Here is a 125,766-nt window from a genome sequence, read left to right as displayed (position 1 = left end):
CAAATGGAGGATGACTGCGCATGCGCAACTACTTTCACTTTTGGGTGTCCTGTTCTGGTGGTAAGACTGGGTCCCATTGATGGTATATCTTAGCGCTATATTATCAGTGTCCCAGATGGGCCCACAGCACTGTGTTTTGACAATGTGAATCCATTCTCTGCAAGATGACTGGTAGTTTAGGCAGTGTAAGTAATGTTAGTAATTTCGGCCTAAAGGGAATTCTTTGTAAAGTGATATCACCATTGTATCCCATCACTTTATAATCGATGGTGGTCCAACCTCTGGTGGCCCCATTCACTTGAGTGGGACTATGCTGTGGTTTCCCGCACAATGAAAGGCTGAGATGTGAGGCAATGAAGGGCTGAGTCGGCGCAGCAGCCTCTTCATTCTCTGCTTTTGGGAGAGTCCCAGAGGACGGACCCCACACATCTGTCCTAAAGTCGTAGAATATTTTAGCTATATCCCATTACTTTAGTAGATTGTAGTAATGGTATTAAGAAGGCCTTTATTCCTGTGTGTGTGTATATATGTATAGTATCAGCTCAAAGTCACTGACTAAAATACAGTAGTATCTTTAATTATTAATAATGCCCTGCTAACCACTAGAGCCATATCGAAGATGCTATCACATGGTGGATTTGATGTTGCAAAGGACGCCCTTTACCCACCGCCGTGTGAGCTTTGTCCACCGCTTCCAATGGTATTGCAAAAATGACTGACTTAATAGATAGACCTTCAGATGTGTATAGCCATACAGGACAAAATTCTGAATTCAGGGGGATATTATATAATGTTACCGCTCTGAAAAAAATCTATGGAAACAGGAGCGTACTCTTCCAGTATGGTAGATACAAATGTACGTGGAGAGAATCGTAGCATGACAAACAGTATGGTAAATCAATCCCAGTGTATAAAGGCTATTAAACCTAAACTCTGAATTCATCTAAATGTGCAGTCACAACTTCCATGTCTTGTATAAGGAAATGCTAGGCATTGCTGCTGTGCAGTGTTGCAGAAGTGACCGTTTATTGGAAAGATCTGCTCCTGTTCTGTTTTTGACCTGCACCTGGTTTTGGCTCACAATAACTGATGGAAATAACAGACATGTGAACACAGCCGTAGGCTTCTTTCGCACTCACGTTTTGGGCGGATCAGTCATGGATCTGCAAAAATGGATCAGTTACAATACAACCACATGCATCCATCATGAACGGATCCGGTTGTATTATCTGTAACATAGCCAAGACGCATCCGTCATGAACTCCATTGAAAGTCAATGGGAGACGGATCTGTTTTCTTGATCAGAGAAAACTGATCCTTCCCATTGACTTACATTGTGTGCCAGGACGGATCAGTTTGGCTCAGTTTCGTCAAGAGGACAGCAAAGCGCAGGCAGCGTTTTGGTGTCTGCCTCCAGAGCAGAATGGAGACTGAACGGAGGTAAACTGATGCATTCTGAGCGGATCCTTTTCCATTCAGAATGCATTAGGGCAAAACTGATCCGTTTTGGACCGCCTAACCGGATCTTGCAAACGGAAAGCCAAAACGCGAGTGTGAAAGTAGCCTAAACTGTAAATGACTGTAACAATTGGAGAGGAGTCAGTGACGACCCTCCTCCTCCAGGATTACAGATAATGGGTGTTGTACGTGCTCTGTACAGTTCTATTTTTTTTGTTTGTGGTTTCAACACTAATGATTTTAGTTTGTTTCCACAGCACAGCCTTGTAGCCAAAGTTCTTCTAGTCTTTCCTGCTGAAATAAATGTTCAGACGCATTCTCAGGGCTAGGCTGAATGGCTCGTGGCTGGAAATAATTGCAGTACGTATTTTGTGTGCAACAACTAGAGTCAGGCATTGAAAGCACAGCAGCTATTTCGATGTTGCCGTTTCTAATGGCTTGCATGCCTTTTTGGTATATTCTTGCTGCCTATAGATTGCTCTATCCAGTGTCTTCATCTCTTAGTCGATTTGTATCTGTATAATAGTCGATTAGGGGATTTCTGACCAATCTCCAATTCATCCAGCCAAAATATTGCTTTTAGATATTGGGGTTCATTTATCATGACAGGTTTTAGCGTAAATAAGTTGTATGACCGCCTTCTTGCAACCTTTTAAACATCTGTTTACCTAATTTAGGCGCATTGTTTTTAATCTCTTTGGCAAATTCACTAACATTTATGCCATTTTTCAAGTGTAAAGAAATGACCATTGAAATGTACCCCAGTCAGACTGGAGTAGATTTCAATCTAGGCGCATGGCCTGCAGGAGGATGCGCCTGACTTGTGAGGCATGCATCTTGTCAAATTAGGCGCCTCCTCTAGCAGTGCAGGGGCCATCAAAACCCGGTAAAAAAATACTGCTCTTTGATAGATGACGCCCATTGTGACGCCCATTGTGTTTCATACCCTTTTTGAATGTCTGTGTAAGTTGGGTTATTTATTGATGCTCGACACTGCTCACAAATCAGTTTGTTCCATCTTGCATGGGGATATGGACTAGATCTTTGACATCCATCCAGCCTGAGCCTCTGCAAAGTGTGACCATGTAAATGTTTAACAGCTGAATACCAGGGGGTCAATATTTGGTGAGTCAGAAAGCCAACATGCAGGTGTAGCACGTAGATGCCCAGTAGAGTCCTTTATTTTATTTTAACCAGTAAGTTATTGATATGAATTTATGAAGCCTTTGTTGTATTAAATACATTATTTATTTTTTATTGTTTTTCCAAGCAAAGAGGCCTCGAAGGTTGGTTCAGGCCTTCTTGAAGCGCAAATACATAATCCGTACACCATAGTCCTATCATCTGATTTCTACAATATGCGCTGCAGTGAGCACAGTTCTGGCAGGATAGATCTGTTCAGGATACCCTGTACTGATGTGCTATGCCAAGTGATGTCCTGCGGATAGACTTCTATTATGATGAAATGGATAACTGCCTCTAAAGGCACTCCGTTATGCATTCCGTCACAGAATTGCGTTATGGTCCGTGTTAACGGATTCCATAACGCAATTCACCTTTTACCTCCAAACGAATTTCATAAGCAGAAATTCGCTCATCTCTAGATGTAATCTTAAAGAAATTATATAATCATCTGCCAATCCCTTTAATGATAACTGACTTGGAAAATGTATTTTCCCAAACACAATGAATATTGTAGTTATGATACTGTTGTCTCCTGCATTTACATATCCAAGAGGTTTTCATGTAATATGCACTGAAATATGCTTGTCCTCTAGAAACTAATTTTTGGAAATAAAGATTTACATTTTTTGTTTCAAGAGTTTGCTTTACTTTAGCTCTCAGGGATATTTTTTCATATGGACTCCTAACTTTTGAAAATCTAATTTTCTTAAATTTTCCATTAAGAGTTTCCAAAAAATTAGCACAGGACAGGAACCTGTACAAAATAAAGGAAAAAGCATCACCCTTTAAATGTCCAGCTGCTCTGATCCTGTAGTGATCATGTGACCACTGCGACCCATCACTGGCATCAGCAGTCATGTGCTCATGTGATTTCTGAAGCCAGCGACTGACTAGAGTGGTCATCTAAGCGATAAACATGACATTGTTGCAGGACCAGTCAAACCGAGAGTGGAGGTGACACAACTACAGCACATGGTTGTGAAGGAGAGAAGTAGAGTGACATGTTTAAAATGGATAGACTCTAGATGAAGGTGTCTGAGAAATTTGCAGAAATTTCCTCATTTATTACTATGGTATAAGTGAATATAATTTCGTAGTAAACATTCAATAGGTTGCTGAAAACACCCCACATTCTTAAAGCAATGACAACCGGCTGTGCAGGAAATTACAGGAGCTGGCTTAGCTACTGCTATCAATAGGCTTAAATCAGAGGTACAACTGAGAAATCACTTAAGAAACAACTAATAAAATGTAAACTTAGCATGCAGTGTGGGACTGTGATGCCTAGGGCCCACCAGTAAAATTTATTCTGAGGCCCACTGCACTGCTGCATGCAAATATTACCTGCACACACAGTGGGAGACGGCAGCAAGACGCTACAAGATGATTGATTATGGAAGACGGGTTCCTAGGAAATGAGAATAGTGGCTCTCCTGCCTCTGTACCTAGAAGTCATCTCAGAAAACTGATGCGTCTATAATAATAAACTGGGTGGTTTGATAAATAATGTACCCAGTTTTTATATGAACACTAGCATTTAATGTTTGTGTGTGTTGTTAAAAGAGGTCGACAGTATCCCTCATAACAGTGACCTCTACAGCACCCTGCCCCTTTTAATACCTGTCACTTTAAAATGGGACCTCCACAGCAGCTCATCCCCCTTAACTTTGACCTCCTCAGGGGCCCACCCACTTAACAGTGACCTTCACAGTACCCTACTGCCTTAACAGTGACCTCCACAGCAGTTGCCCCTTTAATAGTGGCCCCTGCCCCCTTAACAGTGACCTCCACAGCGGCCTGTCCCCTTAACAGTAACATCTAGAACAGCATGCAGGAACTATGCCAGCAGTATGACACGGGCCTTACTATTACATTGATATCTGCCTGCCTTTATTTCAGGCTGACATTATAACTATACCTGAATTGGCTGCACAAAACTGACTAGGGTCTAGTGGTCACTCGGCTCTGCTGCAAGGGTCTCTGCTGCACTGGTGTCACAATGTAGGGAGGGGAGGAACACCAAAATAGCAATGACCCGAATCTAGGCCTCACTGCTAGGAAAGGAAAAAGGTCACCACCTAGGAAACCCTAAACCAGGCATGTCCAAACTGCGGCCCTCCAGCTGTTGCAAAACTACAACTTCCAGCATGCCTGGATAGCTTACAGCTATTAGGGCATGCTGGGAGTTGTAGTTTTGCAACAGTTGGAGGGCCGCAGTTTGGACATGCCTCCTGTCAGTATTAATAGACCCTGAAGGTGGGAATATTCATACACCGGAAACCTAGGCCTTAGAAACCCTGAAAATCCCTAGGCGTAGTGACAGGGTCTGAGACCACTGGTTCCTTCCCAGATGAACGATCCATCGTCTCCCTGAGCCCTAGGAAACAATGAGCAAAAGGGGACAACAAAATACAAAGGGGAGTACACTTATCTTTAATAGAAAATGGATGAGCAGGAACTCAGAAGAGGACAACACACCAGCTCTTCCAACTCCAGACAAATAATATCAACCGCATGGTAAGAAGTGTGAGTTCAGACTAAATAGAGGAGCAGTAATGACCACAAGCTACACCTAAAACAAGAGGTGTGGTCATACCAACAACACTGCAAAGTGAAAACCGAGAGACTGTCAGATAACCTCATGTGATGCAAGTCTCTCACATCTTCTAACCTCTGTCACGGGAGGGATCATGACAACTGGGCTCTGCTGCTGTCTGTCTCTGGGATATTTTCAAGGTGCATATGACGGGAAGAGCAACTGTCCTCTAAAGTAATTCTCTCGCTAAATCCCTCCCTCCAATACTAGCTGAAACAACTCTGACCCCCTGGGTCGCCATGTTTATTTCCATTGGTGGGGCAGTGACATCCTAACCAATCCCTCCCTCACAACCCCTTTGTCAGCTTTTCATTGGTGGCAGTGGCTGGCCAGCATCACAGTTGGAAGGAAGGAGCGCTCTGCTTCCTTCCTGCTCTTCCACCTGAAGTTGAGTTTGATGTGCGTGTCCCGCGTGCATGCTCCTAGCATCTCTTCTCGTCTGTATTGCCGCAGCCTGGCAAACAGTCATCCTGGGCTGCGTACCGGTGGTTGGGGACCACTGTACTAAGCCATGCCTCTAACTCCTCCTAATGCATAACTATACTCGTCCAATCCCACGCAATTCCCTTAGGGTTATGGGTGAATAGTTTAGTTTAAAATTTCCTTACAAATATCCTTACTAATTTTTCTGCACCTGTTTTACGAGTAAAATTTGTTGAAGCCACCTTTTTGCAACTATTTAGGAGTAGCAAGTGTGTGACAGGGGCTAGGACTTCAGCTTCAGCACATTTACTATCTTTTACGCCTGAAAACAGGTGTAAAAGAGGAATAAAAACAACTCTGCTCAGGGGCCCGGATAGTTTTTTCTCCACGCACACGAACTGCTGGATGTGCGCCTAAATCATACATTTTTTTATTATAAATTTCTTTATTAATTTTCTCAGAGGGAAGACAGTATACAAATATATAAAAAGAAAAGCATATTGCATATACACTACATCTCAAGTTATATATTCACAATAGAAAAATAACACCTCGGCCTGATGCATGCATGCTGATCTCCCTCCTTCCATAAGAGACCGTCCCCCACACCAGGCCGGGCCACGGTTGACGCAGGGGCGGTGGGCGACTCCCACCATCACTCTGAATTATTTCAGCCTATCTAATAATTTCCTGTGAATTTTACCATAATCACCATATGTATGAGAATAGTTTCACCTGAGGGTCCCTTATCAGTTGCAATTATCAGTTCCACTCGTGCCAAATGTCCGCCCATTATTTCCGATACTTCTCCCCTTACATTTGATATAATCATATTCCTTTACTCTATGCATTAATCTTTCCCATTCTAATATAGTGGGGGCCCTGTCCATCAGCCAATTCCTAAGAATTAAGACCTTAGGCCTCATTCACACTTGCGTTGTCCGGATCCGGCGTGTACTCCACTTGCCGGAATTACACGCCGGATCCGGAAAAACGCAAGTGTACTGAAAGCATTTGAAGACGGATTCGTCTTCAAAATGCTTTCAGTGTTACTATGGCAGCCAGGACGCTATTAAAGTCCTGGTTGCCATAGTAGGAGCGGGGGAGCGGCATACTTACAGTCCGTGCGGCTCCCGGGGCGCTCCAGAATGACGTCAGAGTGCCCCATGCGCATGGATGACGTGCCATGCGATCACGTCATCCATGCGCTTGGGGCACCCTGACGTCACTCTGGAGCGCCCCGGGAGCCGCACGGACGGTAAGTATGCTGCTCCCCCGCTCCCCGCTACACTTTACCATGGCTGCCAGGACTTTAGCGTCCCGGCAGCCATGGTAACCACTCTAAAAAAGCTAAACGTCGGATCCAGCAATGCGCCGAAACGACATTTAGCTTAAGGCCGGATCCGGATCAATGCCGTTCAATGGGCATTAATTCCGGATCCGGCCTTGCGGCAAGTCTTTAGGATTTTTGGCCGGAGCAAAAAGCGCAGCATGCTGCAGTATTTTCTCCGGCCAAAAAACGTTCCGGTCCGGAACTGAAGACATCCTGATGCATCCTGAACGGATTTCTCTCCATTCAGAATGCATTAGGATAAAACTGATCAGGATTCTTCCGGCATAGAGCCCCGACGACGGAACTCTATGCCGGAAGAAAAGAACGCAGGTTTGAAAGAGCCCTTAGCTAATAAAAGCCCCTTCAACCAGCAAATCTGTTCAGCTTTTGATAGTTTATATCTGCACTCCGGGGAAAATGTCCCGAGTATAGCTAATTCAATAGTTGGGAAAAAGCTATTCATGGTTCTTCACCCCATACCCTGAAATACACTTTGCCAAAAATTCTTAATAGCCGGGCAGCTCCAAAACATATGGACATATCCGGCTTCAGGGCAGAGGCATTTCAGACAGCAGAATTATTTTTCTTTATTCCTGTACATTTTAGTAAGAAGTCCCGAAGTAAGATATAGGTGGTGTACAATTTAAATTGTGTCAACCGATGCTGGTGCGAAAAGGAAGCCTTTTTTATATTTTGATATATCTCCCACCACTGGAGTGGGTTACCTACCCCTAAATCCCTTTCCCATTTCCCGACACTTTTAAATGTAATAACCGTGCTTAAATCCTTTTTTAATCTAGTATAAATTTGTGAAACACTAACTTTTTTCCCATAGGAAGTATAGCAAAAACCTAACAGTGACTGCGTAACTAGTGACTGCGAAACTTTATTTCGCATACAGTATGTGCTTGCTTAAGTTGAACATATCTGTAGTGATTTAACACTGTGATTGGTGTCTTGTGAAATATTTCCCCTATAGGTTTTAATTTACCAGCAGTGCAAATGTGTGATCCCTCACAAAGTCGTGATCCCTCTCCGGGTCCAGTAATTATTATCATTTAAGGCTAAAAATTCTTCTAGAAAAGGATTATCCCATAACGGGGTAAACTCCAGGGCGTACGTAACCTTCAAAATAGATTTTATCTTATTCCATACTTTCTGCAGCATTGAACTTATAGGGCAGGTATATTCACTGCAACCTAAAAGTCCAGCCTCCACCGTACTAAATATATTCTGTATAGGGCACGTCTGTTGTTTAGTAAGGTAAGATATCAATAAGCCATCTCCAACGTTAATGCACCACTGCAGTTGGGAGCACAGATAGTATCCCTGAAAATATGGAAGGGCAAGGCCACCATCAATTTCTGCTAGCCAGAGATATTATAACTTGATACGAACCCTTTTCCTGCCCCATATTAGATCGTTGATCAGTCTGTCAATCCAATTGAAAAAACCATCCTCGATCCAAATGGGGCAAGGGCCTATCACATATAGTATCCAGGGCAATAAAATCATTTTAATCAGTGCGATTCTGTTGATCTGCGACAGGGGGAGTTTCTGCCAGACCCTAACCTTCTCCTTTACTTTATTTACCAAGGGGATGATGTTTAATTTATTATAATCCCTCACTAAGCTACCTATCTTTATCCCTAAATATTCCAAATGATCCAGTGGAGATATTGCTTTTACCTCTAACTCGGTTTGTGGGGGTGCGCGATTCAGACGGAAGAGGACGGATTTGCACCAGTTTATCTCGTACCCGGCCACAGGGCCGAGCTCGTCTATTATATGCATTACACGTGGAACATTTCTCCACCCGTCATTTAAGTAAAACAATACATCGTCCGCATATAAGCTGATCTTATCCCCCGCCTCTCTCCCTCCAAATCCCTCAATTCCCTCATCGGCTATGGTCCTACAAGCAAGGGGTTCCGGGCAGCCCTGCCGAGTACCACGTTGCAAGCAAATATCAGGGGAAATCACCCCGTTGATATTGACTCTAGCCACTGGACCATTATATAACATTTTGACCGATTCAATGAAACTTTTCTTCAAGTTCATCCTGTACATAGATTGGATGGAACCGGCACTCGAAACAATAGGAATTCACGTAGAAATTGAATTGAGGTATTTAAAATATTTATTAAACAGTAAACAATGTATCCTGTGTGCACCAGGTTAATATTAATCTAAAAAAACATAAAAAAGCATATAAAATCATATGTATTATAACCGATGACTGTATATAGCCAGAGCACAAAGAACTGTAAACTTCGACACAGAGGGATACATCCGTGTCCCCCCAATTGGGTATGGCTATTGGATCGTAGCCGTCTGTGGCAGAGCAAAACAGGAGTGCTCTAGATATATTCAATTGCGTGCAGCTTTCATCCAGATTTCATATAATACATAACAATAAAATTTTTATGCCACCTTATAGGACATGGAGTATAGGTATTCAGAGATAATTAATGATTCACACGCTGTGTGGATTGTCCGTCTCAAAGGGCTGGGTGCGCTGTATGTGATAAGTCAATTGTCCAGCAAATATATCGCCTCCGTACTCATTCAGCGATTCGGTATAATTTCACTTAAGTTTATATTGTAACTTTACTCACTGTGTCCCATGTAGGCTCACTAGGTTGATTCCGCGGAAGGGTTACTACCGTGGCGTCCCACGCTTCAGCCTTTCTCCGCTGTGTTTGTATCAGGTCAAGTCGTAGCTTAGATCCCGTCTGTATTCTCGCGGGAGACCTATGTCGGATATTTCACTTTCGTGAGTCCTACATCAAGACTTGGTCTTACGTGAGTTGGAAGTGGATGGATTTTTCGTCCGTTAGTACATGGCCATGCGCCGCTGAGATAGTTGTTTCACAGGTAATACGCCCATCCTGTACATAGTCTGCCAGAGAAGTCTGTCAGCGCTCTGCTTCCTTCCTGCTCTTCCACCTGAAGTTGAGTTTGATGTGCGTGTCCCGCGTGCATGCTCCTAGCATCTCTTCTCGTCTGTATTGCCGCAGCCTGGCAAACAGTCATCCTGGGCTGCGTACCGGTGGTTGGGGACCACTGTACTAAGCCATGCCTCTAACTCCTCCTAATGCATAACTATACTCGTCCAATCCCACGCAATTCCCTTAGGGTTATGGGTGAATAGTTAAAAATTTCCTTACAAATATCCTTACTAATTTTTCTGCACCTGTTTTACGAGTAAAATTTGTTGCAAGCCCCTTTTTGCAACTATTTAGGAGTGGCAAGTGTGTGACAGGGGCTAGGACTTCAGCTTCAGCACATTTACTATCTTTTACGCCTGAAAACATGAAAGAACCAACTGGTCCTACCGCATCCAGGATTTCTCTGGCATGTCGGTATGATGTCCACTGGAACCGGAATAAGGTCCCTGTGGTTTTGGAGCAATATGAAAAACCACATAAACAGGGGATGGTAACGGTCCCTTGTAAATTCCCCAGCAGGGGGTGCTGTGGTGGCCCTGGAAGACCGAGCCATCCCAATGTTATAACAGGGTAATCTTTCTCTTTCCCCTTAGTGCTCAGTACTAATGCCCACATTGTGCACCCTCATAGTAGTAGTATTCACATTGTGCCCCCTCACAATAGTTATGCCGACATTGTGCCCCCTCACAATAGTTATGCCGACATTGTGCGCCCTAACAATAGTTATGTCGACATTGTGCCCCTCACAGTACTAATGCCCACCTTGTGCCGCGTCACAGTAGTTATGCCCACATTGTGCCCCTTCACAGTAGTAATACCCACATTGTGCTCCCTCACAGAACGTATGTTCACATTGTGCCCTCTCTCAGTAGTTATGCCCACATTATGCCCCTTCACAGTAGTTATGCCCACATTGTGCCCCCTCACAGTAGTTGTATCCACATTGTGCACCCTGCACAGTAGTTATGCCTATTTTGTGCCACCCTCACAGTATTTTTGTCCTCTTTGAGCCCCAATCACAGTAGTAATGCCCAAATTGTGCCTCCTTCTCAGTAGTAATGGCCGCATTGTTCTCCCTCACAGTAGTAATGGCCTCATTGTGCCCCCTCACAGTAGTTATGCCCACGTTGTGCCCCCTCACAGTGGAAATGCCCTCATTTTGCCTTCCTCACAGTAGAAATGCCCACAATGTCCCCCCTCACAGTAGTTACGTCCACATTTTGACCCTGATGATCTGATCACATCCGGCACTTCCCAGGAGCAACAGCATGATTCTGTCACACACACATTGCACTGGGCTGTGTAGGAGGAGGCTGATTCTCAGGCCTGCACGCTCCTCCCACACAGCCCAGCATGCTAATGTATGGCCTACTGGGGAGTGGCGCAGGTGAGCTGAACTGTGAAGCAGGGAGCAGACGGCTCCTTGTTTCACCATGTAAATGAATTACCTGGGCGCGCCCTCAACCCTCTGTGCCCAGAGCATGTGTCCTGCATCCCCCTCCCCCTCCCTCACCAGGCCTCCTCAAAGCATTGCCCACATGGTCCCAATCAATCTCCCGCTATTATTGCGTCTGAGAAAAAATGGGACTCCTCAATGAAGAGGATAAACCTCCATTCCAGCCTCCATTGCTGTCTTGCTGTCCACCATCAGACGATCCGTCCGTGCTGGGGTTTGCCTCTGTACACCTCTTGCTGTGATTCCATTGTATTACCAACCACCGGACGGGCAACATTGAACAGTGCTGACCTCCCATCCTAGCCACATAGTGATCTGCTGGAGTAATAAACCAAGGTATCTCAGTTCAATGACTCTGTCCCTTTCAGTTTGCAACAGCTTTCATGTGGCTAGGTCAGTGATGGGCAAACTATGGCCTACGGGCCGTATATGGCCCGGCGGATCTTTTTATCCAGCCCGCAGAGCTGTCCGAAAGCAGCAGGAGTGGAGATGAGCGCTTCCATTGTGGAAGCGCTCATCTCCATATTTATCTGTATCGCCATCCTCAGGACAGCGATACAGATGAATGGTGCAGAGGAGCAGGGGAGAGGCGTCTCCCTTGCCCGTTCCTCTGATAGGCTACAGGCCTAGTGCCTGTAGCCTATCAGAGGCCAGTGCAGGCGGCGCGATAACGTCATTGCGCCACCTGAGCCGCACAGAGCGGGACACAGGCCGGAAGAGGCCTACATCGCATCACTCACAGCAGCATAAGGTAAGTATATGTGTTTATTGTTTTTATTATTTATAGTATACTGTGGCAAGAAGGGGAGTGGGGGCCCTATATACTGGCACAATATGGATTGGTACTATGGGGGCCACTATGGAGAAGGGGGGTAAGCACTATGGGGGCCCTATATACTGCCAAAATATGGGGGGGGGGCACTATGGAGAAGTGGGGGAAGCACTATGGGGGCCACTATGGAGAAGAGGGAAAGCACTGTGGGGGCCCTATATACTGGCACAATATGGGGGGGCACTATGGAGAAGAGGGAAGCACTATAGGGGCCCTATATACTGGCACATTATAGGGGGCACTATGGGGGCCCTATATACTGGCACAGTATCTATTCTGCAAATTGCAACAACAAAGCTAACTCCAGACTTTGATGCCTTAGCAAAAAAGGGCGACCAGCAACACTGTTCCCACTAAAATTGAAGGTGAGTTATACATACTATGTTATGAAAGAAATACATTGCATAAAAGTTTTGTACAATAACTTTGCAAAATATTTTTTTTTTTATGCTTTTCTACCTTGAATTAAACTAAACCTTTAATGTTACAACATTTAAATTGAATTTATATTAATTCACACAAAGGCCCCATCCATCTACTCTTGGTCCAGCCCCTGGGTCCAATATATGAACCCATTGTGGCCCACGAGTCAAAAAGTTTGCCCACCTCTGGGCTAGGTGCTTGATAATTTGATGCAGATCTTAGGAACACCTGCTACTTCCTTGATTTGCATAACTCTACGGCTGGTCCTTCTCGGTGTTGCAATATCTATGTTGAGCCCAACCATTTTTCTTCACTGTAAGGGGGGTACTCACATGACGGTAAGTGGTTTTTGGTCTGTAAACCACGGCTCCGCAAAACTCAGAAACTGGCCATGTGCTCACTGCATCATGATGCAGATCCATTTACTTCAATTGTGGCCGCGGCCACGGTCAGTAAGGTGACAGGAGGGGGTCCTAACAGTGGCTGGTGTGTGCCTGGAGCCACGGGACGTGGGCCTGCCTAAAAGAGGGCCAAAAGACACTGGGTAGGAAAGGTGCTGTTTAATGCATGTGGAACAGATTTACAAAACCAAGGAACGGAATACCTGGCGGGTTTCAGTCAGCGGATCCGGAATGTACCGGGAAAAACAGGCAGATCTCCACCTACCCATGTGACGAATGACGTGCGGAGGTGTCCCGTGCTTGGAAGCTGCAGAGGCAGCTCCGATGCGGAAGGAATGTCCCGATATAGTTTTGGGGTCCACCCCCAACCCAGCGACCAGGGATCTGATGTATGAGACGAACTGTGGCGTGGATAGGGGTTTCCCTTGGCACGGGGGCAAAGGAGCCTCTGGATCTGGAGAAGGCGTGGAATCAAGGAGACGTTGGAGCACCACCACCGGGCACCAGGCGTTTTCGGACTTGAAGAAGCGGATCTGTATGGGAGGACCGGTTTGAGACGTCTTGGTGGATGGAAGGCTTAACACCAGATGATCCTGGTTCCAGGACAGCTGCTTTTTCTTCAGAAAGATCGTCTTCTGGGAAGAGACTGAGAATTCTCCTGGGCGTAGGAAGCCGTAGAAGCTTAGGTACATTGCGGCCTTGATGACCAGGCTAACGGAAGGGCCAAAAGGGTTGCCATCTAGGGATGCAGACAGCTGCCTGAAAAGTTCGCCGGAGACCGGCCGACGGGAAGGATTTGAGTCCTTGCTGCTTTTTTCAATGCCCCGGAGTGTGGCCTTGACGGCTTGGGATGTGAAAGCCGGGCGAACTTCTGGATTTTGTAGTACCAAGAAATGTTGTGCCCCGGCTAGGTACAAACGGATGGTGCTGGGTGCCAGCTTGAGGTTGACATGGCAATGAGCCATGAAAGCCATGATGTACGACACGAAGGCTGTATCCTGCTGAGGATGATCCTTGGAAAATTTTGGGAAGAGGTTCCAACCTGTGTTGTAATTGCGGGCCGTGTTGACAGAGAGGGACCGGTGCATGAGGTCCATGGCGGTTGCCAGCAGGGACCTCAATCCAACATCAGGTCGCTGAAGCCGGGAATCCGGGCCCCGGTCTGGTCTGCTTCGGGACATACCTGAAAGAAGGTTGGAAAGTTGAACCTGGATAAGGCATCGGCCGCCGTGTTGCTGGCACCTGGGATATGGGCACATGTGAAATTAAAATTATTGACCATGGCCAGCCAGACCAGTTTGCGCAACAAGGACATGACCCTGGCAGACTTGGCTCGGCCTTTGGAAATGATATCCACCAGGTCCTGACTGTCAGTGATGAACATGACGCTGGAATTGGCCCAGAGGTGACCCCAGACAGATGCGGCTGCCACTATGGGATAACATTCCAGAAACGGGGATGAACTGAGGGACTGTGGGTCAGAACTGACCTGAGGGGGCCATGGACCAGCTAGCCACTGGGATCCGCAGATGGCAGCGAAACCCTGGGATGCCGCGGCATCAGAGAACACCCTAGCGGATGACTGGGACCATGGGGGAATGAACAGGCTGACCCCGTTCCAGGTAGAAAGAAAACTGTCCCACATGCGCAAATCTGCCATGGCAGCCCTGTCCAAGTGGATGATGCTGCTGGGTTCGGAGGCTGCAGGAAGGAGTGAGAGCAGGCGGGAAATGAAGGCCCTGCCCTGGGGCATCACCCTCAAGGCAAAGTTCAGCCGGCCCAGGATGGACTGGAGCTCGACCTTGGTCACCTGGGAAGAGGTGATGGCCCCTGCCACGACTTCCCGGATCTGGGACAGCTTTGCCTCTGGAAGCCTGGCCTCCATCCTGTCGGAGTCCAGGACAATACCCAGAAAGGTGATGGAAGTGACTGGCCCCGAGGTTTTCCCCTGCGAAATTGGGATGCAAAGGGCGGCAAAAAGCTCAAGGAGGGAGTGCAGCCCGGCTGGCTGACATAGCGGAGGTTCTATGAGGAGGAAGTCGTCCAGGTAGTGGATGACCGCTGGGGTGCTGCCGTGGTGGAGCAGGATCCAATGTAAAGCCTGCGCCAGTTGGTCAAATAACCACGGGCTGCTTTTAGAGCCGAACGTCAACCGGTTGGCAAAGTAGAACCTGCCCTCCCACTGAATACCATAAAACTGCCATAGGTGTGGGGTGATAGGCAGCAGTTTGAAGGCGTCCGCTATGTCAGTTTTGGACAGCCAGGCGCCTTTCCCTGCGCTGAGGATGAGGGCGATGGCCTCGTCAATGGATGCATATGACATGGCAAATTCTTCGGAAGGAATCAGTGAGTTGATGCTGGGGATGACGGAATCATGGGGGGCGGAGAGGTCGTAGATTAAACGTTTTTTATTTGAATCCTTTTTGGACACAATGCCTATGGGGCTGATCCGCCAGCAAGAGAAAGGAACTCGGTTGAAAGGGCCCAGGAGGAACCCTTTCTCCACCTCCGAGTTCAGGAGTTCCTGAACAGCGGCAGGATCTGCTCTGGCCGACTGCAGATTGTCGCACTCCCAGTTGGAATGGGGGAGTGCCACCAACCCTGTGTCAAAGCCGAAGCAGAGGCCCGTGATCAGGAAATCCACGAATCCCGGAACCGGATGTTCCCGTAACAGGAGGGCCAGGAGGTCAACGTTGCAGTCGGCCAGTCATAGGCGCTTGGACGCCTTCTTGGGACATGTGGACCTGGGATGAGCCCTGAAGCAGATGGAGCAGATGTGCAGGGCCCTGCACCCGCTGAACAGACATGAACCGAAGTTGAAGTTGTTGCACACTTGACTGTTGCCAAGGTACACGATGGGTCTGCCCAATTTATCGGTGAAGGAGGGGCTGCGGGAGACCCCGGAGGGGCCTGGGATGACCCTGTCTGGTTGGGCCGTGGCAGTTTGAGGACACCACTCGGTGGCATGAAATATCGACTGGCAAGTCGAACATGCGGGGGCCCGGAGACCGGCGAAGTGCCGGCAGAACAATTCCATGTCCAGGGTGGCCCAGTTGACGGAGAACTGAAACTGGGTCAGTGCGGCGGCGGCCTTGGCTGAGAAGGAGCGGTGGTAGTCATAAAAAGCCGTGCCGCCGTACTTGTGCCCCAGATCAGTGACCCTGTATAGGTATGTGTCCAGCTCCTCCCGGCGAGCTGGGTAGGCGGAGCAGATCACATCCCTATACAGGCTGAAGGCCAAGACAAACTCAGGTACCGTGAGTTTACGATTGAGGCGGCCATCTTTGGCCCGAAGGACCACCGAGATTTCCCCGCAGTCAAAGGTCTTATTGTCAGCGGCATCGTGGGATGCAATCAGGATGGACGCGAGATTCACGTCCTTGCCCGCCAAGATGTCCTTCCTGATGTTGTCCGGCACGAAGTGTGCCGGAGCCACCACGGGAGCGGCCGGGGTCGTACCTAGAGCCGGTAGCTGATACAGAGGGGGATCGGTGAGAGGGACCACCGCCTGGGATGACGCCGGTGTCCTGGCCTCCAAGTCCACCACCCTGGACCTGATGTCGGCCACGGATGAGACGAGCGAATCCATGGAGGCCTGCAATTGCACCAAGGACTGCTGGATGGACGGGGTCGGATCTTCTCTCTCAGGAGGACCGGGTTCAGTCATCAACAGCCTGTACAGCTCAGCCTTTCTAGCTGAGGCTGGGTGCCTGATGCCCCTTCTGCTTAACTCCGCCACCAGCCTCGGTACGGTCCATCTTCGGAGGGATTCAGGGCCGCCTTGGCCAGAGACTGAAGTACCCGGGAGGGACAATGCGTCGTCCACATCTGAAACCTGAGACATGGCTCCGCAGATAGTAGAGACTTAATGCGAGACCTGGAATTAGAGACAACAATATGGCAGCTGGAGAGGTCATGGGGACCGTGTACTGTGGCTGCTGAGGCCGTGGGTGAACGTATTTGATGACGTACCTGAGAGCTTGGATTCTACACCCTTGCCTTACCGTCTAAGGATCAACGGGAACGACCCGGCTGGCCCTGAGGACTGGAAAAGTTAGGAGCGACGTGAGAAAATAGCGGAGCGGGGCCTGGAAAAAACAATGCAGACGCGGATGGACACACCGCTGTGCCGGCTAAAAGACGGAAACAGAGAGATGAGGATGAAACACTGAACAAAGAACAGAGGGGTATCGGGAGAGCCAGGAGACGGAGTTGAAGACTGCGGTGAGAAGGAGGCCTGAAGGTTCCAGGGTGGATGGCGAGGAGTGACCCGAAGGTTTCAGGATGGGGACGCGAGCAGGGTTGCCTGGGTGCCGCCAGGTACGTGGGAACTGGAAGACACCTGACGTGTTGGTTAGTGACAGTAACAGGGGCTGCGCGCAGTGGGCAGAAGAAACCAGGAACGAGACCCTGGTGCTATTGGCAACGGAGGACAGAGGAGACCCCTGGGCCCCGGGGTACCTGGACAGAAAAGACACCTGAACGTTTCAGGCTAGATAGACAGAGAAGACACCTGAACGCTTCAGGGTACCTGGACAGAGAAGACGCCTGAACGCCTCAGGCTAAGATGGACAGAGAAGACACCTGGACGCTTCAGGGTACCTGTACAGAGAAGACGCCTGAACGCCTCAGGCTGAGATGGACAGAGAAGGCACCAGAAAGCTTCAGGGTACCTGGACAGGGAGGACACCTGAACGTTCCAGGTTGAGTAGGAGAGAAACATCCCCTGACTACCTCCGGGGAGGCAACACGGGATGCAGGACGGAGGAACTGCAGCATTACCTACCTGAAAACCCTCAAGCTAAAGAAATCCCGCGAGTGGTCGGTAGCAACCTTCTGCAACCTAAACCTGAAGTCAGGACGTCGAGACAAGACACGGCGGGGACCACGAACGCTACTGGCACCGGAAGTAACGGGAGTCACTAGAAGAGCGAGGAGACGGGCGCGGCGAGGTGAGCTGGTAGCGGGGGTTTAAGAGGGGGACCTGGCCCCTCCCACAATTACAGGCTGCATGCAGCCTTAACTATTTGTTCTGTGGTCCGCATGTTGCAGTAAAGTATTGGACATGTCGCTTTTTTTGTGGAGCAGCCGCACAGATGAGGAAGACCACGTTAGCCCTTTGTATATCATGTACCACCACTCCTTTTGCCATTACTTATTTAGAAGGACCGCACAATTCCAAATATATTGGAAAATCTCAGTTGTGATTTTGTGTGTTTCTCACCATTTTCAGAGGCATATGATTGTGGCACGCTGCTGTTGACTTTTTCTTCTGCAGCCACTTGTATGCCACTTGTGGTCATGCCTCCTTCTATATATGCCTCACCTTTTCCATGATGCATTTTCGGAACACAGCACACCCTTTCACAGCACATATGGGCACCAGTGCTGATGCAACATCCCAGCACTGCAGAGAGAGAGTACTGTGAGGAGGACGGGAGTGGTAGTCGTGGCTAGAAGTAGTTGCTCACTGTGGCGTTCCACACTTTGGTGCTCCTTGGATGCAGTGGATGGAGGGGTGCAACCATTCCACCCCTTGGGGCACACCCTGGTATTGGGGCTCCTGCCTTGATGTTGAATGTGTGTAGGGATGGGGTGCAAAGCAGGAGGTCTAGGCAGAGTGATGGCGGATGGCGGTGCAAGCCAATGACCAGGCCTTATTTGAGGGTAACAAATCAAAGGTATTTTACTAGGGAAGTTTGGGCAGTTCATAAACAAAGTCACTGGTAGTAATAAGTTCAGATTGACAATCTTTCCAAGGCTGAATATGGGAAAACAGGCTGTAAGATGACTGACACTGTGTGTCTACCTTTCTAATAAATCTGAACAACTTCCCAAATCAGCCAAAGGGGTGCAAAATGTCTCTCACAATATGTACAGTAGTTCACAGGCACAGATCCTCAATAGTGCAGCAATTAGAAAAAATGCCTGTTTGTCCTGCATTTACTATCTCCCATAGACTTCCATGCATCATCTGAAACTGGAACCTCTTGCCTAAAAAACACCACCAAAAAATACACCAAAAACCGCATAACTCTTCAAAAACACCTGTAAGGGATCGCTCTCTCTCAGGGGTCGGCAATGACAGACTTCGCATAAACAGGGGCGTTTAAGTCCAAAAAATGCTTTATTTTGGCACTTCAGCAGCAGCACAAAACATAAACACCTGCCCGTCTAGGCACTACCTAATACATAGGTTTTCTCTACCTCACTTATAGAGCGCAGTTCACACTTAGGGTAAGATCCGGCTTTTCTCAGCCATAAGATCCAGCAGCCTCCTGGCCTTCACACAGCCTCCTGGCCCCAGCCCTCCTGGCTGGAACCACCCAGAGCCTCTGCAGGCTTCCTTTACCAAGTTCTCTCTGGACTCCTCCACTGAGGGCTGGTTTATCCCCCAGTGATTAAACCCAGGTGGCCTCACCTGTGGTAAAATAGGGGTGTGGACTGAAATATACACCCCCTCTACACCTCTAACATGTATGAGGCCTGTCACTGCCTCACACCCCCCCAAAAAAATAACTATGTGTGACATCACCTTTAGTCACTGGGAAAACCATCAGTTGGTACCTGGGCCCATAAAACTGCATGACGAGTTGCGTCAACTTTATCACAACACGTGCCTTTTTGATAAATTTGGTCCAATTTGCCAAATGTGCACGTTCATGAACATTTCAACATTATTGATAAATCCCCCAAACCACCCCCAATTATCTTTATCCAGGATGTGTGAACATTTGTATTGACTGTGCAGTAAATCATCATCTCTGCTCTATCCTGTTTTCTAGCACAGGATTAAAAATACACCCCTGAATATCTGGCTTTATTCCTATGCAATATGTAATGGACCCTCACTCCCAAGCAAGACCACCCAAGTCAAAGATGATGAAAGAAATACACAAAACACTTAAATTGGGTGTTAAATAGAGAGAATTTATTTAACATCAAATGACAGTATTTTTATTCAGTGCCTCAAATTTATTCTCAGGCCAATTGCTATGAAAAGGGCACTGAAAATGGCACACCTCCGACTCACGAAGAGTCACCCCCCAGCACTTAGGAGAGGAAAACCCCCTGTGGAGGAAACCTCTAGGGAACCGTGGCTGGAGGGTTGCCCTTCCCTTGGGCTTAGAAGGTTAATGCCAAAATGGAACAAGATATTTTCTCAGAATGTGTACATTTTCAATGAGACATGATAGAAATTCATTATAGATATGACAGAAAGGACATCAAATAGTCATACAGGTGAAAGAGTGAAATAAACAGATTAGTAAGCAGTTACACAATATTAAACACTCTGTGCAAGCCTCTTACTGAGATGGCCAAATTCGACCACTCCTGGCCTTACACATAAGGGTTCAGCAGCTGGCGCTGGATGTGAGGGAGATCTGGCTGAAGAATCTGTCACCCCATTGATGGCTAGGACTAATGTGGATGATCTGGTTGGCTAGGCGGATTGGGCTGATCTGGCTGGCTAGGCGGATAGCGCTGATCTGGCTGGCTAGGCCGATAGGGCTGATCTGGCTGGCTAGGCAGGTGCCCCCTTCCTCCCTTTACAGATGGTGAAGCTCCAGGTCTCCAGACACATCAAGCATGGCTCTGCATATGGCTGTTTGTCCTTCTGTTATGGAACCTTTGTCTGTGGGTTCATTATGTCATAGACTTATGCATCTATGACATCAGCAGCACAGTTGCCATAGTTACTACAGCGGCTGATTACCTATACCTACCTCATTCACTTTCACTTTAAAACTCCCCCACAACGCTCTAGAGTATTAACCCTGTAATGACTTTCTATTCTACAGAAGCCTGTAAGATGTAGTTGTCACTAGGCAGGCTCTTCATCATTATGGTGTTTAAACAATTCCCTAATAAGCGGAAGTTAATGAGTGTTTCTAAAGAATTGGAGCGTAATATGTACATTAATGCCTAAACGCAGAAATGAATAATGTGAAAATGAGTGTGCCTTCACCAAATATGCTGAGAGGGCTGATGTATCCTCTCTGGAATGAATGTTTATAGTAAAGCATAGCGAGATTAAGGTTTCTAGGAGTACGCAGCAGTCCATTTTTTTGGGGGGCCCTACTGTGAGGTCCCCCTCCACCACATACTGGAGGGACATTTAGTAAAGCTTAGAGTATACCAGGGGTCATTTTTAAAGTAGGGCCTATACCATAGTGCAGTGGGATGATTGTAGCAAGCGAAGAGTGTTGCTGTTTTCTTCTTCAGGATATGCGCCTTGTGGTCATGCCCCATTCTATATATGCTTATCCTCTAACATGATGCATTACGCTCATTTTTGGGACACAATGCGCCCTTTCACAGCACATATGTGCAATATCATATACCTGGGGGTATCTGGAAATGTTTATTATGTATTGTTATGTATAATTTAGTATTTTCCCATACACCCAGGACAGCACGTAGAGAGAGAGGATCCGCCCCCTGAGACAAAAAACCTGCACAATAAAAAAAGGCGCAGACTCTCCTCCACCTCAGTGTGGTTTCCTGTCTCTGAGGGGACGCCTGTATCGGATTGTCCAAGCAATCTTTGCTCCCCTGTACTTTTTTCCAGAGCCCTTACCTGCAGTCACCAAGCCATGGGCGGGCGGCATCAGAGCTGCACCGGGGTAAGTCCTGCAGAGACGCCGCGAGCCTCCGGAGGGAATTTTTATCGGGTGTTGGGGGTGTCGGAGGCAAAAGTGTTGCCTCAACAATATGACCTGCAAGGGGAGGAGTGAAGCTTCTGGAGCCAGAGGGCGGCAGGAAGTTGGCAGGGTGCCAACGCATCATGGAGCGCGCAGGAGATTTAAAGAACTCCTGCAGGAAAGTCCGCGGGTGTGGCGTCCTTTGCTGACTAAGGAAAACTGCCAGAGAAGTTCAGTGTCATGGAGGAGGACAAAGTGGCAGAGGATATTGGACCCACTCCTACCCATACCCCGGTAACCTGAGTAAATGGGTGAGTCTAATGGATTCATGGGAGTCAAATTCTTATGGTATTTCCTTTGTTTAATATTATAGGTTAGGACAAAAAAAGCAGTGTCTAAAAGAAGGAACATGGAATGTGCCTTATGTAAGGCTGCTTTTCCACGTGATTGGGACAAGATTGGCACTGTGTCAGTCTTGTATTGACAGGACTGTAGCTGAAGAGTCACCTTCCTTTTACAAGTGTTTACAAGCCTTAGTCCTCTTTCACACTTGCGTTGTCTGGATCCGGCGTGTACTCCACTTGCCGGAATTACACGCCGGATCCGGGAAAACGCAAGTGTACTGAAAGCATTTGAAGACGGATCCGTCTTCAAAATGCTTTCAGTGTTACTATGGCACCCAGGACGCTATTAAAGTCCTGGTTGCCATAGTGGGAGCGGGGGAGCGGTATACTTACAGTCCGCGCGGCTTCCGGGGCGCTCCAGAGTGACGTCAGAGCGCCCCATGCGCATGGATGACGTGCCATGCGATCACGTGATCCATGCGCTTGGGGCGCCCTGACGTCACTCTGGAGCGCCCCGGGAGCCGCACGGATGGTAAGTATGCTGCTCCCCCGCTCCCCACTACACTTTACCATGGCTGCCAGGTAACCATTGAGAAAAAGCTAAACGTCGGATCCGGCAATGCGCCGAAACGACGTTTAGCTTAAGGCTGGATCCGGATCAATGCCTTTCAATGGGCATTCATTCCGGATCCGGCCTTGTGGCAAGTCTTCAGGATTTTTGGCCGGAGCAAAAAGCGCAGCATGCTGCGGTATTTTCTCCGGCCAAAAAACGCTCTGGTCCGGAACTGAAGACATCCTGATGCATCCTGAACGGATTTCACTCCATTCAGAATGCATTAGGATAAAACTGATCAGGATTCTTCCGGCATAGAGCCCCGACAACGGAACTCTATGCCGGAAGAAAAGAACGCAAGTGTGAAAGAGCCCTTAGTGAAATCGGAAGTTAGTTCTTCTTTAGCCAACAAAAAAGCTACGTTGGTTAAGGGCCATAGACAGGGTCGCAACAGTTCTCCATTAGTTCAGGATTCTTCTGCTTCTGACGGAGAGGATGAATCTGTAAGATATTCTGATATTTACTCTGGTTCCTCTTCTGATGAAACAAAATAATAGCAAAGACAGGTGCATTCTGCTATCTTACTAAACCATCAAACTGATTTTAAAATTGAGAGATTGGCCAACATGTCCCACGGTGTAGAACATGTCTGAGCCCGAGCACCCGAAACCAAGGTTTCTCAAGTAGCTCGGGACCTAACACTCACCTACCTGTGCCATGTGGGCAATACCAGGAGCCAGTGGGCAAATTACTGGTGGCCGACTCACAAACAACTCACAAGTTACCTCCAGCATGTAACCATGCTAGCAATGGGAGGAGGGAGGAGTCTGCGAGTCCCACTCAAGACTGGCTGATATGGCCCAGGCGTCACAGGTGCACCTAAATGTGGCCTGTAGATGGAAAGCAGGCACATTTAAATTGGAGTTTATACACCTCTAGGCATCTCTATATATACAAACTGAAAAGAATGGCGTGGTATTAAACAAGCAGGAAGTGCTCAAACCCACATGCAGTTGTGCATATATACAGGGGAGCAAATCCTGCACTTGTGGCCTGTTGCTAATGACGATCCCCAGCAAAAATGCATACAGTGGAGGATGCCCGCAGCGAACCACAAGTACCACAATAGACATCCTACACAAGATAGCTATTATGTGGATGTGATAATCAATATAACAAAATAATAGCAAAGACAGGTGCACTCTGCGGTCTTACTAAACCCTCAAACTGATTTTAAAATTGAGAGATTAGCCAACATGTCCCACGGTGTAGGACATGTCTGAGCCCGAGCACCGCGCCAAGGTTTCTCAAGTAGCCCGGGACCTAACACTCACCTACCTGTGCCATGTGGGCAATACCAGGAGCCAGTGGGCAAATTACAGGAGCATCTGTAAGCATCTTCTGATGAAGAAATAGGAAAACCGTGTTTTCCTGTTGAAGATGTAGCTATACTAGTGAAAGCGATAAGATCTACTATGGGGATTGAGGAAGCTAAAGAACCTAGGTCTATGCAGGACATTATGTTTGGAGGGTTGGAATCCAGAAAGCATAAAACCTTCCTAATTCATAGGAATGTTACATCTTTGATAAAAGGAGAATGGAAAAGACCAAATAGAAGAGTTTTTATCTCCAAAAATCTTAAAAGAAAATATCCCTTTGAAGAGGATGCTTCCGCGACATGGAATAAAGCTCCTAAAATAGATGTCACGATGTCATAGGTGTCCAGGAAAGTAGCGTTACCCTTTGAGGACACAGGAGTCTTAAAAGATCCCTTAGATAAAAAGGCAGAAGTATTTCTTAAAGGTGCATGGGAAGCATCTACTTTCTCCTTTAGGCCAGGAATTACTTCTACTTGTGCGGCAAGATCTATGATTGTTTGACTTTCTGAACTTGAGAATCAGATTCACAATAGGGTTCCTAAGGAGGACATTCTTGCTTCTCTGCAGACCATTAAAAAAATCGGCGGATTCTCTGGCTGATGCTTCAGCAGACTGTCAGATTAGCCGGGAGATCCTCTGCATTATCTAACTCAGCTCGTAGGGCCCTGTGGTTAAAAAACTGGAAGGGAGATCTTCCCTCTAAACAGAAGCTATGTGCAGTTCCGTGTGAGGGAGAATTTTTGTTTGGATCGGCGTTAGATGAATTACTTGAAAAAGCAGCAGATAACCGAAAAAAATTTCCGGGTTTATTTTGTTCCTCTTCTTTTGCGGGTAGAACAAATCGTTCCTTTCTTCCCTTCAAAAGGAATAGAGATAAAGATAAAAGAGAAAGAGAAGATAGATTCAGAAACCAAAGGGGAGAGGTGTCTTCTTTAATCAATCTGGAGGTGATAAAAAGAAGTCAGACCCCCAATGACGCCAGGAATCAGGTAGGGGGAAGGTTAAAAAAAATTCTCCCTGCCTGGGCCCAGATTTCCAACAGCAGCTGGGTCCTGGATATCATCAAATCAGGTCTAAAACAAGATATTCGTTCTTATCCTCCAGACAAATTTCTGATGACAAAGATACACCCATCAAAAGCAGAAGCTTCAGCCATGGAAGAAGAAGTCCTAAAATTGTTAAAAAAAAGGTGTTCCAATTCCAGTACCGGTAGAAGAGGAAGAAAAAGGTTTCTACTCCCATTTATTTCTGGTGAGAATGCCAGATGGCTCTTACAGGACCATTATAAACTTATAAAAATAAAATCTGTACCTAAATCTAAAAAAGTTCAAGATGGAATCATTGAAATCGGTGGTAAACCTGCTTTTCCCTTCTTGTTTCATGGCAGTCAAAGATTTAAAAGACGCATACTACCACGTACCAGTTTACAAGGTACATCAGAAGTTTCTAAGAGTGGCAGTACAGATAAAGGGAAAGTTATTACACCTACAGTTCCAGGCCATGCCTTTCGGCCTATCCATGGCCCCTCGGCTATTTACAAAAATAGTAGCCGTGATGAGTGCCCACATAAGAGAACAGAACATTCTTTTTGCTTCTTATTTAGCCGATTTTTTGATAATAGAAAAATCGGAAGAGAAATGCAGACAGGCGGTGTCAGCGGTTTTTAAAATTTTTGCAGAATTAGGATGGATATTGAACAAAGAAAAATCTCGACCTTCCCCTTTTCAGACTCAGGTATTTCTGGGTCTTCTGAGGCTTAAGACTCCTGACTAAGCCAGTGGGTTGGCAAAACGCTCGTTGAGGCATCAGTATACCGGGAGCCTCGGGTCACCTATCCGATATGGGTAATCTATTTATATTGTTATAGCTGCCAGTATCATTATAGTGCTATGCAGTTTGTGTATCTATGCCCTGCTGTGCAGACCTGTTACTATACATCCTTGATATTGGGCACTGGTTCCCATTTTTTAATGGTCTCTGTTGAGGGAAGTGGCATATTGAAGTATATATATGTATATATGCCCTGACATATATACATATATATATGGGCCCTTCTTCTGGGCCCGTCCAGGTGGGTTGTGTATTCATACATGGAGATGTATGTATGCCCCCTTTTGGCAGCATACATCTCTATGTATATAGAATATGCATCCTGGGGGTGGGTTTCATGAGTATGGGCACATATGTCTATGGATGGGTCCCAGACATCTATAGATATGTGTGCTCCTATATATGGATAATATATATATATATATATATATATATATATTGTATATTGTAATATAGGTGGGCTTACTTGCCCCCTATATGTACAGTACAGACCAAAAGTTTGGACACACCTTCTCATTCAAAGAGTTTTCTTTACTTTCATGACTATGAAAATTGTAGATTCACACTGAAGGCATCATAACTATGAATTAACACATGTGGAATTATATACATAACAAAAAAGTGTGAAACAACTGAAAATGTCATATTCTAGGTTCTTCAAAGTAGCCACCTTTTGCTTTGATTACTGCTTTGCACACTGTTGGCATTCTCTTGATGAGCTTCAAGAGGTAGTCACCTGAAATGGTCTTCCAACAGTCTTGAAGGAGTTCCCAGAGATGCTTAGCACTTGTTGGCCCTTTTGCCTTCACTCTGCGGTCCAGCTCACCCCAAACCATCTGGATTGGGTTCAGGTCCGGTGAATGTGGAGGCCAGGTCATCTGGCACAGCACCCCATCACTCTCCTTCATGGTCAAATAGCCCTTACACAGCCTGGAGGTGTGTTTGGGGTCATTGTCCTGTTGAAAAATAAATGATGGTCCAACTAAACGCAAACCGGATGGAATAGCATGCCGCTGCAAGATGCTGTGGTAGCCATGCTGGTTCAGTATGCCTTCAATTTTGAATAAATCCCCAACAGTGTCACCAGCAAAGCACCCCCACACCATCACACCATCACACCTCCTCCTCCATGCTTCACGGTGGGAACCAGGCATGTAGAGTCCATCCGTTCACCTTTTCTGCGTCGCACAAACACACGGGGGGTTGGAACCAAAGATCTCACATTTTGAGTCATCAGACCAAAGCACAGATTTCCACTGGTCTAATGTCCATTCCTTGTGTTCTTTAGCCCAAAAAAGTCTCTTCTGCTTGTTACCTGTCCTTAGCAGTGGTTTCCTAGCAGATATTCTACCATGAAGACCTGATTCACACAGTCTCCTCTTAACAGTTGTTCTAGAGATGTGTCTGCTTATAGAACTCTGTGTGGCATTGACCTGGTCTCTAATCTTAGCTGCTGTTAACCTGCGATTTCTGAGGCTGGTGACTCGGATGAACTTATCCTCCGCAGCAGAGGTGACTCTTGGTCTTCCTTTCCTGGGGCGGTCCGCATGTGAGCCAGTTTCTTTGTAGCGCTTGATGGTTTTTGTGACTGCACTTGGGGACACTTTCAAAGTTTCCCCAATTTTTTGGACTGACTGACCTTCATTTCTTAAAGTAATGATGGCCACTCGTTTTTCTTTACTTAGCTGCCTTTTTCTTGCCATAATACAAATTCTAACGATCTATTTAGTAGGACTATCAGCTGTGTATCCACATGACTTCTCCACAACGCAACTGATGGTCCCAACCCCATTTATAAGGCAAGAAATCCCACTTATTAAACCTGACAGGGCACACCTGTGAAGTGAAAACCATTTCAGGTGACTACCTCTTGAAGCTCATCAAGAGAATGCCAAGAGTGTGCAAAGCAGTAATCAAAGCAAAAGGTGGCTACTTTGAAGAACCTAGAATATGACATATTTTCAGTTGTTTCACACTTTTTTGCTATGTATATAATTCCACATGTGTTAATTCATAGTTTTGATGCCTTCAGTGTGAATCTACAATTTTCATAGTCATGAAAATAAAGAAAAATCTTTGAATGAGAAGGTGTGTCCAAACTTTTGGTCTGTACTGTGTGTGTATGTATATATATATATATATATATATAATTTGTGTAAGGCGCTTACGGTAGTACAGTGAAGAACCCTAGGAAATCAGGGAATAAACGTAGTCGGTTGTGGTGTGCCGAAACCAAGGATGAGGTAGGCCTGAGAAAGAGGGCAAAAATGAAATAACCAGTTTATTGTAGTCAAATATACATGAATAGCTCAACCCGACATGTCTTGGAAAGCATCTCTTAACTCCCGTGTCGGATTGGGGATGTAACGTGAGTAAGCGGATGACTTCCAGCGCCCCAATTTCTTGATGACATGAGCAGGGATGTTGGCACTGGAGGCCGTGGACGCGGCTCCAATGCGAAAGGAGTGCCCTCAGTAGTTGGCTGCGTTGAGGCCCAGTTGTGTGAGGGATGACCTGACATGGGTCATGAAGGTGGTGGTGGTGAGTACCGACCCATGCAGTTGAAGTAGCGGTTGAGAGGGTAGAAACTTGTGACGCTGTTTGTAAGCATCCAGAACCCTGACTGGACACCATCTGTTGTGCGTGGGGTAATATGAAATGTTCACGGGTGAGTGCTGACTGCTCTTGGAGTGAGGTAAGGTCAGGATGTAATGATCCACGTGTTTCGCCAAGTGGGAGACAAGAAGACAAGGTGTGGCTTGGGTCGTGGAGGTCGTGGTGAATTCCCCGGGCCTCAGGAATTCGTAGAAGGCCAAGTAAATTGCTTTTTTGATGATGGAGTTGGTATCTGCTTCAAAAGGCCTGGTGTCTAGTAAGTCGGATAATGCCTTGAAAACGTGGTTGTTAATGGGTAGCCTCTGGGCTGGCCGTGCGGGTTCCGTCTTCTGAATACCTCTGAGTATGGTTTTGATCTGGTGCGAGGCCATGAAACTGATGTTGTTGGGGTGTATGATTAGCATATGATGTTGAATGCCGGTGAGATATAGTTTGATGGTGTTGTATGACATTTTGCGTTTAAGGTGGCAAAAAGAAGCAAACCCCAGAAGAGAAGTCATGACAAATGGGTGCGTGATGTTGTGTTCCAACAGGAACCTGTTGAATAGTGTGAACGCTCTGTTGTATGTCCTGTGTGTGTTGTCTGATAGTGCCAAACTAGACAATGTCTGGCTATGCCGCATGATGACTTCTAATCCAGAATGAGCTGTTGAAATGATGGGGCGATGGAGGCCGTGGCCGTTGCTGACGGGAGAGCCTGATGAAATGCCTGAAATTTGAAGCAAGACAGATTGTCAGCTGCCGTATTGCACACCCCCGGGACATGGAAGCAGTGTAAGAAGAAATTATTGCAAGCTGCCAACCAAGTAAGTCTTCGCAGGAACCTCATGATTGTGAGGGATTTGGAACGACCTTTGTTGATGATCTGGCAGGTTGTCTGAATAGCATCGGACCGACATGTTTGCCCATGAATGACTTTACTTTTACATAGTAATAATTATAAGACACATGATTACATGTAAATTACAAAAGTTGATAATAATAAAGTGCAAACAATGAATAAAATCCATAAATGACACCAATATAAATCAGCTGCTGTGTATCATAATTAAATTGGAATACAAAAACGGAAGGAGGAGCAAAGGATAAGATCAGTAACATACCACATAGAACCATCGTACATCCACATGCGGTCAATGGCCAAACTTGGCGTCTGAAAACTAGCAATGATGTCATGCCGTGCCCGAGGTGGACGTCTTGCACATCTCCTCCCCATTCAGACGCGGCCAGACCGGAAGCTGCTGCCAGTGTTCCAACACGCATGCCCACATCAAGACATGGGGAGTGCCATATTGGATATTGGCAAAATCAACCCAAGTTGTAATATTATTGTAATAACAGCTAGCATGAAGCAAAAATAGGAAGTGGACACTCCTGATCAAGGGGGTACACCATCCTAATGATGGGCATGAAATATGAGCTTGATCGGCACTGCCGTGCCAATCGCGCATTCAAGCGCCGCCTCATACACGCCTCCTGACATAGCCAAGAATAGGGTTCTCCTGACAACTATGGGATACATTGTACAGCATATACAAATATATATCAAGGCTCAACCTGGACAATAGCACAAGTAAGCAAAGAGGAAGTATAGGTGTGCTCAAACCCCGTCACACCAAGCACGGACCACACCGAGAACCACAGCGTTACTTGAAATAGAGAGAAAAAGGTCCAGCTAAAAATATTACCTTTATTTTTCAGTGCAAATAAAAGCCAGTTACAGTCCAGTCTACTCGTTTCGGATCAGAGACAGTAGCGATCCTTACTCATGACAATACACACACTAAGGAGAGGGTTGGATATATAGAGCCTCCACTATAAAACAGATGGACACACTAACTACAAGCCCCTCCTTCAAATGAAATTTACAACATGTGCAGAAAGACATAATTGATTAAAACAAAAAACACACACAAGTCATGGATCAGAAATTCAATAGTGTAATATCAGATCGTGTTTCCGATTGAGTCCACTTGGTATAGTGGATCCCATTATAAAAATCTAAAAAGACTCACAGTTCAAAAGCTTCTTTCTGTAATCACCACCCCTAGGTGGTGGAGTAACCCTTTGGTCCGTGCTTGGTGTGACGGGGTTTGAGCACACCTATACTTCCTCTTTGCTTACCTGTGCATGTGAATCCAGGTGATGCTCCCCTGTATTTAGCCTTTTTGTTACCAGTGCATACTTAGACATTTTTTGAGCCAGAAACATGTTACACTCCTCACTGCGTGAAATCGATAACTGTGATGAGAGATTATCTTAAATGGATGCTATATTTAATATGGACGATATATCTGCTCAAGAATCTTTGGATCTAAAAATCCATATGGCTTCTTTGGAAAGGCTTCTGGTGAAGGAAATGAGAACTTGGTGGGACCTTACTACTCTAAAGAAATATGTGGATCGTTCCATGATACCTTGTGGACTTCGCTTAAAGGGGTATTATCAACACGCCGTTTAATACTTATCTGCTCCCGGCCCGCTGTCCACTTACTGGTTTCGGCACTCGGCAGGGGGCGGGCTCCATCTTGATTGAAGTCTTCTCCCGGCCGGGCCGTGCGCTGGACTGAACGCGCACGCCAAGGCCGCGCATGCGCCCTGGTGACTTCTTCCTGGTAATTATACTATACTGGCCAGGAAGAAATTACCATAGCGCATGCGCGGCCTCGGCTTGAGCTTTCGGGACTGCGGAAATTAAGGCCACACAGGAAGTCATTGTTCCTCTCTCCTCTACATCTATGTTCACGGACCTGGACTCTAAACTGCAACAAAATCTGAATAAACTTGAGGATAGTCTCATCTCCGTGAAACAAGCAAAATTTAATCTCCAGGACTATAAAACGCAGTCAGTCTACATATGGTCTGACCAAAAATTCCGCACTCCACGTTCTATTATGAAGAAACATCATCGTTCTCAATGAGGAAGGAATCAAACCAGGAGTGTAGGTTTTTAGCTCCACCGACCCGGAATCTTCCGACTCGGTTTCGGAGCCCTTACCATCTGGGGCTCCAGACATCGAATCAGATGATACATCCACCACTGCTGGAAATACTTTTCCTACTAAGAAGGCAAAAAACGGCATGCAGGACGCAAACATTCCAAAGGGAGGTCGATATCCCTCGTGCAACAAGAGGATGTGATTAACATCCAGGTCCTGAACTTATCCGCAAAGGTTTTCGCACAGTCACAATTAGATGTTCTATCTAGGGGTCTTTCATTTTCTCCGTCTTGCCAGGCTGATATATATCATACTATTATAGATTTAAATAGATTTGCACGGGGTTTGACTGTGAGAAAACATTTTGCTGATTGTCAGGATTTGTCTTCCACCCCAGCTTTTCCTGATGAGCCCACTATGCTTAGGTGCAATACTGATGCTGTTCGACTTGATGAGCTCCACTATCAACCTGTGTCTTCTTTTTCTTTTCAAGAACTGTTTAACTTATCTTTTTTACAGCAATCCCATACTATTCCTGATCCCACTCCGGGCAGTGATTTTGCACATAGATTTATTACTCATAACCATAGTTTCTATCCTATTCCTTCCCACGCTCCTGCTTTGAACCGATATCAGGAATTAGTTATACGGGATTTATTTGCTCTGCAAGGGGACATGCAATCGCTAAAGGCGACTCTCTTTAATAATCTGTCATATAGTGAACGACAAGCTCTGTCCGAACTTGAGTCAATGCCCGACATTTCCATTAAACCGGCTGATAAGGGGGGAGCGGTGGTCATCCTGGATAAAGCTGTTTATAAGTCACAAAATCTATTGATGTTAGAGGATACCTCTGTTTACGAGGAACTTCCAGGTGACCCTACTCGCCTCTACCAGCAACAAATACAATGTCTCTTGGGGAAGGGACTGGAAAATGGCTATTTGGATCATTGTCAAATTGATTTAATTTTTGTTTCATCTCCAGTGATCCCCATTTTCCACTCCCTTCCCAAGATACACAAGGGAGGTTCCCCCCCTCCATGCGTCCCTATTGTGTCGGGCATTGGCTCCTTTTTCGGAACATCTTTCAGCCTGAGTTGACTCTTTGCTGCAGCCATTGGTGCAGGAAATACCTGGTTTCCTACAAGACACCAGGAGTGTTTTACAGGCTTTTCATAGCCTGAAGTGGGAGCCACGTTTTGCATGGATTACTGCAGACGTGGCTTCCCTCTATACAGTATTCCACACGATTTGGCTATACAGGCACTACGTTGGTTTCTTGCTGTATATCTGATTTTCATCCTCTTTCCAGAGCTACAGTGTGCGATGTGTTTTTTTTCTTATTAAAACATAATTTTTTTATGTTCAATGAAAGGTTTTTCCTACAATTGTCAGGAGTTTCCATGGGAGCTAAATTCTCCCCTTCCCTGGCCAATGTGTATATGGCCTGGTGGGAACATGCATTTTTATTTTCCCCGACTATTCCCTGGGCGTCCTCACTGGAGTGGTATGGTCGCTACATCGACGACCTGCTGTTTATATGGTTGGGCGATGTGGCGGCCATACCACTATTTGATGAGTTTTTGAATTGCAATGTGTGCAATTTAAAATTTGTTGTGCATTTTCACACTACCTGTATTTCTTTCCTAGACTTGTCTCTGGAGGGCAATGAGTGTACTGGTTTAATTAATACCCATACTTTTCGTAAAGAAACCGCAGGTAATACAATTCTCCACGCGGCATCTTGTCATCCACCTCATGTTGCCAAAAACATCCCTAAGGGTGAGTTCATTCGAATTAGACGAAATTGCACTCAGGATGCGACATGCCGCATGGAAATGCGATCTGCTGCCTTCCGCCTCTCCATGAGACAATATTCCAAGCACAGTCTAGTACTCGCCCAGAAGGAAGCCCTTTCCAGATCGAGACAATCACTATTATTCACTCAACACAATCGCACACGTCGCTCTGTGAATTCGGACCAATCACGGCATTCCCGTCTGCCTGTTTTTGTCACTAGTTATAGTGCACAATATTCGCAGATTTGTCACATAATAAAAAAACATTTACCTGTACTTTCAACGGATGACCAATGGCGCAATGTCATGTAGAGTGGCATCTTGTGCTCAGCTCGCAGAGCACCCACACTTAGCAATAGACTTTGCCCTTCCCTGTATTCCGAGGGGGCGCAAGCCCCTCCTATGTGGTTGTGTTTTCTCGGAAGCTACAAATGTGGACATAAAATTTGCACGTGTTGTTCCTATATGCGACCGGGTAAGGAGGTTTTCTCCTATGCCATGAATCAGTGTTTCCCTATTAAACAATACATTAATTGTAACACCACCTATGTGGTGTACTGTATTTCATGTATCCTTGTTTCCCTTCAGTATATTGGTTGCACCACCAATGGTCTCAAGGTTAGATTGTGCAGGCACATTTCTGACATTCCTCATTCACATGCCAGAAATGTGTCTGCGGTTAGTCTGCATTTTTCAGTGGTGCATGGTGGTAACACAGAAGGTTTAATAGTGCAGGGCTTGGAAAGGGTTACTCCACCACCTAGGGGTGGTGATTACATAAAGAAGCTTTTGAACCGTTAGTCTTTTTGGATTTTTAAAATGGGGTCCACTATACCAAGTGAACTCAATCGGAAACACGATCTGATATTACACTATTGAATTTCTGATCCATGACTTGTGTGTGTTTTTTGTTTTAATCAATTATGTCTTTCTGCACATGTTGTCAATTTCATTTGAAGGAGGGGCTTGTAGTTGGTGTGTCCACCTGTTTTATAGTGGAGGCGCTATATATCCCACCCTCTCCTTAGTGTGTGTATTGTCATGAGTAAGGATCGCTACCGTCTCTGATCCGAAACGCGTAGACTGGACTGTAACTGGCTTTTATTTGCATTGAAAAATAAAGGTAATATTTTTAACCAAGCTGGACCTTTTTCTCTCTATGGACAATAGCACAAGTAAAGAAATAACCATAACATAATTATACTAGACAGGCATGCGATAACGATGTTCATCCATATAGTATGCTAATGTCTTCTCCATATTGCTCCACATCTTTCATCAAAAATTTTACAAGAGAGAGAAAATAGGATCATGAGTAAGATCTTATATAAACACTTATGTTTAACATCAATCTCCACTACAGGACAAAGACAAAACAAAAAATGCAAAGGGACATTGTGGGGCAAACCATTCCCTTAAGAAAATACCCCTAGATTATAATCAATATTCATACCATTAGGTCTCAAGGTATTTAATGTATGTATCCAAAACAATTCCTTATTTTTAATAGCAAGATTCTGTCTCCATTCATCCACGTCTAGGTAGAGGAATGTTGTCAATTATCCAACATTTGAATTGTTTCTCTGAATGATTCATCTCTACAAAATGTTTAGGAATAGGTAAATCCTGACGTTTCTTCCTGATGGTAGATCGATGGTTGTTTAGACGGGTTTTGAGATCAGTTGATGTCTCACCTATGTATATTAATTTGCAAGGGCATCTTAAGACATAAATCACAAAGTTAGAATTACATGTGAGGTAAAAAGAGATGGGATACCTCACATTCGTCGTGGGATGTACAAAAACCTTGCCCTTGCAAATGTGTTTACAATTGACGCAGCTGAGACATGGGAAACATCCCGTGCTCCGCTGCGTCAATGTGCCCTGCACTAATCCAGGACCAGGACCAATATCAGCTTTCACCAGCTGGTCATGCTAATTCCTGGATCTCCGATAGGAGAATAGAGGGGGGGACCTGAATTCAGGAATTTGATTCAAGCAACGGCCCAAAATGCCCCAATGTTCACCGATGACACGGTTGACCTCACTACTGTGCTCAGTATATCGTGAGATAAATGGAATCCTATTGTGGGATCCCTTAGCATCCTTCCTCTTCAATATACAGTATCTCGTCTATCAATAGCATGGACCTTATCAATTTGAGACTGTAATAACCTAGGAGAATAACCCCTTTGTTTGAACTTGTCAACCATGACCTCAAGCGTGTCTTCAAGAACATCGGGGTTAGAAACAATCCTTTTGGCCCTCAGGAATTGGGAGAAAGGGAGATGCTTAACCATATTGCGTGGATGACCACTGTCAAAGTGCAGGAGGGTATTGTTATCAGTCGGTTTAGTAAATAAGTACGTATGTAATTGTCCCTCATGGTACCTGACAGTGGTATCCAGAAATTGGATCTCAGTATCTGAATGTCAGATCCAATTTCTGGATACCACTGTCAGGTAGCATGAGGGACAATTACATACATACTTATTTACTAAACCGACTGATAAGAATACCCTCCTGCACTTTGAAAGTGGTCATCCACGCAATATGGTTAAGCATCTCCCTTTCTCCCAATTCCTGAGGGCCAAAAGGATTGTTTCTAACCCCGATTGGATTGATGTTCTCAGCTGGACACCGGTCGACACTGCGCATGCGATGGGAGCCTCACCAGTGGTTAGGGAAGTGAAAAATTATGTTCATGCCAGTTCTTTCTTCCTACCTTAACCACTGGTGAGGCTCCCAGCGTATGCGCAGTGTCGTCTGGTGTCCAGCTGAGAACATCCATCCAATCACCGCACCTGTGCACTGGCCCATAATTTTTCCCTACCCTAACCGCCGGCGAGGCTCCCAGCGCATGCGCACTCTGCTGTGAAATTTCCCTAACCCGTCGTTGTGCGCCTGCGTGGCGCTGCATACCTCCTCACGTCATGTCCGGTGCGACCGGAAGTGACAAGGGTAGGGAAATCTCACGAAGTAGGGAAGTATAACGTTACACCGGCAACAAATCCAGGACAATATAGGAATTTAAAAAAATGGCAGCACTCTCAAGTGCGTATAAGGTTCAGGTTCGGGTTATGTAAGAATTCCCGTATGGATTCTGCTACCACGGACCATAACTAAGGTTCTATTCACACGTTCGCATAATGGGTCCGCATCCGTTCCCCAATTTTGCAGAAAGGGTGCGGACCCATTAATTTTCAATAGGGCTGCAAAAGATGCGGACAGCACACCATGTGCTGTCCGCATCCGCACTTCCGTTCTGCGGCCCCGCAAAAAAAATAGAGCATGTCCTATTATTGTCCACATCCACGGACAAGAATAGGCATTTCTTTCATAGTGCCGGCCATGTGCGGTCTGCAAAATGTGTAACGCACATGGCCGGTGTCCGTGTTTGGCGGATCCGCAATTTGCGGACCGCAAAACAGTTGAGGATATGTGAATGGACCCTCATGGTCCGTGGTAGCAAAATCCATAACGGTATTCTTAGATAACCTGAACCTTGTACGTCGAACTTGAAAACAGAAGTTCACTCAACACTAGTCGCAACGTTTTAGCTCATAGCTTGAAAAAAGACTGAGCTGAAAACATTGCGACCACGGGAGTGAATAAAGTGTTTGAGAGTGTGGACATTTTTTTCTTTACATATATTTATACAGTACAGACCAAAAGTTTGGACACACCTTCTCATTCAAAGAGTTTTCTTTATTTTCATGACTATGAAAATTGTAGATTCACACTGAAGGCATCAAAACTATGAATTAACACATGTGGAATTATATACATAACAAAAAAGTGTGAAACAACTGAAAATATGTCATATTCTAGGTTCTTCAAAGTAGCCACCTTTTGCTTTGATTACTGCTTTGCACACTCTTGGCATTCTCTTGATGAGCTTCAAGAGGTAGCCACCTGAAATGGTTTTCACTTCACAGGTGTGCCCTGTCAGGTTTAATAAGTGGGATTTCTTGCCTTATAAATGGGGTTGGGACCATCAGTTGCGTTGTGGAGAAGTCATGTGGATACACAGCTGATAGTCCTACTAAATAGATCGTTAGAATTTGTATTATGGCAAGAAAAAGGCAGCTAAGTAAAGAAAAACGAGTGGCCATCATTACTTTAAGAAATGAGGTAGTCACCTAAAATGGTCTTTCAACAGTCTTGAAGGAGTTCCCAGAGATGCTTAGCACTTGTTGGCCCTTTTGCCTTCACTCTGCGGTCCAGCTCACCCCAAACCATCTCGATTGGGTTCAGCTCCGGTGAATGTGGAGGCCAGGTCATCTGGCGCAGCACCCCATCACTCTCCTTCATGGTCAAATAGCCCTTACACAGCCTCGAGGTGTGTTTGGGGTCATTGTCCTGTTGAAAAATAAATGATGGTCCAACTAAACGCAAACCGGATGGAATAGAATGCCGCTGCAAGATGCTGTGGTAGCCATGCTGGTTCAGTATGCCTTCAATTTTGAATAAATCCCCAACAGTGTCACCAGCAAAGCACCCCCACACCATCACACCTCCTCCTCCATGCTTCACGGTGGGAACCAGGCATGTAGAGTCCATCCGTTCACCTTTTCTGCGTCGCACAAAGACACGGTGGTTGGAACCAAAGATCTCAAATTTGGACTCATCAGACCAAAGCACAGATTTCCACTGGTCTAATGTCCATTCCTTGTGTTCTTTAGCCCAAACAAGTCTCTTCTGCTTGTTGCCTGTCCTTAGCAGTGGTTTCCTAGCAGATATTCTACCATAAAGGCCTGATTCACACAGTCTCCTCTTAACAGTTGTTCTAGAGATGTGTCTGCTGCTAGAACTCTGTGTGGCATTGACCTGGTCTCTAATCTGAGCTGCTGTTAACCTGCGATTTCTGAGGCTGGTGACTCGGATGAACTTATCCTCCGCAGGAGAGGTGACTCTTGGTCTTCCTTTCCTGGGGCGGTCCGCATGTGAGCCAGTTTCTTTGTAGCGCTTGATGGTTTTTGTGACTGCACTTGCGGACACTTTCAACGTTTTCCCAATTTTTCGGACTGACTGACCTTCATTTCTTAAATAATGATGGCCACTAGTTTTGTTCTTTACTTAGCTGCTTTTTCCTTGCCATAATACAAATTCTAACAGTCTATTCAGTAGGACTATCAGCTGTGTATCCACCTGACTTCTCCACAACGCAACTGATGGTCCCAACCCCATTTATAAGGCAAGAAATCCCACTTATTAAACCTGACAGGGCACACCTGTGAAGTGAAAACCATTTCAGGTGACTACCTCTTGAAGCTCATCAAGAGAATGGCAAGAGTGTGCAAAGCAGTAATCAAAGCAAAAGGTGGCTACTTTGAAGAACCTAGAATATGAAATTTTTTCAGTTGTTTCACACTTTTTTGTTATGTATATAATTCCACATGTGTTAATTCATAGTTTTGATGCCTTCAGTGTGAATCTGCAATTTTCAGTCATGAAAATAAAGAAAACTCTTTGAATGAGAAAGTGTGTCCAAACTTTTGGTCTGTACTGTATGTCTTTATTAAACTGGTGTAAAGTAGAACTGGCTTCATTGGAAAATGAAAGGAGGAATCTTATTGGTTGCTATGGGCAACTAAGCCAGTTTTCCTTTGCACTAGTTTTGATAAATCTCCCCCACTGTGTACTTCTATGTGCATATAGCATTGTGTGTCGTCACACACGTTCTAATCTGTGTGGGAAAAGTGACCGCTCACTGTGCGGACTGCACACAATACTATATTCAGAAGAGAGTGCATGTAGTGAGAGCTGTCAGTAATGAGATCTATATCAGGCTTATAACGCCATGGTTCTGACTGTAGATCGCTGTACTAACGTTACCAGCAGAAATATCTATTGTGTCTACAAATAATGGACTTTCTACAGAATGAAAAGTGAGAAATAGATCTGCTGATTACAGTCTGTAGCATACTGTAAGTCGCACTATGTTCTGGATTGGAATGAAATCTTACAAGTTTGAACAACTTATATGTAAGTGGCTTATAGCTGTGCTATGTAACAGGATGTGGGTGTAAGGGTCAGCCCCTAGAATCACCAAGTTGCATTGCATTGCTAGTGATAATGTTTTACACAGACTGTGATGACTTCTTTCAGCCACAAGAGGCCACTGTGTCTTTGAGTAAGAAATAAATGAAGTTTTTTTGTCCCAGAGGATATAGGGGGAGTTTCAAGTACCCGGGCTTGGGCAGATGTGTCTTCCTGTTTGATGTGAGCTGGAACACTGACTGTAAAGTGTGTATTTGTTATTTAATAAAGCCGGTATCTGCTTCAGCCTCCTCGTCTGCTGTACTGTATTTGAACTCTGCCCTGCGGTCTCATCCTCCCCTGACCGCTACATAGGGGCAGCAGAGCTTGTGCTGGTGCATGTGAAATCCACAGTAACGCCCACAGAGCCTCACAGGAGATGACAGCAATCAGCAAAACTCGTAGAAGAGCATTTCTGAGAGCATGTGAAGGAAAGCTGATATCAGTAAACTAACAAGTGCAATTTTATTATGTGCTGCATTACGGTAAGATATGGGGGTTATTGATTTTTAGTGCACAAAGGAGTCCATTGCCTTTAATTTTAGCATAAAAGTATAGAAAATCCGACAGCGCAGTGTGTTTTTAAACTGGATCTTTTTTTTACTACTTTTACATGCGCAGAAGCTGAAAGCGAGTCCGATGCCTATAGCTTTCTATTGGGCATACGCCGGATCTCGGAAGGTCGGGGACTGCAGAAGCCGCCCAGCTAAGTGAATATTGATGAGCTGGGCGGCGCTTCAAAAACGGCGGTTGGGCTGATTCTGGCTGGGCGCAAGAGAAGCTGAAACCCCGCCCCTTGGGCAGAAAGAACAGCGATTAGTTCAGGTTATAAAACGTGAGTTAACTGTATTCATAATGTGGACAGGGGGATACTTATATGTTTTTAATGCACATTAGAAGACCTGTGCATGGATATGTACAGCTAATTATGGTTATTGGGCCTGTCAGTGTCCCTTTAAGGAGCTTAAACAGGGTTGGATAAAAGGAGTGATTCCCTGAGTAAGGACTCAAAAGAAGCAAAGGGGTGCCAACAGGATGAAAGCGCGAGTGTAGTAATTTATATAAAGTGTATATACTGTAGATCAATAGTGAATTCTCTTTAACTCCTTAAGGACCTGCGCCATACATGTATGGCGCAGCTGGACGTGACTTAAGGACCAGCACCGTACATGTACGGCGCAGGTCCACCGGGTGCTTGGGCAGGATAGCGGGGGAATCGGGGCACCATGGCTGCTGTTACCGGCAAGCATCCATGCCGGGTAAGGGCAGCATGGTGTCTTTCCACCCCCCTGCAGCTCCGGGTCATGGGGAGGTGACCGGTGATAAACTAATTTAGCACCGGTCTCCTCAGAGCTCAGGCAGGGGACTCCAATGTTTGGCATCCCCTGCCAGCGCTGCGATTGGCTGAAACAACGATCCAGCCAATGGCAGCGCTATAGCAGCACAGGAAAGGGCTGAACCTCCCTGCATGCAGCCATTCTAGCTGGGGACTGCATGCAGAGAGGTTCTGTGCTTCTCTGTGCTGCTTGTTGGCTTGCTGGGACTTGTGGTGCACCACCACTGCAATTTGAGCTTTTCCTGCTGAAAAAAAAAGAAAAAAAGAAGAACATCTGGAATTGCTGCACTGATTTTTTTTTTCATTTGCAGCTGTTCCAGATCCCTAAACCACCCTTCATCCCTGTTCCTGTCGTTTCCCCCCCTCCCCCCTCATCCTTTTTTGACGGACACCATTTAGGCTGTGCGCTTTTTGGGGTAATCTTTCTTTTTTTTACAATTTTCCAGCTCTGCACCACTTTTTCTGCGTGCGAGCTGTGACTGCCAAGCGCTGATCAGTCCGTAATTCACTGTTCAACACCTGGACTAATTTTTTGGGTGCAGATATATTTTTCTTTTCATCTGTGTTTTTTTATTTTTTTTTTAAGTAATAGTTAGAATCTTATATACAGTGAGGAACAGAAGTATTTGAACACCCTGCTATTTTGAAAGTTCTCCCACTTGGAGGGGTCTGATATTCACATTGTAGGTGCATTCCCACTCTGAGAGACAGAATAAAAAAAAAAAAAGGAAATCACATTGTATGATTTTCAAAGAATTTATTTCTCTTGCACTGCTAAACATAAATATTTGAACAGCTGAGAAACAGCAAGAATTCCGGTTCTCAAAGACCTGTTACTGTGCCTTTAAAAAGTCCACCTCTACTCCACTCATTAATCTAACTTAGTAGCACCTGTCTGAGCTCTTTAAAGACCCCTGTCCACCCCACAGTCAGTCAGACAACAACTACTACCATGGGCAAGACCAAAGAGCTGTCAAAAGACACCAGAGACAAAATTGTGGCCCTCCACAAGGCTGGAAAGTGCTACAGTGCAATTGGCAAGCAGCTTGGAAAATAGATCAACTGTTGGAGCAATTGTTAGAAAATGGAAGAGGCTAAAGACTACTGTCAGTCTCCCTCGGACTGGGGCTTCAAGCAAGATCTCACCTCATGGGGTATCACTGATGATAAGAAAGGTGACGAGGAATTAGCCCAGAACTACAATGGAGGAGCTGGTCAATGAAATGAAGAGAGCTGGGACCACAGTTTCAAAGGTCACTGTCGGTAGAACACTACGCCGTCATGGTTTCAAATCATGCATTGCTTGGAAGGTTCCCCTGCTCAAGTCATCACATGTCCAGGCCCATCTGAAGTTTGCCAATGACCATCTGGATGGTCCAGAGGAGGCATGGGGGGGAAGTCATGTGGTCAGATGAGACCAAAGTAGAACTTTTTGGTCTAAACTCCACTCGTCGTGTTTGGAGGAAAAAGAAGGATGAGTTGCATCCCAAGAACACCATCCCTACTGTGAAGCATGGGGGTGGTAACATCATGCTTTGGGGGTGCTTTTCTGCGAAGAGGACAGGACAACTGCACTGTATTAGGAGAGGATGAATGTGGCCACTTATTGTGAGATTTTGAGCAACAACCTCCTTCCCTCAGTCAGAGCATTGAAGATGGGTCTTCCAACATGACAATGACCTGAAGCACACAGCCAGAATAACCAAGGAGTGGCTCCGTAAGGGCCCTTTCACACTTGCGTTGTCCGGATCCGGCATAGAGTTCCGTCGTCGGGGCTCTATGCCGGAAGAATCCTGATCAGGATTATCCTAATGCATTCTGAATGGAGAGAAATCCGTTCAGGATGCATCAGGATGTCTTCAGTTCCGGAACGGAATGTTTTTTGGCCGGAGAAAATACCGCAGCATGCTGCGCTTTTTGCTCCAGCCAAAAATCCTGAAGACTTGCCGCAAGGCCGGATCCGGAATTAATGCCCATTGAAAGGCATTGATCCGGATCCGGCCTTAAGCTAAACGTCGTTTCGGCGCATTGCCGGATCCGACGTTTAGCTTTTTCTTAATGGTTACCATGGCTGCCGGGACGCTACAAAATGTTTGTGTAGATAAGTCCCTATAACTTTTCAAAGGGAGGATTAGATTTCGCCAGTACCTGCCTAGCAAATGGGCAAGGTATGGCGTAAAGATATACAAACTTTGTGAGAGTAGCTCCGGGTACACCCACAAGTTCCACATTTATGAAGGGAAAGATTCCCGGATAGAACCCCCAGAATGCCCCTTCATCCTAGGAGTTAGTGGGAAGATCGTGTGGGACTTACTGCACCCACTGCTGGATAAGGGTTACCACCTCTATTTGGATAACTATTATACCAGCATACCCCTATTCATGTCCCTAACTGCCAGAGGTACTGTGGCTTGCGGCACAGTGCGCAAAAATCAGAGAGGCATCCCTAGATCCCTGGTAGGGCAACCACTGAGAATGGGTGAAAGTAGGGATCTCCTCCATGAGAACATGCTGGTGGTTACTGACCACCATTCACACTAACGCCAGCTCCCCTGCTCCTGTATGAGGTACCACAACTACTACTCCCAAACCAGTTTGTATCGTGGACTACAACAGCCACATGGGAGGGGTGGATATTTCAGATCAACTTCTGAAGCCCTACAGTGCCACACGAAAAACGAAAGTGTGGTACAAAAAGCTGGCCGTACACAATGTACAGAATGCAATGTGCAATGCGTACATGCTATTTCAATCTGCAGGCCACACAGGAACATTCCTTCAGTTCTAAGAGGTGGTTATTAAGGCCCTAATTTTTCAAAGCCAGGACAGGGAGAATTCCAGTACTTCAGGAAGTCATGGTGCCCGTGTTGTACCAGGGCAACATTTTCCAGGTCAAATCCCCGAGACAGCAAGGAATGGAAGGACCCAAAAAAGATGCAGGGTGTTCCAAAAGGGGGATAAGGACACTATTTACCACTGCGAAACCTGCCCTGAAAACCTGGCCTGTGCATGCAGGAGTGTTTTAAAATCTACCACTCATCCATGGAGTATTAATTTAATTTCATCCATGATGTACCCTCTAGTTTTACCATCTTATATCTCTGATTTAGTCCGCATACCTTACAGATCCACTTTTCACCAACCACTACATATTAATTTCTGTGAAACACCTGTTAGGTCAAAAGTGCCTTTTCCACCCCTAAATGTTTGTACGGGGGTGCTCTTTCCAAAATGGGGTAGTTTCTTGGGGTTTTTAATTTCTGGGGACCTCAGGAAACTTTTAAATGCGACATGGCACCTAAAATCCATGTCTGCCAATTCGAGCCAGCGAAATCCATATTTTGCTGTTTGACTCTAGAGCCCTGCTGTGCGCCCATACATCATTTTTTGAGCACATATGGGGTGTTGCCTTTTTCGGGGGGAAATGGGGAACAAAATGTGGGGTGCATTTTGTCCTGTTACCCTTTGGGAAAGTGAAAATGTGGGTGTAAAGCAACTTTTTGTGAAAAAAATTAAATTTTTCATTTTCACTGCCAATCGTTTCCTAATTATAGGAAACACCTTTGACGTCAAAGTGCTCACTACACACGTTGAAAGATTCCTAGAGAGATGTAGTTTCCAAAATGGGGTCACTTTTTGGGGGTTTCCGCTGTAGGGCCACCTCAGGGTGTCTTCATATGCAACATAACTCCCAATTACCATTCCAGCTAATTCCGCTCTCCTAAAGCCATACGGTGCTCCTTCCACTCTGAAGCCTGCTGTGTGCCCATACATCATTTTTTGAGCACATATGGGGTATTTCTGTAAACTCCAGATTCAGAGTAATAGATTTTGATTTTTGTTTGGCTGTATTTCTAAACCTTCTAACGTGCCCAAAAAATAAAATGTCATTTTCAAAATGATCCAAACATGAACAAGACATATGGGGAATGTCTGAAAGTCTTAGAATGGCCTGTCAGATTTGCTAAAAATGGCCTGGTCCTTAAGGTAAAAAATGGCAGGGTCCTGAAGGGGTTAATCACATTTACCAATACTGTTTGTTGATGAATAAGGAAGAAGAGACAGCTGTCAGTCAAAGATCACTCCCTTGGAAACCAGAGGAGAGGAACTATAACAGAAGAGTATATATAAAGTATGCGGTACCTGAATTAAAGTACCATACACAGGGTATATAGAGTATAAATAGAACATGTGGTACTCACTCCACCAGGGAGGTGGTCTACAAGATACTGTAAGTTCAAGACACCGACAAATCTGCTCCTCCCCCACCAAGGTCGCTTGTAGATATTAAGCAAAGATGGTGTCCTAAAAGAATGAAGACGGGCTCTCTTCTCATCAATTGCTCTTTATTGTAAGGCTCCACGCGTTTCAGGCAGTTCCAAAGCTCCCCTTCATCAGGAGCACAAAAAAGGTATAATAATAAACCTACAACTTTAAAGGTGCCAATTTTTTTTTACTGTGACACAGACAATAATTAAGAAAAAACCCCTGAAAACTATGATAGGCATTAGTATTCACCCCCTAAAAGGTGGAGCCACCTCGTGCTGCATTTACAAATGCAAGTCTTTAGAAGTGCGTTGGTGTGCAGCAGTCTTCAAGTCACTTCACAGACTCACAATTAGATTCAGGTCTAGGCTTTGACTAGCCCATTCCAAGACATTTAAATGTTTCCCTTTTAACCACTGTAGTGTAGCATTAGCAGTATGTTCATGGTCATTGTCCTGCTGGAAGGTGAATCTCTGTCCCAATCTCAAATCAGGTTATCCTCAAGAATTGTTCTGCATTTAATGCCGTTCATCTCTCCTTCAATTCTGAACAGTTTTTCACTCCCTGAAACGCACCCTCACAGCATGATGCTGCCACCACCATGCTTCACTGTGAGAATAGTGTACTTGGGTGGATGGAAACTGTTGTGTTTATGCCACACATAGTGTTTTTCATGATGGGCAATAAGTTCCATTTTAATCTAATCTGACCAGATAACATTCTTCCATGTGTTTGGAGATTCTGCCATATGCTGATTGCCAAACTTCAAACATGTTTTCATTCAGGGAGAGCAGAGGTAGGCTAAGAAGCCTGTCTGGATCTTACATGTATCAGTCTTCAGTGTTTAGCACTCGCTGATGAAGGAGCGTCTTTACTAACACCCAGTTGTAAGTACAAATAATTAAGTATATTACAAAATCACTTAACATCTATGTTCCAACACAAAGAAAATGACAGTTACTCTTTACCTTGTCTCTCATTTGGGCACCATTGGAAAACTCCTCTTTCAAAATCTTTCCTTTGCCCTGTAGGGTATGGTCAAACTGGAGATTTGCACATGAATTTAATTCAAGGTATTGGTTAGAAATTGGTAGAGCTTGCTACAAGCATATACGTCATCTAGAGCTATATATTTCTATCTACGGTATATCAGTTATAAATTGTTACAATTTCCATTTGAAATATGATAAAGTCCAGGTACTTAACACTTAGAAGATATAATTTAGCCTCATTACCACAACAGTGAAGAAAAAATTGCTGTTAAAAACGGCTAAGCAGTTGATTTATTTTTCACAGCCATTTTTTCGTGGATGTCATAAACAACACCCTTGACTTGTATGGGTTCTGTTGCACCATGAAAACAGAACATGTCCTATTTCTTGATAGCCAGTATTCATGTATGTGTGATTGTGAATACACTAATAGACTGTCATTGTTCTGAAACGGCTGTGTGACGCCTGTTAAAAAACGACCTTTACGCGACTATTCTTTGTGTGAATAAGGCTTTAGATAAACAAATAGATGTTACAAACGTGCAGAGTACCTGCCTGTAGTATATTGCACTGAGACATACATTTATTTGACAGTGGGTCAGAAGAAAGAAGGACTGGCTGAATATAACATATGATATCGATTGATACAAAGTGAAGTTAACATGACATGGCTACAGTTGTCAACAGTGATCTGACTACAATAGTCTGACTACGATGAGGCAGAATTAGACATTGTAGCTATTGAGCCACATCTGTAGTGCAGGGGTGAAAATTAAAACAGAGCCTGTGATGGAGACAGTGAGGAAGAGCCAGAGAAAGATGCGATCGAGAACCTGAGCCACAAATTTCCAGTCCTGTACAACCTGGAATAAAAGAAATGTAAATTAATGAGGAGTTTTAAGGCTATGACCATTTTTTTTAAATAATTACTCCAATGCATCTAAAATAAACAATAAATCAGCTTTGTGAATAGTGTTCAGTAATCATTTCCTACCATTTTGTGTCTATTGGTGCAATAAAAGACCTATTTATCTCCATGGTAACAGACAACGAACAGACCCTGTGTAGTCTGATTCTGCATTCATTTCCCCTTCTGTCTCCTCTGCACCCTCTTCTAATATAAAAAGGATGTAAGAAAGAAGTAAGGGACTAATGAAAGAGAGTACATAAAGAAATTAACAAAGGCCTTTGTTTTATACTAGTTTAAAATTCACAAATTTATTAAGAGGCAAGATCTCTTAAAGGGGTTATCCCATCTTAGACAATGGGGGCATATCGCTAAGATATGCCCCCCATTGTCTGATAGGTGCGGGTCCCACCTCTGTGACCCGCACCTACAAGGAGAATGGAGCGGGGAAACTTGAGGAGGGCGGACTGCACATGCGCAGCCGCCCTCCATCCATTTCTATGGAGCTGCCGAAAATAGCCGAGCGCTGGCTCGGCTATTTCCGTCGGCCCTATAGAAATGAATAAGAGCGGTGGCCGCGCATGCGCGGTGCGCTTCCATTCACTTCAATAGGAGAGGCGGGGATCTGCACTTGGTGGTGGAGGGACCCCGGGAAACCCGGGGTCCTTCAGCCACAACTCTTCCCGGCTCCGTTCTCCTTGTAGGTGCGGGTCCCAGAGGTGGGACCCGCACCTATCAGACAATGGTAGCATATCCTAGCGATATGCCCCCATTGTCTAAGATGGGATAACCTCTTTAAAGTGTACCTGACTTTTCAAAAAAGGTTTGCATAATGGCAGTGCTTCATTGTAGAATCATAACTGTGAAAAGAGCAGGTCTTTTGGAGGATTTCCTATTGTCTTCCTAAGCCATATTATTTCCTGTTTTACTTGTTCAACTAGATGCATTTCTCTCACAGAAGGGGGTATTTTCTTTCTGTGGAATCTGCCAGTACTGTGTGCAGTGATATCCTACCCCTTACTTCCCGCTATGTTTGCTTTCTTCTATTGAGCGCACAAAGCAGCTAATGAGGGAGAGATCACACTTTCAGACACACATGAGCTTCTCCGCTCTTCAGATGCAGTGTAGAAGCAATTCTTCTGTCAGGCTCAGGAGCTTAGCTATCTCTGACATGCCATATTTCGCCTTCTGGGTTTCTGTTACTAAAGATAGATCTAGCCTAAAACAGGCAGTGGACTACAAGTTAGGTGGAAGTGAGACCCCTAGTGGCCATGACTTTTTTACGGTGGATGAAGGCAATTTTTTTAAATGAAGTCATTTAGAAATGTAATAATTGCACCATTCTCTATTAAATTAAATTGTGTAAAAGTACACTGACTCTTTAATATATTTGTCACATCTTTGCTTGTACGTGTGCCAGAGAAATCAAATGGACAGCAGCTATGAGCAGTTATGACACCAACTACACTGACGAGTAAAAGGGTAACAATGTTTTGAACTTTTGACTTTTAGGCTCCATTTATCACCATCCACTACAGCTACAAATGTGAGACTACCATAATTTTATAGAGAATCATCTTGGCTATCTCATACAGAAATTGGACTTGCAATTATTTAGCATATGATTAGTTATGCAGATTCTTGTCATGTAACTGCATTGTTACTGCTTTGCTCCTTAAATTCAAAATTTTAATTTTTATTATTTTGTTAGTATTTTGTAAATCCACCTTTGGCTTTCAACACTGCCTGAATCCTTCTGGGCATGCTCTCGATCAGATTCAAGCATGTCTCTACCAAAATCTGTTCCCAGGTCTCGTCTACACGTTCCCAATGTTGGTGCATACTGGTCGACTCACTTGGGTACGAATACAGCTTTTTCTTCCACTGTACCCACAAGTGTTCAATTGGGTTGAGGTCTGGGGACTGTAGGGACCAATCCAGCACCTCTACTTCATTGTCACTGAACTATTTCTTTACCTATCTTGATGTATGCTTCGGGACATTGTCCTGCTAGTACTCGAGTGTACGAAGTAACTCATCTTGTAGGATACTCACATATAGCTCAGCACTGAGACCACCATTGATCCTGGTCAAGTATACAACGGCTTTGTCTGTGAAACAACCCCATTTCATCAGGCTTCCTCCACCGGACTTGATAGTTCCTTCAATTTCTCGATCACCCTTTTCCCTTGTTTCTTCCAGACCCATTTTGTCAATCTCTAGTGTGGGAGGGAAACACCACACTGAACATAGGAGAGAAAGGGGAAAGGAAATAAGGCCTGAAAACTAGGGAAGGAAGATGGACAACTCATAGTGAAAACCCTAACCAAAGCCCTGACTTACTAACAGTATGAACAGACCCCAGAGGCAGGTGAGTTCATACACAGGAATACCTTAAATCCTATCTAACCCTAAAGGACCCTGGTACTAATGACAGGACTGAGACAACCTGTTCCTCCAAAAGGAAGGATGAACGGGAGTCTCCCTAAGGCCTAATACAAAACAACAAGAAAATGCAACACACAGAAAAGCCAAAATACAAAGGGAAAGGTAGCACTTAACTTCCAAGAAGCTATGGCATCACCAGGAACTCAGCCGAGATCCAAATATAATCTATCCACAGGTCCAACTGAAGCTATAAACTGCACAGGATTGTGGGAGAAACAACTATAAATAGGGAAAGTTAAATGACCACAATAGCAACACCTGGAGGTTAAGGGTGTGGCCACTACCAGAAACAACACAGATGCCTATTAATCCACAAGGTAAACATGTCAAATCAAACCACATGTGGCCAGTATCAAAGATCTCCTGCCACATCGCGAGGACGTCTGCATGTGTCGGTACGTCCATGACACATTTACACCCATCAGAGCCCAGTCTATTGACTTTTGTCTCATTGCTCCAAACCCGTTTCCAGACTTCTTGCCACGTACATTCCCGAAACAGGTGGCAGGAGATCGGTGAGACTGGCAACACGTGGTTTGATCTGACATGTTTTCTGTTTGGATCAAATTGCGTCTATGTTGTTTCTGGTGTTTTCCACACCTTCTTTCCCCAGGTGTGGCTATTAGGGTAATTTAACCATCTCTATTTATAGTTGCTTCTTCGGTTTATAGCTTCTGTTCGGACCCTTAGATAGATTGTGGTTGGATCTCGGCTAAGTTCCTGATGCTTCCATTGCTTCTTTGAAGTTAAGTCTTTCCTTTCCCTTTTGTATTTTGTTTGGGTTCTGTGTGTTGCATTTCCCTATTGTTTGTATTAGGCCTGAAGGAGACTCCTGTTCGTCCTTCCTTTTGGAGGAACAGGTAGTTTTGTGCCTGCCATTAGAACCAGGGTCTTATAGGGCTTGATAGGACTCTAGGTATTCCTGCATATTAACTTACCTACCTTTGGGGTCTGCTCATACTAGTAGTCATGTATGTTGAATAAGGTAAGCACTGCTCCTTGAATAGTTTGGTGGTGCACGTGTCTACAGGCAGGAATCCCAGTAGATAAACCGTAAAGAAAAGACCGTCACTCTCTCTATTGCAGTTTCTTGTGAATTTATTCAGTCACATATTACAACAGCATAAGAGGAGCCTAATGAAACAATGTGATGTAATTTCCTTTGTACCTATTTTTATATATATATCAGGACTTGTGGTAGAGTACAGACACACAGTCTAATGAAAGCACTGAGTTGCTGAAACGCGTCACTATGTTGTTGTAATATGTGACTGAATAAATTGCCGGTCTTTACTTCACGGTTTACATACTGGTAGTCAGTCAGGATTTTGTTAAGGGTTTTCACTAGGAGGTGTCACTATCCTTCCCTAGTTCTAAGGCCTGATTCCCTGTTCCCCCCTTCTCTCCTGTGCTTGGTGTGGTGTTTCCTTCCCACAACGAAGCCTGACACTTCTCCTGTCCACTGTTTATACTTTTTTGCAAAATTGAGCCGACACTTCTTATGACAATATTGAAGTTGAGGCTTCATCATCTTTTTTGAGGCCACCATTCCAGACGTGTGTAATGCATATCGCATGTGTCTGTGATCTCACTATTAGAAAGCATACGAGCCACCTCCACTGCCGTGTTTGTCGCACCAGAACTGATAGACCTTGTGATGAGCTGACTAGTTGACTTCAATATTTTGCCTGGATGTCCAGCTCTTGGCTTTGGAATGGATAGACAGAGTTCATTTTGTATTCTTCCAATTGTCATGGCACTCACAGGAAGCAATTTGGAAATTTTCTTGGCCAAGATACCGCTATCGATGAGCTGGATGAAGCTGTTTCTCTTTTATTGGGAATTCTTCCTCATGGCTGCTTCTCAATTTGAACCATCGACCTTTCGCTTGGGAATCAACTTAATAACACACTGAGCTATTAGGGAATGTGAGAACAGGTTGTAATTTGTAATATACAAGAAGAAAAAGATTGTTCCACCACCAGGAGCAAAACAGTAACAATGCAGTTGCATGACAAGAATCTGCATAACTAATCATATGCTAAATAGTGCAAGTCCAATTTATGTATGAGATAGCCAAGATGATTGTCTATAAAATGATGGTAGTCTCACGTTCTAAGCTGTAGTGGATGGTGAGATATTGAGCCTGAAAGTCAAAAGTTCAAAACATTGTTACCCTTTTGCTCGTCAGTGTATGAGCTGGTGTATATTACTTAGTGCTCATGCACACAACCGCAAACAGCGGGTCCACAATATACATGCACCAGCCGTTTGTGCACTGCATCACAGCTGTGAACCCATTTACAGATGTAGCAGGGTTAGCACTCAAGCTCTTAACTCAAATTTCTTAACTCATCGCATTATCTTGAGACAAAAGCCATTGAAAAGCAATTGAAGGTGTTTGCTTAACGCATTTAGTTTAGATAACACGTCTCATAAAGTACTACATCTGTGCTTTAATGGGTCTGAAATACAGAAGGTGCGGAACGGAGGCACGGAACCCCACAGAAGCACTATGGAGTGCATGCACTACTTTTTTGCTGTGCGGACCATCGGATGTGGATTGCGGATCCTATTCAAGTGAATCAGTCCTGCGTCAATATACGGCAGCTCTGCAGTTAGTGCCCGTGCATTGTGGACTGCAATTTGTGATCCAGCCAGCACGCATTCCTGTGCATGAGCCCTTACTCTGATGGGGAGCACTGGACTTTAGGGTGGTGAGTAGGGATGAGCGAACTCGAACTGTATAGTTCGGGTTCGTACCGAATTTTGGGGTGTCCGTGACACGGACCCGAACCCGGACATTTTCGTAAAAGTCCGGGTTCGGGTTCGGTGTTCGTCGCTTTCTTGGCGCTTTTGTGACGCTTTCTTGGCGCTTTTTGAAAGGCTGCAAAGCAGCCAATCAACAAGCGTCATACTACTTGCCCCAAGAGGCCGTCACAGCCATGCCTACTATTGGCATGGCTGTGATTGGCCAGAGCACCATGTGACCCAGCCTCTATTTAAGCTGGAGTCACATAGCGCCGCCCGTCACTCTGCTCTGATCAGCATAGGGAGAGGTTGCGGATGCGACAGTAGGGCGAGATTAGGCAGATTAACTCCTCCAAAGGACTTCACTTGATTAATCGATCGATCTGCAGCTGTGCATCATTGAGCTGCTGAAATTCAAATGCTCACTCACTGTTTTTAGGCTGCCCAGACCGTTTGTCAGTCACTTTTTTCTGGGGTGATCGGCGGCCATTTTGTGTCTTGTGCGGTGCTGCGACCAAGTGCATCCAAGCTGCGACCAAGTGCATTTAACCCTCAATGGTGTGGTTGTTTTTTGGCTAAAGCCTACATCAGGGTGAAGCTGTCACACCAAGTGCATTTAACCAGCAATAGTCTGTTCATTTTTTGGCCATATACTAAATCAGGGGCAAGCTGCGCCTGTCACCAAGTGCATTTAACCCTCAATGGTGTGGTTGTTTTTTGGCTAAAGCCTACATCAGGGTGAAGCTGTCACACCAAGTGCATTTAACCAGCAATAGTCTGTTTATTTTTTGGCCATATACTACATCAGGGGCAAGCTGCGCCTGTCACCAAGTGCATTTAACCCTCAATGGTGTGGTTGTTTTTTGGCTAAAGCCTACATCAGGGTGAAGCTGTCACACCAAGTGCATTTAACCAGCAATAGTCTGTTCATTTTTTGGCCATATACTAAATCAGGGGCAAGCTGCGCCTGTCACCAAGTGCATTTAACCCTCAATGGTGTGGTTGTTTTTTGGCTAAAGCCTACATCAGGGTGAAGCTGTCACACCAAGTGCATTTAACCAGCAATAGTCTGTTTATTTTTTGGCCATATACTACATCAGGGGCAAGCTGCGCCCGTCACCAAGTGCATTTAACCCTCAGTAGTGTGGTTGGTCAAGCTGTGACACCAAGTGCATTTAACCAGCAATAGTCTGTTCATTTTTTGGCCATATACTACATCAGGGGCAAGCTGCGCCCGTCACCAAGTGCATTTAACCCTCAGTAGTGTGGTTGGTCAAGCTATCACACCAAGTGCATTTAACCAGCAATAGTCTGTTCATTTTTTGGCCATATACTAAATCAGGGGCAAGCTGCGCCCGTCACCAAGTGCATTTAACCAGCAATAGTCTGTTCATTTTTTGGCCATATACTACATCAGGGGCAAGCTGCGCCCGTCACCAAGTGCATTTAACCCTCAGTAGTGTGGTTCGTCAAGCTGTGACACCAAGTGCATTTAACCAGCAATAGTCTGTTCATTTTTTGGCCATATACTACATCAGGGGCAAGCTGCGCCCGTCACCAAGTGCATTTAACCAGCAATAGTGTGGTTATTTTTTGGCCATATCCCAGTCTAATTCTGTCACTAAATCCATACCGGTCACCCAGCGCCTAAATACTAGGCCTCAAATTTATATCCCGCTAAATCTCTCGTTACCGCTGTCCTGTTGTGGCTGGGAAAGTTATTTAGTGTCCGTCAAAGCACATTTTTTGTTCTGGGTTGAAGTACAATTCCCAATTTAGCAATTTCATAATTTAGTGGTTCCTGCTATATCAGAGCTATTTGAAATCTATCCCTAAAAGGGTATATAATATTCAAGGTGCACATAGGGTCATTCAGAAAAACTTCACACACACGCTACTGTGCATTTCCAAGTCTAATTCTGTCGCTAAATCCATACCGGTCACCCAGCGCCTAAATACTAGGCCTCAAATTTATATCCCGCTAAATCTCTCGTTACCGCTGTCCGGTTGTGGCTGGGAAAGTTATTTAGTGTCCGTCAAAGCACATTTTTTGTTCTGGGTTGAAATACAATTCCCAATTTAGCAATTTCATAATTTAGTGGTTTCTGCTATATCAGAGCTATTTGAAATCTATCCCTAAAAGGGTATATAATATTCAAGGTGCACATTGGGTCATTCAGAATAACTTCACACACACCCGCTACTGTGTATTTCCAAGTCTAATTCTGTCACTAAACCCATACCTGTCACCCAGCGCCTAAATACTAGGCCTCAAATTTATATCCTGCTAAATCTCTCGTTACCGCTGTCCTGTTGTGGCTGGGAAAGTTATTTAGTGTCCGTCAAAGCACATTTTTTGTTCTGGGTTGAAATACAATTCCCAATTTAGCAATTTCATAATTTAGTGGTTTCTGCTATATCAGAGCTATTTGAAATCTATCCCTAAAAGGGTATATAATATTCAAGGTGCACATAGGGTCATTCAGAATAACTTCACACACACACGCTACTGTGCATATCCCAATCTAATTCTGTCACTAAATCCATACCTGTCACCCAGCGCCTAAATACTAGGCCTCAAATTTATATCCCGCTAAATCTCTCGTTACCGCTGTACTGTTGTTGCTGGGCAAGTTATTTAGTGTCCGTCAAAGCACATTTTTTGTTCTGGGTTGAAATACAATTCCCAATTTAGCAATTTAAAAATTTAGTGGTTTCTCCTATATCAGAGCTATTTGAAATCTATCCCTAAAAGGGTATATAATATTCAAGGTGCACATAGGGTCATTCAGAATAACTTCACACACACGCTACTGTGCATATCCCAGTCTAATTCTGTCACTAAATCCATACCGGTCACCCAGCGCCTAAATACTAGGCCTCAAATTTATATCCCACTAAATCTCTCGTTACCGCTGTACTGTTGTTGCTGGGCAAGTTGTCAAAGCACATTTTTTGTTCTGGGTTGAAATACAATTCCCAATTTAGCAATTTCATAATTTAGTGGTTTCTGCTATATCAGAGCTATTTGAAATCTATCCCTAAAAGGGTATATAATATTCAAGGTGCACATAGGGTTATTCAGAATAACTTCACACACACCCGCTACTGTGCATTTCCAAGTCTAATTCTGTCACTAAACCCATACCTGTCACCCAGCGCCTAAATACTAGGCCTCAAATTTATATCCCGCTAAATCTCTCGTTACCGCTGTACTGTTGTTGCTGGGCAAGTTATTTAGTGTCCGTCAAAGCACATTTTTTGTTCTGGGTTGAAATACAATTCCCAATTTAGCAATTTCATAATTTAGTGGTTTCTGCTATATCAGAGCTATTTGAAATCTATCCCTAAAAGGGTATATAATATTCAAGGTGCACATAGGGTCATTCAGAATAACTTCACACACACCCGCTACTGTGCATTTCCAAGTCTAATTCTGTCACTAAACCCATACCTGTCACCCAGCGCCTAAATACTAGGCCTCAAATTTATATCCCGCTAAATCTCTCGTTACCGCTGTCCTGTTGTGGCTGGGAAAGTTATTTAGTGTCCGTCAAAGCACATTTTTTGTTCTGGGTTGAAATACAATTCCCAATTTAGCAATTTCATAATTTAGTGGTTTCTGCTATATCAGAGCTATTTGAAATCTATCCCTAAAAGGGTATATAATATTCAAGGTGCACATAGGGTCATTCAGAATAACTTCACACACACCCGCTACTGTGCATTTCCAAGTCTAATTCTGTCACTAAACCCATACCTGTCACCCAGCGCCTAAATACTAGGCCTCAAATTGATATCCCGCTAAATCTCTCGTTACCGCTGTCCTGTTGTGGCTGGGAAAGTTATTTAGTGTCCGTCAAAGCACATTTTTTGTTCTGGGTTGAAATACAATTCCCAATTTAGCAATTTCATAATTTAGTGGTTTCTGCTATATCAGAGCTATTTGAAATCTATCCCTAAAAGGGTAGATCATATTGAAGGTGCACATAGGGTCATTCAGAATAACTTCACACACACCCGCTACTGTGCATTTCCAAGTCTAATTCTGTCACTAAATCCATACCGGTCACCCAGCGCCTAAATACTAGGCCTCAAATTTATATCCCACTAAATCTCTCGTTACCGCTGTACTGTTGTTGCTGGGCAAGTTATTTAGTGTCCGTCAAAGCACATTTTTTGTTCTGGGTTGAAATACAATTCCCAATTTAGCAATTTCATAATTTAGTGGTTTCTGCTATATCAGAGCTATTTGAAATCTATCCCTAAAAGGGTATATAATATTCAAGGTGCACATAGGGTTATTCAGAATAACTTCACACACACCCGCTACTGTGCATTTCCAAGTCTAATTCTGTCACTAAACCCATACCTGTCACCCAGCGCCTAAATACTAGGCCTCAAATTTATATCCCGCTAAATCTCTCGTTACCGCTGTACTGTTGTTGCTGGGCAAGTTATTTAGTGTCCGTCAAAGCACATTTTTTGTTCTGGGTTGAAATACAATTCCCAATTTAGCAATTTCATAATTTAGTGGTTTCTGCTATATCAGAGCTATTTGAAATCTATCCCTAAAAGGGTATATAATATTCAAGGTGCACATAGGGTCATTCAGAATAACTTCACACACACCCGCTACTGTGCATTTCCAAGTCTAATTCTGTCACTAAACCCATACCTGTCACCCAGCGCCTAAATACTAGGCCTCAAATTTATATCCCGCTAAATCTCTCGTTACCGCTGTCCTGTTGTGGCTGGGAAAGTTATTTAGTGTCCGTCAAAGCACATTTTTTGTTCTGGGTTGAAATACAATTCCCAATTTAGCAATTTCATAATTTAGTGGTTTCTGCTATATCAGAGCTATTTGAAATCTATCCCTAAAAGGGTATATAATATTCAAGGTGCACATAGGGTCATTCAGAATAACTTCACACACACCCGCTACTGTGCATTTCCAAGTCTAATTCTGTCACTAAACCCATACCTGTCACCCAGCGCCTAAATACTAGGCCTCAAATTGATATCCCGCTAAATCTCTCGTTACCGCTGTCCTGTTGTGGCTGGGAAAGTTATTTAGTGTCCGTCAAAGCACATTTTTTGTTCTGGGTTGAAATACAATTCCCAATTTAGCAATTTCATAATTTAGTGGTTTCTGCTATATCAGAGCTATTTGAAATCTATCCCTAAAAGGGTAGATCATATTGAAGGTGCACATAGGGTCATTCAGAATAACTTCACACACACCCGCTACTGTGCATTTCCAAGTCTAATTCTGTCACTAAACCCATACCTGTCACCCAGCGCCTAAATACTAGGCCTCAAATTGATATCCCGCTAAATCTCTCGTTACCGCTGTCCTGTTGTGGCTGGGAAAGTTATTTAGTGTCCGTCAAAGCACATTTTTTGTTCTGGGTTGAAATACAATTCCCAATTTAGCAATTTCATAATTTAGTGGTTTCTGCTATATCAGAGCTATTTGAAATCTATCCCTAAAAGGGTAGATCATATTGAAGGTGCACATAGGGTCATTCAGAATAACTTCACACACACCCGCTACTGTGCATTTCCAAGTCTAATTCTGTCACTAAACCCATACCTGTCACCCAGCGCCTAAATACTAGGCCTCAAATTGATATCCCGCTAAATCTCTCGTTACCGCTGTCCTGTTGTGGCTGGGAAAGTTATTTAGTGTCCGTCAAAGCACATTTTTTGTTCTGGGTTGAAATACAATTCCCAATTTAGCAATTTCATAATTTAGTGGTTTCTGCTATATCAGAGCTATTTGAAATCTATCCCTAAAAGGGTAGATCATATTGAAGGTGCACATAGGGTTATTCAGAATAACTTCACACACACCCGCTACTGTGCATTTCCAAGTCTAATTCTGTCACTAAACCCATACCTGTCACCCAGCGCCTAAATACTAGGCCTCAAATTTATATCCCGCTAAATCTCTCGTTACCGCTGTACTGTTGTTGCTGGGCAAGTTATTTAGTGTCCGTCAAAGCACATTTTTTGTTCTGGGTTGAAATACAATTCCCAATTTAGCAATTTCATAATTTAGTGGTTTCTGCTATATCAGAGCTATTTGAAATCTATCCCTAAAAGGGTATATAATATTCAAGGTGCACATAGGGTCATTCAGAATAACTTCACACACACCCGCTACTGTGCATTTCCAAGTCTAATTCTGTCACTAAACCCATACCTGTCACCCAGCGCCTAAATACTAGGCCTCAAATTTATATCCCGCTAAATCTCTCGTTACCGCTGTCCTGTTGTGGCTGGGAAAGTTATTTAGTGTCCGTCAAAGCACATTTTTTGTTCTGGGTTGAAATACAATTCCCAATTTAGCAATTTCATAATTTAGTGGTTTCTGCTATATCAGAGCTATTTGAAATCTATCCCTAAAAGGGTATATAATATTCAAGGTGCACATAGGGTCATTCAGAATAACTTCACACACACCCGCTACTGTGCATTTCCAAGTCTAATTCTGTCACTAAACCCATACCTGTCACCCAGCGCCTAAATACTAGGCCTCAAATTGATATCCCGCTAAATCTCTCGTTACCGCTGTCCTGTTGTGGCTGGGAAAGTTATTTAGTGTCCGTCAAAGCACATTTTTTGTTCTGGGTTGAAATACAATTCCCAATTTAGCAATTTAAAATTTAGTGGTTTCTGCTGTATCAGAGCTATTTGAAATCTAGCCCTAAAAGGGTAGATCATATTGAAGGTGCACATAGGGTCATTCAGAATAACTTCACACACCCGCTACTGTGCATTTCCAAGTCTAATTCTGTCACTAAACCCATACCTGTCACCCAGCGCCTAAATACTAGGCCTCAAATTTATATCCAGCTGAATTTGAATACAATACATTGGGCCAAATAATATTTTTGTTGTTGTGGTGAACGATAACAATGAGGAAAACATCTAGTAAGGGACGCGGACATGGTCGTGGTGGTGTTAGTGGATCCTCTGGTGCTGGGAGAGGACGTGGCCGTTCTGCCACATCCACACGTCCTAGTGTACCAACTACCTCAGGTCCCAGTAGCCGCCAGAATTTACAGCGATATATGGTGGGGCCCAATGCCGTTCTAAGGATGGTAAGGCCTGAGCAGGTACAGGCATTAGTCAATTGGGTGGCCGACAGTGGATCCAGCACGTTCACATTATCTCCCACCCAGTCTTCTGCAGAAAGCGCACAGATGGCGCCTGAAAACCAACCCCATCAGTCTGTCACATCACCCCCATGCATACCAGGGAAACTGTCTCAGCCTCAAGTTATGCAGCAGTCTCTTATGCTGTTTGAAGACTCCGCTGGCAGGGTTTCCCAAGGGCATCCACCTAGCCCTTCCCCAGCGGTGAAAGATATAGAATGCACTGACGCACAACCACTTATGTTTCCTGATGAGGAGGACATGGGAATACCACCTCAGCATGTCTCTGATGATGACGAAACACAGGTGCCAACTGCTGCGTCTTTCTGCAGTGTGCAGACTGAACAGGAGGTCAGGGATCAAGACTGGGTGGAAGACGATGCAGGGGATGATGAGGTCCTAGACCCCACATGGAATGAAGGTCGTGCCACTGACTTTCACAGTTCGGAGGAAGAGGCAGTGGTGAGACCGAGCCAACAGCGTAGCAAAAGAGGGAGCAGTGGGCAAAAGCAGAACACCCGCCGCCAAGAGACTCCGCCTGCTACTGCCCGCCGCCATCTGGGACCGAGCACCCCAAAGGCAGCTTCAAGGAGTTCCCTGGCATGGCACTTCTTCAAACAATGTGCTGACGACAAGACCCGAGTGGTTTGCACGCTGTGCCATCAGAGCCTTAAGCGAGGCATTAACGTTCTGAACCTGAGCACAACCTGCATGACCAGGCACCTGCATGCAAAGCATGAACTGCAGTGGAGTAAACACCTTAAAACCAAGGAAGTCACTCAGGCTCCCCCTGCTACCTCTTCTGCTGCTTGCCGCCTCGGCCTCTTCTGCTGCTGCCGCCTCGGCCTCTTCCTCCGCCTCTGGAGGAACGTTGGCACCTGCCGCCCAGCAAACAGGGGATGTACCACCAACACCACCACCACCACCTCCGTCACCAAGCGTCTCAACCATGTCACACGGCAGCGTTCAGCTCTCCATCTCACAAACATTTGAGAGAAAGCGTAAATTCCCACCTAGCCACCCTCGATCCCTGGCCCTGAATGCCAGCATTTCTAAACTACTGGCCTATGAAATGCTGTCATTTAGGCTGGTGGACACAGACAGCTTCAAACAGCTCATGTCGCTTGCTGTCCCACAGTATGTTGTTCCCAGCCGCCACTACTTCTCCAAGAGAGCCGTGCCTTCCCTGCACAACCAAGTATCCGATAAAATCAAGTGTGCACTGCGCAACGCCATCTGTGGCAAGGTCCACCTAACCACAGATACGTGGACCAGTAAGCACGGCCAGGGACGCTATATCTCCCTAACTGCACACTGGGTAAATGTAGTGGCAGCTGGGCCCCAGGCGGAGAGCTGTTTGGCGCACGTCCTTCCGCCGCCAAGGATCGCAGGGCAACATTCTTTGCCTCCTGTTGCCACCTCCTCCTTCTCGGCTTCCTCCTCCTCTTCTTCCACCTGCTCATCCAGTCAGCCACACACCTTCACCACCAACTTCAGCACAGCCCGGGGTAAACGTCAGCAGGCCATTCTGAAACTCATATGTTTGGGGGACAGGCCCCACACCGCACAGGAGTTGTGGCGGGGTATAGAACAACAGACCGACGAGTGGTTGCTGCCGGTGAGCCTCAAGCCCGGCCTGGTGGTGTGCGATAATGGGCGAAATCTCGTTGCAGCTCTGGGACTAGCCAATTTGACGCACATCCCTTGCTTGGCGCATGTGCTGAATTTGGTGGTGCAGAAGTTCATTCACAACTACCCCGACATGTCAGAGCTGCTGCATAAAGTGCGGGCCGTCTGTTCGCGCTTCCGGCGTTCACATCCTGCTGCTGCTCGCCTGTCTGCGCTACAGCGTAACTTCGGCCTTCCCGCTCACCGCCTCATATGCGACGTGCCCACCAGGTGGAACTCCACCTTGCACATGCTGGACAGACTGTGCGAGCAGCAGCAGGCCATAGTGGAGTTTCAGCTGCAGCACGCACGGGTCAGTCGCACTACAGAACAGCACCACTTCACCACCAATGACTGGGCCTCCATGCGAGACCTGTGTGCCCTGTTGCGCTGTTTCGAGTACTCCACCAACATGGCCAGTGGCGATGACGCCGTTATCAGCGTTACAATACCACTTCTATGTCTCCTTGAGAAAACACTTAGGGCGATGATGCAAGAGGAGGTGGCCCAGGAGGAGGAGGAGGAGGAGGAGGAGGAAGTGGGGTCATTTTTAGCACTTTCAGGCCAGTCTCTTCGAAGTGACTCAGAGGGAGGTTTTTGGCAACAGCAGAGGCCAGGTACAAATGTGGCCAGACAGGGCCCACTACTGGAGGACGAGGAGGACAAGGATGAGGAGGAGGTAGAGGAGGATGAGGATGAAGCATGGTCACAGCGGGGTGGCACCCAACGCAGCTCGGGTCCATCACTGGTGCGTGGCTGGGGGGAAAGGCAGGACGATGACGACACGCCTCCCACAGAGGACAGCTTGTCCTTACCCCTGGGCAGCCTGGCACACATGAGCGACTACATGCTGCAGTGCCTGCGCAACGAAAGCAGAGTTGCCCACATTTTAACCTGTGCGGACTACTGGTTTGCGACCCTGCTGGATCCACGCTACAAAGACAATGTGCCCACCTTACTTCCTGCACTGGAGCGTGATAGGAAGATGCGCGAGTACAAGCGCACGTTGGTAGACGCGCTACTGAGAGCATTCCCAAATGTCACAGGGGAACAAGTGGAAGCCCAAGGCCAAGGCAGAGGAGGAGCAAGAGGTCGCCAAGGCAGCTGTGTCAATGCCAGCTCCTTTGAGGGCAGGGTTAGCATGGCAGAGATGTGGAAAACTTTTGTCAACACGCCACAGCTAACTGCACCACCACCTGATACGCAACGTGTTAGCAGGAGGCAACATTTCACTAACATGGTGGAACAGTACGTGTGCACACCCCTCCACGTACTGACTGATGGTTCGGCCCCATTCAACTTCTGGGTCTCTAAATTGTCCACGTGGCCAGAGCTAGCCTTTTATGCCTTGGAGGTGCTGGCCTGCCCGGCGGCCAGCGTTTTGTCTGAACGTGTATTCAGCACGGCAGGGGGCGTCATTACAGACAAACGCAGCCGCCTGTCTACAGCCAATGTGGACAAGCTGACGTTCATAAAAATGAACCAGGCATGGATCCCACAGGATCTGTCCGTCCCTTGTCCAGATTAGACATTAACTACCTCCCCTTAACCATATATTATTGGACTCCAGGGCACTTCCTCATTCAATCCTATTTTTATTTTCATTTTACCATTATATTGCGAGGCTACCCAAAGTTGAATGAACCTCTCCTGTGTCTGGGTGCCGGGGCCTAAATATATGCCAATGGACTGTTCCAATGTTGGGTGACGTGAAGCCTGATTCTCTGCTATGACATGCAGAATGATTCTCTGCTGACATGAAGCCAGATTGTCTGTTACGGGACCTCTCTCCTCTGCCTGTGTGTGTGCTGGGCCTAAATATATGCCAATGGACTGTTGCAGTGGTGGCTGACGTGAAGCCTCATTCTCTGCTATGACATGCAGACTGATTCTCTGCTGACATGAAGCCAGATTCTCTGTTACGAGACCTCCCTCCTCTGCCTGGGTGCTGGGCCTAAATATATGCCAATGGACTGTTGCAGTGGTGGCTAACGTGAAGCCTCATTCTCTGCTATGACATGCAGACTGATTCTCTGCTGACATGAAGCCAGATTCTCTGTTACGGGACCTCTCTCCTCTGCCTGTGTGTGTGCTGGGCCTAAATATATGCCAATGGACTGTTGCAGTGGTGGCTGACGTGAAGCCTCATTCTCTGCTATGACATGCAGACTGATTCTCTGCTGACATGAAGACAGATTCTCTGTTACGGGACCTCCCTCCTCTGCCTGGGTGCTGGGCCTAAATATATGCCAATGGACTGTTGCAGTGGTGGCTGACGTGAAGCCTCATTCTCTGCTATGACATGCAGACTGATTCTCTGCTGACATGAAGCCAGATTCTCTGTTACGAGACCTCCCTCCTCTGCCTGGGTGCTGGGCCTAAATATATGCCAATGGACTGTTGCAGTGGTGGCTGACGTGAAGCCTCATTCTCTGCTATGACATGCAGACTGATTCTCTGCTGACATGAAGCCAGATTCTCTGTTACGGGACCTCTCTCCTCTGCCTGTGTGTGTGCTGGGCCTAAATATATGCCAATGGACTGTTGCAGTGGTGGCTGACGTGAAGCCTCATTCTCTGCTATGACATGCAGACTGATTCTCTGCTGACATGAAGACAGATTCTCTGTTACGGGACCTCCCTCCTCTGCCTGGGTGCTGGGCCTAAATATATGCCAATGGACTGTTGCAGTGGTGGCTGACGTGAAGCCTCATTCTCTGCTATGACATGCAGACTGATTCTCTGCTGACATGAAGCCAGATTCTCTGTTACGAGACCTCCCTCCTCTGCCTGGGTGCTGGGCCTAAATATATGCCAATGGACTGTTGCAGTGGTGGCTGACGTGAAGCCTCATTCTCTGCTATGACATGCAGACTGATTCTCTGCTGACATGAAGCCAGATTCTCTGTTACGGGACCTCTCTCCTCTGCTTGTGTGTGTGCTGGGCCTAAATATATGCCAATGGACTGTTGCAGTGGTGGCTGACGTGAAGCCTCATTCTCTGCTATGACATGCAGACTGATTCTCTGCTGACATGAAGCCAGATTCTCTGTTACGGGACCTCCCTCCTCTGCCTGGGTGCTGGGCCTAAATATATGCCAATGGACTGTTGCAGTGGTGGCTGACGTGAAGCCTCATTCTCTGCTATGACATGCAGACTGATTCTCTGCTGACATGAAGCCAGATTCTCTGTTACGGGACCTCCCTCCTCTGCCTGGGTGCTGGGCCTAAATATATGCCAATGGACTGTTGCAGTGGTGGCTGACGTGAAGCCTCATTCTCTGCTATGACATGCAGACTAATTCTCTGCTGACATGAAGACAGATTCTCTGTTACGGGACCTCTCTGCTCTGCCTGTGTGCTGGGCCTAAATATATGCCAATGGACTGTTGCAGTGGTGGCTGACGTGAAGCCTCATTCTCTGCTATGACATGCAGACTGATTCTCTGCTGACATGAAGACAGATTCTCTGTTACGGGACCTCCCTTCTCTGCCTGGGTGCTGGGCCTAAATATATGCCAATGGACTGTTGCAGTGGTGGCTGACGTGAAGCCTCATTCTCTGCTATGACATGCAGACTGATTCTCTGCTGACATGAAGACAGATTCTCTGTTACGGGACCTCCCTCCTCTGCCTGGGTGCTGGGCCTAAATATATGCCAATGGACTGTTGCAGTGGTGGCTGACGTGAAGCCTCATTCTCTGCTATGACATGCAGACTAATTCTCTGCTGACATGAAGCCAGATTCTCTGTTACGGGACCTCTCTCCTCTGCCTGGGTGCTGGGCCTAAATTTATGAAAATGGACTCTTACAGTGGTGGGTGACGTGAAGCCAGATTCTCTGCTATGGGACCTCTCTCCAATTGATTTTGGTTAATTTTTATTTATTTAATTTTTATTTTAATTCATTTCCCTATCCACATTTGTTTGCAGGGGATTTACCTACATGTTGCTGCCTTTTGCAGCCCTCTAGCTCTTTCCTGGGCTGTTTTACAGCCTTTTTAGTGCCGAAAAGTTCGGGTCCCCATTGACTTCAATGGGGTTCGGGTTCGGGACGAAGTTCGGATCGGGTTCGGATCCCGAACCCGAACATTTCCGGGATGTTCGGCCGAACTTCTCGAACCCGAACATCCAGGTGTTCGCTCAACTCTAGTGGTGAGCATAGTATTTTTTATTGTTTTAATATCTTTTCTGCTTTTACAAAAAATATTAACTAGGATAACCTCTTTAAAGGAAATGTATGACTTATGTAAATTAACTTTTACTCATAGCACAATGAAAAATGATACACCTTTCTTATTTACTTTGTTTTGTAACATATGCTACTTTTCAAGATGTCTGCTTGTCAAGGAATTGGTATGGCTTTCATCTGCGAAATAAAATGTCCAAATGACACTACCATTCAGTTTATTAAATATATCAGAGCTTTCTCTTGAAAGAAACCATGCAAGTTTATTAGCTGGACATTTGCAGTAAAGGTTCTTAGCAGGGCCTGTGCGATCTACACAATCACACAGGGCGCATTACCCTGGACTCCTGAAGGGAATGCCTGTTGGTCTCCTTTGCCAGGCACCTGGCATCTGATTCACGATTTTTGGACACCCCTTCCGGGTTTGGACTTACCGGCAGATTACTAGTGGGCCGGTCTGTCAGGGGGCCACCTGACAAGATTATACAGTACCTGCACTTATGATGCAAACCCTGCATTATCAGTGCAGTTTGGAGGCTTGAAAACCTCAAGGACCTGTGATGATGTCATTACAGGTCCTGAACCCTCTCTGCACTGAAAATGGTGTAGTTCCGAGGTTAGGCGGGTGCAAGATCTATGACAGAGGATGGAGGAAAACAGCAGGAGAAGCTCTCTAACTCCTGCCTCACTTTTCCTGTCCTGACACCAGTGGGGGAGGGGTTGTCAGGGGACATTAACCCCTTAAGGACTCGGCCCTATTTCACCTTACAGACTTGGCCATTTTTTGCAAATCTGACCAGTGTCACTTTAAGTGCTGATAACTTTAAAACGCTTTGACTTATCCAGGCCATTCTGAGATAGTTTTTTCATCACATATTGTACTTCATGACACTGGTAAAATTAAGTAAAAAAAAATCTTTTTTATTTATAAAAAATACCAACTTTACAATTTTTTTTTAAAAAATTGCAAATTTCCAAGTTTCAATTTCTCTACTTCTATAACACATAGTAATACCTCCAAAAATAGTTATTACTTTACATTCCCCATACGTCTACTTCATGTTTGGATCATTTTGGGAATGATATTTTATTTTTGGGGATGTTACAAGGCTTAGAAATTTAGAAGCAAATCTTGAAATTTTTCAGAAATGTTCAAAAACCCAATTTTTAGGAACCAGTTCAGGTCTGAAGTCACTTTGCGAGGCTTACATAATAGAAACCACCCAAAAATGACCCCATTCTATAAACTACACCCCTCAAGGTATTCAAAGCTGATTTTACAAACTTTGTTAACCCTTTAGGTGTTCCACAAGAATTAATGGAAAATAGAGATACAATTTCCAAATTTCACTTTTTTGGCAGATTTCCCATTTTAATATTTTTTTCCAGTTACAAAGCAAGGGTTAACAGCCAAACCAAGCTCAATATTTATGGCCCTGATTCTGTAGTTTACCGAAACACCTCACATATGGTTGTAAACTACTGTACGGGCACACAGCAGAGCGCAGAAGGAAAGGAATGCCATACGGTTTTTGGAAGGCAGATTTAGCTGGACTGTTTTTTTTTTTACACCATGTCCCATTTGAAGCCCCCCTGATGCACCCCTAGAGTAGAAACTCCATAAAAGTGACCCCATCTAAGAAACTACACCCCTCAAGGTATTCAAAACTGATTTTACAAACGTCGGTAACCCTTTAGGTGTTCCACAAGAGTTATTGGCAAATGGAGATGAAATTTCGTAATTAAAATTTTTTGGCAAATTTTCCATTTTAATCCATTTTTCCCAGCAACAAAGCAAGGGTTAACAGCCAAACAAAACTCAATATTTATGGCCCTGATTCTGTAGTTTACAGAAACACCCCATATGTGGTCGTAAACAGCTGTACCTGCACACGGCAGGGAGCAGAAGGAAAGGAATGCCATACGGTTTTTGGAAGGCAGATTTTGCTGGACTGTTTTTTTTTTTTACACCATGTCCCATTTGAAGCCCCTGAGATGCACCCCTAGAGTAGAAACTCCAAAAAAGTGGCCCCATTTTAGAAACTAGGGATTTTTTTTTTTTGTTATTTACAACATTCATCATGTTAGATCATGTGATATTTTTATAGACCAGGTTGTCACGGATGCGGTGATACCTAATATGTATACTTTTTTTTATTTATGTAAGTTTTACACAATGATTTATTTTTTGAAGCAAAAAAAATTCATGTTTTAGTGTTTCCATAGTCTGAGAGCCATAATTTTTTCAGTTTTTGGGCGATTACCTTGGGTAGGGTATGATTTTTGTGGGATGAGATCAGTTTTATTGGCACTATTTTTTTTGTGGGATGAGATGACAGTTTTACTGGCACTATTTTGGGGTGCGTGTGACCTTTTGATTGCTTGCTATTACACTTTTTGTGATGTAAGGTGACAAAAAATGGTTTATTTAGCACAGTTTTTATTTTTTATTTTTTACGGTGTTCATCTGAGGGGTTAGGTCATGTGATATTTTTATAGAGCCAGTCAATACGAACGCGGCTATACCAAATATGTATACTTTTTTTTATTTATGTAAGTTTTACACAATAACAGCTTTTTTAAAACCAAAAAAATTATGTTTTAGTGTCTCTATATTCTGAGCCATAGTTTTTTTTTTTTGGGGGCGATTGTCTCAGGTAGGGGCTCATTTTTTGCGGGATGAGGTGATGGTTAGATTGGTACTATTTTGGTGGGCAAACGCCTTTTTGATCGCTTGCTGTTGTAAGGTGACAAAAAAATTGTTTATTTAGCACAGTTTTTATTCTTTATTATTTTGCGGTATTCATCTGAGGGGTTAGGTCATCTGATATGTTTATAGAGCCGGTCGATACGGACGCCGCGATACCTAATATGTATACTTTTTTTCCCCTTATTTTTTACCAATTTTTTTTACTTTATTTGGGGAAAATGACGTTTTTGTTTATTTTTACTTGAAACTTAAATTTTTTGGGGGGGGGAAACTTTACTTTTTCAACTTTTTTCACTTTACTTTTTGTCCCACTTTGGGACTTGAACTTTTGGGGGTATATTCCTTTACAATGCATTCCAATACTTCTGTATTGGAATGCATTGGCTGTATGAGTAATACTGTGTGTATTACTCATACAGCTTCCGGCCTGTGAGATCCAGGGGGCTGGATCTCACAGGCTCGTCACTGGAAGGCAGCGCCATGCCTTCCTTAGACATCGCGCTTCCTTCCATGCCATCGGGTCCCCCCTACAACCACATGGGGACCCGATGGCACGCCCGATCGCCGCCGCAAACCGCAGGTAAAGCTGCAAATCGCAGGTCTGAATCGACCTCCGGTTTGCGGCGATAGCCGATACGGGGGGTCACATGACCCCCCCTGGCGTTGTGACAGGATGCCTGCTGAATGATTTCAGCGGGCATCCTGTCACAATTAACCCTCGCCACGCCGCAATCTTTTTTTAAACTTAGGAAGTATCGAGATTGGTTCTGGTGCTTTATATATGCACCAAGCTTGTTCTAGTACTGTATATATGTACTGTGCTTGTTTCTGGTGCTGTATTTATGTACCATGTTTGGTTCTGGTGCTGTATTTATGTACCATGCTTGGTTCTGGTACTGTATGCATGTAATGAGCTTGGTCCCGCTGATGTATTTTGCTGGGTTCTTGTGCTGTATTTATGTAATAAGCATGGTATGGCACAACTACTACTGCATAAGCACAACATCCTCTCTATTCACTGTGCTAAGCTGTTTTTGGAAGCCCCAAAGTGTTGAATGGATGGGTGACCACTCATGTGCAGCTTGCTCGCCATTCACTTTGGGGCCCTGTTCCTGAAATAGGAGTAGCTCCCAAAGGTGGGACCTGCACTCATATATATGCCATATATGTCCAAGATAGGACAACCTCTTTAACCCCTTCATGACATCTGCCGTACATGTACGGAGCATGTCAGGTCTTAAAAGATGGCGCCCGCTCTGGATTGGGGCGAGTGCCATAGCCGCCGGGTGCCTGCTGTTTCACATAGCAGACACTCGCAGCTAATGTCTGTGATTGGTGGTAATTCCAGCCGCGGACATTTAACTGCTCAGATGTCATCAAATGTGACCACGGCAACTATGAGGACTAAAAACGGGATCAAAAAGTAATACACACCCCAAAATTGTATTAGCAAAAACGACAGCTCGTTCGGCATGTCTTGTTAGTCAGAATACGACGATGACAAGAAAAAAATATTTTTTTTCAAGTTTTTTTTGTATTAAAAAGCAAGAAAAACTAGTGTTAAAAAGTGTGGTATTGCCATAATCATACTGAACCAGAGAATGAACCACACAAGTCAATTGTGAACGCCGTAAAAACTAAATCCATAAAACTTCCCTCTACATTATATGTAATATTAATTAGTGGCATTAGAAAGTACAACTTGTCTCACAAAAAACAATCCCTCATACGGCTATGTGAACGGGAAAATTAAAAAAGTTATGGCTTTGGGAAAGCAGAGAGCGAAAAACGAAAAACGAAAAATTGACATTTGCTGCATAAGAAGAGGTTAGGCATTAATTGTGACTTCTTTTCCCCATTAACTTTAGTTACATTTTAAAATCGATGTTAGCAATTTAGCATTTATATTAAGGTATCATATTAGAAAATGTGCATTTAATATTACACTGATTAAAATAATATTCTGGTTGTAAAAATTATCCCTTATCCACTGGATAGGGGGTAATTATCAGATTAGTGGGGGTCCTACTGCTGGGACCCCCACGGTTACAAGAAAGGAGACCCCATACCCCTCAGAGTTTCCCAAAATGAACGGAGCTGAAGGTTGAGCATGTGCACTGCCACTCCATTCATCTCTACGGGAGTTCTGAAATTTGCTGAGCGAAATTCATATAGAAATGAATGGAGTGGCAGTTTGCATGCCCAATCTGCTACTCCATTCATTTCGGGGTGTGGAGTACAATGTCCCTATTGTCATGATCCCAATGGTAGGCGGCCCATCGATCTAATAGTTATCCCCTATCCTGTTGGAATACCCTTTAAAGATTCTTTTGCATAAAACAAGAAAGCCTCAATCCCAGCATGGTTTCATGGATTACTGACACTTACCTGTCTAATAAAATGTTCCTTTTTGACATGAGTTGAAATATATTTAATAGAATCAGACGCCTTTTCCAAGAAAGCAATTAGAATTTTTTCTCCATCATTTGCTTGAATGTGTTTCCTTTTACCAGATATTTTTCCTTTGGAGGCTGGAGCAGTATTTTCAGAATCCAAAAAGGATAATCGATCAACATGCCCTTTCATACATAACAGTCTCGGAAGCTTCTGCAAAAAAAGTCCTTTTACCCATGGGGCCATTGGATGGTATGTTGCCGAGGACCGGTGGTGGACGTTAATAACAAACACGGTGACAATGATAGACAGTGTCACAAATATCATGATAAATAAGAGATATTCTCCTATCAAGGGAATGACCTTGGAAGAGGATGGAATGATCTCTTCAATAACAAGAAGAAACACTGTAAGTGATACCAAGACAGATGTGGAGAGGGACAACTTTTCTCCTTCATCAGAAGGAAGGTAGAACACAAGGACCGTGAGGAAAGACAGTCCCAAACAAGGGATGATAAGGAATAGCGTATAGAACAGTGGCAAACGCCTCAAAACAAAAGAATAGGTTATGTAAGGGTAAGAGTAAAGCCCGTCTTTCCTCATCCCTTTTAGACCAGTGGCATTTAAGATATCCCATTCTCCATTATCAAAAAAATCCTTTCTGTCTACATTTGCATCTAAAAGAATGAGATCAACCATGTTCCCATCATAAGTCCATGATCCAAATTTCATTGAGCAGTTCTGGCGGTCAAATGGAAAAAAAGTGACATCCATAGTGCAGGAGCTTTTATAGCTTGCTGGTGGAGTCCATATTACTGTCCCGTCATATTTTATTATTGCTTTTGTCATCAAAGATCCCTCAAAACGCCCGTCTGCACTGAAAAACAGTCAAACCAACAATTACTACAGGCTAAGGTGGCAGATTGAATAATAGGTGATGTAAAGATAGAATGTAATTTACAACCATTCACAAATAAGGTGTGCTAGGCATCACACTACATTACTAAGGTCAGGCATAATACACTAGGACCACTGCCTCTATGACGAGGACTTTCAACATTTGCTGTAGAAGTCAGAGAACCTGCATCCTAGAGGTCCTCTGTTGTCAGTGACCATTCTTGGTTCTTGCAGGATCTCTGTATAGTATACTACTGTAATTAGTTGATCTGCTTTAGTAGGGGACACATGTATTTTTAGAAAATTGACTATAGAAAAAGACCCCCAGGTCCATGTAGTCCGTTCGGTTTCTCTTATGATGGATATGTATTTATCCCAGGCATGTTCAAATTTACTTTCTGTAGATTTCCCAACCACATCTGATGGGAGTTTCTTCCAAACCCCAACTTCCCTTTCAATGTAATAATAATCCTGATATTGGTCCTGATCTTCCACCCAACTAATTTTAGATTGTGCTTTGTTCTTGTGTTTAGTATTTTATTAAAAACACTTTCCTCCAGAAACTTATTTATGCCATTAACATTCTTAAAGGTTTTGATCGTGTTTCCCTTTCCCTTCCTTTCTCAAGGCTATACAGATTAATTTATATTTAAAATAGAGTTCTGAAAACAGCTCAGCAAGGCTAGATATATTGGATTAAGTAAAAAAGGGTTTGTCTCACAAAAAAAGATTCAATTTTTTTTAAACCAGCACCTGGATCTGAATACGTTTCTAATTGAAGGTAATAAAAATTTTTGTATAGCCAGTGAGGTATTCAATAAAATAGATCAGTATAGCACAACCTGCTGTTTGTTCTATTCCTTATTTCTCTGTCCACATTGCTGAGGTGGTCACACATGTTCAATTCCATCCATCAAGTGCCACCATATCTACTGTTAGACATGCCCCATGAGAAAGGACACACCTCCTAACTTAAAATAAATCTAGCAGAGCAATTGGGGAAATGAATAGGGAGAACTCTGGATCCATGTGAAGTGCAGGGCTGGTTCTAGCTTTCTTAGAAAAAAAATTAATGTACCATATTATGTCAGATCTTTATTTCTTTACATTATTCCTGGATAACTCCTTTAAGATTCCCGTTATATGTTTTATGCTTTAGACCCTCCACCATTTTTGCAGTCTGCTTTTGCACCCGTTCCATTTTTTCTAAAAAAAAATTGTAGGTGAGATCTCCAGAACTGTACACGGTATTCCAGATGTGATCTCACTAGTGGTCTATACAGCAGGATCACAATACCCTTAACTATATCTATAGCTATACAGTCAAGCATCCTACTTGATTTCTAAGCTACCTGTCCACACTCTGCACTCATTTTGAAGCTGTCTGATATCAGGACCCCTAGATTCTGCTCTTATAAAGTCTTGGTTAACACAGAACTGTTGATATGATACTCAGATGACACTCATAATATCAAGCATGAGAGAGAGAGAAAGTGAGCTATGTGCCTTGCCTCCCCCCTTATAAGACTTCTTGTACCCCTGATACACTGAATACACTAAAGTGTTAAAGCATATTATGTATTCTTACTTTTCAAATAGGACAATATCAGGAAGCCACAAGGATTCGGAAGGTACTCTGATATAAGTAATTCCTCCATAATCTTTAGGATTCCATTGCAATTTTAAATCCACCCATTCCTATGGCAAAGACAAGCATAATAAACATAAGCGACAGGGTAATAAGGATTCATCACATCCTTGAGTACAATTTATAAATTGGCAGCACATACATTCAAATACCATATTCTAGTGTATGCTTATAAACTGACAACATGCCTGCTGTTTCCATAGACAAACCTGCACTAGAAAAATGAAAATTGGGAACTGGTTGGTTGATTCGGTAGTTTTTACATAAATTTCTCAAAAATGTTTAAGCTTCAAAGTTTTGTTGTATGCTAAATCATATAAAAGTATTTGTTCCTTTACTGATTTCACATCAGCGTTCAGCCTTTCCATTCTCCTGCTCAGTTATAGGAGCAGGAGAACGGAAAGGGCAGATTCGGCACATAACTGAGCTGAACAGAGCCTATGGACCCCATAGACTATAAAGGGGTCCGTTAGGTTTGCATTCAGAGGAAGATTTTTGAAACGGAGATAAAAGTCCCCAAAAATAATTATGCCAAGCTTATACTGTGCCAGGGTACCCCCCACAGTAAAAATACATCCCCCCAGATTGTCCTCACTAGTAATAGTGCCCTCTATAGTGTCCCAATAATAATGCCATCATAATGCCTCCAGTAGTAATAATGCTCCCATAGTGCCAAAAGTATTAATACTGTCCTCAGTCCCCCAGTAGTAATAATCCTACCTTAGTGCACCCCAGTTGCAACAATTCCCACCTATAGTGTTCGCAGTAATAGCAATGCCCATGATAATGCTGTCAGTAGTATAACTAGTAATAAATCCACCACAGTGCCACTTAATAGTAATAATGGTCCTCCCATAGTGTCCCCAGAAGTAATAATGTCCACCTATAGTGCGCCCACTAGTACTTATGCTCCTATAGTGCCTCAGAAGTAACAAAGCCCACCATAGTGCCCCCAGTAGTAATAAAGCCCCCATAATAAATCCAGTAATAATAATGCTAACCCAAAGTGGCCGCTGTCATAGACATGTACCTCTTCTGTCCTACATCCTGATCTGCTTACATCCTGGCTCAGAGGTTGTGATGATGTCAGTGACCTGCTGCATTATCCAACTGTATCATTGTCCTTAAGATGGCGATACAGTTGAAAGTGTAGTTTCAGTGCTCTAGCAACCAGCAATGAAATATTGCTGGATGTTAGGGCAGTCATGTGTACCTCCTCATGATGTCCGGTGTACGTGTAACGCCCCAGTGGTGCATTACCACCTTTGCACATTGCCACTATCTTCTATGGTTAACCATGTGTCATCCTATATATTTATTTCCAGGACCTGCATAATGTGCATCTCCAATTTTGCAACTGTTTGTGTTCTCATGTAATGTTCCTTGTTTACCAGCAGATGGCGGCAAACGTGGCAGATCTACAGGTACCTAGGGTGGAACCTTCCTTTTGGGCGTTTCCCCACTTGAGTTTAGTCTAGAGTTGAGTTGGAGTTTACCCTGGAAAAATCTAGAGAGCAGGGGGCTCTGAAGAGGGGAGGGTGTCTGGTTCATAGGAAAAGGTCAGAAATTGATGGAAACACCACTGAAATGGTTCGTAAACAGCATCGGGAGGATGTTTGGATGCATCTTGGACTCCCAGGTCGCTGCTGGGAACGATATTGTCCATGTAGTAAGCGACTTTTACAGACTGACAATAATATGCACTAAACCGAAGATAAAATCGATTTTAGAGGAAAAGTTGTTAGGAAACATACTTTCCTGTATATTTACTTGTATATAAAGTGCAAGTGCTGCCAAAAATTACAAGGAAGAGGCACTCCGATACAACCAGTATATCACATAATGGAGGGCCTCATTCACAGTGTGGTACAATTGTTCAGGTAGCGGGACTCCTACACTCATAAAGCCTATGCACTAAGTGAAAGGGCTGCCAAAAATTACAAGGAACCAGCACTACAATACACCCTTTATTACACATAAAGAAGGGCGTCATACACACCCTCAAAGATTCCTCAAAGTTGCGTAAAAACTCACAGAGGGTCAGACATCCATGCCCACTGGTCGCTTGTGAGGAGTGGAAGCTGACTGGGAAGGCGACAATCATGTTGCAGCTGGTATTCCACTACTGCCCTCTGCTGCTCACAAAGCCTGGCCAACATGTGGAACATAGAGTTCCAGCGTGTGCTCACGTCGCACAACAGTCGGTGAGCTGGCAATTGCAAGCGCTGCTATAGCATTGCCAGACTGGCGGAAACTGTTGATGACTTTCGGAAATGGGCACACACGCGGCGCACCTTCACCAGTAGCTCAGGCAAATTGGGGTAGGTTTTGAGAAACCGCTGAACCACTAAGTTGAACACGTGGGCTAGGCATGGTATGTGTGTGAGCTTGCCGAGCTCCAAAGCCACCAGCAAGTTACGGCCATTATCAGACACAACCATGCCCGGTTGTAGGTTGAGTGGCAAGAGCCACAGCTCAGTCTGGTACGTTATACCCTGCCAGAGCTCTTCGGCGGTGTGCTGTTTGTCACCTAATCAAATTAGTTTCAGCACGGCCTGTTGCCGCTTTCCCACTGCAGTGCTACACTGCTTCCAGCAAATGACTGATGGCTGACTGGTGCTGCAAGATGAGAATTCAGAGGTGGAAGTGGAGGAGGAAAAGGGGGAAGGGGGAGGTTGCAGCCACTAATGTAGGTGGTGGCGGAAATCGTGATGGAAGTAGGGCCCGCAATCCTTGGCGCAGGTAGAACCTGTGCCATCCCAGGGTACGACTCGCTCACAGCCTCCACAACGTTCACCCAGTGTGCCATCAGGGAAATGTAGTGTCCCTGGCCAAAAGCACTTGTCCATGTGTCAGTCATTGTGGACCTTCCTAATAACTGCGTTGATCTGGCGGCTGGGAAGCGAGTAATGAGGGACCGCCGCCGCCATCAGGCTGCAGAAAGCCTCAGTGTCCACAAGCCTAAATGGCAACATTTCCAGGTCCAGCAATTTGGAAAGGTGCACATTTAATGCTATAGCCTGTGGGTGGGTGGCTGGGTATTTGCGCTTTTGTTCAAAGGCCTGGTGTATGGACATCTGTATGCTGCGCTGTGACACAGAAGTGGATGTGCTAGCTGATGGTGCTTGCGAAGGTCCAGGTGCAGGGTGGGAGGCATCCGGGCCTGCGTCTTGGACAGGGGATTGGCCAGCACGTAACCCAGGGGAAGAGGAGACAGTGATGTGACCCGCAGACACTGATTGTGGACCCATGCATTCAGCCCACCGTTTAGGGTGCTTTGATGCCATGTGGCGGATCATGCTGGTGATGAAAAGAGCTCCCCGGAATATCCGAGTGTGAGATCACTTGTTTGCCAAGACTCTCCATGGTGGGAGGAAGGACGATCAGGGTGAAGATTCTGTTGACCAGACTCTTGACTACTGAGACTGGACTTTGTGGAAGACAGGGTGGTGCTTAACCAACTGGAAGCATTATCTGCTGCAATCCAACCGACCACCTGGTCGCACTGGTGTGACGTCGAGAGTAGTGTCCTGCGCCGCCCTGCAAACTGGGACATGAAGCTAGGTATCATGTTTCTTGTGCTCTGGCAGCAGGCACAGTTTCACCGCGCCCAGGGCCACGGCCTCTGCGTGCACCATCAGCAGCACGGCCACTTCCCCGTCCCTTACTGCTCGCCTTGAGCATATTAAATGGTATATATGCTTGTAAGTATGTCACATGTACAGTAGTGCAGGTTTTGTAAGTGTATGCACAAATAAATTAAACTGAATGTCACTGATATTTAGGATGTGCAAATGTTATACAGGAGATGTAGCGCAGGTAATGTCGCTGTCACCAGCGGCGAAAAAATTCAACTGAATGTCACTGATATTTATGATGCACAAAAGTTATACAGGAGATGTAGCTCAGGTAATGACGCTGCTGTCACCAGCAGCTAATGTTATACAGGAGATGTAGCGCAGGTAATGTCGCTGCTGTCACTAGTGGCTAACGTTATACAGGAGATGTGGCGCAGGTAAGATCGCTGCTTTCATCAGCGGCTAACGTTATACAGGAGATGTAGCGTAGGTAATGTCGCTGCTGTCACCAGTAGCCAAACAATTGCATGCAATTTAGCGCACGTTGCGCTAATATATTTCGCAGCTCGATAAAACAATAGTCCTTAAAAGGACTGTTAGGTCTCTAACACCTTTCAACACTCAAAACTCCCTAAAAGAACACAATTCCTCTCCTTACACTATCTGTCTCTTCTGCTGCAGCTCGCCCTGACTAAATCTGAGCCGAACCACGTGTCATCGGGTGCTATATAGCACCTGATGACGCGTTCCGAACAGCCAATCACTGTAATGCCAGTAACCAACATGTGAGTGGCACTACTCCCCCGCACGTTTATTGGCTGCCAAAAAACGTGCCGGTAGGAGACTTGAGCATCGCGCTCGAGCACACGCCGTGTTCGGCCGGACACCGCGATGTGCCGAGCATCACGATGCTCAAGTGAAAAAGGTGTTCGGCCGAGCATGCTCGCCCAACACCAATTGCTACCTCATGTGGATTACAAATGACTTTATTACCCCATGTAGATTACAAATAATTATATTACGTTATTTCCCATGGGTTACAAAGGACTCTTTTGCATTTTAGCTCCTATTCGGTGCAATTTATCTCTAAGTACTGAAGAAAGGACTCAAATGTGATTTTATTAGATTATTGCACTTCCTGATTGCATTGAATATGTGCTTTAAATATTTGCCTTATCTATTTTGCACTATTTCGGCACTAACCTTTAAGATTTTCAGCAAGTATATTGCCCATTGTCTGGACTCTCTTATATGGGTACAACAATGTGATTATATGCTCTTTTTGTATGGACTTTACATAGTTAGCCAGATAGTCAGCATCTTACTTTTTTGCTTATTATGGACTGCCTCTGAGAAAGTCTGGTACGTCACAAGCAAGTCTTACATCATCATTGCTCATTATGGACTGCCTCTGAGGACTTTAAATACTAATGGTTCTTACTTTGACCTTGTGTTAGATAAATTGCATTGCTACACAAGGGGAACCAAGTGGTAAGTCACAAGCAGATCTAAGATCATCAAGGGTAACCCGCTGCTATTTTGTGTCTGGAGAGATTATAGAGCTCGGCCTCATCCTCCTAATGTGTATATGTTTAAGGCCTTGTGCTTAGCCAAGGTTATTTATTCTTAGGTCTTGTGCGCTGCCAAACCAATAAATATGTGTGTAGCTACCTGGTCAGTCATCAAGGTGATGAAGCCTAAAGCATTTTAAGACCTTGGTGCTAGGAAGGGAATACAGGATAAAGCCATCCTTCTGTTTGCGGGAGTATCATGACATGTGGAGGGATTATAGTATATGACACCCCCACGCTCCATATACGACTATGGTAATGTCATGGAGTATTGAGCGCTTAGTGCAGTGTATTTGGTTTATTGGTTCGCTGCAAGAAGGAAAACCATAGTAAGACATCCTACTCAGGCCGGAACCCTCTTAGTTAGCCGTCTTATATGTTAGTCTATGTATGTATTTTTTCATGTAGTACTTAAATTTTTCCCAGGTACCCTTGGAGAACATATATATATATATATATATATATATATACATATACAGTACAGACCAAAAGTTTGGACACACCTTCTCATTCAAAGTGTTTTCTTTATTTTCATTACTATCAAAATTGTAGATTCACACTGAAGGCATCAAAACTATGAATTAACACATGTGGAATTATATACATAACAAAAAAGTGTGAAACAACTGAAAATATGACATAATCTAGGTTCTTCAAAGTAGCCACCTTTTGCTTTGGTTACTGCTTTGCACACTCTTGGCATTCTCTTGATGAGCTTCAAGAGGTAGTCACCTGAAATGGTCTTCCAACAGTCTTGAAGGAGTTCCCAGAGATGCTTAGCACTTGTTGGCCCTTTTGCCTTCCCTCTGCGGTCCAGCTCACCCCAAACCATCTCGATTGGGTTCAGATCCGGTGACTGTGGAGGCCAGGTCATCTGGCCAAGCACCCCATCACTCTCCTTCATGGTCAAATAGCCCTTAGACAGACTGGAGGTGTGTTTGGGGTTATTGTCCTGTTGAAAAATAAATGATGGAATAGCATGCCGCTGCAAGATGCTGTGGTAGCCATGCTGGTTCAGTATGCCTTCAATTTTGAATAAATCCCCAACAGTGTCACCAGCAAAGCACCCCCACACCATAACACCTCCTCCTCCTCCATGCTTCACGGTGGGAACCAGACATGTAGAGTCCATCCGTTTACCTTTTCTGCGTCGCACAAAGACACGGTGGTTGGAACCAAAGATCTCAAATTTGGACTCATCAGACCAAAGCGCAGATTTCCACTGGTCTAATGTCCATTCCTTGTGTTCTTTAGCCCAAACAAGTCTCTTCTGCTTGTTGCCTGTCCTTAGCAGTGGTTTCCTAGCAGATATTCTACCATGAAGGCCTGATTCACACAGTCTCCTCTTAATAGTTGTTCTAGAGATGTGTCTGCTGCTAGAACTTTGTGTGGCATTGACCTGGTCTCTAATCTGAGCTGCTGTTAACCTGCAATTTCTGAGGCTGGTGACTCGGATGAACTTATCCTCCGCAGCAGAGGGGACTCTTGGTCTTCCTTTCTTGGGGCGGTCCGCATGTGAGCCAGTTTCTTTGTAGCGCTTGATGGTTTTAGTGACTGGACTTGTGTCAGGAGTGGAATAGTGGATCAGGTATGGAATCCTTTGGCAGGGACGAAATAATCCCAAAAATTTGCGTAGTACAAAAAAGGTCAATCCAATCGGGTAGTCGGTTCCAGTTCCGGGTCGTGGCGGGCAGCAGAAATCGTAATCGAGGAAACAGGCAAGGAGTCGGTAGCTGGGAAGTCAGATTAAACAACAGGTTCACAGGAGGGAGCTGGGTGTTCACCATAAGGTTGAATAACTCAGCAATGAGTAAAGGCTCTGACTGGCTTTAAGTACACAGTGAACCCAGGACCGCCCCCCTGGTTGCCGGGCAACCAGGAGGCTTCCTTAGTCAGAAATAATCATAAGGCTGAGGGCGGTGACGGAGAATGAAGCCCTCCCCCAGCCTGAATAGCACCTGTGGTCTGGAATGGAGCATGTGCACTATGCTCATATCCCCGCGCACGCGGCTTGTGTACTGCGCATTGACGTCAAGTGTCCTGTCAGGAGGAAGAGGAAGTGCTATCTGCACCCGCCTCCCGCGCCTGCGAACCTGATGCGAAACGGCACTCTGGTTCCCTGACAGAGCCCCCCACCAAGGAGCGGCCGCCGGACGCGAACCTGGGATGGCCGATCAGGATGAGTCCTGTGGAATGCGCAGACCTTGGCATCTGCATGAAGGTTACCTGCTGGTTCCCAGGAACGCTCCTCTGGCCCATATCCCTTCCAGTGGACAAGGTATTCCAAGACTCCACGGCGTCTGCGGGAGTCCAAGATCCCCTGGACTTCATATTCATCATTGTTATCCACCTGAATGGGAGCGGGTGGCACCGGCACTCTGCCCACTAGGGTGTTGGCACGGTAGGGTTTCAATAGTGATACATGAAACACTGGATGGATGTTAAATGAAGTGGGCAGGTTTAGTCTCGCCGCAACGTCGTTGACTATTGAGGCGATGGTAAATGGTCCCAAATAGCGAGGGCCCAATTTCTTGGACGGGCAGGTCAGTTTAAGGTGCTGAGAAGATAACCATACCCTATCCCCACTTCTGTACTTGGGGCTCTCGGTGCGTCTCCGATCGGCCTGAGTCTTTTGCTGTTGCTGGGTAGTGCGGAGCTTCCGCACTAGGGTACATAGCAAACCCTGGAGACGACGGAGGCGCTGAGCCACTTCAGGTACGGGAATGTCCACCGGAAGGTCTGGAAGCGTCAAGGGATGGTACCCGTAATTCGCATAAAAGGGTGAGAGTCCTGTAGAGGTATGCTGCTGTTGATTGTATGCATATTCTGCCAGAGAGAGAAGGTCCACTCAGTCGTCTTGTAGGTATGACGAATAGCAGCGGAGATACTGCTCCAAGGTTTGGTTCGTCCTCTCCGTCTGGCTGTTGGACTGGGGATGATAAGCAGAGGACAGGTTGCGGGTGATGTGGAGGCAGCGGCAAAATTCTCCAGAAACGGGAGGTGAACTGCGAACCCCGATCAGATACAATAGAGGAGGGGAGTCCATGTAGGCAGAACACGTGCTGTAGAAACAATTTTGAGGTATGTTGGGCTGTTGGAAGGCCGGTAGTTGGAATAAAGTGGGCCATCTTGGTGCATCTATCTACTACAACCAAGATCGTAGTGTGGCCCTGTGAAGGAGGTAAGTCCACCACGAAATCCATGGCGAGATCCCTCCAGGGCACCGTTGCCACGGGTAGAGGTTATAGTGGGCCGACTGGCCGGGTGTGGGGTCTCTTGTGCATGGCACAGATAGTGCATGAGCCCACAAAGGACCGTACATCCGCTAGGGAAGGCCACCAAAACTGCCTCTGCACGTACTCTAAGGTATTGCGCATTCCCCTGTGACCTACGGTTGGGTGGTCGTGATGATGTTGCAGGATCGGCACCCGATGGGAAGTAGGCACGTAGATCTTTCCCTGATGGTAACGTAGACCCTGCCTTTGTGGCAGGTGTGCTGCTTCTGACGGTACGGTCACGCTGGCTTGTCGGATCTCTTCGAGTAATGAATGTTGTGTGGCCAAAAAGTAGGTGCTTGGAAGGATGGTTTCTGGAGGTGAAAACACGGCATCGGTGTCATGAAGATGGGAGAGGGTATCGGCCTTCCCGTTCTTTGATCCAGGACGATATGTTATCTGGATGGTGAAGCGGGAAAAGAAGAGGGCCCACCTGGCTTGCCGGTACGAAGGTATTCTAGGTTACGGTGAACAGTATAGACAGTTACCGGGAGCTTGGCTCCCTCCAGCAGATGCCGCCACTTCTCCAGCGCATTTTTTATGGCCAGTAGTTCCCTCTCGCCCACATGGTAGTTTCGTTCCGCCTTGGTTAACTTGCGGGAGTAGAAGGCCACTGGGTGTAGGAGTTGTTTCTCCCCTTGTCTTTGGGAGAGAACTGCCCCGACAGCTTTCTCTGAGGCATCTGTCTCCAGGTAGAAGGGGAGAGCAGTGTCAGGCTGCGCCAGTACCGGAGCTTGTTTGAAGAGCCTTTGGAGGGTTTGGAAGGCCTTATGAGTGGCAGGGGTCCATACAAATGGAACGTTGTTCCCGGTTAGGACCTTAATAGGAGCGCATATGGCCGAGAAATTCCAGATGAAGCGACGGTAGAAATTCGCGAAACCGATGAACTTTTGGACCATTCGTCGATTTCGTGGGATAGGCCATTCTAGGACGGCCTGAACCTTCTTGGGGTCCATCTCCACTTTTCCGGGGGACAGTATGTATCCCAAGAATTCAATAGAAGGAAACTCAAAGATGTTCTTCTCCAGCTTCCCATAGAGTCGGTGTGTCCGAAGGCGCTGGAGGACTACCTTCACATGTCTCTCATGCTGCTGCAGTGTGTGGGAAAAAATAAGGATGTCATCCAGATACACTACCACATATGTGTCCAGAAGATCGCGGAAGACATCGTTGATAAAGCTTTGGAAGGTAGCTGGGGCGTTGCAAAGCCCGAAGGGCATCACCAGATACTCATAATAGCCGAATCTGGAACGAAAAGCCGTCTTCCATTCATCGCCCTCACGGATCCGCACAAGATTATAGGCCCCCCGGAGGTCAATCTTGGAGAACACTTTGGCATCCTTCACTCGGTCCAGGAGATCAGGGATGAGAGGGAGAGGGTATTTATTTTTCCTGGTGATGTTGTTAAGGCCCCGGTAGTCCACACAGGGCCGAAGACCCCCGTCCTTCTTCCCCACAAAAAAGTTACCTGCACCGACTGGGGAGGTAGACGGGCAGATGAAGCCCTTTGCCAGGCTTTCCTCAATGTAATCCCTCAGCGCCTGGGTCTCGGGCTCAGACAAGTTGTATAACCGTCCGTACGGCAGCGGGGCCCCGGGGAGTAGATCAATGGGGCAGTCATAAGGTCTGTGGGGAGGTAAGGTGTCTGCGCCTGCTTTCTCAAAGACATCCGCATATTCTTCGTATTTAATACCCGAGGAGATGAGGCCAGGACCAGCAGAGAGCCAGGAACGGAGGAGATGCAGTGGGAGATGCAATAAGAGGACTGAAATGTGACACGTCCCAGGGCCCAGTCTATTTGGGGGTTGTGCTTTCTAAGCCATGGGATGCCCAAGATAACAGGAAATAAAGGAGAGGGTACGATGTCCCACACGATCTCTTCACGGTGGTGGCGACCAATGGAAAGGGTAAGAGGGTGTGATTCCAAAGAGACAGGTCCGGTTTTTAATGTACTGCCGTCCACCATGTAGAGTCGGGATGGGTGTTCCTAGCTGCGTGGCAAGTTTGGAATAAAAAAAACAGCTGCTTGCGCCCGAATCGATTAAGGCCGTGAGTTCATGGCCAGTTCCGTTCAGCTGCAGAGAAACACATAGAGTTAGATGTGAAGAACCGTGGTACACAGGTATGTTCAAGAACACAGCGGAACTGACAGTCCTACCTGTAGGTGGTTTGACAGGACAGTCTCTCAACATATGCCCGGGTTTGGCACAGTAGAGGCAGAGATTGAGAGTCCGCCTTCTGGACCTCTCAACTGCTGAGAGTGGACCCCTGACTACTCTGACCTGCATTGGTTCGTCCGGGGTGAGGTCTCCCACTGTGGAGGATTGCCCAAGGACTGAAACGGGAAGAGGATTAGATCGCCGTGCAGGAGGAGGCAAAGCATGCTGTCTCTCCGTCCTTCGTTCCCGGAAACGACGGTCCAGTTGGGTAACCATGCTCATCAGCCCTTCCAGGACCTCTGGGACCCCAATACGGGCGAGTTTGTCTTTTAATTGGTCCAACGGTCCGATCCGGAACTGGTCGATAAGGGCCACTTCATTGAGTCCGGTATCTGGTGCGATCTCCCGGAACTCCGTAATGTAGTCCTACACTGGACGCCTTCCTTGTCGCAGGGAACGGAGAGTGTCCCTAGAGGTGGAAGCATGCAGGGGGTCGTCAAAGAGTGCCTGCATGGCGGAAACAAAGGAGCCCCAAGAGGACAGCACTGGGCTATCAGTTTGCAGGAGCTGATGGGCCCAGGTCTGTGGGGTTCCTGTGAGCAGGGAGATAGCTGTCCGTACTTTGACATAGTCCGAGGAGTAAGTGCGGGGTTTCAAGGAGAACAGTAGTTCGCAGGAAATAATAAGCAAACAGCATTTCTTCCTGTCTCCAGAAAAGCGTTCTGGTAGGGCTACTGCTGGTTCACTGTTCACCACTTCTAGTGAGGTGCGTGGAGCGGGAGGAGGTGCAGGTGGTAGTGCAGTGAACTGGGCCTGGCGCAGCTCCTGGGCACGCATTCTCCCTAATAGGTGTGCATGGCTGGCCTGCATGTCCTGAAGGGCTTGCGCCATCATCATCAGTTGTTCGGACAAAGAAGGGGCACCGTCTGCAGGTCCCGTGGATTCCATGGTTAGGCTGAGTTATTATGTCAGGACTGGAATAGTGGATCAGGAATGGAATCCTTTGGCAGGGACGAAATAATCCCAAAAATTAGTGTAGTACAAAAAAGGTCAATCCAATCGGGTAGTCGGTTCCAGTTCCGGGTCGTGGCGGGGAGCAGAAATCGTAATCGAGGAAACAGGCAAGGAGTCGGTAGCTGGGAAGTCAGATTAAAAAACTGGTTCACCGGAGGGAGCTGGGTGTTCACCATAAGGTTGAATAACTCAGCAATGAGTAAAGGCTCTGACTGGCTTTAAGTACACAGTGAACCCAGGACCGCCCCCCTGGTTGCCGGGCAACCATGAGGCTTCCTTAGTCAGAAGCCAATCATAAGGCTGAGGGCGGTGACGGAGGCTGAAGCCCTCCCTCAGCCTGAATAGCACCTGTGGTCTGGAATGAAGCATGTGCACTACGCTCGTATCCCCGCACACGCGGCTTGTGTACTGTGCAACCGGCGTCCGACTTGCGCAGGCGCACTGGTCACATTGACGTCAGGTGTCCTGTCAGGAGGAAGAGGAGGAGCTATCACCGCCCGCGCCTGCGAACCTGATGCGAAATGCCCCCCCCTGGTTCCCTGACAACTTGGGGACACTTTCAAAGTTTTCCCAATTTTTCGGACTGACTGACCTTCATTTCTTAAAGTAATGATGGCCACTCATTTTTCTTTACTTAGCTGCTTTTTTCTTGCCATAATACAAATTCTAACAGTCTATTCAGTAGGACTATCAACTGTGTATCCACCTGACTTCTCCACAACGCAACTGATGGTCCCAACCCCATTTATAGTGCAAGAAGTTCCACTTATTAAACCTGACAGGGCACACCTGTGAAGTGAAAACCATTTCAGGTGACTACCTCTTGAAGCTCATCAAGAGAATGCCAAGAGTGTGCAAAGCAGTAATCAAAGCAAAAGGTGGCTACTTTGAAGAACCTAGAATATGACATATTTTCTGTTGTTTCACACTTTTTTGTTATGTATATAATTCCACATGTGTTAATTCATAGTTTTGATGCCTTCAGTGTGAATCTACAATTTTCATAGTCATGAAAATAAAGAAAACTCTTTGAATGAGAAGGTGTGTCCAAACGTTTGGTCTGTACTGTATATATATATATGTATATATATATATACACACACACACACCCTAAGCACAAGCCGAGGGCGGCTTGACTTTTAAGTAAGGGGGTATGTAATGCCCCAGAGGTGCATTACCACCTTTGCACCTTGCCACTATCTCCTTTAGTTAACCACATGTCATCCTATGTATTTATTTCCAGGTTCTGCATACTGTTCATCCCCTATTTTGCAACTGTTTATGTTCTCATTTAATGTGCCTGGTTTACCAGCAGATAGTGGCAAACATGGCAGAGCTACAGGTACCTAGGGTGACACCTTCCTTTCCATTCTAACCCCCTTCTGTGGTGTGATGGGCGTTTCCCAACTTGCTGCAGGGAGGGAGGAGTTTAGTGTTGAGTTGGAGTTTACCCCCTGATAGGGGAAGTCAGCAGGTTCACGTCCCTATTGGACGAGCCCTGTCTAGGCCAGCTGGAGCACCTTCAGCTCAGCTGGACATGGAGGCACAAGCTGGAAGCCTCTAAAGCCAGGAGTACTGTTCCCTGGACAAATCTAGAGACAGACCAGATTACAAAGTGAAGTACAACATAAAGAAGAAGCTGAGTTATATAGCCAGCCTGTAAGTACAGCAGAGCAAGAGAGCTGCAGGTGTAGCAGAGAGCAGTTTTCCTGCCACAGTTAATGCCAAAGCCTGCTGGAAACCTAGATATATATTTAAAAAAAAAATGTATTATACATTTATTTTGTGCCATACATTTTTTACAATTACCCAAAAAATATAAAATATATTAATTTAATCTCTATTTCTGAAATGTTCAAACTCCCAACGTTGTACATTAGAGGCAAGGATGTTAACCACTACACTATACAGCTACATGTTAAGATGCACAGAAATATTAAATAAGTCTTCTGCTTATTAGTGGATAAGGTCCTTGCCTCTAATGTACAACATTAAGCGTTCAAATATCTGCAAAAACTTTTCAGAAATTAGATTTAAATACATTGGGGTGTCTCCAAGCACTGACTCCATATATGCATATAGCTATTTATGGAGTCAGAGCAGGGACTCCTAAGCCGAACTAGAGTCCCGACACCCTCCCCTCTTCAGAGCAGGGGATACCTGGGGTTCTCCTGTTGACCTCCATTGTGCTCAGGTGCTCGGTAGAACACCCGAGCATCGAAAAGTGTTCTACTTGAGTAAACGAGCACCTTGGTGCTCGATCAACACTATCGGCTACCCTACACCACTCTGGCATTCCTACACCTGGATACCATATAATACATCACTAAAAGGGGCCCTGTGCCCTTGTTACTTTATTGCAACTGGCGTCACAAAACAAACAATTATATCAGCTTAAGGGGGCCCCATGGCCATCGCCCCTGCCTCTGTTGCATACACCCTGCAGTACACATACCACTGGTAAAGAAACACTGTCCTGGACCACCAAAAATGTATCAGTTAACCCTTTTACTACTTTATACCACTAGAGATATGACTATTATCCTCTTAACCACAATAAAAACCCAAAGATGTTGCATCATTGAGAGTCATCGGTATCAGAGTTGAAGAACTGATTACATTTTCTTAAAAATTCCTCTTGTCTTTTAAAGGTTTGGGGCTAATTGCTGCTACCAAGAAACAGATAAATGCATGGAAATATCACGTGCTTTTTTTACATATCACAAAATCACTGCGTAAACCTCCAGCATATTTTGCTGGGGTAGTGATGCTGCTATTACCACAAAATGTGAACAGTTCTAAGTCAACACTGTACCTCAGTTTACTTCAGATAGTCTATGTACAAAGATAGAATTCCTTTACCTGCCGCAGCCAGACATTTGTGGTCATCAATTGCTTTTTTTCATCCTGACAGAAACATCAAATTAAAATCAGTGTTCGTTCAGTAAAAAATAGTGCATAGTGTTTAATAACTGTGTGACTTGTCTCATATACTGTCAGAAATGGGCCAACCATCAAAATCCTACTTTTTACACAGAACATTGCAGATTGTTGCCATTTTTTAAACTTATCATTCACTAGAGGGCAATAGAGACCATCGTACCGGCAGAAGAATTACAGGAACATTGTATATACTGGAGTTACATTTGTATTTGCCATGATGGATTTTATGACCTATTTTAGAGCTTTTAGCTTTTCAGCATTTTTTTATCAGTGCATGTCATGCAGAAGACAAATTTGTCATATAATGGGTAGTAACCTCTATTATATTATACAAGCAATGCACCTCTAAAATATGCAATATACTGCTTGTCATATATAAGAGCACCCTCTTACCTATTATAAGTGAAGGTACATTTAGATAATTGTTTATGTGATTAATGACATAATCACTTATAGCGACTTAAGGCTACATGCACATGACCATTGTTTGTTTCCGCGTTGTTTTTATTTTTTGCGGAAAGGATGCAGACCTATTCATTTCAATGGGTCTGCAAAACATGCGGACAGCACAACGTGTGCTGTCCGCATCAGTATGTCCGTTCCGCAGCGCCGCCCAAAAAATTGAACATGTCCTATTCTTGTCCGTTTTAGGCATTGTTACAATGGATCCGCAAAAAAAAAAACGGATGGCATATGGATGTCAAGGCAATTTGCGGACCGCAAAACACATATGGTCGTGTGCATGTAGCCTAAAGCTGATGACAGACAATTTTTTTCATGCAAAGATTATCGTGTACAAATATGTTTGCATGGGATCGTTTACCCGCTTAATCACTGTATTGTGCAACGATTTACATAAAACGCCGTTTTTTACATTGTTTACGTTGACGAAAGATCACAAGATGTACCTTTATGTGACCACAATTCAGTAACGACAAATGAGAATTTATTCATTCACAAAAAAACTTTACAAGTGATGAATGTTTTAAGTGCAATCGTTCTGTCGCTATGTGCATTTATACTACACAATTATCATCCAACATAATCAATATTGTAAAGATTATCTGCTTGTTTCAATGCGCTGCAACCCCTCCTGACATGTCTACTGTATTTTGCATCCTCCTTGTAATGACAATTCTAGAGAATCTATTCTTATGACTTTATTATTTCTGCTGAAAATTATGAATGGATTACTAGTGCAGTGCCCCAGAGGCCCACTGCAAAGGGTTAATTATTGCTAAAAGGGTTCACTTAATGTTACAGAGTTAAACGTTGTGATTTCTTGTTAAAACACTTCTTTGTTTCTTTGTGCCCTATATATATCGAGTGGCAATGTATAGGCGATATATAGTTAACACTGACAGACCTGGTTAGGTTACTATGGTTATGGACTTGGTCCACCCCCTGATTAGTTAGTGAGTCTTCGCTGAGCAAGAGATGACCTACATGTGTGTGCTTCAGCGAACTAGACCCAGAGAGAAGAATGATCCAGGAGTCACCTCTCCTGAGACTGAAAAACTATTTAACTGAGATAATACCCCTGAGAACAGACAACCATAGAAGGTCTAGTACCACCAAGGCTGTGCACTGGATTCAGACAGCAATCTACCACTAGTTTATGGCATTAAAGAAATTACTGCTGTGGAAAGGTTTAATTGCCTCCGGCACCTGCCACACTTTGGGATGGGCTGGCCATTCAGATCTAAGATCTATACCCATCAGCCTCAGCCTCAGAAGGAGTTAATATAGAATAGTACTGTATACCTTTTATTATCTTGGAAAGATTGCAAAGTGATTAGAGAGTGACTTAGGGGTCACTACCATTATCATTGCCACTACCAATACACAGCTATTGGGAAAAAATAGTTTTGCATTATCTAGACTTCCGGCTGTACAATAGAGCTGTCATGAACATACAATAATCAGGGTGACTGTATGACACATATCACCTGTATATCGGACAGATACAGAAATATTCACAAATCATATAGTGTGATTTATTGTCCACAACACATTACAAAACTCATGTGCTACAAACGTGATTAAGTGCAGTAAACATAAAATCTGACCCCAGTGGGTCCCCCATTGAATACCGGTGATATGTGGCGACAATCACCCTAGTTATAGCCTATGCAATATCATCAATAGGTTAATCTAATGTATCGATTCAAAGTAATGATTTTTCTGTGATTGAGTTAGGCTGAGTTCACATGACCATTTATTTTTCCGTTCTTCTGATCCGTCAGAAGAATAAAGGAAAAAAATGCATCCTTTAAAAAAAACTGCGTGCAGTACTTTTTTTTCCATCTAAAATAACGGATCTCAGACGGAAATGGCTTAAATGGATGCATAACCAATACTCAGGATCCATTTATTTATTTTTTTACAGGTTCCTTTTTTTCTGTATTTTTCTGTTCTTCTGACGGATCAGAAGAATGGTAAAAAAAAAAAACGGTGATGTAAACTCGCCCTTAAAGGGGTTGTCTCACTTCAGTGGCATTTATTATGTTGAAAAACTTAGTACAAGGCACCTACTAATATATTGTTATTATCCATATTGCTTCCTTTGCTGGCTGGATTCATTTTCCATCACATTTTACACTGCTCATTTCCATGGTTACAGACCACCCTGCAATCCATCAGTGGTGGCGTGCTTGCACAAAATAGGAAAAAGCACCAGCCCATAGTCCCGGCCACCAGAGAGGCTAAAGCATTTTTCTATATTGTGCAAGCACGACCACCACTGCTAGATTGCAGGGTGGTCTGTAACCATGGAAACAAGCAGTGTATAATGTGATGGAAAAATTAATCCATCCAGCAAAGGAAGCAATATGGATAATAACAATACATTAGTAAGTGTCTTTTATTATCTTTTTCTACATGATAAATGCCATTTGCTGAAGTGAGACATCCCCTTTAATGTTGCATTTAGGATCTATATGATCAGTAATAGTTTGTATTCCCAGGAATCCAACCTTTCCCCTTATTTTATTATAGTTATAGCAGTTTAATTCTTGATGTTCTCTGTCTATAGCAATATCTTCTCAAAAGAGAGAAGATAGTAACCAGACATATTCCAGTACAAGGTCTGTGATAGTCAGCTATGGTCTGAGGTTTATTGCCAGAAGGTACTGTTCAATCAAATATGTTTTATCAGCTATTGATTTTACAGCTGCTTTTTGTATTAAAACATTAAAATCTTAAATGTAATACCTACCTATAATAACATGAATTTACGTTATCAGCAATGAAGTAAGCCTAATGTATAATAACAACCCCCAGAGAACCAACCCCCAGCACATGCGTGAGAATAAATCTCTTGCCCCGGCAAGATCCATTCTCATACATGTGCTGTGGGTTGCGACCAGACTAGGAGCATGTAATTGGACCGTGAGCGCAGTGCTAGCCCAGTAAGCAACATTAAATAAATACGAATTAAAAAGTTGTTATTCTAATCAGGGAGGGGGCATGAAATACTAAACAAAAAAATTGGATAACCCCTTTAATATAAATATAAATGCATATTTTATGGTGTTATTCAAAATATTTTAATGATAATTGGTAATCACGTATTAATAAAACGTATTTTGTCAGATCTCAATTTCTATGTTTTTATTTCACAAAGATTGATATTGCATTGGAGTTCATGCTCGTCTTGTAAAACATTAAAATGTTTTCTTACCACATCCACGAGCTGGGATATTTTCAGGCCAAAATTGACTTTTATTGTCTTATTGGGGTTATGTACAGGCCTCACCCATTTCTGGTATCCCATAAAAAGGTTCCGCAGGAGAGCATCTTCTATTTCTGCCAGGGGATGGATACTGGAAAATACTAAACACATAGTGGAACACATAAAGAATAGCTAATTATTTCATTGTTACATAGTTAAAAGGGGTTGTCCCACGAAAAACATTATACAGTTTTCAAACCAGCACCTGACTCTGAATACTTTTGTAATTGCATGTTATTAAAAATTTTGCATAGCCAGTGAGTTATTCAATAAAGTACATCTGTATAGCGCCGCCCGCTCTTTGTTCTCTTTCTTATTTCTTTGACCTGCTCACTGAGATGGCCGCACATGCTCAGTTTCATCCTTCAACTGCCTCCTGAGCTGTGATAGGGAGAGCTGAGACACGCCCCCTGAGCTGCAGCAGAGAAGACACTCCCCTTGAGCTGTCAGCTTGATATAAATCTAGCAGAGCAATGAATGTGGAGATCTCTGGACCCATGTGAGGCCCAAGGCTGGTTCTAGCTTTGTTAGAAAGAGATTGTACTATATGATGTACTACTATAGCTACTATGTTTCTCATTTCTTTGTTACATGATGCCTGTAATTGCTAATAGGTATTACTCCATAAACTTTAAAGGGGTTAACCAGGAAATTATAATGATGACCTCTCCTCAGGATGATGGGGGTCCGAGTCCTGATCCCCCCACTGATCAGCTGTTCCAGGGAGTCGCCACTCTCACCAGAGCTCTGGGGACCGCAGCCGGCTCCTGGCAGGTCACCAAACACAGTGCCGTACATAGTAAAGTGGCAGTGCTTGGTATTGCAGTTCACTTCAATGGGGCTAAGCTGCAACTAGGCCATGTGACCGATGTACGGAGATGTCACATGGCCTAGGAAAAGACTGCGGCATTCATGAACTGCCTGGCCTATTCTAACAGCTGATCAATGGGGGTGCCAATCTGATATTGATGATCTATCCTGCTTTGTTGATTTGTCCAATCTGGGACATTTATGGCTTATCAATGGGATATGCCATAAATGTCGAATAGATGCAGCGCCCATCTTGGGTACCTTCTCCTATTTCAAGATCAGAGCGCAGCATCCTCTCCATTTACTACTATAGGACTTCGGAAAATAGTGGAGTTAGCATGCTCAGTTATTTTTGGAAATCTCATTGCGGTGAATGGGGGGATGGTGGTGTTAGTAAAGTGTTGACATAATCACGCCTGGCCCTGAACTTTCGCACCTGCGCGTTCATCTTGGGGATTGGTGCATGTGCAGTACTTTTCAGACACTTAGTCCTTAATCATAACTGGGGTTGACTAAAATTCAGGTGATCTGGAACTTCACTATGGACATTGGATATCAGTGCATGTTCAGTACAGATTTCTTATACCCGGAAAACTTCAGGCCCGTACTGCTCATGTCTCGATCCCCGAGGTGAACACAAACAAGTTCAGGGCCAGGTGTGATTATGTGACTCAAGCAGGTAATTTCCTTAAAATAAAAACATTCTTTTCTGGCGTCTTTTTCAGACTGCAGCGCAAAGGTTTCGAATGGGTACAAATCTGAAGCATTGTGTTGCGGTTTTAAGACCCTTTGCCGGATCTTAAAATCGGACGGCACAATGCAGATGTGAAAGGAGCCTTAGTATCATCTTGAAGTATAGCACTGTTATAACCCTAAAAGAAAAGTGTACACTGAAGCAAAATTTACAAATGTGAATATAAACTGTCTATATACTGTACAGTATGTATCACGGTGAAAGGTACCGTACTGATGTTGGCTTTTCTACCTGGAATCTGCTAGTGATTTGGGAATATGGTATTCACCTCTGTAAGAGGTCTGCTTACTCTCCCTGACACAGCGCCATTCTTGTCTGTGGGTTTTGTCTGGTATCGCAGCTCAGCCCTAGTCACTTGAAAGCACACAGATAAGAATGGCGCTGTATCTGCAGCTACCTTATCTGATATACTTCGGAATTCCATTATGTGCAGTGCAGCTCCCTAATATACTTTACAAGGGCGATCCAAAGCTGCAGGGAGAAAGCCGCTGAGAAATCAGATTCCCTCTGCAGCTTATGAAGCGCAATTGGATTTTCCATCCTCTTTTCTATAGTTTTAGGCCCTTGAATACCGCATGTTGTCCCTGGTACATTCATACTGGAGATACACCTTGTTTCCCCAATATAATTATATATTGTAGACATTACTTTCCCAAAGAGGTACTGTACATTTAAATGGAACTATCAATTTTTAGACCATTTGAACATTTTACTCTTGATTCTGTCTTTTGTGCTCGTGCATTGCCCCTGTAATACACAGACAGTGGACTGCTTTCCTTCAGCACTAGAACATTGCTGAAGTCGCTTACTTGACATTACTTATTCATAGTGTTCAGTAGCAGATGAAAACTGAATGAACATCAAGTGCTGTCATACTTAGTCTTTCCTGCTCTAAAATGTAATTGGATAACTGGAGCATGCTAACTCGTACGGCATCTACATCTTCTTCCAGAGAACACATCAGAATTATATTGAGATTCGTACCCAAATGCAAGGAAATATCCCTCAGCTGTTGTTGGAGGATATACCAGCCCAGATTTACTAATCCTATAAATGGCGTTATCTTAGACAGGCTGTCTAGACCTGCAGCAGAGCTATTACAGGGGCTCTGGCTGGATGATAAATCTGCTGCAGGGATAGACACTTTTCTCTGACTCTATACCAACTATTGGTTGGCTTACTTTCAGCTGCACCAACATTGCACTAATTTGCACCGGTTTTGAGGCAGATTCTAGGAGCAGACACATTAGTAAATCTGGGCCATTGTGTGTAAGTCCTCTCCTAGCCGCCTGGCGTCCGTCACGAGATGGGTCTTGGATCTGGCTATTCACCGCCCGAGGGAGTAAACACTCAATGGCCCTGACGTCGCTGATCCTGGCTGTCGGTCCTGGGCTGCTCCGTGCTGTTTCCCTCTTCATCCTCCAGCGCTGTTTGCTCCTCTGCTGTCCGGATAGCGGTGTCGGATTCGGCGGTGTAGAAATCGGGAGATCCGCTCCAGATGAAAAGTCCTCGCTTCATTCAGAACCACGCAAGCTGCATTTATGGGCGACGGGTTTTAAAGCTCCAAACTTCACTCCACGCTGTGTAGGAGGTCAGGTGGCTTCCCCACCGCATCGCTACAGCACATCTACACACTGGTCGGTCAAGTCTGTTCCTGTATTTATGAATTACTAACTTAGCGGTTTTCTTAACTCTGGCTCAGTTCGGGAACATATCCCTCCTCAATGTGCTTTCAGCCGGCTAACAACTTACTTAACAAGTGCATCCCTTTTTTTCACTAACTTACTAATTCAATTTATGCGCAGGAGTTTGGAGTGATCATTAACCCACCCTAGATGGCACAGATACAATACCCTTTTGGTTTGGATGGTCAATATGTAATTACTGTTAACATATTTATTGCCCCGCCTTCCAAAAAGTTGCATCTAACCTCTACGCTATGTCTGTGTGACCCCTGGCTTTATCGTTTCAGTGTCTGGGAGTCTATTCATCGTATGCCAACTGTATATCAGATTTATTTTGTCTTCTCTTTGACTATGCTTAATGCATTTGCTTGTGTTGTGGATGCTGAATTGGAACTCCACTCTCATTTTGGCCAGATATAAGATTTAAGACCTCTCTGAAGTTTCTGAGGGCATATACTTCTTCTTAAGTAAACGGACTGTTAGATATCGTACTACGTTGGATTTATAGCGGGAACCCCCCCCTCTTTTGTACTATATGTTGGTATAAGTGTAAATGATGATTATATAATGACTAATCAGTTTGATATTTTGTCGTTTGCAACCTCGAATAATTCTTGATAACCTTTTAACGCTCTAATCTGGGAGCGCATAAAGCTAAGTTTGGTACTGAGGTACATGTGTAGTCCCTATGATCAAATCTTACATATTATTTAGCTGGCCTTAAGGCGGTTTCTAAAGTAATATCCTTACCCGTCTTAACTTTCCCATCATCACTACCAAACTCTAGGAATAGGGGAAGAAAAAAGGTGGGGAAAAAAAATACCATAAAGGAAAAATTCTGATTAAGGCTCGACAACATGCCGCCCAAATCTCAAAATAGGGGGCTTTAACTACGACCGTCTGCTCTTTACAGTCTGACATTTCTCTGATAAGAGACTACATGAATAAACTACAGTCAAGGGTTAATTACACTGAATCCTCTATAAACGAAACTACAAAGGAAGTTTCTAAACTGAAAAACAAAATAGAGGTGATTGACAGGGACCGCAAGATGTTAAAAGACAAACTCACAGATTTAGAGGACAGATCCCGAAGAGGAAACCTCCGACTGGTAGGATTCCCTGAAGGGGTAGAAAGGGAAGATCCCAGGGGGTTTACTTAGAAATGGCTTTTGGACACCATGGGCACAGATGTTCTTCCCCCTATTTACAGTGGAACGTGCTCAAAGTACGTGGCCCTCCACGTACCATACTAGTCAAAATACTGTGCTCTTGAGATAGAGACACAGTTTTGAGATGTAAAAGAGAATTATCGGATCTACAATACAACGGCAACAGAATTGAAATCTACCCTGATTTTTCAAAAGATACTCAACTTTAAAGGTGGGAATTTCGCGATATAAAAAAAGTGTTATCCAAGCCAATATTAAATATACTATGCTGTATCCTGCCAAATGAATAATAATTCATAACGATGCAGTTAAATTTATTTTCTACACCAACAGAGGCATTGTCTTGGTTAGATGCTAGGGGGTCTATGAGAGGATTTGGTTATTAGGATATATATTGTCGACTTTGATATTCATACGGGATGGATAGGGGGGCATGGGAAACGATGGGGATGCGCTATAGTGAAGTGTATGAGGCGGTTTTGCCTTGTGGACCATAGAGGAGGGTGGGGGATGGGGTTTCACGGTCTCTGAATCGAATGAGGAAATGGGGAGGGGGGCTCTATATGGGGATAATTTTACAGCCCAAAAAAATCCCTTTTATGAAAAAGAATTGGGCTAACTACGAGTATCACTCTTTTCTATCCGTCTATTAACGCGGAGTAAGCATATATATTCATAAAAAAGTTGATTATGAACCATTCAATCAATTGATAGATAAAGAGGGAAGATGTGGAGGGTTCGATATGCGTGCTGGCCTTCGTATATATATCCCCCCTCCTTTCTCCTCATTGGTTTTGACAAAATTTGCTGAATATGTTTGTAATAGGGATAAACCAATGTCTGGCGCTTTCTATATGGAGATAAATACATCTTCTCCTGCTATAGCAGATCTTGTAGTGCCATGTCCAGAACCGATTTAGCCCTGGACAGTTTGGACTTTCTAGATAGGATTAAAAAGATGACGTATGAACCCCATAGCATTTCCGATCACTCCCCAGTCTTACGATTGAGGAATCACAAAGACATAAAATTCTTCAGATTAAGATAAAGGAGCAAGAAAGTATTAAGATTTCAGAATTTTGGGCTCAAAATATTGGGTCCACGCATATCTATTTTGTTTGGGAGGCTCTCAAAGCTTTTTTACGGGGCACTTATTTCACCAAAATAGGTTAAATGAGGGCAAAATTAATTAATACCGAGAAATTGCTAGCCGAAAAAGTAAGGGGTCGGGAGATGGATCTCAGTAAGCACAATAATAAGGCAACCCAACAACTATTGATAGACGCCAGGGGGAAATGTCAAAACTTTTTAAATAATAAAGCAACACAAAATCTTATTCACCGGGCAGAGGGCTTTTTGCGAGATAGGTAAACCAGGCAGAATGCTATCTTCAGTCATTGCAAGTCAAAAGACTCAAAACATAATAAAAAGTATCAGGACAGGTCCCGGAAATATAACCTATAACCCAGAAACAATTAAGTCAGCCAACGTTCATTAAACACTTCGTCAATCTGTATAAAATGTAACTCGGAGAGAGGGAGGAAAGAATAGACACTTACCTAAATAATATTGAGCTCCCCAAGTTAACTGAACAGGATTGCTCTCTATTAATCTCTCCAATAAGCTTGACAGAGTTTCAGGAAACTTTGGGTAGTATTAAGGGGAATTCTGCCCATGGTAGAGATGGTCTCCCCTTTGAGATCTATAGATGTCACGAGGAAACCATTCTGCCCTATTTACTACAAGTGATCCCAAGTCTTGGGATGATAGCTCCCTTCCCCCCTCTATACTGGAGGCCTCAATATCCCTAATTCTGAAAAAGAAGAAAGACAGTACCGAGGTCGGATCATACCGTCCAATTTCGTTACTTAACACAAATTATAAGATCCTTGCGAAGCTTCTTGCCAATAGGCTCAGGAGGGTTATTCATGCATTGATTCATCCAGATCAGACGGGCTTCATGCAAACTAATTTCCGTAGAACCCTCTTAAATGTCTACGTAGGGGAGGGTGAGGACCGCTCCATCCTGTCCTTAGATGCCGAAAAGGCTTTTGACAGGGTGGAGTGGCCCTTTCTTTGGAAGACAATTGAAAGAATGAATATGGGTGCAGTTTTGTCAGGTGGGTGCATCTACTTTATTACAAACCGATGGCCAGTATCAATATAAACGTGGTAGGCTCTGAGCTATTTCCACTACATCGCGGTACTAGATAGGGCTGCCTCTCTCCCCGTTTTTGTTTGCCTTGTTTTTGGAACCTTTGGCATGCAAAATTAGACTGGATAATAATATCACTGGTTTCGATGAGAGGGGGACAGATGACAAAATTAGCTTATATGCCGATGATATTCTTATTTTTTGAAAACTGGATGGAAGGCATTAGCCTCCGTGATCGATATCATAGATGAATATGGCTCCTTTTCGGGCTACAAAGTTACATGGAACTAAACGGTATTATTACCCTTAATCCAACCCATCCCCCGTAATATTTCATTCAGCCGGCATCCCGTAACAACGCAGGGGGGGGTCATTTGATCCCCCCGTATCGGCGATCGCAGAAAACCGCAGGTCAATTCAGATCTGCGGTTTTCTGCGTTTCCGGTCCATTCGGGTGTCCTGTGACCCGATGAACCGGAAAAAGACTGCGATCGGTGGCGTGATTACACACCACCAATCGCAGTACGAAGATTTGGAGAGGCGGTGCTGGCCCTGGTGCTGAACACTGCTGTCCAGGGTGCTAATTGGTGCAGGGGAGAGAGGCGCGAGATTCAAACTTCCTGCGATCCTCTCTCCCCTCCTCTTCCTGTTCTGCACGAGCACCCGGCAGCATCGTCCAGCACCAGCTCCTGCGTCCCCCTAATCGCCATCCATCACCCTCCTGCACCCATCGCCACCCAGGTAGGTTAGGGTCAGTGAGGGAGAGGCACCGTTAGGCAGGGAAAGAAGGGAAAAGTTAGTTAGGAAAAAAAAAGCACTTTTATTCAAAACTTTCTTTGATCCATCTATCAGACCCCAGCCCCCCCCACCAGCCCCCCCACCCCCCCTGCGTGCGCTGACTGGCCGGCACTTTTTAGCGTCCGTCCACTGTTAGCGCATCGCCCGCCCCACCACTGATCAGCGTTGTAACGCGGCCTCCCTACCTACCCCACTTACCAGTGGAAACCTGTTGCTGGTCAGGTATAAGGACAAGAGGGATGTCCTTATGCTGTCCACAATCCACGGTAACAGCACCACCCCCTGTCACAACCAGACAGCTGAGAAGCTCTGACAGAGGCCTTTCAGAACCTCCTCCTTGAGTTTCTGTGTTGTGGTATTCAGCTCCTCCTCTCGTCAGCCTCTCTCAGCTGTCATGTGTTGGACTAATTGCTTCCCTTTAAATTCTTCCCCAGAAGGCTTTTCTGGGCGGCTTATACTACTTCCTGGAGTGTGTGTGCACGCTGACTCTGTCCTCCTGTTTGCTTCAAAGCTAAGTATTGTACCTTTATCTGTTATTATCTGTTTGCTGGATCCCAGGTGACCCTGACTCCCTCCGTATCTTGTGTAGGGAGCCGGTGGTCGTGTCCCCTCACTATTGTAGGGTGCTCAGGGCTTTATAGTCAAGGTTCGTGGATATGCAAACCTCCACCATTCGGATCTTTGCATAGGCTGAGCAGCCAGGGAAAGTGCCAGGTCTTCTGCAGGGGTCTCCGTTGGTTCCTTAGCTTTTGGATCCAGCGAGTCATTTATACATGTTGCCTTGTTTCCTGTACACCGTCCGTGACATTATAAGCCGCCATAACCGTCTCAAGCATGGATCCGGTTTCACTTTTGGCTGAACGCTTCCAGGGTCTTTCATTGGAGGTAGCTGATCTCCGTAAGACTTTTTCTCAGCTTCAAGTGACCGGTTCAGCTTGCGTTCATGGAGTTTGTTCTGAGCCTAAGATCTCGCTCCCGGATACGTTCTCCGGGGGTAGTGAGAATTTTGTGCGTTTTTGAGAGGCTTGCAAACTCCATTTTCGCCTTCTTCCCCACTCCTCTGGTGATGAGGAACGGAGGGTGGGGATCATTATATCGCTGCTCAGAGGTAACGCTCAGTCCTGGGCCTTTTCGCTGCCGGAGGGGGCACGGCCTCTCCGTTCAGTGGATGAATTCTTTTTAGCCCTGGGTCAGATATATGATGATCCGGATCGTATTGCTCTGGCTGAGTCTAAACTACGTCTATTATGCCAGGGTAAACAATCCGCAGAAATATACTGCTCAGAATTTCGGAGATGGGCAGTTGATACTGGTTGGAATGATGCTGCGCTCCGAAGTCAATTTTGCCATGGTCTTTTAGAGGGATTGAAAGATGCATTTGCCTTCCATGAGAGGCCTATTTCTTTGGACTCTGCTATGTCTCAGGCCGTTCGTATTGACAGGCGTCTTAGAGAGAGAGGAGAGATGTCTCCTTCCTGTCATACGCAGTCCCAGGACAGTGCAGCGGTCCCGCTCTGTGCGCAGGGGTCTCAGTCGCCGTCAGCCCCTTCTGAGCAGGAGCCCATGCAGCTGGGGTTGATTGCTTCTGACAATAGAAGATTCAGCTCGCATGGGAGGGTTTGTTTTTGTTGTGGAGGTATAAATCATTTGGCAAATATTTGTCCCTCTAGGAGATTCAGGCAGTTTTCTGGGAGTAATAAAGAAACAAACAGGAAAAAATCTTTTAAAAATGTTCCGTCTGTTACTATTGGCAGGGTTGAGGCGGAAATTGAAGGTTTTCCATTTGCTTGTAGTTCCCGTTTTGGCTAGGGTGGCGCTAGAGAGCAAGAACATTTTTTGTGAGATTTTTGTGGATAGTGGAGCAGCGGTTAATCTCATTGATAATCAATTTGCGATAACTCATGGTTTCCAGGTGCGCACTTTGGGAAAGGATATTCCTGTTTTTGCTATCGATTCCGCTCCACTTTCTCAAAAATCATTAAAGGGCATAGTTCACAATATCCGTTTAATTGTGAGTGATGCTCATGTTGAGGATGTGTCATGTTTCGTCCTTAGCGGTTTACCCACCCCTCTGGTGTTGGGGCTGCCCTGGCTCACTAAGCATAACCCCACCATTGATTGGCAAGCGAGGCAAATAAATGGTTGGAGTGACTTTTGCAGAGAGAATTGCCTCATGACATCTGTTTCTGAGGTTGCTACTAAGACTGTACCATCTTTTCTCTCTGAATTTTCTGATGTCTTCTCTGAGAGTGGAGTTCAGGATTTGCCCCCGCACAGGGAGTACGATTGCCCTATTAATCTCATCCCAGACGCCAAGCTGCCTAAATCTCGTTTATACAATCTTTCCCAACCTGAGAGGATCGCTATGCGTGCTTATATCTCTGAGAGTCTGAGAAAAGGACACATACGACCCTCGAAGTCACCTGTTGCCGCTGGTTTTTTCTTTGTTAAGAAAAAAGATGGTTCTTTAAGACCTTGTCTGGATTTCAGGGAGCTGAACAATATCACAATTCGTGACCCTTATCCGCTTCCTCTGATCCCGGACCTATTTAACCAGGTTGTTGGGGCTAAAGTCTTTTCCAAATTAGATTTAAGAGGGGCATACAACCTGGTCAGGGTCAGAGAAGGGGACGAATGGAAGACTGCCTTCAATACCCCTGAGGGCCATTTTGAAAATTTGGTTATGCCTTTTGGTTTGATGAATGCCCCAGCCGTTTTTCAGCATTTCGTGAACAGCATTTTTTATCATTTGATGGGAAAATTTGTATTGGTGTATTTGGATGACATTTTGATTTTTTCTCCCGATTTCAAAACTCATAAGGAACATTTACGTCAGGTCTTGCTCATCCTGCGGGAGAATAAATTATATGCGAAACTGGAAAAATGTGTGTTTGCGGTTCCAGAAATTCAATTTCTGGGGTTTCTTCTCTCCGCTTCTGGTTTTCGCATGGACCCCGAGAAGGTCCGCGCTGTGCTTGAGTGGGAGCTTCCTGAGAATCAAAAGGCACTGATGCGTTTTTTGGGCTTTGCCAATTATTACAGGAAGTTCATTTTGAATTATTCTTCTATTGTTAAACCACTCACTGATATGACCAGAAAGGGGGTAGATTTTTCTTCTTGTTCAGTAGAGGCGCGTAAGGCTTTTTCTGATATCAAGGAGAGTTTTGCTTCCGCTCCCATCTTGGTGCAACCTGATGTTTCTTTACCCTTCATAGTTGAGGTTGATGCTTCTGAGGTGGGTGTGGGGGCGGTCTTGTCTCAGGGTTCCTCTCCTGCCAAATGGCGACCGTGTGCCTTTTTCTCAAGAAAACTCTCCTCCGCAGAGAGAAATTACGATGTGGGAGATAGGGAATTGTTGGCCATCAAGTTGGCTTTTGAGGAATGGCGCCATTGGCTAGAGGGAGCCAGACACCCTATTACCGTATTTACTGACCATAAAAATCTGGCCTACTTGGAGTCAGCCAAGCGTCTGAACCCGAGACAGGCCAGATGGTCGTTGTTCTTTTCTAGGTTTAATTTTGTTGTCACGTTCCGCCCTGGAGTTAAGAATGTGAAGGCAGATGCCCTGTCACGTTGTTTTCCGGGAGGCGGGAATTTTGAAGACCCGGGTCCCATTTTGGCTGAAGGTGTGGTGGTCTCTGCTCTTTTTCCTGAATTGGAGGCAGAGGTGCAGGCAGCCCAGTCAGAGGCTCCTGATCTTTGTCCTCCTGGGAGGTTGTTTGTGCCTCTCGCTTTAAGACACAAGATTTTTAAAGAACACCACGATACGGTCCTTGCTGGGCACCCGGGGGTAAGAGCCACACTGGATCTCATCGCTCAGAGATTCTGGTGGCCTGCGCTTCGTAAGTCGCTTGAGGGTTTTGTGGCAGCCTGCGAGACTTGCGCTCGTGCCAAAGTCCCTCATTCACGGCCATCAGGTCCTCTCCTTCCCTTACCCATTCCTTCCCGTCCTTGGACACATCTGTCCATGGACTTCATAACGGACCTGCCTCGTTCCTCGGGGAAGACTGTGATTCTGGTGGTGGTGGACCGTTTTAGCAAAATGGTGCATTTCATCCCTTTTCCTGGTTTGCCCAATGCTAAGACGCTGGCGCAGGCATTTGTTGATCACATTGTCAAATTGCACGGTATTCCTTCAGACATAGTCTCTGATAGGGGCACGCAGTTTGTTTCCAGATTCTGGAAGGCTTTCTGTTCTCGCTTGGGGGTTCGGTTGTCATTCTCTTCTGCTTTTCACCCGCAGTCGAATGGCCAGACAGAGCGCGTCAATCAGAATCTGGAGACATATCTGCGTTGTTTTGTGGCGGAGAATCAAGAGGATTGGTGTTCTTTTTTGTCCCTTGCTGAGTTTGCTTTAAATAACCGTCGTCAGGAGTCCTCTGATAAGTCACCATTTTTTGGTGCATATGGGTTTCATCCACAGTTTGGGACTTTCTCGGGAGAGGGGTCTTCTGGTTTACCTGATGAGGACAGATTCTCCTCGTCTTTGTCATCTATTTGGCAAAAGATTCAAGATAATCTAAAGAGCATGAGTGAGAGATATAAGCGTGTGGCTGATAAGAGACGTGTGCTTGGTCCGGACCTGAATGTTGGTGATCTGGTGTGGTTGTCTACCAAGAATATCAAATTGAAGGTTCCCTCCTGGAAGTTGGGTCCTAGGTTTATTGGGCCTTACAAAATCCTGTCTGTCATCAATCCTGTTGCATACCGTCTTGATCTTCCTCAGACTTGGAAGATCCATAATGTTTTTCATAAGTCCTTATTGAAACCTTATGTTCAACCCATTGTACCCTCGCCTTTGCCTCCTCCTCCGATTATGGTTGATGGGAATCTTGAATTTCAGGTCTCTAGGATTGTGGATTCTCGTCTTGTCCGCGGTTCTCTTCAGTACCTTGTTCAGTGGGAGGGGTATGGTCCTGAGGAGAGGATGTGGGTCCCAGTGACGGACATTAAGGCCTCTCGTCTCATCAGGGCTTTCCATAGGTCCCATCCTGAGAAGGTGGGTTCTGAGTGTCCGGAGTCCACTCGTAGAGGGAGGGGTACTGTCACAACCAGACAGCTGAGAAGCTCTGACAGAGGCCTTTCAGAACCTCCTCCTTAAGTTTCTGTGTTGTGGTATTCAGCTCCTCCTCTCGTCAGCCTCTCTCAGCTGTCATGTGTTGGACTAATTGCTTCCCTTTAAATTCTTCCCCAGAAGGCTTTTCTGGGCGGCTTATACTACTTCCTGGAGTGTGTGTGCACGCTGACTCTGTCCTCCTGTTTGCTTCAAAGCTAAGTATTGTACCTTTATCTGTTATTATCTGTTTGCTGGATCCCAGGTGACCCTGACTCCCTCCGTATCTTGTGTAGGGATCCGGTGGTCGTGTCCCCTCACTATTGTAGGGTGCTCAGGGCTTTATAGTCAAGGTTCGTGGATATGCAAACCTCCACCATTCGGATCTTTGCATAGGCTGAGCAGCCAGGGAAAGTGCCAGGTCTTCTGCAGGGGTCTCTGTTGGTTCCTTAGCTTTTGGATCCAGCGAGTCATTTATACATGTTGCTTTGCCTTGTTTCCTGTACACCGTCCGTGACACCCCCGTCTCTGTGCGAGGTACCACGGCAACGGTCCTCAAGCCCGATTGTATCGTCGACTACAATCGGTATATGGGAGGAGTTGATCTCTCTGATCAAGTCCTCAAGCCATATAACGCCATGCGCAAAACCCGGGCATGGTACAAAAAAGTTGCGGTCTACTTGGTGCAGGTTGCCATGTACAACAGTTTTGTACTATCCCGAAGCGCTGGCAGCACAGGGACATTCCTCCAGTTCTATAAGGCAGTCCTCAAGGCCCTGATCTTTTCGGACCGGGAAAGAGCAGGCCGGAGTACCTCGGGAACTGGGGGCGCCCGGATCGTCCCTGACCAACACTTTCCAGGTGTGGTCCCCCATACTGGAAAGAAGGGACGAACCCAAAAAAAGTGCAGAGTATGTCGCAGGAGGGGGATACGGAAGGACACCACCACTCAGTGCGACACGTGCCCCGATCATCCGGGCCTCTGCGTTATCGATTGCTTCAGGGAGTATCACACTTCCATGGAGTACTACATTTTTATAATTCCCAACAGTCCACTAGAGAACATAAAAAACTATGGCTCTCAGACTTTTCCCCAAAAAATATTAGTTTTAGTGCAGGCATCCTCAACCTGCGGCCCTCCAGATGTTGTAAAACTATAACTCCCAGCATTCCCAGACAACCTACAGCCATCAGCAAGGCATGGTGGGAATTGTAGTTTTACAACATCTGGAGGGCCGCAGTTTTAGGATGCCTGCTTAGTGTCTCTAAAGTCTGAAAGCCATACATATTGGGCATCGTCGCGTGCGTAAAAGTCGTCGCTATAAAAATTACTTTTGACCAAACGCCTCGGATAAACGGTGTTAAAAATATAAAATAAAAACGGTGCCAAAACACCAATTTTTGGGCAAAATTTCCATTTGAATCCTTTTTGCCGGTAATAAAGCAAGGGTTAACAGCCAAACAAAACTAAATATTTATTGCCCCGATTCTGTAGTTTGCAGAAACACCCCATATGTGGTCGTAAATGGCTATATGGCCGCACGGCAGGGCATAGAACGAAGGGAACTCCATACGGTTTCTGGAAGGCAGATTTTGATGGACAGCTTTTTTTTTTACACCATGTCCCATTAGAAGCCCCACCTGATGTAGCCTAGACTAGAAACTCCAAAAAAGTGACCCCATCTAAGAAACTACACCCCTCAAGGTATTCAAAAGTTACTTTACAAGCTATGTTAACCCTTTAGGTGTTCCACAAAACTAAATAGCGAATGTAGAAACAATTTTAGAATTAAATTTTTTTGTTACATTGCCTCAAAAAAGAGTAATATAGAGCAACCAAAAATCATATTTACCCCTAAAATAGTCCCAAAACAACAACCACCTTATCCCGTAGTTTCCTAGATGGGGTCACTTTTATGGAGTTTCTACTCTAGGGGTGCATCAGAGGGCTTGAAAGGGTACATGGTGTAAAAAAACCAGTCCAGCAAAATCTGCCTTCCAAAAACCATATGACATTCCCCTTCTTCTATGTCCTGCCGTTTAGCCAAACAGTAGTTTACGACCACATATGGGGTGATTCTGCAAACTACAGAATCAGGGAAACCCATTTTGAGTTTTGATTTGGCTGTTAACCCATTTTTTCCAGTAATAAAGTAAGGGTTAAAATGGAAAATTTTTCCAAAAAACGGTGCCAAAACACCAATTTTTGGGCAAAATTTCCATTTGAATCCTTTTTGCCGGTAATAAAGCAAGGGTTAACAGCCAAACAAAACTAAATATTTATTGCCCCGATTCTGTAGTTTGCAGAAACACCCCATATGTGGTCGTAAATGGCTATATGGCCGCACGGCAGGGCATAGAACGAAGGGAACTCCATACGGTTTCTGGAAGGCAGATTTTGATGGACAGCTTTTTTTTTTACACCATGTCCCATTAGAAGCCCCACCTGATGTAGCCTAGACTAGAAACTCCAAAAAAGTGACCCCATCTAAGAAACTACACCCCTCAAGGTATTCAAAAGTTACTTTACAAGCTATGTTAACCCTTTAGGTGTTCCACAAAACTAAATAGCGAATGTAGAAACAATTTTAGAATTAAATTTTTTTGTTACATTGCCTCAAAAAAGAGTAATATAGAGCAACCAAAAATCATATTTACCCCTAAAATAGTCCCAAAACAACAACCACCTTATCCCGTAGTTTCCTAGATGGGGTCACTTTTATGGAGTTTCTACTCTAGGGGTGCATCAGAGGGCTTGAAAGGGTACATGGTGTAAAAAAACCAGTCCAGCAAAATCTGCCTTCCAAAAACCATATGACATTCCCCTTCTTCTATGTCCTGCCGTTTAGCCAAACAGTAGTTTACGACCACATATGGGGTGATTCTGCAAACTACAGAATCAGGGAAACCCATTTTGAGTTTTGATTTGGCTGTTAACCCATTTTTTGCAGTAATAAAGTAAGGGTTAAAATGGAAAATTTTTCCAAAAAATAGAAATTTCTAAATAGTTTCTCCATCTGCCATTAACTCTTGTGGAACACCTAAAGGGTTAACAAAGTTTGTAAACCCAGTTTTGAATACCTTGAGGGGTGTACTTTCTTAGATGGAGTCATTTTTTTAAAATTTCTATTCTAGGGGTGCAACAGGGGGCTTCAAATGGGACATGGTATAAACAAAAACAGTCCTGCAAAATCCATATGGTGTTCCCCTCCTTCTATGTGCTCCCGTTTGGCCAAACAGTAGTTTACGACCACATATGGCGTGTTTTTGCAAACTACAGAATCAGGGCAACCCATATTAAGTTTTGTTTGGCAGTTAACCCTTGTTTTACTCCTGGAAAAAATTGATTATATTGGAAAATTTTCCCAAAAATAGAAATTTTGAAATTATTTCTCAATCTGCCATTAACTCTTGTGGAAGACCTAAAAGGTTAATAAAGTTTGAAAAAACAGTTTTGAATACCTTGAGGGGTGTAGTTTCTAGAATTGGGTCATTTTTGGGAGGTTTCTATTATCTAAGCCTCACAATATGACTTCAAACCTGAACTGGTCCATAAAAAGGATGGGATTTTGAAGATTTCTGAAAAATTTCAATTTCTTTTATTTTTATGCAAAAAAATTTACTTTTTTGACCCAATTTTAGCAGTGTCATGAAGTACAATATGTGACGAAAAAACTATCTCAGAACGGCCTGGGTAAGTCAAAGCGTTTTAAAGTTATGAGCACTTAAAGTGACACTGGTCAGATTTGCAAAAAATGGCCAAGTCCTTAAGGTGAAATAGGGCTGAGTCCTTAAGGGGTTAATGGCCCGTATAAGGACATTTTTAGTATTCTGGAAACAGGATATCTAGGTACAAAAAGTAAACAGTGCCCTATTAGTGCCATGTTGCAGTATCAAGAAAATTGTCAACGGTGATCCCTAATAAAACATAACTTTTAATCAGTTTAATTAATAAGAGTCCCTAAAAAATATAACAGATCAACAAGAAAAATTACACAATGGGAGTGCTCAATGACACTCAAACATTATGTCTGTGAAGGTTCTCATTTATCCAGGTCATGCTATATCTGTAAAGAATAAATCACGGCAACTGGACGTACTGTAGATTTCTTGAAAACGTTTCACTCGTTCTTCCAACGAGCTTTCTCAATTCTGAGTGACTGTACAAAAATTCTCGTAATAAATATGTGTTGATTCAGTTACATATTTATTCCCAGAATTTTTGTACAGTCACTCAGAATTGAGAAAGCTTGTTGGAAGAACGAGTGAAACGTTTTCAATAAATCTCTAGTACGTCCAGTTGCCTTGATTTATTCTTTACAGATATACTCAAACATTATGGTGCACGGCGGCACCTAAAAAAGTAACCGATAGTCCTACCATATCGTGGGAGTCCTCCGGACTTCGTGGATACACAATTGATGATATGATCCTGAAAAATCAAGGCAGGTAACGAACAGGTACGGAAGGGGGCTCTAGATCCCTAGAAAGCCCTAAGGTACGGGTGCTATACGGGCCCTATCGTTCTAGCCATGGAACACCCCCGTCCTAAAAAGAACAACCCCGTCCGGAACCTTGTCTCTCGTCAGAGGAAACATAACAGAGACTGGATAGGAACAAAGACCAAATCCAGAAGGGCAAAAATCAAGTATGGTCTAACAACATAATGTACATACAAATAGGTACTGATACATAATGTAAACAAATGCCAAAAATATTATCAAGGCTATTTCATTGGAAGTGGCAGCCCAAGATATAGGCTCCACTACTAAAATGCTGGGCCTATGCAAGTGCCGTGAGATATGTGGCACTTGCTGTAGTGTGGGGGAACCTTATGATGCAAAGTAACCTCCAATCCGGTGGGCCAGAGCATATACCGAGGCAGTAAGATAACCTGTGTGCAGGCGGCCGCCCGCCCAGATTTAAATCAAAGCCAAGTCTCAAAACGAGGCCTGGGACGCAGCGCGGTGACCTCGGAACGCTTGCCGGCGCTAACCGCGCATGCGTGACAAGCGCTCAACGGAGACAACGCTTCCCTAATGTAGCATTCATTGATGACGCGTTTTGATGCATCACGCGTCATCAAGTAAAGCCACATAACGCGTCATTAACATAGGATGCTTTCTTAACATGCGACCAAGTTGAAAGGTGTTGCCAGGCAACTGGGACATGTTCCCGGCAACCCTCAACCACGCAGTCCTAAATATAGGACAGCGCTGTACATAAAGGGCATTGAGTGGCGATTTGATGTAAAAGGTAAACTGGTCAAGGTGACCCAGTGTTCAGCTGCCTGCTACAGCCTTGACAACACTGGAGTCTGGAGCGGTGAGTAGCCACTGGACCCAGGAATGCAGTATTAACTCGTCCACTGTTCTTCACCTGGAATCTTAAATGTAACCATATCACAATATCACTGTCCTAGCCCTAAGAGATAATGGACTTAAATTGCTGACTGTTTTAGACCACTGGGTATACTGTTATCAACTCCTTCACTAACCAAGACAACCAGGGATATTTATATAATCACTTTAATGTCCTAGATCACCCAGAATATTGACCTTAACTCTTTCTCTGCCCTAGATCACTAGAGATGCTAACACTAACACCTTTAATGCCATAGCCCACCCAACATACAGACATTTAACTCTTTCCTGTGCTAAAACACCAGGAATACAGACATTAAGCCCTTCACTGCCCTAGATCACCAGGGATGTAGACAATAACATTTACTACTGTAGACCTGAATGCTTTTTAATGCTATTCACATGGAGGATGTGTGGTCCTGTCTGTCAGCAAATTATTAGATGTGAAAGGAAGCACATGAGAAAATGTGAAGCTGACAGGCCAGCTCATCCTGGACCTGGATCCACCTAGGATAGAAGAAGAAAGTGGACCAGATGGCAGAGAGGTGTACAACAAAAATGAAGAATTAACCAGTCTCCAAAGGACTTACAATATAGATTCCAAGGCAACAGTGTTCAGGAGGAGCCTCAGGTGCCTGAGTACACTATGCACAATTTGACCGACCTGTGTATACCTCCACATCCCAAATAGGAAACGTGGATAAGCAACGTGTCCAAAGAATGTAGCAGAAGAGTTATGCCTGCCGTTGAGAGGAACTCACTCTAGTTGCAATATTTAGCATAAAAGCACACTAGAACACCTCACCACTGGACAGGGGAGGGCTAGCAGCCTTAGTCCTGGGGGCCAAATCAGGTCAAGTGGCCCATTTTTATTTTGCAGACTTTTATTTTCTTTTATACAGGAACACATTGCATTTACTGCCCCCCAATGCGGCATGTGTAGCGCGCTGCACCAATTCTTTTGCCCGCTCATTTTTCAAAGGCCCCTTCATATTTAAATATGCGGCATGCGCAGCGTGCTGCGCCGATTCTTTTTCCTGGCCATTTCTAAAAGCTCTGTAGGAATGGAAAAACACGGTGCGCATAGTGCACCGTGCATTTTTAAACCCCGCCCATTATTAAAAGCCCCTACTACATATAATAGGCCACTCCCAACAAACACTGTACAGCTGAAATTCTATTGTTGAGGCCTGTCTCTACACATCATACGGAGAGGGAAGGGCCTGTCCTAACATTATACAATAAACAGCAGGCTACAGTCAGAAAGCTCCTCCGCTCTCCTCCCTCCCCAGATCCTGCTCAAGGCCTGTGGTTCCCGCCACCATCTTCCACCCGCTCGTGGCCTGCTGCCCCCTTTGGCCGCTCTCACCCAGCTCTGAATCCTCCTTCTGCAAATGGCAGGGGGAGGAGCCGGAGCATCTCCTCTCCTACATAGCGCCACATACCTCTTACATCCAGTGATGTCACCTTTGTTGTAGACGTTCTCTTTCTTTATCTTCTCCATTCAAACCAGACCGCCATGAGGATTTTTTACCCTTCTCCCTTCTCTGCAGAGATTGACAAACAGACATTAGTTTCCCACATTTCCATTATCTTCTGAACACCCTTTTTTTGCCACCCCTAGTACTATACTGCAGAAACAGTCCCCCTGGAAATACTACTACCACACCCCCTTCAGCAAATATTGGCACACAGTGCTCTAAAAAATAACTAATAATAATGTCCCCCAAAAATAATTGTGCTAAGCTGATACTATGCCAGGGTGCCTCCCAAAGTAACAGTGCTCCCCAAAATCCCACCAATAGAAATAATTATCTGCCAGAGCACACTTAGTAGTAATAATGCCCCTAAAGTGCCCTAGTAATTATGTTCCTCATAGCCCCCCAGTAGTAGTAAAGCTCAGCATAATACCCCCTAGTAGTAATAATTCTTCCTATAATATGACAGTACATGAAATCCCCCCGCTTAGTGCCAACAGTTGAGCTAATGTCCCCATAATGTATGCCAGCAAAAAATATCCCTATATAGTGCCCCAGTAAATGCCCTCATAGTGCTCCTCTCCCCCTTCCCCATAGTGTCCCCCAAAATATGCCAGTAAAAAATGACCCGTATTAGTGCCCCCAGCAGATGCCCCTATAGTGCTCCTCTCCCCCATAATGTGCCAGTAAAAAATGCCCCTTTCTAGTGCCACCAGATGCCCCAATAGTGCTCCACTCCCCCATAGTGCCCCCAAATAATGCCCCATAGTGCTGCTCTCCCCTATAGTGCCTCCCATAATGTGCCAGTAAAAAATACCTGTCACGGACGGTGTACAGGAAACAAGACAAAGCAACATGCATATATGACTCACTGGATCCAAAGCTAAGGAACCAAGGGGAGACCCCTGCACAAGACCTAGCACTTTCCCTGGCTGCTCAGCCTACGCAAAGATCCCAGAGGTGGATGGTTGCATATCCACGTACCTCGACTATATAACCCCTGAACACCCTACAATAGTGAGGGGACACGACCACCGGCTCCCTACACCAGACACGGAGGGTGTCAGGGTCACCTGGGATCCAGCAAACAGAAAATAACAGATGAAAGTACAGCACTTAACTTTAGTAGCAGACTGGGAAATGGGATGAGCATGCACACACACTCCAGGAAGAAATATAAGCCGCCCAGTAATGCATCATGGGGAGGAATTTAAAGGGAAGCAATCAGTCCAACTACATGACAGCTTAGAGAGGCTAACGAGATGAGGAACTGAACAGCACAACAAAGAAAACTCAAGGAGGAGGTTCTGAAAGGCTTCTGTCAGAGCTTCTCAGCTGTCTGGTTGTGACAATACCCCCTTAGTGCCACCAGATGCGATAGTGTCCTGTCCCCATAATGTACCAATAAAAAAGGCCTCTTTAGAGCCCCCACTTCCACATAGTGCCTCCTAAATAATGCCTCTATAGTGCCAACAGATGCCCCATAGTGCCGCTCTCCCCTATAGTGCCCCCCATAGTGTGCTAATAAAAAAAGCCCCTCTATAGAGCCCCCATATGCCCCCATAGTGCTCCTCTCCCCCATGGTGCCCAGTAAGAAATATCTCCATAGTGCCCCCCAAAAATGGGCAAGAAATAAATGCCCCCAGAGTGCCACCCAAAAAAAAATGGGGCTGTAAGAAATGCCAGATGCCCCCATAGTGCCAGTTCCCCCCACAAAGAAAAAAACACTAATACTTTGTCCCTGCTGTGTGCTGCCTGGCTCAGGGGCGCGATGATAATGACGTCATTGCGCCGCCTGAGCTGGCCTCTGATAGGCTGCAGGCATTAGTGCCGGCAGCCTATCAGAAGAACAGGGAAGGGAGACGCCACTCCCTCCCCTGCCCTGTCGCAGCACAGCCATCTGTATCGCTGTCCTGAGGACATGGAGTGCTCATCTCCTACTGCCTCCCCACCGCCACCGGCAACTAGAACCAGGGCCGCTCGGCCTGTGGTGATCGGCGGTGCGGCCCTGATGAAATTTAAAAATCAAAAAAATTATTCGGTAAAGACGGCCCAGCGGCCGTTTTTAACATGCTTTAGGGCGGCCTGGGGGCAATTGCCTCCCTGCCCCCCATCCCAGCCCACCCCTGCCACTGGATGCCCAAGTCAGAGTCACCTAGTTAAGTGCAGAGTAGAAAGGATTGCTCCATCTACTATAAAGAGACACCCTTTGGCCTATGGTTAGGTTACCTGTGCAGCTTTGAAACTTGTACCATCTGAGGATAATGCATTTCTGTGTAACATCAGTTGATCCATTGAAAGTGAGACTTGCCCTGAATTGTCTACATTTGCACTCTTCAGCAAAGAACTGTTTTGCTGCACTTGTATCTCTTCATTGCTTCCTGCACTATATTTACACTGCAAGGTGTTGGCATCATGACTTGGACCCTGCCTTGCACTGTAAAACTATCAACAGCAAGGGCACCATGACCAGCATCAGGCAGGAGGAGCAGAAGAACCAGAGTGTGCCCGAAGGGAAGAACCGGTGTGCCCTTCCCGTCACTTCATTCCCAGGGAGTTTCAGAACGGTGAGTACAACTACTACTACATCCATCCGGACACCCACACTGACGAACACCTGTGGCATAGCATGCTGCGTGTATCTGGAGATAAATTGGGTGAGATTAAAGGTGTGGATTAATTTTAAAAAAATGCCATGTCTCTCTTTACTGTCTTTGAAAATTGCGATTTGTTTGTTACAACTATAATAATGCAGATTTCTTTTTTCAAGTTATGAATACTAAAGAAGATTACAGTTATCAGAAACAACTACATGTGAACTAGATTTTTTTCTGATAGTGATACTTTTTTTTTTAAATCTATTTTCATGATTGTAAATTTTTTATTCTATTTTCTGAAGGCTGCCATCTTGCCTGAGCTGTTCTTAAAGGGGTATTCCCATCACATACAATGGGGGCATATCGCTAGGATATGTCCCCATTGTCTAATAGGTGCGGGTCCCAGAGGGGACCTGCATCTACAACCCGAATGAAGCGGGGCTGCCAAAAATAACTGAGCACTGGCTAGCACTGACACCTACAAGGAGAACAGAGCGGGGAGAGCTGTGGCTGGAGGACACCGAGTTTCCCGAGGTCCGTCCTCCACCAAGCGCTGCTCCCCGCTGCCATTCAAGTGAATGGGAGCGAATTGCGCATGTGCGGCCCCTGCTCCCATTCATTTCTATGGGGCAGACGGAAATAGCTGAGCCAGCCCCTCTGGCCCGCCCTAGGTTCTTCAGGAATCCAGCGCCAGCGCCGTTCACAAGATTCACCGCGCCTGCGCACTTCATTCCCCATTCCGGCACATGCGCATTAAACGCTCTTGTGCCTCTGCCCATAATAGGAAATGAAGTGCGCAGGCGCGGCAAATCTTGTGAACGGCGCTGGCACTGGATTTCTGAAGAACCTAGGGCGGGCCTGAGGGGTGAAAGGGGAGGGGTTTTATATGAAAAGCGACGAGGGGCCTGGGCACCGGCCGCTTGAACGCCGCCCCTGGGCACCTTCAGCACCTAATTAACATATTGAATAAAATACGGTAAGTAGCATTCCAATATGGGGACTATAATGCAGATCATGGTGTTAGTGTTCTGTAATGGTCAGTTTAGGTGAAAGACTCCCTTTAAACAATAGATCATTTCTGATGACATATTACTCTTCTATCACAATGCCTATCAGCACAGCCCTGGCTCTCTCATTCCCAGAATACAGGCTGTCATGATGTTTATCTGTATTCTGCTTATGGCATTCACTGTAAAGTTTGATTTCTGTGGCACTGGTCTGCCGCTGGGTGTAAAAAAACATGATTGGATGAACTGTACATATAATTCGTTTGCGTCATATATGTTTTTGTGGCTTTAAAATGAGAATCATGCTAAAATACAAATGTAATAGATGTCATGCTACTGATGGTCAAATTCAGACTCTATACATGAAATACATTCATTCATCTGTTTCTGAAGCAGAAGAAAATTTGTGCTGAAAGGGAAACCTGTGCTTGAATGTCCAAAACATCTGATCCTTCCTTCTATTCTCAATCAGGATGTATTATCCACATCACTGAAGAAACATCTATGAACTGCTTGGTAGAAATGGATATAGATCTGGATAGATTAGATAGATAGATATGAGATAGATAGATATGAGAGATAGATAGATAGATATTAGATATGAGATAGATAGATAGATAGATAGATAGATATGAGATAGATAGATAGGAGATAGATAGATAGATAGATAGATATGAGAGATAGATAGATACAGGTCCTTCTAAAAAAATTAGCATATTGTGATAAAGTTCATTATTTTCTGTAATGTACTGATAAACATTAGACTTTCATATATTTTAGATTCATTACACACAACTGAAGTAGTTCAAGCCTTTTATTGTTTTAATATTGATGATTTTGGCATACAGCTCATGAAAACCCAAATTTCCTATCTAAAAAAATTAGCATATTTCATCCGACCAATAAAAGAAAAGTGTTTTTAATACAAGAAAAGTGTTTTTAATACAAAAAAAGTCAACCTTCAAATAATTATGTTCAGTTCTGCACTCAATACTTGGTCGGGAATCCTTTTGCAGAAATGACTGCTTTAATGCGGCGTGGCATGGAGGCAATCAGCCTGTGGCACTGCTGAGGTATTATGGAGGCCCAGGATGCTTCGATAGCGGCCTTAAGCTCATCCAGAGTGTTGGGTCTTGCGTCTCTCAACTTTCTCTTCCCAATATCCCACAGATTCTCTATGGGGTTCAGGTCAGGAGAGTTGGCAGGCCAATTGAGCACAGTAATACCATGGTCAGTAAACCATTTACCAGTGGTTTTGGCACTGTGAGCAGGTGCCAGGTCGTGCTGAAAAATGAAATCTTCATCTCCATAAAGCTTTTCAGCAGATGGAAGCATGAAGTGCTCCAAAATCTCCTGATAGCTAGCTGCATTGACCCTGCCCTTGATAAAACACAGTGGACCAACACCAGCAGCTGACATGGCACCCCAGACCATCACTGACTGTGGGTACTTGACACTGGACTTCAGGCATTTTGGCATTTCCCTCTCCCCAGTCTTCCTCCAGACTCTGGCACCTTGATTTCCGAATGACATGCAAAATTTGCTTTCATCCGAAAAAAGTACTTTGGACCACTGAGCAACAGTCCAGTGCTGCTTCTCTGTAGCCCAGGTCAGGCGCTTCTGCCGCTGTTTCTGGTTCAAAAGTGGCTTGACCTGGGGAATGCGGCACCTGTAGCCCATTTCCTGCACACGCCTGCGGTGGCTCTGGATGTTTCTACTCCAGACTCAGTCAACTGCTTCCACAGGTCCCCCAAGGTCTGGAATCGGTCCTTCTCCACAATCTTCCTCAGGGTCCGGTCACCTCTTCTCGTTGTGCAGCGTTTTCTGCCACACTTTTTCCTTCCCACAGACTTCCCACTGAGGTGCCTTGATACAGCACTCTGGGAACAGCCTATTCGTTCAGAAATTTCTTTCTGTGTCTTACCCTCTTGCTTGAGGGTGTCAATGATGGCCTTCTGGACAGCAGTCAGGTCGGCAGTCTTACCCATGATTGCGGTTTTGAGTAATGAACCAGGCTGGGAGTTTTTAAAAGCCTCAGGAATCTTTTGCAGGTGTTTAGAGTTAATTAGTTGATTCAGATGATTAGGTTAATAGCTCGTTTAGAGAACCTTTTCATGATATGCTAATTTTTGGAGATAGGAATTTGGGGTTTTCATGAGCTGTATGCCAAAATCATCAATATTAAAACAATAAAAGGCTTGAACTACTTCAGTTGGTGTGTAATGAATCTAAAATATATGAAAGTCTAATGTTTATCAGTACATTACAGAAAATAATGAACTTTATCACAATATGCTAATTTTTTTAGAAGGACCTGTAGATAGATAGATAGATATGAGATAGATATTAGATATGAGATAGATAGATAGATAGATAGATAGATATAAGAGATAGATAGATAGATAGATAGATATGAGATAGATATTAGATATGAGATAGATAGATAGATAGATATGAGAGATAGATAGATAGATAGATATGAGATAGATAGATAGATATTAGATATGAGATAGATAGATAGATATTCAGAAAGTCTTCAGACCCTTCCACTTTTTTTCACAGTGTGTTATGTCGCAGCAGCCTTGTCCTATAATAAAAAAAATTCAAGTGTTTCTCCATCATTTTCCACTTAATACCCCATAATGACAAAGTGAAAACAGAACGTTCAAAATAATTAATACTTTAATGAAAAGGAAAGACTAAAATCTTGCATTGAGATAAGCATTCAGACCCTTTACTCAGCACTTAGTAGAAGCACCTTTGGCAGTGATTACAGCCTCCAGTCTTCTTGGGTATGATGCCACAAGGTTTGCACACCTGGATTTGGGAATTTTTTGTCATTTTTCACTGCAGATCCTCTAGAGCTCTGTCAGGTTGGGTGGGTTTTCAGGTCTCTCCAGAGATGTTCGATTGGGTTCAAGTTAAGGCTCTGGCTGGACCACTCAAGGACATTCGCAAAGTTGTCCCTAAGCCACTCATGTGTTGTTTTGGCTGTGTGCTTAGGATTATTGTCATGTAGGAAGGTGAACCTTCGGCCCAGTCTGAGGGTCCAGTTCAGGTTTTCAATACGAATATCTCTGTACTTTGCTCCATTCATCTTTCCCTCAACTCTGACCAGTCTCCCTCACCATGGTGCTGCCACAGCCATGCTTCACTGTTAGCATGATTTTGGGTAGAAGCATCTCAAAGATGCTCAGAGCTAAACTTCAACTGTCATAGCAAAGGCTCTGAATACTTATTTCCATTTAAAATTCTGTTTTCACTTAGTCATTAAATTGCATTGAGTGCAGATTGATGGGGGAAAACTTGATTTTTAGATTGTTATTTTACCACAAGGCCGCAACATAACAGAATGTGTAAAAAGTGGCAGTGTCTGAAGACTTTCCAAATGCTTGTGTATTTATGTGTGTGACTGTAATACCTTTTTAGGTGATAGCAGATGTATTATTTGAAAGTATTTATCTATATTTTTCATGCACTGTACTCTTGCTGCTAAATACACAACCTCATAAATTAACTTGTAGCACTGCTCATCCCGATTGTCCTGGTTCTCTGGCTATAGGGCAGGTTTAGAGGTAAAGAGTAATACTATATACAATCAATACAGGCTTATGTGTCAGAGTATGTGGATAGTTCAATGACAACTTAAAGTGCTCTGAAACAGCTTCAGTCAGTGTCACATAGCATCTTTTACCCCTGTAGAAATCAGAAAATGAATGTAGGGTGGCAGAAAAAACACAATGCATCAGATTTTACTCACTCTCGCTTAAGCCTGTACTACAGAGGCGGCTTGAGCAAGCGATTGTCGGGAGGGAAGCAGCTATCACTTGCGAACAAGCGGAGGAGACCACTGCTATTACAGAGGAGTGATTGCTATGCCATCGCTCGTCCCCATACTGTCTAGTGGTGTTTGCTCTTTCATTGGGCAATTGGTGGCAGTATAACACTGCCAGATCCTCTATAATAAACATTCATATGGCCAGTGTAATGCAGCCTTTAGTCACAAATCTGAATCAATAGATTGCACCTACAATACAATCTATAATGTATGCAATACCACCAGCTACAGTGCACATATACTAAAGTCAACTATGTCTGTGAAGGTTCTCATTTATCCAGGTCATGGTATATATCTGTAAAGAATAAAATCAAGACTACCAGTGAGGGCAAGAAGCATGACAGACGCAAGAATATGGTTATCCCATATGTAGCTGGGGTGTCTGAGAAACTCAAAAGGATTTTTAATAAACATCACATTCCCGTTTGCTTTAAACCCAGCAACACACTGAGGCAACAACTGGTTCACCCCAAAGACCCAACACCTAAACACAAGATGGACAACATTGTGTACGCAGTCCAGTGCAATGAGGAATGCTCAGAACTGTATATCGGCGAAACAAAACAACAACTACATCAGCGTATGGCTCAGCATAGAAGAGCCAAAACCTCTGGTCAAGATTCAGCCGTGTACTTACATCTAAAAGGAACAGGTCACACCTTTAAAGACAGTCAAGTACGTGTTTTGGATAAGGAGGCCGATTGGTACAAACGAGGCGTGAAGGAGGCCATCTACGTAAAAATGGAGAAGCCAAGCTTGAATAGAGGTGGGGGGGTTAGACATCTATTGTCTGCCACATACAATGCTGTCTTGACACCTTTTTCTGGGAAGTCTATCACCTACTGACTCCAATTAGGATAATGGAATCAACACCTTTGACCCAATGCTGGGTATAATTACCAGATGTGGATTCAGTTACATATTTATTCCCAGAATTTTTGTACAATCACTCAGAATTGAGAAAGCTCGTTGGAAGAATGAGTGAAACGTTTTCAAGAAATCTACAGTATGTCCAGTTGCCTTGATTTATTCTTTACAGATATATAAAGTCAACTATCATCCAGAATGGCCAATTTAAGTCAGTTCATATACAGTCATGTGAAAAAATTAGGACACCCTTTGAAAGCATGTGGTTTTTTGTAACATTTTTAATAAAAGGTTATTTCATCTCCGTTTCAACAATACAGAGAGATTAAAGTAATCCAACTAAACAAAGAAAACTGAAGAAAAGTCTTTTCAAGATCTTCTGTAAATGTCATTCTACAAAAATGCCTATTCTAACTGAGGAAAAAGATAGGACACCCTCACATGTATTCCCTCTTAAATTGGCTCAGATCTCACACAGGTATATCACACCAGGTGCACATAATTAGTAGATCGTTACTCTGCATGTTGAATGAGGCTTGCCCTATTTAAACCTCAGACATTTAGTTTGGTGTGCTCCTGACTGTTGAAGTGAGAGTGAGCACCATGGTGAGAGCAAAAGAGCTGTCAGAGGACTTCAGAAAAAAGATTGTAGCAGCCTATGAGTCTGGGAAGGGATTTAAAAAGATCTCAAAAGATTTTGAAATCAGCCATTCCACTGTCCGGAAGATAGTCTACAAGTGGAGGGCTTTCAAAACAACTGCCAACATGCCCAGGACTGGTCGCCCCAGCAAGTTCACCCCAAGAGCAGACCGCAAGATGCTAAAAGAGGTCTCCAAAAACCCTAAAGTGTCATCTCGAGAACTACAGCAGGCTCTGGCTACTGTTGATGTAGAAGTACATGCCTCTACAATCAGAAAGAGACTGTACAAGTTTAACTTGCATGGGAGGTGTGCAAGGAGGAAACCTTTGCTTTCCAAGAGAAACATCGAGGCCAGACTGACATTTGCCAGAGATAAAGTTGACAAAGACCAGGACTTCTGGAATAATGTTCTTTGGACAGATGAGTCCAAAATTGAATTATTTGGACACAACAGCAGAGGACATGTTTGGCGTAAACCAAACACAGCATTCCAAGAAAAGAACCTCATACCAACTGTGAAGCATGGAGGTGGAAGTGTCATGGTTTGGGGCTGCTTTGCTGCAGCAGGACCTGGTCAGCTCACCATCATAGAATCCACGATGAATTCTACTGTGTATCAGAAGGTGCTTGAAGAACATGTGAGACCATCAGTTAGAAAATTAAAGCTGAAGCGGAACTGGACCATGCAACATGACAATGACCCAAAACATACTAGTAAATCAACCAAAGATTGGCTGAAAAAGAAGAAATGGAGAGTCCTGGAATGGCCAAGTCAAAGTCCAGATTTGAATCCCATTGAGATGCTGTGGGGTGACTTGAAAAGGGCTGTACGTGCAAGAAACCCCTCAAACATCTCACAGCTGAAAAAGTTCTGCATTGAGGAGTGGGGTAAAATTTCCTCAGACCGATGTCGAAGACTGGTAGATGGCTACAAGAACCGTCTCACTGCAGTTATTTCAGCCAAAGGAGGTAACACTCGCTATTAGGGGCAAGGGTGTCCTATCTTTTTCCTCAGTTAGAATAGGCATTTTTGTAGAATGACATTTACAGAAGATCTTGAAAAGACTTTTCTTCAGTTTTCTTTGTTTAGTCGGATTACTTTAATCTCTCTGTATTGTTGAAACGGAGATGAAATAACCTTTTATTAAAAATGTTACAAAAAACCACATGCTTTCAAAGGGTGTCCTAATTTTTTCACATGACTGTATGAATTTGAGTTTGGAAAACCTGTACGTATGTGTGTGTATATATATATATATATCACACACACTAAAGCCACAGTGATCAGACACTGTCGTGAGGTAACTTAGACAGTAGGTGCAAAGTCAGTTGATGAAATGGGCAAGTGTAAGAATCTAAGTGACTTTGACAAGGGTCAAACTGTGATGGATAGACAAATGAATCAGAGCATCTTCAAAATGGCAGGTGTTTAGGTGTGTTCCGAGTATGCATTAGTTAGCCCCTACAAAAGTGGTCCATGTAAGCCAGTAACACAGAATATGCCACCCAGAGTTCATTGATGTATGTGAAAGTGGAGGCTTATCAGTCTGGTGTAATTCTACAGAAGGGGTACATTAGCGAAAATTACTAAAATGTTGGTGTAGGCTCTGATGGAAAGATGTCAGAACATACAGTGGATCAGAATTTGCTGTGTATGGTCCAGACCAGTCATAGTGCCCATGCTGACCCCTTTCCACTGCTAAATACAATGGGCACATGAGCATCAGAACTGAACCATGGTGCAATGGAAGAAGGTGGCCTAGTTTGATGAATACCATTTTCTTTCACATCATGTGGATAGCCAGGGCAATGTGATCCTCTGTGTTCTGTTGGGAAGCATTGGGTCCTAGTATTCATGTGGATCTTACTTTGACGCATACAACCTACCTAAATGTTGTTGACCATCAAGTACATTCCTTCCTGATAACAGTATGCCCTAATGGCAATGGTCTCTTTCAGCAGGATGATGTAACCTACAATGCTGCAAAAATTGTTTAGGTATGGTTTGAGGAACATGACAAAAAAAGTTTAAGGTGTTAAGCAAGTGACTACGATCTTAATATGTTCGATCCACTGTGGAGTGTGCTGGAAAAACGCGTCCGATTCATGGTAGCCATAGATCACATAGCAATTGAGTCCTCAGCCACAGTGATATCCATTGTGCCTAATTCCATAGTACCTTATAAAGCTAGCCATTGTGCCAATAAAGGATTTGCTTGAACTAAACCCCCAGGTTTTGCAATGCCTCAGAGAAGCTTTGAGTGGCCACGCAGTTTTGTGGTATTACATATTTCTCTTTTCAATAAATGGGTGACCATCTAATACAGAGTCTTTCATAGTTGCCAACTGTCCCAAATATTCAGGGACTGTCCCTGATTTTCCTGGCAAATTCAGGATGTAATGGGCAAACATAGGTGAGTCTAACATAAAATCCACCCATAAGTGTGTGTTCCAAGGTGGGGTTGGTGTGGCTTAGGGGACCCAAATTTACCAACTAAAACGTTGGTGAGTATGGTCTTTTTGAGAATGACTCCTCCCACTTGATGTCATCATGGGAAACTCATTATCTTACTCCATCCACTCTCCTGTACTCTCTTCTACTGACTGTCAGATCTAACCTACCAATCAGCAGCAGCTTACATGTGACTTTCAGTTCCTGGTAAAACTCATTTGTCACTATTAGAATCTGATGGAGCAGCTGTGGGGCAGCAGTTGTCCTCAACCCACTGGTGGAAAGAGGACAACTCTGTATGCTATATCTCCTCTGTATGGAAAAGAAAGTCATTATCAGATTGGCGGAAATAAAGGGGTTATCTTGGAAAAGATAATGGCGATATATCCTCAGGATAGGTCATCATTATCAGATTGGCGGGAATTAAAGTCCCGACATCCTCGCCGATCAGCTGTTTCAGGGAGGAGATGCACTCTGAAGAGCAATGCAGGCTTCCGGCAGCTTTCCAAGAAAAAATGCCATACATTGTATAGTGGCAGTGTCTGGTATTGCAGCTCAGTGCAATTGACTGGAATGGAACTGAGCTGAAACTAGGCCGATGTACAGTGATATCACTGGCCTAGAAAGAGGCTACAGCACTCAAGGCCTCTTCTAAGGGCTCATGCAGACGGCCGTTGCCCGGCCGTTCCGTGCATTGTGGCCCCCAATGCACGGGCAAAATCCGTGCAGTTTCTGCAGATGGATGCAGACCAATTGAACTTGAATGGGTCCGTGATCTGTCCGCACCACAATAAAATAGAACTTGTTGGTCTTCCACGGGTGAACTTAGTAGTGCTTCCATGGGGTTCTGTGCCTCTGTTCCGCAAACTCCGGAGTACGGACCCATTCAAGTGAATAGGTCCACACCCATGATGTGGTGCACAAATGGCCGGGGCCCGTATATTGCGGACCTGCTGTCTGCATGAGCCCTAACGCTGTTCGGCAGGGTCCCAGGTGTTGGCCCCCACAAATCTGATATTGATGACCTAATCGTTTCCGGAGAGCATATTCAGTTTTGCAACTAGATAACAAGAAGAAAGGTAAAGATGGCTTTCATGCAGAACCTACATGGATCATGTCATTTGGCATCCAGAAGAAATGTGACACTTGGAAAATAGTTTCTCTTTGGCCCACAATTTTTACACTACCCTTATATTACAATAGGACTTTTGGCAGAAGGGAAGTTGTGATATTCTGAACAAAGCTGTTACTTTGCTCTTCAAGGAATCATACAGGCTTGTCGTCAGAAGTAGCCATCTTGTAGATTTGATGAATGTGTCCTGTAGCTATCCACCATACGGACTGCCACCCTCCAGCAGCAGTCTGATTTATACACAGTACACAATGTAAAGATATTCAATCACAAGGGATTTTCTACATCAGTATTTCAGCCATCCTCCCAAACATCACCTGAAACATTTGCATGATAATATAGTATATTTTTAACCATCTGTCCATAAAATGTCTTTTTTTTAGGGTATGTGAATGTGTCTGAGATAGGAGAGAGAGGGAACAATGTACTGCGCTGTAGAATATGTGGGCGCCATATAAGCAGTGTAAAATAAAATGGGAATGGTTTTCAGTATCAAATAGTATTTCTATCATTGCCGATATATTTGAAATGTATATCTCTCTACTGATGAGCATCAAAAAATTATATAAAGACTGTAGAATTGTGGCCAAATCTAGTTGTCTATGCCAAGCAGTACTCTCAATATGTTACACCTTTAAAGTGTAGATAATTGAGTGTACAATTCCATCTGTTAGAATTAAAGTTTCCGCAGAACGCCCATGGACACCCAAAAGAAGTTGTATTAAGGATACAATACAAGAAGCAAGTATAACAATGACAGGTTACTCACCAGAGTTGAAGGAACACACTGTAATGAGTTGAACAAGGCAATGAGCCCACAGGGTCATATTCATCAAGCGTCCCCTTCAATGCCAGCTTCAGTGATGTGCTGTCATAGAGCAGATTTATATGACACCACAAAGTAATCCTTGAAAAGACAGAGGAAGGATTTAATGCAGTTCCATCAGCATGAGAAATCATCAGAGCGTACTTTACAGTTTCAGCTGCCTGCTTCTCCGAGCATGGATCCCTGTCCTCGGGATCCTTAGCCCTGCCTCGTTTAACTCCTCCAGTGCCTACTGACGTGTTGTAATATCACAGCAAAAACATTAAGTCCAGACGCTTCTTTGAAACTGAGCATGTAGGAGCTTTTGATTATTGTAAAGCAAACTGAGTACTGATAGACTAAATAACTATATTAATAATGTGTCCTATTACAGCATATCAGATTATTTTCCTGCCTATACAACTGTTATATTAAATGACAAATGGATTGTATCCATTCTGTTAATTAAATTGTACATTCATAGTCGAAAACCTTCTATGGTCTAGTAGAAAAAAAGGGAAATTTTACAGACTGTAAGGGCATGCTAGGTGTTGTAGTTTGAGGTAAATAGTCTAAGATAACCTGGTGTTCTTCACTGGTGTAAGATAACCTCATATACTTCACTGGTAGAAGATAACCTTGTATACTTCACTGGTGTAAGATAACCTCATATACTTCCCTGGTAGAAGATAACCTTGCACACTTCACTGGTGTAAAATAACCTCATATACTTCCCTGGTAGAAGATAACCTTGTATACTTCACTGGTGTAAGATAACCTCATATACTTCCCTGGTAGAAGATAACCTTGTACACTTCACTGGTGGAATTTAACCGCATTTACATCACTGGTGTAAGACAATCTTGTATACTTCACTGGTGTAAGATAACCTCATATACTTCCTTGGTAGAAGATAACCTTGTACATTTCACTGGTGTAAGATAACCTCATATACTTCCCTGGTAGAAGATAACCTTGTATATTTCACTGGTGTAAGATAACCTCATATACTTCCCTGGTAGAAGATAACCTTGTATATTTCACTGGTGTAAGATAACCTCATATACTTCCTTGGTAGAAAATAACCTTGTGCACTTCACTGGTGTAAGATAACCTCATATACTTCCCTGGTAGAAGATAACCTTGTACACTTCACTGGTGTAAGATAACCTCATATACTTCCCTGGTAGAAGATAACCTTGTATACTTCACTGATGTAAGATAACCTCATATACTTCCCTGGTAGAAGATAACTTGTATACTTCACTGGTGTAAGATAACCTCATATACTTCCCTGGTAGAAGATAACCTTGTACACTTCACTGGTGGAATGTAACCGCATATACATCACTGGTGTAAGACAATCTTGTATACTTCACTGGTGTAAGATAACCTCATATACTTCCTTGGTAGAAGATAACCTTGTACACTTCACTGGTGTAAGATAACCTCATACACTTCCCTAGTAGAAGATAACCTTGTATACTTCACTGGTGTAAGATAACCTCATACACTTCCCTAGTAGAAGATAACCTTGTATACTTCACTGGTGTAAGATAACCTCATATACTTCCCTGGAAGAAGATAACCTTGTACACTTCACTGGTGTAAGATAACCTCATACACTTCCCTAGTAGAAGATAACCTTGTATACTTCACTGGTGTAAGATAACCTCATATACTTCCCTGGAAGAAGATAACCTTGTACACTTCACTGGTGTAAGATAACCTCATACACTTCACTGGTGTAAGATAACCTCATACACTTCCCTAGTAGAAGATAACCTTGTATACTTCACTGGTGTAAGATAACCTCATATACTTCCCTGGAAGAAGATAACCTTGTACACTTCACTGGTGTAAGAAAACCTCATATACTTCCCTGGTAGAAGATAACCTTGTATACTTCACTGGTGTAAGATAACCTCATATACTTCCCTGGTAGAAGATAACCTTGTATACTTCACTGGTGGAATTTAACCGCATATACATCACTGGTGTAAGACAATCTTGTATACTTCAGTGGTGTAAGATAACCTCAAACTTTACAATTGTAAGATATCTCATATACTTCAAAAAGGTTGCACACAATTAAAAAATGTCCCCCCCCCTTTCCCAGAAACAGTGCCATACCTGTTCACAGTCTGTGTACAGTATTGCACTAAGCCCCATTAACTGAAATGAAGATGAGCTGCAATACCAAAAACAACATACGGTCAGCTGTTGTGCTATTTTTGAAGAAAGCAGTCCTGATTTTCCAACCTTATAAAACCCTTTTTAGGAGCAGTGTTTTCTCTAAACTTGAAACTGGAAAG

The 125,766-nt window shown here is 44.6% G+C and overlaps 1 protein-coding gene across 2 annotated transcripts; it reads right to left on the bottom strand.

Annotated features, from left to right (window-relative positions):
• Positions 1–46,362: 46,362 nt before the first annotated feature.
• On the bottom strand, positions 46,363–123,637 carry CHRNB3 (cholinergic receptor nicotinic beta 3 subunit). 2 transcript variants are annotated; one of them, XM_044278550.1, is made up of 6 exons: positions 123,416–123,637; positions 90,796–90,947; positions 87,033–87,077; positions 72,514–72,623; positions 70,023–70,905; positions 46,363–46,662 (listed from the first exon to the last, which is right to left on the bottom strand). In XM_044278550.1, exons 1-6 carry the CDS (start codon positions 123,477–123,479, stop codon positions 46,525–46,527), a joined length of 1,392 nt encoding a protein of 463 aa, XP_044134485.1. In that variant the 5' UTR covers positions 123,480–123,637; the 3' UTR covers positions 46,363–46,524. The 2 variants fall into 2 exon arrangements, with proteins under 2 accessions (XP_044134485.1, XP_044134490.1); XM_044278555.1 differs by lacking the exon at positions 123,416–123,637 and adding an exon at positions 110,081–110,116.
• Positions 123,638–125,766: the final 2,129 nt, after the last annotated feature.

The sequence above is a fragment of the Bufo gargarizans genome, chromosome 1 (assembly GCF_014858855.1).
Source record: "Bufo gargarizans isolate SCDJY-AF-19 chromosome 1, ASM1485885v1, whole genome shotgun sequence".
NCBI lineage: Eukaryota > Metazoa > Chordata > Amphibia > Anura > Bufonidae > Bufo > Bufo gargarizans.
This window is presented reverse-complemented; position numbering and strand designations above follow the sequence as displayed.

Bases quoted from the DNA above. Each gene is read 5' to 3' on its own strand.
- CHRNB3 (XM_044278550.1), bottom strand. From the start codon at position 123,479: ATGAATATGACCCTGTGGGCTCATTGCCTTGTTCAACTCATTACAGTG. The intron at 87,078-90,795 runs GTAAGAAAACAT...TGTTTCTGTCAG, and splicing joins TATCCCAGCTCGTGGATGTG to GATGAAAAAAAGCAATTGAT. The intron at 46,663-70,022 runs GTAAGTGTCAGT...CTTTTATTCCAG, and splicing joins AGGAACATTTTATTAGACAG to GTTGTACAGGACTGGAAATT.